Source organism: Cydia strobilella, chromosome 21 (assembly GCF_947568885.1).
Source record: "Cydia strobilella chromosome 21, ilCydStro3.1, whole genome shotgun sequence".
Taxonomy (NCBI): Eukaryota; Metazoa; Arthropoda; class Insecta; order Lepidoptera; family Tortricidae; genus Cydia; species Cydia strobilella.
Window position 1 is genome coordinate 10,929,646 of NC_086061.1, and position 144,179 is coordinate 11,073,824.

At 39.8% G+C, this 144,179-nt stretch overlaps 7 protein-coding genes and 1 long non-coding RNA gene across 13 annotated transcripts; 6 read left to right on the forward strand and 2 right to left on the reverse strand.

The window, feature by feature from the left end:
- The first annotated feature begins 3,411 nt into the window (after window positions 1–3,411).
- Window positions 3,412–9,226, forward strand: LOC134751218 (uncharacterized). Its single transcript, XM_063686602.1, has 7 exons — window positions 3,412–3,603; window positions 3,731–3,857; window positions 3,994–4,056; window positions 5,232–5,291; window positions 8,050–8,190; window positions 8,432–8,560; window positions 9,189–9,226. Exons 1-7 carry the CDS (start codon window positions 3,484–3,486, stop codon window positions 9,224–9,226), a joined length of 678 nt encoding a protein of 225 aa, XP_063542672.1. The 5' UTR covers window positions 3,412–3,483.
- Window positions 9,227–16,383: 7,157 nt separating this feature from the next.
- LOC134750965 (zinc finger protein OZF-like) lies at window positions 16,384–58,724 on the reverse strand. Of its 2 annotated transcripts, XM_063686260.1 has the most exons (7): window positions 58,381–58,724; window positions 58,112–58,250; window positions 57,909–57,980; window positions 56,888–56,956; window positions 53,226–53,291; window positions 52,377–52,439; window positions 50,011–50,213 (listed from the first exon to the last, which is right to left on the reverse strand). In XM_063686260.1, exons 1-7 carry the CDS (start codon window positions 58,507–58,509, stop codon window positions 50,017–50,019), a joined length of 735 nt encoding a protein of 244 aa, XP_063542330.1. In that variant the 5' UTR covers window positions 58,510–58,724; the 3' UTR covers window positions 50,011–50,016. The 2 variants fall into 2 exon arrangements, with proteins under 2 accessions (XP_063542329.1, XP_063542330.1); XM_063686259.1 differs by lacking the exons at window positions 50,011–50,213; window positions 52,377–52,439; window positions 53,226–53,291; ... (2 more) ...; window positions 58,112–58,250; window positions 58,381–58,724 and adding exons at window positions 16,384–18,173; window positions 20,017–20,088; window positions 20,338–20,476; window positions 20,606–20,996.
- Window positions 27,648–31,547, forward strand: LOC134750900 (zinc finger protein 660-like). Its single transcript, XM_063686139.1, has 2 exons — window positions 27,648–28,118; window positions 29,850–31,547. The coding sequence occupies exons 1-2, from the start codon at window positions 27,677–27,679 to the stop codon at window positions 30,911–30,913; spliced, it is 1,506 nt and encodes a 501-aa protein (XP_063542209.1). The 5' UTR covers window positions 27,648–27,676; the 3' UTR covers window positions 30,914–31,547.
- On the forward strand, window positions 37,758–44,747 carry LOC134751219 (oocyte zinc finger protein XlCOF6-like). Its single transcript, XM_063686603.1, has 6 exons — window positions 37,758–38,253; window positions 38,344–38,485; window positions 39,370–39,432; window positions 39,697–39,759; window positions 40,121–40,180; window positions 43,024–44,747. Exons 1-6 carry the CDS (start codon window positions 38,125–38,127, stop codon window positions 44,169–44,171), a joined length of 1,605 nt encoding a protein of 534 aa, XP_063542673.1. The 5' UTR covers window positions 37,758–38,124; the 3' UTR covers window positions 44,172–44,747.
- A 16,892-nt stretch (window positions 58,725–75,616) lies between the features above and the next one.
- On the reverse strand, window positions 75,617–85,850 carry LOC134750969 (gastrula zinc finger protein XlCGF57.1-like). The gene is made up of 7 exons (XM_063686265.1): window positions 85,332–85,850; window positions 85,069–85,207; window positions 84,865–84,936; window positions 82,084–82,152; window positions 81,062–81,127; window positions 79,626–79,688; window positions 75,617–78,481 (listed from the first exon to the last, which is right to left on the reverse strand). Exons 1-7 carry the CDS (start codon window positions 85,458–85,460, stop codon window positions 77,448–77,450), a joined length of 1,572 nt encoding a protein of 523 aa, XP_063542335.1. The 5' UTR covers window positions 85,461–85,850; the 3' UTR covers window positions 75,617–77,447.
- LOC134751309 (uncharacterized) lies at window positions 82,640–84,813 on the forward strand. Its single transcript, XR_010128615.1, has 2 exons — window positions 82,640–82,727; window positions 84,739–84,813. It is a non-coding gene; the product is annotated as an uncharacterized LOC134751309 (long non-coding RNA).
- A 2,812-nt stretch (window positions 85,851–88,662) lies between the features above and the next one.
- Window positions 88,663–110,285, forward strand: LOC134750956 (zinc finger protein 260-like). Of its 5 annotated transcripts, none has more exons than XM_063686248.1 (7): window positions 88,663–89,294; window positions 89,425–89,563; window positions 89,696–89,767; window positions 90,345–90,413; window positions 91,368–91,433; window positions 93,056–93,118; window positions 94,450–95,611. In XM_063686248.1, the coding sequence occupies exons 1-7, from the start codon at window positions 89,166–89,168 to the stop codon at window positions 95,367–95,369; spliced, it is 1,458 nt and encodes a 485-aa protein (XP_063542318.1). In that variant the 5' UTR covers window positions 88,663–89,165; the 3' UTR covers window positions 95,370–95,611. The 5 variants fall into 5 exon arrangements, with proteins under 5 accessions (XP_063542318.1, XP_063542313.1, XP_063542315.1 ...); XM_063686243.1 differs by lacking the exon at window positions 94,450–95,611 and adding an exon at window positions 108,489–110,285 and having other exon boundaries at window positions 88,679–89,294; XM_063686245.1 differs by lacking the exons at window positions 88,663–89,294; window positions 89,425–89,563; window positions 89,696–89,767; ... (2 more) ...; window positions 93,056–93,118; window positions 94,450–95,611 and adding exons at window positions 102,430–102,758; window positions 102,878–103,004; window positions 105,836–105,904; ... (1 more) ...; window positions 108,196–108,261; window positions 108,489–110,285.
- A 14,215-nt stretch (window positions 110,286–124,500) lies between these two features.
- Window positions 124,501–130,897, forward strand: LOC134751290 (uncharacterized). The gene is made up of 7 exons (XM_063686674.1): window positions 124,501–124,720; window positions 125,009–125,147; window positions 125,361–125,426; window positions 125,513–125,575; window positions 126,327–126,392; window positions 126,513–126,575; window positions 130,797–130,897. The coding sequence occupies exons 1-7, from the start codon at window positions 124,592–124,594 to the stop codon at window positions 130,895–130,897; spliced, it is 627 nt and encodes a 208-aa protein (XP_063542744.1). The 5' UTR covers window positions 124,501–124,591.
- Window positions 130,898–144,179: the final 13,282 nt, after the last annotated feature.

Consider the following 144,179-nt stretch of genomic DNA (forward strand, 5'->3'; position numbering starts at 1 on the left):
CCACGCGTTGTTATACTGCACGCGCAAGTCACTGACCGCCGCACAGGTGTAGTCGGCCCATAGCTCCACTGTGTAGACGCTTGTACAGAAACTGAGGAACAGCTGCCTTTTTCCGGAGAAGAGTTATTTCTCTTTCCGCACTCAGATTCTAAGTCTAAAATTGTTCTTTAAAAACTTACCTTTAACTAGCAGTGCTGCCTGCAGCTCCACCTGGCTGCGCTGTACTTGCAGCTTGAAGTCACTCGCGTCTCGCAGGCGGCCCACGCACGCCGAGCAGATGCCGCACGAGCCCGAGCCACCCACTACCAGCTGCATGATGTTAAAGAAACATATTTAGTAGTATAAGTTATTATTTCTACTCCTTTACTGTTATCTATCATTTATACATTCATAAAAACTAATATTTATATAACAACATATAGTTGAAAAGTGTAATAGATGTCATATATTATAGAAAAAGTGACGAAGCCCTCCAGTGGTGAAGGCCAGATTCGAACCGGCGTCTTTAGCTATCGCGGCTAACGCCATGAACCCCTAGGCCACCCCGCCACATATAGTTGGTCAAGCAAATCTTGTCAGTAAATAAGAACAAAAAAACTACACTCTTCCTCTTCATCTGGGTGCCAGCACCAGTGCAAGACAAAGACAGTATGACTCTCTCCGTCTACGCCCGAAATAAGACCGTCCCTTGACAAACTATACATAATAGGTTTGAAGAGAAGTCTATATCCGCTATTCCTGTTGGTGTTATGTCTCTAATATTTATAAGATTTTGTATTTTGTTTTAATCGATTGTGTATTTTGTTAATTGTGAATTTTCCTGTTTGCTGATATTTCTAAATTGTGTGTATTTGCAGTAAACAAATAAATGCTTTATCTATCTATCTATATTGTCTATTCCTCATAACAGCTCTTGTGCTTTAAAATCGCTAAAAATGTTACTGCGATTAATGTCTACCAACCTAACAAAATCAAAATTAATACAGTTTCAGACAATGCATTGCTGCAAACTTACAAAACATTAATTAGGCTGTATAGTAGAAACAATTGATTCATAAGTCAGAAACGCACATGTGACACACTTAATATAGCAACATAAATAGACGACAAAGACCGCTTAGCGATGCTTATTAGTTCTCCATAAGACTGATGACTTGTCTCACGTGTTGTTGGATTGCGTCCGGAATTCGGACTTGAGAAAAAGAATTTTTGGTAGTCTGGGCTCCATGCACAATGGACAGATCAATTGTTGGTTGGCAGAGCCTATATCGGACAAAGCAATCAGTGTTTACCACTTTATTGACCTCTCCCTTGAGTAGGGAACTATGATAGCACCCATGAGGCTGACATGTTCACCTAGAGTGTCCAAAGCCTCCATAAAAACCAGATTTAAAAAAAAAAAGGCCACTGTGGCCAAAATTGAGATAAAATCCATCCAAAAATTTAATTTAACAAGGAGCAAGTATAACCAGGGCCTCATGAGTTACGAGGTGTCGCTGACCAGCCGCAGCCGGGCCGGGCGCGTAAGAAGGTATACTCGTGTATCTAAGCTGTATACTTTTTGTTTGTTTACTACTACTACTACCATAACCATAACCATACCGCCATCGAAACTGTCGATAAATACGTGTATTTGGGACAAGAGATAGTGACTGGAAAAAAGAACCAAACCAATGAGATCAACAGACGCGTACGACTAGCCTGGGCAGCCTATTCCAATCTCGAGTTTGCCTTCAAAATGAACCTTAAGGCCGAACAAAAAGCACGCATATTTGACCAATGTATCCTGCCTGTTCTCACTTATGGAGCTGAAACCTGGGTTTTCACCAAAGACATACTACGTAAATTGAGCGTTGCCCAGCGGGCGTTAGAGAGAAAATTGGTGGGGATCACATTGAGAGACCGTAAAACAAATGAATGGCTGAGACAACAGAGCAAAGTCAATGATGTTATAAAACGCGTAGCCAATTTGAAGTGGGAATGGGCTGGTCATATAGCACGGAAGACCGATTCGTGGAGCAAACGACTACTCGAGTGGCGACCATGGGGGGAAGAGCGTCCTCAAAGTAGACCCCAGATGCGCTGGGACGACGACATTAAGAAGACTGTGGGGAAGCAGTGGCTCCAAGTCGCACAGAACCGCGACGAATGGCGCAAAATGAAGGAGGCCTACACCCAAAGGGTAGAAAAAGGCTAAAGAGAGAGAGAGAGAGACTACTACTACTACTACTGCTGTGGCGCGACAACCCGAAGTGGATCTTGGCCTCCGACACCAAAGACCGCCATGCTACTCTGTCCAAAGCCGTTTCTGTCCAGTCGACGGCGCCGAGTTTGCTGAGGTCTTTCTGCACTTCGTTTGTTTACTTACCTATATGATTCTACTAGTTTAAAGTATTATTTTTGCGGACTCGTAGAAAAAGTATTTTGTGCAACGTTTACACGCTCGTGGCGTAGTCCTTTACAATGTTCGCCACATTGTAACCCACGCCACTTGCCTCTTTTGACCCTTCTTATACACCAAGTACATAAAATACTATTAAGACCATGCAGCTCTAATATAACAAAATCATCTATGATTACGAGAGATTATGAGATAACGATATACATTGAAGGATTTGCTACATTAACCAGATTGTCGTACTACCCGTACTTACATGTATATCAAAGCACTCTTTGATCATGTCGGCATATATCTCCGTTTTGCCCAGACGTATGTACGGCGTAGTCAGGTCCTTGTCCGGAGGACATCGCAAGCAGCAGCGACACGCATGCATCGCGTCCATCACGGCGACCGCTACGTTGTTTGTATGTACTCGTCAATCCATACAAGTAGCCCTTCGTCTGGCAAACTCCCACGACGGGAATGTCTATACGATATAAAAATTAAATAACACAGTTCAAACTCCAACTACTCTAAAGTGATGTAGCCACCCGAAGGATGTATGAAAAGTAAATAAAACAAAACAAAATTGATCGTGCTTTTGTTTCGTGTCTGTTTTCAAAGATAATAATAACCACTAACGTTGTTGTTTTTTAAAAGAACATAACAACCTCAAAAGTCAAAACAAAATCATAAGGCGCTCCAGACTACGCGGCGCGAATCTGCGATGCGAACGCAAGTGTGGAGTCAATTTCGCTGATTAGCGAACTAGACTCCACACAGATAATATTTAAGCTTCCTCCACACTCTTGCGCGAATCACGGCGCGAAGCCGCGAACGCGAGTGTGGAAGGCTTAAAAACCACGTGTGCATACCTACTTGTATATACTATGGCTATGCTGCATACGCGTAAACACGTAGTATCTACTTACTCTTAGTAATCTGTAATCTGTGGCACTGACACATACAGTCATACACACTTCACACCACTCTACGCTATCTACGATTAGTTTTGTTTTATTTACTTTTTATTGGTATTGGTACATTTGGTACAAGTTAGTTATACTTGGCGTATATATTTATTTGGTGTGGTGATAGATGTGATGGATCCCTGTTGCTGCTGCCTCCAGTGTCCTCCGGACAAGGACCTGACGACGCCGTTCACACATAACGGCAAAACAGACACATATTACGATTTGTTCAAAGAATGTTTCAATTTACATGTAAGTACTATAACTTTGTTAACAATAAATTTAAGGTTAGAAACAGGTACCTGTTAGCGGCTACTATTGATAGTTTTCACAGTGAGTTTCTATATTAATGACATGACTATAACTATTCGACATGCAGCTGGTAGTGGGCGGCGCGGGTGCGTGCGACATCTGCTCGGCGTGCGTGGGCCGCCTGCGAGACGCGAGCGACTTCAAGCTGCAAGTACAGCGCAGCCAGGCGGAGCTGCAGGCACGGCTTGATAAAGGTTAGTCTTTAATCTAAACAACTAAGACAACTAACAGAAATTGTCTTAAGAATAAGTGTTCTTTTGTCAGGGTTGCTACTTCTAATTGAATTCTTTTGTTACTTTTTAGTTCAATAATATTACACGTGTTGTTCAGCAGAGTCTGCGGTCAAGTTTGAGCCGGCTGATGATAGCGCAGATGATGACTCTTTGTTGTTATGTAAGTGCTTTTCATATTGACATCCAAGATTAATCCTTGTGGATACCCTGGTTTGATTCTGCCAATCTCGTAAGAAAAGTGTTAGTCTCAGCTTTCCGAGTCCGGTCCGGAAACATCCCTACAAACAAGTTTCAGTGCATGATAGGTGTTAAATCGTCATCACTGTGTGTAAACTGTCAGAAGACTGATGACTTGTCTCATGTGTTGTTGGAATGCGTCCGGAATTCGTACTTGAGAAAAATAATTTTTGGTAGTCTGGGCTCCATGCACAATGGACAGATCAATTGTTGGTTGGCAGAGCCTATATCAGACAAATTTATCAGTGTTTACCACTTTATTGACCTCTCCCTTGAGTAGGGAACTATGTAAGCACCCATGAGGCTGACATGTTCACCTAGAGTGTCCAAAGCCTAAATAAAAACCAGATAAAAAAAAAAAAAACTTATTAAATCCTTCACAAAAGAAAAACCTTACAGAACGAAAGGCAGACTTAATTTTAAAAGAACCTCTCTACCAGTCAATATTACTGCAATGTTCTGCTAGTGCAGGACTAGCCTTTTTAGTCGAAAAAAGTCGAAGTCGTTGTTATGTTTCGGCGAAAATTACTTGACAAACTTTCAGTTCCCAAACTATTTATCCCATATTTTTAGTTAGGCGAAATTTCATTTCGCAAATTTACATAATCCAACCTAACCTAACCCAACCTAGTACATCATTTTCATTTTGCAAGTATGGGGTTGGGAAATTAAATGGTTGCGAAGTAAGGTTATGCCCATGATTGGTCAAATCTGTCAAATTAAACTTTGGCGAAAAGTTGGTTGCCAAGTGAAATTTGGCGAAATAAATTTCGCCAAAAAGGAAGTACACCGTGACTTATACATACTGTACCTTTAACAGGCTTTTGACAAGTTAAGTATGACATTGATGCATCAAGGCGGTTTGCTTACATAGGACCTACCGGGAAACGCGAATCCGAAATTTTGCTATCTACCTGTTTATCGCTTGAATATGCGAGAGTGACAGAGATGTTACATAACGAAATTTCGATTTTCCTGTTTCGCGATAGACCCTCAGATTGTGGTAGTGGCGCCCCCTACGCAGAGTGTCTGTAGCGTTGTCACTGATATAAATATTTCATTTTAAGTACCTAAGTAAGTAAGTACTTTTGTTTTCAGATGATGAGCCTATAGAGAAGTTGGAGATGCTTGATGAAGACGAGACTGGAGAAGTGTTGGGTAAGTTCCTGTTCTATAAACAAATGTGACATTTTCAATCAAAAGGTACCACATTGTCGCTTATCATTAGGAAGAAAATTGCCTGTATGTTTATACGAAAAACCTCTCAGAGCGTCCTTATGGCAAGTGACAATGCGGTACGTTTTGCTTGAAAACGACACAAATGTTTAGGAAGCAACTCCAGCAGCGTAGTTTACATTCCCAGAACTAGATTCATTTTGACATCTTCCCTGAACTCCCTCTAAGCCCCTCAATTAAATCTCATGCTTTAAAAGAATCAAAGGTATTTATTTTTTATTTTTCCATTTTTTTAGGCTTCACATGGTTATCCTAACCGAATGATTAATAAAGGAGTTTGACATCTACATCTGTTATGCAATTACCATGTTTCATCATCATCGTCATCATCATAACTTAAGAGCTTTGCTCTTGTCGGTGGAGTAATTGCCAGTCCTTTCTTTCCTTTCCAGTCTTTTGATTTGCTCGTACGATGCATTCTCTTTTACTTGGCTCAGATATGTGATTCTAGGCTTTCCACTGCCTCTCGTCTTTTCAATTTTGCCTTCCAGGATGTTTAGGAAAAAGTTGTCATTCCGTATTAGGTGTCCTAACATCTTGCCTCTGCATGGTATTTAATAAGCTTCGCCTTTCTCCTACCATATTCAAAACCTCTTCATTCGTCTTTCTTTCAGTCCAACTAATCCTTTCCATTCTCCGCCAACACAACATTTCGAAAGCTTCCAACCTTTTTCTGTCTTTATGTCTCAGTGTCTACGTCTCACTCGCATACAACGCAATGCTAACACTTTTATCAATCGTTTCTTGGCATTTTTGGACATGCGTGCCTTAAGTAGGTCTTTTTTGTTATTGAAGGCTCCTTTAGCCATAGCGATTCTCTGCTTGATGTCTTCGGTGCATCTAGAGTCATTGGTTATCACGCTTCCTAAATATTTATGTTTAAGCAAATAAATATTTCTATTTCTTAAATAATTTCAAATGAATGCTTCCCTCTTTGGTTATCAATCACCTTCCAGTTACACGAGTGTCACTCATAGTGATATCGATAATTATTAACTTACATTGATAACATCGAGTGACAGGTATAGTATGAATCTTCTCAAATGATTTTTACAAACGCCATTGTTTCTTTTATGGGAGCGGTCGGCCATTGTGTCTGAGCGCGTGCCACGCGCTTATGGTCTTAGGCGTAAATATCATTTGAGAAGATTCATACTATATGACAGTTCATTTAATGAGGGGTAACCACACTTCAGGGCTTTAATTATTTATTTTATTAGAAAATTTGCAATAACTAAATACAATTAAGTGTTTTGTATTACCAATTTGAAGTCATCCTGTATAATGTAATGAAATATTTAATTAAAAATTGTATTGTCTCCCACGCAATGTTTGTTATACCATATATAATTCACTGGTGAAGCCTCACTTAGATTACCTAATAGAAGTATGGGGCTCGGCCTGTAAGTCTAACTTACGTGCACTTCAAATATCCCAAAACAAATTGATTAAAATGTTATTTAAATATCATCACAGGACTCCAACAGAAAAAATATATAAAGAAACAAAAATACTAAACATATCACAGACATACGTAAATATATAACACATGTATTTTGGTAAGGAAAATTATAAATAAGGAAGTACATTGTCATATTACGTTTACGAAACGAGCGCAGGTACAAAAAAGGATTACACGCCAGGCAAATAATTTATTACTGCGGCAGCCAAGAACTAACTACGGCAAAAAAAGTATTGTTTATGAAGGGGCACAGTTGTATAACAAACTACCAAAAGACATTAAAGACGCAAAATCCCTGAAAATATTCAAAAAGGCACTCAAACAATATATTTTTAACACTTACCTGGATTTTTAAATTTATAGTTGTGTTTAAATGTTATAAATTGTAATATGTAACGCCGAATTTCTGTAACATTTTGTAAATAAAAATACTATAATTTAATACCTATATAGAAACAATGATAAATATGCACAAAAATATTATGCTTGTATAAAGTAAAATGTAAAAATGTTATTAACTTACCGATCGTAACCGACGGTTAACCACTGGATACTAATCTTGTTTAACCGACCCTGTTATAATGCTACTTAGCAGAAGCGCATGCATGCTCGTTGCTTATATCTACCCGCTTAGTTTTAACAAATAATATAACAGTTTTCGATTGTTGTATGCTTAGTTGTTTTGGAATTGGCTTTGTATTTATTATTTTGTATAATTATTATTAATTACACTCTCCTTTGTATTAAGTTAAGTGTAAACATGTATTTCTCAGGAAGTGATTATTCTTGTAATCTTTTAAGAAATAAATATCTAAAAACTAAATAATCCCATTATGTATTGACTTATAACTGTATGCTATGAATTATAAATTTCATTTCATTTGCATGTGTTAATGTATATGTAAAAGTTAAAAGGTAAATACATGTTAATTTTGTGTTCTTTCAGTTTAGCATTATCATAATGTCCACCAACTGAAAAGTCAGACAAAATTGTCCGCCTCACGATGTAATTTAAAATAAAAGACTTAATATTATCGCGCTCGCGTCGGAGTCGTCGGACCGTCCGAGCTCGGCCTTAGCATTTGGGCATAATTATTAAAAAAAAAAGAAAAAGACAATAAAAGAATGTATTGTTTCAGATGGTACATGTTGATTTCGTGTTCTTTCAGTATAGCATTATCATAATTTGCGCCAAATGTATTGAATTTATTGTTTCAGGTGGAAATACTCTAATCAAGTCGGAGATGTGTGATGATGCGACGAGTGACTCGACGACGGGTGAGTTCACAAGTCACACCACAAGTGTTGAGTCGGATGTTGGGATCAATGACGTAATTGTAGGGTGGCAAAGCGGGCAAAGTGCCACGGCCCGGGTGGCTCCCCAATTTCACCCAGAGGTTGTGAGCAAATACCCCTATACGATGGCTCTCAGTTCGCGTAGTTACACCACTGTTTAGGATTCACTGTTCTTGAATTTATTTAGGTACGCCCGCCATCACGACTCTAACGACCAACGAGTGTTGGTTACAAGCTCGAAACTTAGAGAATGCGCGATATAGGCACTTAATCAGTTTCAATGCTTTCTTAATTTCTGTTCCAGTGTGTTCGGACGGCATCTCCGCCGGCGCCAGGGAACAGCTCGCGATGGCTTGTTCCGTGGTGCTCGTGCGCCTCCGCGACGAAGCGACCGTTCACAGTGGAGATGAACCATACACATGCGAACACTGTGGCAAGCGTTTCAGAAACAAGCCGATTTTAATAAAACACATACAAAACACACACTTGTCGATCGGATCAAAAATATTTGCATGTGATTTTTGTAGTTCTACGTTTCAAACCGAATTGCTTGTAATAGAACATGAGAAAAGCGAACACGGTGTTACAAATTTCATGTGTGCTGAATGTGAGTATACAACAAGTTCCAAGAAGAGTTTACAAACTCATTTAAAGAGTCACTCTGGGGACAACGTTTTCAATTGTAGTCACTGTAGTTACACTACTCTGTTTAAAAGTGATTTACACAAACACCAAGCGATACACACTCGAGACAAGCTTTTTAGGTGTACCAAATGTGATTTCAAATGCAGTTTTGAATCAAACCTGCGACATCACCAAAAGATACACAACCAAATACCCCAGAAGATACAAACTGGAGAGAAGCCTTTTCTTCAATGTAATTACTGTAATTACAAAACTAAGCAAAAAAGAAACTTAAGAGGTCACCTAAGAATACATGGCGAGAAACCTTTTCAGTGTAGCTACTGTGAATACAAAAGCACTAAGAGATCAACCTTACAAAATCACCTGATGACACATACTGGGGCAAAGCCATTTCAATGTAACAATTGCGACTACAGGTGCAGTCAGAAAGCATCCTTGCTATTACATCAAATGAAACACACTGGAGGGAAGCCATACAAATGTAGTCATTGCGACTACAAGTGCAATGATTGGCGAGGCTTACGAAAACACGAAAGGACACATACGGGCGATAAGCCTTTTCAGTGTAGTCACTGTGATTACAAATGCAGTTATAACTCACACTTACAAAAACACCTGACGACACATACTGTGGAGAAACCATTTAAATGTAGTACCTGCGACTACAGTTTCAGGCGGAAAGACTGCTTGCTAGCACACCAGAGTAGGATACACACCGGAGTGAAGCCTTTTACATGTAGCTACTGTGATTACAAATCCTATAGTAAACACAACTTACAATGTCACATAAGGAAACACACTGGAGAAAAGCCTTATAAATGTAATCATTGCGATCACAAGTGCAGTAAAAGTTCGGACTTACGAAGACATGAAAGGACACATACTGGCGAAAAGCCTTTTCAGTGTAGCCACTGTGATAACAAATTTACTGCCAAATCAAGCTTACAAAATCATCTGATGATACACACGGGGTCGAAGCCATTTCAATGTAGCAACTGCGACTACAGGTGCAGGCGGAAACGAGAACTACGATTTCACCAAAGATCACACACTGGTGAGAAGCCGTATATATGTAGTCATTGCGATTACAAGTGTCATCGTAGTTCAAGTCTACGCAAACACGAAATGACACATAATGTTAAAAAGTAATTACAATGTAGTCACTGTGGTTACATATGCTCTTATAAATCACCACCGACGACACCAGGAGACGCATACTGCGACGAAGCTTGAAAACATAGCAATAGCGACTACAAGTTCAACCTGAAACAACACCTGCGAGGGCACTAGATGATACGGATACCAGCGCTCCCTTGCACATAATGTAATAACTGCAATTACGCCAATTAATTTAAACACATAGAAATATACCTAGAAGGAAAATGTCCCCTCGGGGCAACTCACCTCGAGATGCCCGCTCTCCTACTATATTAAGGCTATTAAAATATTGCTTTGACGCCCGAGGGGATATAATAGTGAACACTAGGCTTGTGTAGTACATGTACTAAAATCAAAAAGACACGATTCCCTCCATTGTACTAGACCGAACTATTCCCTAATGATTCTGCTCTTAGTACGTTTTAGGCTGAAAAGGTGGGAAATACTGCGGCTAGACAAGAGGCACTAGAAGATTAATTCTATTCTATAAAAGTCAAGAGAGAGTATTTAATCAAAGACCTCTCAAAACCCTTAAAAAGACGGAACATCTGATTATGGCTAAAACAGCCGGTTGCAGATAAAATGAGAGAAAACAAAAGTACGTTTTAGTACACTACACGCGAACGAAACAGAATGGGAGCGAGGACCGAGGAGTGACAATGACAGCAAAGCGATCCAAGTGATCCGACTCATCCGACCGAACTAAAACTAAACGTCGACTCTCTCTGTGTACTACTGTACTAAAAGACCGAACTAGTACAGTTGTGAGATTGTACTAGTTGGGAGCGATCTTTTCAGTGAACGAGCATGCACAACTCTAGTGAACACGATTATCAGTCATCATTTAAACTGAAAACGGTCTTAATCGTGAGGCCAATTAACAATAAAAGTGAACGTGATTTAGTTCCGTTTTCAGTTCAAAGTTAGTGCAGTGAGTGAGCACTAGGGGCGAAGAGGTCAAACATGTGGCTTCCAAACCGGAGGACCTGGGCTCAAACTCCAGATAGGGTAGGGTAGGAAACAGTGGCTCGGAAAAAAATAGCCAGGTACCAGGTATGAACCTAATTCCAGCATGATAGAGAAGATATTGGGGCGACTGAGCCACTGTTTCCTACCCTACCCTACTTGTACCACCGACTTCAAACATCTTTATTGCCAATATATTATTACATTTATTTTAAGATTGGTATTATTGGAACGAGGTTCCTTATCGGACGGTTTGCGGCTGGGGGCTAGGCGAAAGAAAGTGAAAGATTTTGCCGTCACAAGCCATACTACTGCGAAATATGTAATGTATGTAATGAGACTAATGAGAACAGAACAAGACATAAGCATAAGCATGAACCCGTCGCCAGCCTTTCTTAACTTCGTTCCAACCGAATGTTCCACTAACCACTTTTTTATTTTTTATAAAGTAGTTATATGTATCTGTAATGAATGTACATTTACATGGAATATAGACCCTGTACCGCCACAGTTATTTAGTCTTATACTATACATAAGCATTAGGTATTAACCTTATAAACTACTTTGCACAGACATAATAAACCATTCATTAAAAGATAATTAATAATGATATTTTGCAGATTTTTTAATTAAAGGAAACATGGAAAAATGTACACCTCCGACAGGACTCGAACCTGCGACCATCGAAACACCGATTGGATCGGTGTTCCAATGGTCGCAGGTTCGAGTCCTGCCGGAGGTGTAAACTGTTCCTTTAATTTAAAAATTTGTAGTAACTCACGACGTTTCTGCTTCATATTTTTTTTTAAATTATTATTTATTATTAAAATAAATGCAGTTTCAAGTACTATTTATTCCGGGAGGTATCGCCAAAACTTGCAGTGAAAAGACTTATCTAATAATTATTTGTGTTAAATGGTCTCAAATGTTTTGGGATTTCCTATAAATTTGATTGCATGTAGGGACTTATGTAAATTAGTACGAGTATAAGCAGTGCCGGCCCGAGTCCTTCATCAGGGTAGAGCGAAATCGGGTTTTGGCGCCCTTCGTTGAAGCTTTTTACCCAAAAGCAAAACGAACCGTATTTTGGGCCCGCGTCACACTCGCGTCTTTTAAAACTATTTTTTTTTCTCATTTGCCATTTTGGCGCCCCCCTTGCCATCCGGCGCCTAGAGCGGCCGCTCCACTCGCTCTACCCTAGATCAGGCCCTGAGTATAAGCTTCGTTCCGAGTCGTCATTTGATATTATGGGTACAGTTTGCTTGTTGAAAACATCGTGCTGCGTGGTAAGAAATATTTATAGTTACTTTGTACTCCACTGTAATAACTAGAATCGATTGTAAATTAATTGATATCTATCCTTGAATAAAATTGTATTGTTCTATTCTACTTGTTTTCCTCATTGCAACATCTACATGGTACATACTGCCGCATAACCTTCCCTATCAACCATCTCGGGTTGTCACGTTGGCGACATGTCGTCGTCGAGCGGCGCCACAGAGTAGACAAGTACTGCGACGCACACACAACTTATAAAAAATGCACTCACACAACTTATGCGTGTGCATGTGCCCGCGTTCGGGTTGTAGACTCGAGAATATCCCCCTTCTTCTTCTTTGCTTTGCTACCCAGATAACTCAGCATAACTTAACAGGTATTTATAAAATCCATTCCCAAGATATTTTTAAGATTAGAAAAAAAAAATGAAAATGAAAGTTTATTAATAACAATCGTTACAGGTCTGTTTATGTGTTATACATGTCTATTCTGTCTCTGTGTTTATGTGTTGTGTTAGTCACACGATTTAGTATTTATTTAAATAGTCACCTGCAATAATTTACGGGATGAATACCTTTAAAGGTCTGAGCAACTTTTACTATGGGATCAAACCCGAAATCGCGAAAAAAAAAACCCGGCCAAGTGCGAGTCGGACTCGCGCACCGAGGTTTCCGTACTTTTTAGTATTTGTTGTTATAGCGGCAACAGAAATACATCATCTGTGAAAATTTCAACTGTCTAGCTATCACGGTTCATGAAATACAGCCTGGTGACAGACGGACAGCGGAGTCTTAGTAATAGGGTCCCGACTTCCGTTTTTACCCTTTGGGTACGGAACCCTAAAAAATTGACTCATAGGTACATTTTGACTTGCTGATGTTGTGATTTTGTATGGGAGAGTACTTAATTTTTTTTCGCGATTTCAGGGTTCTTCAAATTTTCGATGTAGTTACGTAATGTGCTTATTATAGCACAGGGTGTCGTAATGGAGCATCATCAGAAGTACTGTAAAATATATTAAAATCGGGCACTCAAGTTAACATCCATACTTTAATATTATCAATCAATCAATCAATAGCAGCTATATTCCTAGATTTAAGCAAGGCATTTGATTTTGTCCATCATTCGATCCTTTAAAAAAAAATAGCTATGGTATTAGAGGGAATGCCTACAGTTGGATTAATAGCTACCTTTCAGATCGAAAGCAATGTACAGAAATACAAACTATTGAAAATGGAGTACTTATAACTAAGCGATCACAGTACAGCCACAACAGCTGTGGCGTACCCCAGGGGAGTATTTTAGGGCCCTTATTCTTTATTTTGTATATTAATGACTTGCCACTGCATATAAAACAAAATTGCATAATGTATGCTGATGACACTACTCTAATAATTAAATCAGATAACATAAATAATTTTAACAATGACATTAATAAAACTCTTGAAGATATAATTGACTGGCTACATATCAATAAATTAAAAATAAACATTGACAAGACAAACGTTATGCAATTTAGGACATATAAAAATACTGACATTGATCTGAATGTAAATTATAATAATTACCAATTAGAAGAAGTAGAAACGACCAGATTTCTCGGTATAATTATTGACAAATTTTGCAGCTGGAAAGCTCATATTGCCTATGTATGTGAAAGGCTGGACAAGTTTGTTTTTGCATTAAGAAAATTAAGCAGAACCTCATCTAGAGACTTGGCACTAACTGCTTATCATGGTTATGTGTCATCTCTACTTAGCTACGGTTTGATTATTTGGGGGAACTCCGTAGATATCAATGACGCTTTTCTGGTACAAAAGAAATGTGTACGAGCCGTGTGCAACACTCACTACTTAGAACCATGTAGGCCCTTATTTAAGGAAATAAAAGTTTTACCACTTCCATGCTTGTACATTAAACAAATGTGCATGTTTGTAAGAGAACACCCTGAATTTTTTGAAAAACAGAGTACCTCCTCCGTATCCAAGATCCACTAGAAATAAAGACAAATTATTCTTGCCAAGATCTAGAGTCAGGTTTCACAAAAACAACTCGTTCTGTATGGTTATCCAAATCTATAACCAGCTGCCTAAATGTATCCTGGAATGTCCTACACATCGCTTCAAGAAAACACTTACGGAATGGCTACTAGACAAATGCTTTCACTCAGTAAAGGACTATTTAGCAAATAACCCTAATATCTAGTTGCTAAGATCCCAACTAACTTTAATTTCTGACATAAGTTACTCTGATTTAATACTATAAAAATGTTAGATACAGTTTTGACCATGTTTTGACTATGAAATTTATTTATTGTGTAATATTTTGACATTTAATTTTCTGTGATATTTTGGTGGTAGTGTATACATTGTTAGTCTCTAATTGTACATGTAAATAAATATTGTAAATATTGCATGCCTTCTGTTTGGTAGAACATAAGACACGCTTCTTTTTAATGTTTATCAACTTATGTAATACTATGTTCTTGCAATAAATTATTGATTGATTGATTGAATATTTTTATTTCAGGCAAAAAAACCATAGATAAAAATTACAAATTAAACTTAATAATACATAAAATAAATTGACATTTGTATTGACAGTGTAATGTATACACTTATATTAGAAATCAATTTAAAATTACAATGGTTACCTACGTGACAGGCTACGCCTAGTGTAGGAACCGGTACAACCGTCATTGTAAATGCATAAATGTACATAAATTGTCCCTTAGTTTTAAGACCAGTTAATTTTGTTTCTGCCTAATTCTTTGTGTACAATAAATTATTTTTACTTTTTTTTACTTTAAATTAAAATAATAATTACAAATACGAAAGTCTGTCTGCCTGTGTGTTACCTCTTCACGCTTAAACCGCTGAACCGATTTAGTTGAAATTTAGCATAGAGATAGCTTAAGTCCCTGAGAAGGACATAGGATAGTTTTTATCCCGAAAATCATCTCTTAAGAAAGTAAAAAGCGGGGTGGAATTGAGATAATTAATGAAGTGCCTGCTAATTTGTGTTCATTTTGTTTGTAGCCGGCTAACTAGAGCGGTAGAAAATGAAAACTAGGTTCTTATAGTAAAACAATATAATAATAAAATATGTACAATAAATTAAACTAATTTCTGTCAGTACACGAGTCAAAACCAATAAAATATCGTCACTGGCCTTAACGTTTTCGATTTCCAATCTTCGTCGAGCCGAACGATGAATTTCCGCAGCGGTAGTAGCAACTGCGGGCTACGCGGGCTCACCAGGCGCAAGCAGATAAAAACTTCAGGAGCGAATATCCAGAAAATAAGTAGCTTCAATCATGCGTCTTCAGTTTTAAACCAAAAGAAAGGGCTGCAACAATCGTGCGTTCTTAGTTTCCGGGTTGAAACCTAACCCAAGCCTCATTCAGTTACAAAAAACCAGTGACGTACAAATAAGACTTGGATTAGGTTTAATTTAAACATAAACTTAATACTATACAAATTTTACCTGCATTAGACGCAGCCCTCGTATTACTATCGTATTAATACTTTTAACACAAATCACATAAGCATGGAGTCACATTAAATAAATATTAGTAATCAGAGTTGTGGGTTATTTGCAACAAAATTCCCAGAGAAAAATTATGAGAAAAAACAAAAGACGGGCGAATGGCTTAATTTTTTTTTACAGCCGGCCAGTGCGCGCGGTGGCTGCACTATGCAGGTTTGCCATGTTACAATATGCTCAAATTGAATGATTGCTATGAGAATTTTTCCAGGCGCTATACTTATTTTAGCTGCTGTTACTAAGTTCACGCAGACGAAGTCGCGGGCAAAAGCTATTTAGTTATAAATGCGAAAGTCTGTCTGTCTGTGTGTTACCTCTTCACGCTTAAACAGCTGAACCGATTTAGTTGAAATTTGGCATAGAGATAGTTTGAGTCCCGGAGAAGGACATAGGATAGTTTTTATCCCGAAAATTATCCCTTAGAGGGTGAAAAGCGGGGTGGAGTTGAGATAATTAACAAACTGCCTGATAATTTGTGTGCTTCACAGGCAGGGTCACACTCAATAGGCCAGACCGGTCGTCATAACATCGTGGTCATACAAGTATGTTTGTAAACATTTCATTTTATCCCATATTCATTTATATACTAGACTCGCCTCCACCCACGACCCAGAGTTTATTATTAAGGTTTGCCAACAGGTGTAATACAAATACAGGTTTATAATCAAGAACTACATATATTTTTTCCATGTCTACAAATATCAACGTCTCTTAGAAAATTATGAGAGATTTTTAGCCTTCTGGCTCAGGGAACCGCCTTAAAAAAAACGTTTTGTTCTTAGGTGATTTTATAATGCGTTGACTTGCGTACTTACAGTGGGATGTGGGTATGGGGCTTCTCCTTACTATGTAATCTCTGGATCCTAAGTATCTTTTCTCCCTGTAGTTGCAATGACTCCATTTATACCGTTATTCTCCTGAATATATCTTTTCGTGATTACGCACTACAGCCTGACGACACTAGTAGTGGCAAACACCACATTGTTTGGCTTCGCCGTAGTATTCATCGTCTGGTGTCTTTTTAAATGAGATTTCTGACTGCATTTGTAGTCGTAATAGCTACATTTATGGTTTCGCCCCATCATGTGTCCTCAGGTGTTTTTTTAGCACTAATTTCTGACTGCATTTGTAATTACACTGGATACACTGAAAAGGCATCTTGTCGTTGTGGATCCTTATTAGGTGCGACCGTAGGCTGTCTGTCTGATTACACTTGTAGTCGCAATGTCTACATGTTTACGGCTTCTCTCCGGTGTGTATCCTCTGGTGTCTTAGCAAGTTTCCTGCCTGCCCACACCTATAGTCGCAATCGCTACATTTTGTTGGCTTTGCCCCATCATGTATCATAAGGTGTTTTTTTAGCTCTAATTTCAGACTGCATTTGTAATTACACTGGATACACTGAAAAGGCATCTTGTCATTGTGGATCCTTATTAGGTGCGACCGTAGGCTGTCTGTCTGATTACACTTGTAGTCGCAATGTCTACATGTGTACGGCTTCTCTCCGGTGTGTATCATCTGGTGTCTTAGCAAGTTTCCTACCTGCTGACACCTATAGTCGCAATCGCTACATTTAAATGGCTTTGCCTTAGTATGTGTCATCACGTGTTTTCGTAAGTTTGAATTTTGCGTGCATGTATAATCACAGTAGCTACACTGAAAAGGCTTTTCGCCAGTATGTATCCTTTCGTGTCTGCCTAAGCTTGACTTATCACTGCACTTGTAGTCGCAATGACTACATGCGTACGGCTTCTCTCCAGTGTGTGTCCTCTGGTGTCTTAGCAAGCTGCCTGCATGCCCACACCTGTAGTCGCAATAGCTACATTTCAATGGCCTCGCCCCAGTATGTATCAGTGTTTTTAAAGATGATTTGTCACTGAATTTGCGATTTGCGTGCGTGCGTTTCTCGCCAGTGTGTATCCTTTCGTGAATTTGTAACAAATACCCAGTTCTGCACTTGTAGTCGCATTGACTACATTTAAAAGGCTGTTTTCCAGTGAGGTGTCTCCGACTGTGCGTCTTTTGATGACGTCGCAGGTTTGATTCAACGCTGCATTTGAAATCACAGTGACTACAATTAAAGTTATTCCCCAAAGTGTGACTCTTTAAATGAGTCTCTAAAGTTTTCTTGGAACTTGTTGCATACTCACATTCAGCACACATGAAATTTGTAACACCATGTTCACTTTTCTCGTGTTCAATTACAAGCAATGGGGTTTGAAACATAGAACTACAAAAATCACAAGCAAATGTTTTTTTTCCGGTCGATAAGTGAGTGTGTTCAATGTGTTTTCTTAAAATAGACTTGTTCCTGAAACTTTCGTTACAGTGTTCGCATATGTATGGTTTGCCTCCACTGCGAACAGTCGCGTCGTCGCGGAGGCGCTCGAGCACCACGAAACAACCTATCGCGAGCTGTGCCCTGGCGCGGGCGGCGCTGCCATCCGAACACACTGAAACAAAAATTAACAAAACAATTTAAATGGATTGTACCGGTTGTAATGAATTTTTCTGCCCTGCGGCCGGAAAGCATTAACTTTCGGCCCACTGGCCACTTTCTGGCTCCGTCGAGTAGAAAAATAGAATACACACCTCGGCCAATAAATATCTATATACCATTGTATATTAACTACTCCTAAACTATAATATAAATTGTAATTGAATAATTTGCTTTGAATCAGAAATGATGATATCTGCAGTAGAACTAGGGTCACCGACATATCTCGCAGAAAGAATCTTAAGTGGCAGTGGGCGGGGCACATTGCTCGCAGAACTGATGGCCGGTGGGGCCGGAAGGTTCTGGAGTGGCGTCCGCGTACCGGAAGACGAACTGCCGGTAGGCCTCCAACGAGATGGAGCGACGACCTGGTGAAGGTCGCGGGAATTCGGTGGTTGCGAGCGGCTTTGGGGGAGGCCTATGTCCAGCAGTGGACGTCTATCGGCTGACATGATGATGATGATGATGATGAATTTGTTTTGTATCCGAATATCGCTATGCGACAAATAATTGCTTAATTATATTCTCTTACATTAACAATGAAAATTGTATTGAGAAATAAATAAACTAAATAAAAAAACCACCCAAGCATTAAGCCCACCATTTGTACTTATTTTAAAAACCGAGTCGGACTCGCCCACCGAGGGTTCAGTACTTTTTAGTATTTGTTGTTATAGCGGCAACAGAAATCACGGTTGATGAGATACAGCCTGGTGACAGACAGACGGACAGAGGAGTCTTAGTACCGTTTTTACCCTTTGGGTACGGAACCCTAAAAAGCTGAGGCTTGTAACTGTCGTACCATGTAATTGTCGGCCGTTGGGAAGCCATTTCCGCACTTTACGTGCCTATGTCGAATGGGCCATATGTACTTTGTACTGGTAATGATAGTAACTCCATGTTTAACTGGTTAGCGGAATGGTGCAAGTGGCCCTAAGGTGTAGGCGTCCCTCACCCCACTCAATAATAAAGTTACTGATTTACAGATATTAGTCTGCCTTCTGAATCTCCTGTCCATTACGAAACTTGTTGTTCTGAAGATGCTAGGAAGCTGGTTTTGATCCCAGCTCTCATGATATTGCATGATTTGGCGCAAAAGTTTAAGCATAGGAGATAAACAAAATAGTTCCGTTCCGTGTAATCCGAACGCTGTCTCCTCTGGACCGTGAGAATACACCCCACGTTATTATTACAAATTCAATTCCATGAAATTAAATTCTAATACTTATCAATTACTTTATGTCAGCTTATTAAACACTAATGATAATTATTATGAAGACTAATGGATTTTATAATCTTTGCAAAAAACTTCTCAGAAAAGGACTCGTCTCCACAAAAGACTCGTCTTTAAAAAGTTTTTAAGAACTCAAGAAGTTCGCATACCTTTGACTAAATCACCCTTTTGATAATATCGGACAAAGCAATCAGTGTTTACCACTTTATTGACCTCTCCCTTGAGTAGGGAACTATGATAGCACCCATGAGGCTGACATGTTCACCTAGAGTGTCCAAAGCCTCTATAAAAACCAGATTAAAAAAAAAAAAAAGTGTTTTTAAAGGTGTTCACTGAAGGAGCACATATCACTGCTTCTGGTAATTTATTCCACTCGCGTACGACGCAGTTTGATAGAAAGTGCTTCCTAGGATTGCTTGTGCTGGGAACTCGAATAATCTTTAAGCTGTGGCCTCTTAGACGATTATTCTCGCTCATAACAAACAGGTCCTTTAGTTCAGGTAAGTCATAATGATTGTGTATGTTGAATCTTTAATTGTTGTTCATTGCTGAGGAGTAGACTCACCTGATACAGACTCACTGATCCCATCTTCATACTGCATTTCTGGATATTCTGGCTCAACTGCAGATTCTTCACCTAGAGCAAACAAACAAACACAACACAAATCACATCATCTTCCTGTTTAATTTATGCTCAAAAGAAGTCCAATAACATGGTAGTAAGAATAAGAATAAGAATAAGTTTAGTCAAATCTTAGCAGGAGTATTTATGATGCCACCTTGCATTGCAAATAGTGTGATTGTAACATAATTATTCAATGGACTTCTGTATACATCTCAAACAGAATGATTGAAATTTACTACTTGTTTGATGTGTGGTGCGTACCTTCCACGCTCTCTCCCTGCAGCCGCGCCTGCAGCTCCGTCTGGCTGCGCTGCACTTGCAGCTTAAAGGCGCACGCGTCTCGCAGGCGGCCCACGCACGCCGAGCAGATTCCGCACGAGCCCGAGGCGCCCACTACCAGCTGCATATAAAATAATCAATCAAGTGAAGTAATAACCTAACCCTGTTTCTAACAATAACATCAATCTTTAACTCAACGAATTTTCTGTTTGTGCACGTTTCGCTACATTAACAAAAATGTTGTTCTTACATTTATGTCAAAGCACCCTTTGATCATGTCGGCATATATCTCCGTTATGCCGAGATGTGTGTACGGCGTCATCAGGTCCTTATCCGGAGCACGCCGCAGGCAGCAGCCACACGCGTGCGTCACGTCTATCACGGCAACCGCTACGTTGTTTGTTTGTACGTACTAAAGTAGCCCTTCTTCTGACTCTGACAAACTCCAACAGCGGGAATTTCTATATGAAATAAATATTTAATTTACAGAACGTTGAAATTCTAATTTCAACGTTCACTTAAGAGCCACGAAGCCACATCAAAAGTTATTAAAACAAAATGAATCGTGCTTTGCTTTCCTATCGTGGTTGTTTTGAATCAAGCTAGAGCTATTGATGCCATGCTCTACATCCGTGATTGATGCTAACCTCAATTCAAATCAAGATCTAGTATATTTGACAGTGACAGATACCACAGACATGACATATTAAGTATTAGGCTGGCTACAGACGCACGGAATTTTGCGTACGGAATGACATCTGCAAGCGGCACAGCGCTATGCATGTGTAGAGCGATACCGTACGTGATTAAATTATTAGTTTCAGTTTCAGTTTCTTTATTCATAACAAGAGTTACATGTCAATTTTATTACACACATTTACATCCTGTGTCTATTTTATATTAACAATAAATCAGTATCCCATTTTAATAATAATCACATAACATTGTTTTTATTCATAAATTCATCTAATGAGTAGAACGCCTTATCTATTAAATATTCTTTAAGCTTACTTATAAACATATTGTCTGATAATTCAGCTGACTTCAAATTATTAGCTTCATTGTGTGCTCTGAAATTGTGATCGATCAAATCAGTAGGCAGAAATGCTAATTTTTGAGGCTTATTCGCGTGTATTTTTATTTTTTATACCACGTCGGTGGCAAACAAGCTTACGGCCCGCCTGATGGTAAGCAGTCACCGTAGCCTATGGACGCCTGCAACACCAGCAATATTACATGCGCGTTGCCGACCCTTTAATTTGGGGTTTGGGGACCCATTAATCTAAAATTGCGTCTGCAGCTGTATTTCCACTATTTTAGCCTCAATTTGACCGCACTAAGGTCGCGGTGCGATGCGGTAATCTGTTACTACTTTAAAATTGCAAAACATTTGATAAGCTCCCTCTACACTCGTGCGCGAATCGAGGCGCGAAGCCGCGAACGCGAGTGTGGAGCCTAGTTCGCTAATCAGCGAAATCGACTCCACAGTGTGGAGTCGATTTCGCTGATTCGTTCGCGGCTTTCCTCAGAATAATGACTAAAGCAAAGAAGCCGGGCAAAAATAAAAGCTTGGTAAAAGATATCGTATTCACAACACGTTATTACTTTTTGTCTATGAGTGAGTGAGACAACAATCCGCAAGTTCTTTCGTTTTTTTCAGTATTGTCATAAGATAAACTGAGGGAAATGTCAAATGGTCCTATGTGGTTCTATAATATAATCCAGCCAAATAAAATATATGTTCATTATTTCACAGGTAGGTGACATCTGTAACAACTTGACATAGTCGTATTATTTTAGTTGAAATATTTCGGGATGTTTCAGCGGTCATCTTGGTTTATTTTAATTATATTTTTGCTATTCCTGAAAGATTGTTGGAAAACGTGCTGAGTTTTTTTTTATAATGGTTTGAAGTTCCCTTTGTGATAATGTCTTTTGTGATCGAGGGCTGTAAATCGCATACATGAAGAAAAGAAAATACGCACGAATCGATAACCTTTAATCGGTGAGTTTTGTTCAATTTTGAAGAAATTTATTTATAGGACCTGACCCTAAACATAGAAATCGATATGTTGTTTATGTAATTATTACTTGCATTCAAGTCTATATAGATTTTTGCATATATTTTCGAACTTTTCTGCTAAGTATGAAAGGTTATATTTTTGGCATAGTGATGTAGCGACCTCAGATCAATAACCTATCGACATTTACAGCTTTCTTATAGTTTGGCCCAGGACTGTCTCATTTTAATTGATGAGTACAGTCAAGGGCATAAATATATATACATTCCCAAAGTCTCAAAAATATGTGTACGCTCAGACAATAAAATCGTGTTCACATATTTTTAAGCCATTTGTCTGGATCGATATTTTTGCCTTCGACTGTGCCTATAGTTTTCTTTGTTCTTACTTACTGACAGATTGTGTTTGCCAGTTTAATACTAAAAACCGGTCAAGTGCGGGTCGGACGCGCGCACCAAGGGGACCGTACTTCTTAGTATTTGTTGTTATAGCGGCAACAGAAATACATCATCTGTGAAAATTTCAACTGTCTAGCTATCACGGTTCATGAGATACAGCCTGGTGACAGACAGACGGACAGCGAAGTATTAGTAATAGGGTCCCGATTTTACCCTTTGGGTACGGAACCCTAATAAAAAAGACGTTAATGATCATTGATGTATGTTCCTTTTATTAATATTGTTGGTCACAAAACTCAACTTTTTATTTCAGATTTCCAAAGGACGAGGAATAGGGGTTATTACTGCAATGTTCTGCCACCAGAGTGCAGCACTAGCTTTTTTAGTGCACCGTAGAGTAACTTATTCATACTGTACCTTTAACAGGTTTTTGACAAGTTTTCAGGGGACCTACCGGAAAACTCGAATCCGAAATTTCGTTATCTAGCTGCCTCTTTATCGCTCGAATACGCAAGAGTGACAGAGATGTTAGATAACGAAAGTTCGATTTTCTTGTTTCGCGATAGACCCTCAGATTGTGATAGTGGCGCCACCTACGCCGAGTTTCGCGTAATATTCCCTATTATTAAATTAAAAAAAAATATTACACGTACGTTTTTTTTCCTATTTGGTACAGTCAGCTGCAGAGAAAAGGTACCCCACGTCCATACTAATTTACAGAACTTTGTATGCAGGGGGGTGCCTTTTCTCTGCAGCTGACTGTACGTGACTAGAAACTATACTTAGTCTTTTAGCATTAGAAAAAACGGTAAACCATTTCCACGTGTTTTTTTATTGACAAGTTTTTTTATAAAATAGCAATATTTTACTTATGAAAGCAAAAGTATGTAAATGATCGTATATTATATTTGTTGTGACTTATTTTCAAAGTGTTTTTCGATAAAACGACACGTTAAGATCGCTCGCCTTCTTTCTAATGATAACAAAACGAGAGGTATAGTTAGACGGTTCTGAGTGGTAGACTGCAAATGAGATAAAAGCTATATTAGGTACATGCATTAATCCTCATATCAGGCGGCTCTTTGATTCCAAGGATTGCATAATTTTTATACTTTTTAATGATTTTTAGAATATGAAAATTATAAAAAGTATAAAAGTTATGCAATCCTTGTATTCCACGCATTTCATTTCAACGAGCCGCCTGCTACAGATTTCTTGAAATTGCCGCGTTTTTTCAGGTTCAACTTTCATTAGCCAGACTATTATCAATTTGCCAATTTCGTGATTATTCTTTTACACGGCACATAAACTTATGCATAATTTATCGATATAAAAAATCGACACAGTTACATCCCTAGCAAATTATCAAACTTATGACACCGTACGTAAATGAGAAATAACAAGCATATATGCATCTCTTTTCGGCACATTATCTAATTCGTAAGGAAGTAAAGTACGGGTATACATATTTGCGAAGCGTTTTTGCCCGACTTCTATGCTTTAGTCATTATTCTGAGGCTTTCTGCCGCGTAGTCTGTAGCTACTGGTCTGTGAAGCCCATAACTCCCATAAGGAAGCTTATCCCATTCTTATCTGTGGCTAGTGTCAAAATATTTGAGGTTAGTTTTAGTGTATGTTTTACTCACGGATTTATATCTTCATGGTTTTACTGTATTGTTACGTTCTTTGAGTTTGGAATAGTAGTCAGCTGATGGTATTGTTGCATTGCAAGCCCGCCCGAGTTATTTTCGAGACGCGCTGGTCGTGTGTTCGAAGATAAAGGCATACATAGATAGGTGTGTATTTCATACTGTGTTTGGTTTGTATAATGTTTTGTGTTTTTGTTTACGTCAACTGTGATAGGGCCCGTATATTTCATGCCGTTGACGGAAAAATCACGTCACGCTGCATAGAGTACGATTATAGTACGATTCCAATTATTTATTATTTATCGTATGGTTTCGTTATATGTTACTGGATACAAAAATAAACTTAAAATTAAAATTTCGCCCTACTCAGGTAAGCAGCCGCTTCTTCAGCCAGGATATTGAAGTCACTCACATGGCCCGTGTATTTTGTGAGGGGACATTCCAGCACTATGTGTTCGATGGTCTGGTCTGGGTATCCACAGTGCCCCATTTGTGCCAGTGGTGTGCACAGTTACCAATTCCGGTTCTAAAGCGGTTAACGGCGGACCATACGTGGCGGGGCTCTTTGAAGCCGGTAGGAGGTGTTCGAGGTGAGAGATGGATGAGAGGGTTTATTTGGTCCCCATGGTGCTCCCATTCCGCTTGCCACGCCTCCGCAAAACTCCAAGTGGTTTGTTGATTGGGCATCTGTAGGGCAGGAGGGTTTCTGGACTTTAACCTTTTTATGCTCATCTCGTTGAGGTCTTGGTGGATGGGAAGGTTAGAGCAACTGTGCATTTTAATGGCTTCTTGGTGAAGGCTTTTGTTCCTACGGAGGTGTGCAGGAGCTATGTTGCCCAGAATAGGGAGCCAGTGGGCTGGGGTAGGCTTTAAGCATCTGGTAATTAGTCGGAGTGTCTGGTTTAGTTGCGTGTCGACAGCTGAAGTATGTGCACTGTTCATCCAGACTGGGGCGCAGTACTCAGCCGTTGAGTAAACCAGAGCCAGAGCCGTAGTTCGAAGGCAGGATGCAGTGGCTCCCCAAGTGGATCCCGGGAGTTTTTGGATTATGTTATTCCTGGTCTTGAGTTTGCTTGCAGCTTTCTGTAGGTGAACTTTGTATGTTAGGCTTCTGTCTAGCGTAACTCCCAAGTATTTGGGGTTCGGGTTGTGGTTCAAGATTGCACCTTTGAACCTGATACTGAGAGTTTCGCCAGCTAGCCTGTTGTTCAGGTGGAAACAACACACCTCCGTTTTAGTTGGGTTAGGGCACAGGCGCCATCGGCTGAAGTAGTCATCCAGTGCAGCCAGGTCCTTCTCGAGGGTTGGTTTTGACGCGTCTATGTTTCGGTGTTGTGTGATAAGAGCTAGATCGTCGGCGTATCCAAACTTCCGGGAGGAGGTATCAGGCAGGTCATGCATATAGAGATTGAAGAGTAGGGGCGCTAGAACGGAGCCCTGTGGAAGGCCGTTATTTAAAACTCTAACACTGCTACTTTCTTACGATTCCAATTAGTCTTTTCGTAATAACGTAATAATTAATCATCAGTTAACCGATATACTTCACAATCTGTACAGAAGCGTCTAAACTGACATGCAATGCACGATCTGACAATAAAATGATTAATTGATTACTTACTTACGATTGAAAATTTGCATACATATCAAGCATATATATTTGCATATAGTCATGTGACAATGCAATATTATGGTACCATCGAGCTGATCTGATGATGGAGACAGGTGGTGGCCATAGGAACTGTGATGAAACAGCACAACCTAATACGGAATATTACTGCAATGTTCTGCCACTGAAGTGCACATCCTAAATCCTATGGTTTCTTATGGTATGGTTTTGGTTTGGTGGTATGTATAAGTTACTCTAAAATTTAATCATTACATTAATAAATTACATTTAAATTAACTAAAAAGTAAACTAAACTAAAACTAAGTCACAACAATACGAGTAGGTACATAATAATAAATTACCCTAAAATTAACTATAAACTAAACTAAATTAAAACTAAACTAAAAAAAGACACAACTAAGAACCTAGTCAAACCACTCGTCCCGCGCCCGTACAGACGCAAAGGTGCCCATCACGCTCGCCGCGTTGCCACACTGAATCGCGACAGACAGCCTCTGCATCAGGAACGGCCCGGAACGAGGGTCATGACCTTTCTCCCTCAAACGCTGCCCCAATTCACCCAAGAAAACTTACTTACTCTTACTTACTCTACTCTTACTTAGAGTTACTCTATAGTAACTTATACATACTATGCCTTATACAGTTTTTTGACAAGTTTTCACTATGACATTAATGCATCAAGGCAGTTTGTTTGCAGGTGGCCTACCGCGTAACGCGAAAATCGATATTTCGTTATCTGCCTCTCTATCGATCGAATATGCATAAGTGATACAGAATTGAATTGTTAGCTTCTTGACATATTATAAAAGTGTTAAATGAAATTAGATATGCATGCATTATAATTGGTATGAGCACTAGAATAGGTATAATATACGTATAAGTAGCTAATTAGGTACCTCATAAGTACTAACATTATGCGCCCTACCCGGGTGTCTTGTACTGACTACATTCTACATACTAACATCTTCTGTAATGAACATGACTTTTAATGTGAAATAAATGAAATGAAATGATAGAGGCAGAAACCGAATATTCGATTTTCGTGTTTCGCGGCAGGCCCTGTGATTGTGCTAGTGACACCCTCTATGCAGAGTTTTGCGTAATATTCCCTATTGTGTTTGAGGTTTTTAGGATTGTCTCGATGAGTATTAGTTGCCTGTGGTAAGAAAAATAAAGTCAATGCCAAAAACTTATTTTTCATGTACAAATGAATGCCATTTTTTGATGTTTTCAAATTGATCTTGTCATATTGTTACTTGCTTTGTTTGACTTCAGGAATGCATGGTTAAAATTCTTTGGGTTCCTGGCGGGGCACTGTGTATATGACAGAACTTTCTAAATTGTTGTTTTGAAGTGGCACACGTACAACAACATTTGTGTTTCATACATATATGTGGTATTTTCTATAAAAAGGGACCTTATTGTGCGCTTACGTCATTATTAATGATGCTCCGATATAAATACAATGCCGCGCGAAGCTGTGCGGCGTAAGCGCCATCGACAATAAGGTCCCTTTTCATAGAAAATGCCCCATATGTATGCAGGGGTGCTAAGCATTAGGTTTTGCTGATTGATCATTCATTGCAGGTGTTACCAGTACCAGATACGACAGCTATAGTGCGCAACATGTCTTTAGAGACAGCACATGTTAAGGAGGTAGAGGCAGTGTGTGTGAAGACCGAGCCCGGAGAGGTGTGTGTGAAGATGGAGCTCAGAGAGGTGTGGGTGAAGATGGAGCCCAGAGAGGTGTGTGTGAAGACGGAGCCCGGAGAGGTGTGTGTGAAGACGGAGCCCGGAGAGGTGTGTGTGAAGACGGAGCCCGGAGACGTGGGTGTGAAGACGGAGCCCGGAGAGGTGTGTGTGAAGATGGAGCCTGGAGAGGTGTGTGTGAAGATGGAGCCCAGAGAGGTGTGTGAAGAGGAGGAACGGGAGTGCAAGGACAGTGCGGGCTCGAGCGGAGTGAGCGCGGCGGCCGCGCGGGCCGAACTGCATACCGACTATGATGTCAAGGACCAGTTCGTTCTAGGCCCCGAGGAGTGGCACCGCTCTAAAGTGCATCCACAAGAAGGTCAGTTTATTATTTATAAATATTAATATTTATATTTGAATGTGCAGCTCATGAAACTGGGCCAGACTATTTCCTTACTATCAATACACTTACTTCATAAACAAATCCCCCGCCGCGTCTGTCCGTTTGTGTGTATATATGTTCGCTCAAAAACTACTGAACGGATTTTCGTGTGCAAACTGTCAGAAGACTGATGACTTGTCTCACGTGTTGTTGGAATGCGTCCGGAATTCGGACTTGAGAAAAAGAATTTTTGGTAGTCTGGGCTCCATGCACAATGGACAGATCAATTGTTGGTTGGCAGAACCTATATCGGACAAAGCAATCAGTGTTTACCACTTTATTGACCTCTCCCTTGAGTAGGGAACTATGATAGAGTGTCCAAAGCCTCCATAAAAACCAGATTTAAAAAAAAAAAAAAAACTATCAATAGAGTGATTCGTGTGGCTGGTTTAGGTATATAATTTGTTAGTTTTTTATTTTTATTTTTTATTTATATCACAAAACATAATACAAAGAACTTAAAGTTAAGATGCGCCACAATAACTTATAAAAGTTTATGTGTGGTGCAAATGCATCACTTCGATCAAACTGCATGCATATTGCATGCTGAGATGAGGCCATTTCGTGGCACTTTATAATCTTATTTTATGTTTTCTTATATATTATGTAATGTCTTGTTTGTTTGTGCTTACGAATAAAATCTTATTCTATTCTATTCTATTCATATATGTTTATAAGGTATTCTAAACACAATAAGGAAAATAAGGTAAGTAAATAGTTATCAGGTAACACCTGCCATCACACGTTCCCGTCCGTTATGTAATATTTCTTGAACGCGTTTTTACATGCGTTTTTACAACGCGGTTTTATGTAACCCGTGCGAAGCCGGGGCGGGTCGCTAGTTTATATATATAATACATATAAATACTAATTTGTACAGTCAAGGGCATATATTTATATACATTCCCAAGGTTTCAAAAATATGTGTACGCTCTTACACCTTAGACAATATAGTCGTTCACATATTTTGGGCCATTTATCTGGATCGATATTTTTGCCTTCGACTGTACCTTTACTACCTTTGTAAGTTATCTTCAAAATTTGCACAATCTGGTGTCTGATTGAACAGATACTTGAAATACAATGCAATTTATTAAAATTATTTACTTACATACATAACTTTAGTTCTTATCCATTTTGAGGACTGTTGAAAGACATCGCGAATTTTACATTACATTACATTTTACAGTTTAGTAATTTTCTTAACAGTTTTGAATGATTCACTTTTAGTTTCACCAGACTTATTTCGACCGGGATATGGACCGTTTTTACCTTTTGTATTGTTTTCGAGCTCCCGAATTTCGACGCAGTTACATGCATCTTGTTCACGGGTAACTGAAGATAACAGGTGGGTGTCAAAGTTGTGTAGACCGCGCTCTGTCTACCCTCATTCGTGCGCGTCGGCTGCATAATGCGTTCGCTTTAAAGGCAATCACGGTCGATATAAGTCTAGTATTAATTTTCTTTATTGGACCTAAAATTTTTTTTGGTTGTGTATACCTAAGTTTAGGCCGTGTGTGTATAGTTGTATACTATTTTTCTGCTCTACGGAGCCGGAAAGCGGCAATGTCGTATGGCACAGCGGGCCTAAAGTTGACGCTTTTCGGCCGGGGGACAGAAAAAATCATTGTAAGCTGTATCCGTTTAAATAGTTTATTTGTATTACAGTGTATTCAGACGGCAGCGCCGCCCGCGCCAGGGAACAGCTCGCGATGGGTTGTTTCGTGGTGCTCGAGCGCCTCCGCGGCGACGCGACTATTCACAGTGGAGACAAACCATACCACTGCGAACACTGTGGCAAGCAATTCAGAAACATGTCATTTTTAAAGAGACACATAGAAAATAAACACTTGTTAATCGGACCAAAACCATTTGCTTGTGATTTTTGTAGTTCTACGTTTCAAACCAAATTGCTTGTAATAGAACACGAGAAAAGCGAACACGGTGTTACAAACTGTGATTACAAATGCACGGACATATCAACCTTGCAAACAAATCGGACAATACATACCGGGGCGAAGCCATATAAATGTAGCGAGTGCGACTACAGCTGCAGGCGGAAAGGAAACGTGCTAAGACACCAGATGATACACACCGGAGAAAAGCCTTACACATGTGGTCAATGCGACTATAGCTGCAGGCGGAAAGGAAACTTGCTAGTACACCAGAGGTTACACAGCGGAGAAAAGCCTTACAAATGTAGTCATTGCGACTATAAGTGCAGTTCTAGATCAAGTCTAATAAATCACGAAATAAAACATACTGGCAGGAAGACTTTTGAATGTAGCTTTTGTGATTACAAATGCTGTTTTAAATCAAACTTACAAGTTCACCTTAGAATGCACACCGGCGAGAAGCCTTACGAATGTAGTGATTGCGACTATAAGTGCAGTAATAGTTCAGGTTTAATAGCACATCGAAGAACACATACTGGCGAGAAGCCTTTTACGTGCAGCTACTGTGGTTATAAATGCGGTCACAAATCACACTTAAAAGAACACCTGAAGATACACACTGGGGCGAAGCCATTTCAATGTAGCCACTGTGATTACAAATGCACTCAGAAATCAAAATTACAGATACACCAGATGATACACACTGGAGAAAAGCCTTTCAAATGTAGCCATTGTGATTACAGAGGTCGTGATAAATCAGTCCTACGAAAACACCAGAAGACGCATACAGAGACAAAGCCTATAAACGTAGCAACAGCGAGTACAAGTGTAGCCTGAAGCAGCACCTGCGAAGACACCAGACGATACACACGGAAGAGAAGCCTTATAGGGAAGGTTCGTGTTAGAGGGTATGCTGCCGTTTGACCAAATTCGGAAACTTAAACCTGATATTGTCACGTCAAGCCAATATCAGTTCCTACGTGCTCCCTTGCACGAAAGACTACACGATAAAATTTGAATATATATGGTGTGTTGTGCGAAGGATGTCCCGACAATCAACCCCGGTCTGTCACGGAGGCTGCGACAGCTGAAGAGGCCACAGCTCCGGCTACTAACTGACTGACCAAGCACCTATTAACCCTACGTGCTACAGATAGCCCCCTCTGCAGGGCATGCATGGAGGCAGAAGAGACAGCCACCCACGTCATTCTCGAATGCCCAGGGGTGACAGAGTACCGGGCAGAACACCTCGGTTGGGGTCTCTCCCACAGGTCGTCGGCAACATCAAGGGTCTGCTAGACTTCTTGGAAGAGTTGGGTTGGCGAGAGTAGTGCCGACAACCCATCACGCAAAGTAGGCGCAAAAATATGACGTCGAGTTATGAATGATATGAATATTGGGTTACATAAGTAGGTGTTTGAAGGAATTTGTTTCACCAAGATTCTACCTATACAGGTGTACATGCACTGTATATTGGCTTGATTCGCTACTAACAGTAGTAATTAATTAATAATACTACTGTAACGCCCCTACCACCACACGCTAACAGATGGCGCTACTAGTACCGTAAAGCACATAACGCGCGGGGCAGCGCAGCCGCTGCACCGATACCACTCCACTATGGATACTAGTTACGGCGCCCACCAATAAATAGATCTCGCTAACGACTGTGCAACGTAGAAGCATAACCCTCGGCCCACGGCCGATGATTATTTGAGGAGAAATGCAAGTAGGTTCTCGGTACTGCACGCTAAACACCTTCACCAATGCTGAAGTGTTGTAGTGTCTCTGCCGTGGAAAACTCCACTGGTCAAGCTTGCGCCTACCTCTGCTAGGCCTTGCTCGGCAAGCGAGTGCTAATATTGTAAAACCTCCAAGTTGGTAATACACGCGCTTAACGTAACGCAGATTTATCTTCGCCCTCACCTCCCCGTCCTACACTACTTAATTATAATATCTTACAACATAGTACAATTAATACCTATAAATTTATACAATGTCAAGTTAAAAAGTTACGTCATTTCGATTATAAAAGTTAAAATAATTACAAAATTAGAAAGAATGTCATACACGTAAGCTTAAGAAATACAATTAGAAGGATTAAAATTTATAATTAAGCAAGTCATGATTCCTGAATGAAGATGTAACTATATGAAATATAATGTAATAACTAATAATATAATAAAATATTTAATATGTAATTAATCGAAATGAAAAATTAAATAATATGTAAATTATGTAATCTTCAATCGTAATGTAATTTTAATAATATTTAATCTTTAATTGTTATGTAAATTTAATATTATTTAATCTCTATCGTAATCTGAAATTCAATAACATGTAATATAATCTTTGATTGTAATGTCAAATTTAATATATTATGTAATGTAACCTTTAATCGTGATCCATACCTACTTATTACTAGTTACTTAGTAAGTTACGTAGGTAAGAATGTTGTGTATGTCCTCGACCTCCGAATGCACGGAATTGGCGCGCGGACAGTACTATTATGTACCTATGAATGAAGGCAATAAATTACTGTATACTGGGAATGGTAGGGTTGGAGCTTGCCTTACATTATTGTCTACTTCTAAGAAATCATATTGACAACCCATCCGGTCTGGAGCGTATGCGTATTTTTACCCCGGGCAATTACATAGCTGTAGTAGGGCGTAGCGCACGTAGAGCCAGAAACCTTTTCGCATATCCAAACCGGGGCGTAGAGGATATGGCGCCCGGGGCAGTCACCAAATTTGCGCCCCCTGACGACTGACATAAGTTTCCTTGCTGCTGCCTTTTGCCCATTTTGGCGCCCCCCTGGGATGGCGCCCGGGGCACTTGCCCCCTCTACCCCCCCCCCCCCCCCTAGTTACGCCACTGTATCCAAATGTCCTGTTTCAAACGCACCCACGTACCGAGCAATAGAATTACTAAATAACTTCATAGCTACAGTCCAAAACGCAGACAAGTGGCCGTGCTTACAAAGATTTTTTTAAACTCTACCTATGTAACTTAGTAATATGTATAAGTGTCTTCGCATAGGCATAGTAACTATTTATTAATCTGTGGCATAGGTAGCTGTAAACTTATACTTGTGTTTGGTTGAATAAAGAATAAGAATACTACTTACAGGCATATCTCGTTCTGTCACTCTCTTACACTCAATCATCAGGCGTCCGATTGCACTCACAAACAAATCACACTCCGGGTGTACCTCGAGCACGAGGTTAAGCGCGCGGTGCCCTCCGCGAGCAGCTGAGGGCGTATTGGCAAGCCTATGGAACTCGTCGCGCGAGCTCGGATTTATGCCTACGAATCTCGTCCCGCCGGCGGTACGAAAGCCAGCTAGTTGGTTGCCACACGCGCTCACGCACGTACGTCACTGCGCGCGCTATGCTAAAGAAATGTCTTCGTCACTAACAAATAAGCTTAGTGTGGATGGATGCAGAAACAACCAAAAAATATAGTTTTTTCCTCATTCGACAGATGAGGAAAAGTAAGCAGACACTCAATATAGGTACCTACATGCCTACATACACCTACTGTTGTTATTGTACGATAGTTACAAACTATGGAAGGTACTATTAAATTGTTTTAAAGATCTAGGTAGGTAATGTTTCTTACGACACATTTATAGTTAGATATCTACCTAAGACACCTCTAAGTAGGTATTTCAAACTAGCGTCGGCAACCCTGGCGTTTTATCGGCGCACGCGATGCGGGGAGCGGCGCGTTGAAGGGTCATTGTATTTTTGTGTAGGTAGATATCAAAACGGTAGGTATTTGCGTTTTCTTTGAGAACGTAACGTAAGAACTATTATATAATCTGTGGTACTGGTTAGGCACAAATCCGCCCTCGACCAGTGAAGGCGTGTTCGTTGTCCGTGAAGAGAATCCTCGTAAATGGGGTTGGCAACTGTCAAAGGTTTGCAGAGATGGCGCCATCATAGCTTGCCCCTTTTTCTATGAGATTTGGCTTAAAGGGCTAGCATCCAAGGCATTAAAAAAACAAAAATTTGACACAATTCTAGGGATTGACAGGGCAAGCTATGCTGGCGCCATCTGCTAATTATTTCGACCGGCCAACCCCATTCTAGGGGACTTCCGGTTCGAGCGCCATCTTGATAGTTAGCATCGTGATTAATTACTTTGTTTTTTGCTTATTAGTATTGTTTAAAGTGTAATATCGATAGCTTATTATACAGTAAACTAATGTGGTAGTGTGCAGTGAATGGAGAATTAATTTTGAAGCGCGTTTAACCACCATCTTGGAGTCAACGGCCGGTAGTCCACGTGCTTCTTGTAAAGACTAGCTATCGATTTACAAGAGCTAACAAATCACCGTACACTGTCTTGTACAACCGTACAATTTTTGTCGTTTGTAAACCTCTCAATACCTTGATACTGGCGAAATAGTCCCACTGGGCTGAAGCCATAATTTTAAAAGAAGAAGAAGAAGACCCCATTCTAGGGACTGACAGGGCAAGCTATTCTGGCGCCATCGGTTAATTATTTCGACCGGCCAACCCCATTGGATCGAAACATGTCGAGCTATTTGTGAGTGAATTAAAACACTATACCTGTTATAAAACTTTCTGTATCTGTATATCCTGCTACCCTAAGGTTACGGGGAGATCGGTTACAGGGATAAGTCCGCCATTTACCTATACATTGCAGATTTGTTTTCTTTGTGGTGCAATAAAGAATATTTACTTCTGGTCAGACTGTACCTAAAGCGCGCTCCAGACTACGAGGCGCGAAACCGCGAACGCGAGTGTGGTCGATTTCGCTGATTAGCGAATTAGACTCCACACTCGCGTTCGCGGCTTCGTGCCGCGATTCGCGCACGAGTGTGGAGGAGGCTTAATAGAGGCTTTTCTTTTGGCCGCGAACTGTAGTGGTAGTAAGTCTAAATTATAACAGACGGGCGTACCGGACGCGAACTTGATCCGAATCCTATTTGATCGTGTGGTATACGGACTAAAAAATAATTAAAGGCCGTAACACACCATTGCACCGCACCAAAGTCATTGTGCGACGCAACCATAAGTAAAAGTGAGAAAGAGATAGAGATATCGCTATACCAGATACATTTCACCTCAGAATAATGACTAAAGCATAGAAGTCGGGCAAAAATGCTTCGCAAATATGTATACCCGTACTTTACTTCCTTACGAATTAGATAATGTGCCGAAAAGAGATGCATATATGCTTGTTATTTCTCATTTACGTACGGTGTCATAAGTTTGATAATTTGCTAGGGATGTAACTGTGTCGACTTTTTATATCGATAAATTATGCATAAGTTTATGTGCCGTGTAAAATAATAATCACGAAATTGGCAAATTGATAATAGTCTGGCTAATGAAAGTTGAACCTGAAAAAACGCGGCAATTTCAAGAAATCTGTAGCAGGCGGCTCGTTGAAATGAAATGCGTGGAATAAAAGGATTGCATAACTTTTACACTTTTTATAATTTTCATATTCTAAAAATCATTAAAAAGTATAAAAATTATGCAATCCTTGGAATCAAAGAGCCGCCTGATATGAGGATTAATGCATGTACCTAATATAGCTTTTATCTCATTTGCAGTCTACCACTCAGAACCGTCTAACTATACCTCTCGTTTTTTTATCATTAGAAAGAAGGCGAGCGATCTTAACGTGTCGTTTTATCGAAAAACACTTTGAAAATAAGTCACAACAAATATAATATACGATCATTTACATACTTTTGCTTTCATAAGTAAAATATTGTTATATTTATAAAAAAACTTGTCAATAAAAAGACACGTGGAAATGGTTTACCATTTTTTCTAATGCTAAAAGACTAAGTATAGTTTCTAGTCATGTACAGACACCTGTAGAGAAAAGGCATAGAAAAGACATACAAAGTTCTGTAAATTAGTATGGACGTGGGGTACCTTTTCTCTGCAGCTGACTGTACCAAATAGGAAATATAAAAAAAAAAACGTTCGTGTAATATTTTTTTTTTATTTAATAATAGGGAATATTACGCGAAACTCGGCGTAGGTGGCGCCACTATCACAATCTGAGGGTCTATCGCGAAACAAGAAAATCGAACTTTCGTTATCTAACATCTCTGTCACTCTTGCGTATTCGAGCGATAAAGAGGCAGCTAGATAACGAAATTTCGGATTTGAGTTTTCCGGTAGGTCCCCTGAAAACTTATCAAAAACCTGTTAAAGGTACAGTATGAATAAGTTACTCTACGGTGCACTAAAAAAGCTAGTGCTGCACTCTGGTGGCAGAACATTGCAATAATATCCCCTATTCCTCGTCCTTTGGAAATCTGAAATAAAAAGTTGAGTTTTGTGACCAACAATATTAATAAAAGGAACATTCATCAATGATCATTAATGTCTTTTTTATTAGGGTTCCGTACCTAAAGGGTAAAAACGGGACCATATTACTAATACTTCGCAGTCCGTCTGTCTGTCACCAGGCTGTATCTCATGAACAGACAGTTGAAATTTTCACTGATGATGTATTTCTGTTGCCGCTATAACAACAAATACTAAAAAGTACGGTCCCCTTGGTGCGCGCGTCCGACCCGCACTTGACCGGTTTTTAGTATTAAACTATAGTCTGGCAAACACAATCTGTCAGTAAGTAAGAACAAAGAAAACTATAGGTACAGTCGAAGGCAAAAATATCGATCCAGACAAATGTCTTAAAAATATGTGAACACGATTTTATTGTCTGAGCGTACACATATTTTTGAGACTTTGGGAATGTATATATATTTATGCCCTTGACTGATTCATCAATTAAAATGAGACAGTCCTGGGCCAAACTATAAGAAAGCTGTAAATGTCGATAGGTTATTGATCTGAGGTCGATACATCACTATGCCAAAAATATAACCTTTCATACTTAGCAGAAAAGTTCGAAAATATACGCAAAAATCTATATAGACTTGAATGCAAGTAATAATTACATAAACAACATATCGATTTCTATGTTTAGGGTCAGGTCCTATAAATAAATTTCTTCAAAATTGAACAAAACACCGATTAAAGGTTATCGGTTCGTGCGTATTTTCTTTTCTTCCTGTATGCGATTTACAGCCCTCGATTACACAAGACATTATCACAAAGGGAACTTCAAACCATTACAAATAAAAACTCAGCACGTTTTCCAACAATCTTTCAGGAATAGCAAAAATATAATTAAAATAAACCAAGATGACCGCTGAAACATCCCGAAATATTTCAACTAAAATAATACGACTATGTCAAGTTGTTACAGTTGACACCTACCTGTGAAATAACGAACATATATTTTATTTGGCTGGATTATATTATAGAACCACATAGGACCATTTGACATTTCCCTCAGTTTATCTTATGACAATACTGAAAAAAACGAAAGAACTTGCGGATTGTTGTCTCACTCACTCATAGACAAAAAGTAATAACGTGTTGTGAATACGATATCTTTTACCAAGCTTTTATTTTTGCCCGGCTTCTTTGCTTTAGTCATTATTCTGAGCATTTCACGACTCCTCTTTCCGCACAGACTCTACCCTAGTTAATAATCTGTGACTCTCCTTTTAGACTTATATTTCTATAGTATTTCTGAACGTACCCTTGGCCTCCGCTAACTGTCACGGACCACGGTCAAATGTTAACTGTCATTGTCATTTCTCTTTGTACGAGTACGCTGATTTTTCTTGCTAATTACTTACTTATCCTGATCCTGTACTTCTGTCTCTGGCAAAGGCTCTAGCTAGACGCTGCTATTTTTTCTTATATAATAATAGCACTGTACGCTCGTATTGTTGGGGTATAGGAGACCTACTGGTGGAATCGAATAAAACTTCCCGTTATTATAAATCTCCTATAATTAGTAAATAAATACATTAACATTCAAATGACACGGAAAATCAGCGATTGTTTCTGAACGTCATGCTTCAACTTCCAAACCATAGACGTGTGGCCAAAAAGGCCAGATAAACCAGGCCGCCACAGTGGTTTTTTTTTTAAGTCCATTGGAGCATTCTAGCGCACCTCACGGCTGCCGTGATGGACGTGACGCACGCGTGTCGCTGCTGCCTGCGGTGTGCTCCGGACAAGGACCTGATGACGCCGTACACACATCTCGGCAAAACGGAGATATATGCCGACATGATCAAAGAGTGCTTCGATATACATGTAAGTATGAGAGTCTAGTTATTGAAACATCTACACAAACCAAAAATTGACAAAACTTAGATGTTTTTGTTTCAATAACTTAACTTGCAGCTGGTGGTGGGCGGCGCGGGTGCGTGCGGCATCTGCTCGGCGTGCGTGGGCCGCCTGCGAGACGCAAGCGACTTCAAGCTGCAAGTGCAGCGCAGCCAGGAGGAGCTGCAGGCGCGCTCGCTGAGAGTGAGCCCCGTCAAAGGTAGGCAAACACTGCCCATCTAACAAGTAATGAACATTAGTCATCACACACGATAATTTAAATAATAATAGGTGGCTACACACACTCCTAGGGATTGACTGCTTAATAATCTGCCAGATGGGAGCAGTTATTTGGCTTGTTTATAGCCACTGTTTGAAACATAACACCCAGGAAGATACAGTGATATGTGTTGTAGACTGAAATAAATGACATACGAAGGGAAAAATGACCAAAGCCTCCAGTGTCCATAGAAAACATATATACACACATAGTGTGTGTGTAGTTTTCATTGAAAATAATTTAATTTGTTCTTAGGATAATATCATGTTATATATTATGTATTACATATTATGTGTTGTGTTTGAAGATGGAAACAGTGAGTCGTGTGAGTTCCTTTTTCTTTATAATCAATAAAGTAATGACCTTCGACTGTAACTGTAACTAAAAACCGGCCAAGTGCGAGTCGGACTCGCATACGAAGGGTTCCGTACCATTACGAAAAAAAACAGCAAAAAAATCACGTTTGTTGTATCGGAGCCCCATTGAAATATTTATATTATTCTGTTATTAGTATTTGTTGTTATAGCGGCAACAGGAATACTTCAACTGTCTAGCTATCACGGTTCATGAGATACAGCCTGGTGACAGACAGACAGACAGACAGACGGACAGCAGAACCTTAGTATTAGGGTCCCGTTTTTACCCTTTGGGTACGGAACCCTACTACCGGAACTACCTTAAATAAGACTAAAGTTGACTTATCCGATTTTGAATTGAAGTGACAACTGAGTCAACTGGACTTTGGTTCATAGTAGTGATTACTAGGTTTGAATAGCTTGTGGCTAAACTAGCCTGGTGCGTATTAACTTGTATGTTTGTTTCAGATGAAGAGCCCCCAGTCAAGACAGAGACGCTGGATCAAGACGGGGCATCTGACGAGATGTTGTGTGAGTACTTTTAATGAAAGATTTAGGTGTGACTAGACCGCAGCTAGCCAAACAAATCACCAAAGATTAATAGTTCATAGGTTTACCAAGAAAGTTAGGTAAGATATTTTAGTCAGTAAATATTCTCAAAGAAAAATAAATTACTTTGACAACAACTTTTTCTTTACAACAACTGTGTTGTAAAGAAAATATCACAGTAAACTCTTTTACACGATCCCCTTATCTTGAGAAACATGGCGTCCAATATAGTTTTGGTTGCTTTAGATGATATGCTCGGGTTAAACATAGCGGCCGGAGACGGGGCGTGCGACGAGGATGACCTGTTGGGTGAGTACCTTCATATACAAGTAACTGGTCTAAATAAAACCGGCCAAGTGTCGGACTCGCCCACCGAGGGTTCTGTACTCTGTACTCCTCGTGTGCTGTAAATAAATGTGACGTTTTCAACCAAAAGGTACCACATTGTCGCTTGTCGACAAGGTTGATTTCTAATTGAAGCTATACGGAAATAGCGCCTAACTGACAAGGCATTTGGTTGAAAATGGCACAAATTCATACTTTACCGATTTCACCTTGTCACTGGCAGCATTGCCACATTAAATCGAATCTGTTGTATCAGTCATGATCCGGAGCAACGATGCGAGATTTCTGAGTCATCGACACAAACCACGAATAATGTTTGTTTCAGATGAAGAGCTCCTAAACAAGCCAGAATCTAACGAAGATGAGACAAGTGATGAAATGTCGCGTAAGTACCAACTTTAATATTCACCAAAAGTTTTTTTTTTACTCTGCACAAACTTTATTTACATACAAGATATATACAGCGGTACTACGTAAACGAAATTAATAACTAGCTTAAATCTAAAATAGGCCCTTAATTCTGTTATATTATATTATTTCAAAATCTGTCTCTGTCACGCGAGACTTCTTATTAGACCAAATTATTATTTAGTGTGAAATGGTAATAAAATTATGCGTCGACTATATTTTATATTATAATACATAGGTATATAACTAAGTAGCTGATTTATTTAAGGACCATGATTTACTATGGTGTTCTGCCTTTTTGCCAAAGTTTTATAGTCCGAATTTAACTTGCCAACCAACAACACAACAACTTTTTACTCATGATTTACTTAGGTAACCAAATTTTCATTATGACAACGTTTTACTTGGTAGAATTCTTGTTCAGTAGATTGAGAGGAGTGGTATCATGCTATTGCACAGTCGCCATCAGATATATCGGAGCGGCCGAGGCGCTCACAAATATCTGAACACGCCTCTATTGTCAAGGCGTTATAGTGCGTGTTCAGATATTGTGACCACCTTGGCCGCTCCGATATATCTGATGGCGACTGTACCAATTTTTTTTAACCGAATTTCATTTTCCAATAGCAAGGAATGCCCTAGCGCCATCTACCGTAATAGTGTTATACTTCTTAAACGGCTACCGGATTTCCAAGTCATATTGGATGGTACTCTTTAGTGACACAGATAAAATATGGGTATCCTGCCTTTTCGCCGAACTTCTTTTAGCCGAATTTCACTTCAACTGCTAGAAGTTGTTTGTGCTAAATATTTAAATGGTAAACATATAAAAAAAGTCATTAAAATGCACTTATTAAAAACTAACGACACAAGCTATGTATACTAAGAATCATACTTATGATAAGATATAGGATATAATATTGTTTTTCTTAATATTATTCTCGAACTCCCCATCGGCACACAAACCTCCATAAGGTTTTGCCTACGATGGGTCTTGTAATAATCTAATAAACTGTAATTTGTTTCCTCATTCAATAAAAAAAAAACTTGCCAACCAACATTTCGCCGATGATTCACTTTGGCAACTAACTATTGCCAAATTTTTGTATGACAACGTTTCATTTGGCAGAATTATTTTAAAGCAGATTATTATAATGATTCACAACTTTTGGGATAGGTACTTATCATTTGTCAAATGTTTCACTAGGCCAAACAACTATTAAACGAATAACGTTTCGTCAGTGTAACAGTTCCCTTTTCATATATGAGGCAACTTTTTACTTAAACTAAGTTCATTTGGCAGAAACCCAGCTCTTGAACTTTCCTGAAACAAATATAAATTTGTAATAAATATAGCCACAGAAATCTTATATGTGACAGAGTACAGGTAGGTGTGACGACGAGCGAAGCGAGGAGGAGCATGTTAGGTCAACCGTGAGCAAACTACTAAACAAAACTGCTTAATAAAACATTTGGTAAACATTAAACCACAGATTATATAATAGTTCTTACGAACAGATACTTATCAATCAAAGAAAACGCAAATACCTACCGTTTTGATACCTACACAAAAATACAATGAAGTGACCTTCAGCGCGCCGCTCCCCGCACCGCGCGCACCGGCACAACGCTAGGGTTGCCGACGCTTAGAAATGATACACCTACTTACAGCAGAGTGAAATCAAATAAAATCTGAATCTTAAATTATGTGTTTTAATCATTTATTTAAAACTGTTTTTCTTTCATGTACATACATTACATTTTTATTCTTCTCTGAGTGATTAAGTTACCTACATAATAAGCAAGTTAAGTTCCAATAATTATAATATTTCGTTATATGTTAGTGTTTGCGAAATAGTCATTTTAAAAGGTCATATGTCCCTGCAGTAACCGCAATGTTTTATAACTAAACCTACTAAACTAAACCAGATAGATATTAATGTTACACAATAAAATAAAATAAAGAACCCATGAATACAGGTAATTAATTATAACCAGAGTATAAATGAGTAGGTACTTTCCGGTGTAAAGTTAAGAACTTACTGTCGCTAAAATAAACATTTACCAAAATAACTTAAGTTTGCTATCTATTTCAAATAGGTAGATATCTAACTATAAATTGTTTCTAAATAAATACTACATGTTTAATTAAAGAAATAATACCTACGTAGCTTATAACTATCGTAAAAATTGCCAGTGCGGCGCGCGGTGACGTGCGTTCGTGAGCGCGTGTGGCAACCAACTAGCTTGCTTGTCTACCGTGAACGGGAGGCGATTCGTAGGTATAAATCCGAGTTCGCGCGGAGAGTTCCATAGGCCTGATTAAACAGCGAAATGAATATTACGCGTACTAAACCATTCTACTACTCGAAACGTGGCATTTTGAAAAGTGACTTTATAAAACGACATGGGATTCTTCAAGAAGCGGGTATTTAGGGTTCTCAAGGGTCGGCAATGCTTAAGTGGCTCCTGTGATGTTGCTTACGTCCATGGGCGACGATGACTGCTTCCCATCAGGCGGCTCGTCTGCTCGTTTGCTGAACATCACATAAAAAAAAAAAAAAAAAAAAAACACAGACCAAACGTACAGTTGGTAACTGTGAGGTTGGGAAGTAAAACAAAATCTTTTGATAAGTTGGCACATGACCATTCTGCGAAATGAAATTATGCGAAAAGGTGGTTGGGAACTGATAATCGGCAATACAATTTTCGGCGATAAATTAGTGGACCGTAAATTTGACATAACGTCGATAATTTTGAGATGTAAGTGTGTTAAATTCATTATACGCGATATAATCCGTTTAAATTGTTTTGTTCCAGTGTGTTCGGACGGCAACGCCGCCCGCGTAAGGGAACAGCTTGCGATGGATTGTTTCGTGGTACTTGAGCGCCTTAACAGAGGAGACGAAACATATGACTGCGAACGCTGCTGTGGCAAGCATCTCAGAAACAAGTATATTTTAAGAAAACACATACGAACAACGCGCTTGTCGACCAGGTTAAAAAAAACTACATTTCAAACTGAATCGCTTGTATTAAAGCATGAAAAAAGCGAACATGAGTGTACAAATTTTATGTGTGACGAATGTGAGTATACAACTAGTTCCAAGACAAGTTTACAAACTCATTTAAAGAGTCACTCTGGGGACAACGTTTTCAATTGTAGTCACTGTAGTTACACCAGTCTGTTTAAAAGTGATTTACACAAACACCAAGCGATACACACTCGAGACATGCCTTTTAGGTGTAACGAATGTGATTTCAAATGCAGTTTTGAATCAAACTTGCGACTTCACCAAATGATACACGACCAAATACCCCAGAAGACACAAACTGGAGGGAAGCCTTTTCTTCAATGTGGTTACTGTGATTACAAATGCAGTGGTAAATCAAAGTTACAATGTCACATAAGAAAACACACGGGCGAGAAGCCATACCAATGTAGTTTTTGCGACTACAAGTCTAGTGGTAAGGAAAACTTACAACGTCACATAAGAATACACACCGGAGAAAAGCCGTACAAATGTAATTACTGCGACTTCAAGACCTGTCACCCGTCGGCCTTACGGGAACACAAAATGAGACATACTGGCGAAAAGCCTTTTCTGTGTAGCTACTGCGATTACAAATGCACTAACAAATCACACTTAAAAGTACACCTGATGTTACACACTGGAGAAAAGCCTTTCAAATGTAGTCACTGCGACTTCAAGACCTGTCACCCGTCGGCCTTCCGGGAACACAAAATGAGACATACTGGCGAAGAGCCTTTTCTGTGTAGCTACTGCGATTACAAGTCCACTAACAAATCACACTTACAAAGACACCAGAGGACACACACTGGAGAAAAGCCTTTCAAATGTAGTCACTGCGACTTCAAGACCTGTCACCCGTCGGCCTTACGGGAACACAAAAAGAGACATCATGGCGAAGCGCAGTACACAAATTTGAACAGAAAACAAATTTAGTCAAAAAGTTAACTTACAAAGACACAGAGGACACACACTGGAGAAAAGCCTTTCAAACGTAGCCGTTGTGATTACAGAGGTCGTGATAAATCAACCCTACGAAGACACCAGAAGAAGCATACAGGGACAAAGCCTATAAACGTAGCAACAGCGAGTACAAGTGCAGCCTGAAACAGCACCTGCGATACACACGAAAGAGAAGCCTTAGGTGTAGGGAAGGTTCGTGTTCAGGGTTCGAAAGGATAATTATCAATAATAGTGATTTTTCGTCCTTCTTCTTCTTCTCAAGCGGGACCAGAAGGTAGCGACGCTTAACGCCCTGTCTGTTGCATCCCGTGGATCTTGCTCGGAACATGTGTGCGGGTTCGCTGGGCAGGACAGCATGTGTCTCATCGTTTGGGGAGCTGTGCCACATACGCATATCTGCGCCGCTTAGGCCGCCCCACCTTACCAAATTCTCTTAATAATAATCCTTGTTTAACTCTCGTATCGGTTTTGGATCACAACCCTATTTTCTTACGACTTCCGTGATATTTAGGGCAACACTAAGAGTCCATTTCCGGTAGCCATAACTCGTTCTCGTTACTTTCGGAGAGCTCACATTGTCCTGTGCTCCGTTGTCGAAAACTACCTTAGTCGCTCTTTAGCCTTAACCAAGTATAGAATAGTATAAAATCAGTGCCAATCACATGTGTGTTGTGGAAAAGTACAAAGCTAAGCTCGTAGGCTGGTCCAGGTAGAGGATAATTCGGTAAGACAGCTGCACGATATTCCTAGACACCAGAGCCGCCCAAAGCTAGCCTTCTTCGCAGCAAACCTCGAATTCAAGGTATGTGATTTGTGCACTTTCCATTCATATTTACTTGTTCCGCGATTTCTTATTGGAATATAGTACAAACGGGTGTGTAAAGTTAGTGTAAACATTTTTTAGCAAATACAGTCCATTAAATCAATTTTATCGTTATTGCATCCAAAAACAATCCTGATAATTATCGATTTGATAATAACCTAAAATTTACGTAGATTCTAAGACGTGATTTTAAAATTTACTAAAGAATTCAAAGAAAATAAATATAGCACCATCCATACCTGGGATAATCATCGCGATAATTATCAAAGACTATAATTATCTGGATAATTTCGAACCCTGTTCGTGTTGGAGGGTATATGCTGCCTTTTGACCAAAATCGGAAACATAAACCTGATATTGTCACTGCACGCCAATAAGCAGAGTGCCCCTGTGCTATCCCCCACAGTTCACACGTGCTCCTGTGCCAAAACAACATTTCGTAAAGTTGATTTACCGATAAAATATGTTACATAAGATGTTCTTCTTAATATTCAATTCGTCTAAATATTTAATAACGAACAGTTTAAAATGTTATTCAAAATTTCCTTAAAATGGAGTAAAAATTGGTGTAAAGTAGGACCGTTTTACGTTACCGTTTTTGTGCTCACCAGTTGGCGCCACTGTAGATGTAGGTCCAGAAAAACAGATCTCAAAATTATTTTTATAAAGTCAATACGTTCTAATGTGCCATTTTTCAACCTGTTTAATTTTGCATATATTTTAGTTGGCACTTTTTTTTAAACCACTAACATTTATTGAGCTCTATATATTGTTAATCATGATTTATCAAAGACGGACAAAGATTTAGCACAATTATGAATAAGAAGTGAAATTTTCCGATAAAAAAGCTTGAAACCTCCAAAACTTCTATGCATTTCACATTTTGAAAGACCTCCATCTACACTAGCGTCCCTAGCGGCGAAATTAGACGCGGTAGCCCTCATTGTGTCAATTTTTTGTTTTTTAACGGAATTTTTAGCCCCGGATGCGAGCCTTTTAAACTAAATCTCATAGAAAAACCGGCCAAGTGCGAGTCGGACTCGCGTTCCAAGGGTTCCGTGCATGTATTTTTTATGTGAAATGTAAGTGAAATGTCTTTAAAAAACCCGTAGGGGTCGGATCAAAAACTAAGTAATTAAGTCTTGACTGCACATTTTTAATAGGTTTTCCTGTGAGCTCTTTCAGTTGATATGTAACACGATATAGTTTGAAAAACTTTATTTTTTAATTTTCTCATTTACCCACCAAAAGTGGTCCCCATGTTTAAATTTTATTTGTTTACGTTACATGTCCATCTTTGGGTCACAAACTTACATATGTATACCAAATTTCAACTTAATTTGTCCAGTAGTTTCGGAGAAAATAGGCTGTAACAGACGGACAGACAGACAGACGCACGAGTGATCCTATAAGGGTTCCGTTTTTTCCTTTTGAGGTACGGAACCCTAAAAAGGGGTAAGCTATGTATTCTTTAGTGGCGCCATCTATTCAAACCTGTGACAGTTGCCAACCCTGTGACAATTGGGCAACTCGAATCAGTATGTCAAGTGAAATTATTTGCGCTTTTCAAATGTATAAATTTTATGTAATTTAGTTGAATTAAATCAAAGAGAATTAAGTATTTTATTGTCTTTGGTTAAACGTAATTTTAATGTAGTTATATTTTATATTCAATTTAATTAATTTATAGTTTTAATGTAATTTTTTCATCATTTTGTTAATGTATAATGTAAATAGTTTTACAATTAGAGTTTTGAATGATTCACGGTTAGTTTCACTAGACTTATATTGACCGGGATATAGACCGTGAATAACGGGAAATATCGGGAGCTCACAAATGATACAAAAGGTAATCACAGTCTATATCCCGGTCAATATAAGTCTAGTAAATAGTTTTAGTAGAAAATGACATTAAATCCTTTGATTCAGTTGCGTATTGACACAAAGCATAATCATTAGTATTAACTTTGACATTGTTTAATAAATCTAGATATGTTTGTATGATATAATATTAAGAGGCTGGTGTCGATTATAGTCGCAAAAATGTAAAATTGATAGATTTAGTCGATGAAATTGTACACCTTTTGATACCTAATTGAAATAACAAGTACTGGTTTCTTTTAGCACGTCTTCTTATCTTACCTTTTATCAGATAAATTTTTTGAAAACAGATTCACTAAATTATTAATGTTTGCTTTTCTGATGGACGTTTAGGTAAACGCGCGTAAAGCATTGATTTTGTCGCTCTTATTTGTAAATTTCGTAAAGTTTGGACTGCTAAACATGGTAATTTTGTATTACACATATTCTGTACTTGACGTTTATCAGACTACATTTTTATTATTATGACTTTGAAGTAGTGTAAATGAAAGTTAGACGAAATCAATTTTCTCCAGAAATTACTTCAAAACAAGTGACAATATCTCTGAAAATCTACTTAATTTCAACGTAATTTTGATACTTAAATAATCTATAACATCTGCTGAAACTATTCTTATACATCAATTTGTATAATTTACCACCATAATTTTTTTATGAATTTTTAAAAACTGCCTTCTTTTCATATTGTACCGGTGACGCACGCTCGCGACCTCATTATTAATAGGCAAGATGAGAAGACGTGCTAATAGAAACCAATACTTGTTATTTAGATATTACGTAACAAAACGTGTATAATTTCAACGACTAAATCTATCAATTTTACTTTTTTGCTCCAAAATCGACTACGGCCTCTTAATAACTTTGGTAAGCGAAAATGACATTTAATACAGAATTGAATTGTTAGCTTCTTGACATATTATAAAAGTGTTAAATGATATTAGATATGCATGCATTATAATTGGTGTGAGCACTAAAATAGGTATAATATACGTATAAGTAGGTAATTAGGTACCTCATAAGTACTAACATTATGCGCCCTACCCGGGTGTCATGTACTGACTCATTCTACATACTAACATCTTCTGTAATGAACATGACTTTTAATGTGAAATAAATGAAATGAAATGAAATTTCATTGAATTTAATTAATTTATTATTTTAATTTCTAACTTAATTTTTTTCTTACAATTTATTGACTACTATAATATTTAAGAGCAATGTAAACTAACAAAATATGGGTTGACAGACCTGAAATAAAGACTTTCAATTTCAAAAAAATAAAGTATAGTTTGTCAAAGGACCGTCTCATTTCAAACATAGACAGAGATAATCATACTATCTTTGTCTTACACTAGTACTAGCACCCAAAAAAAAGGATGAGTATAGTTTTCTGGTTCTTATTTACTGCCAATTTGGTTTGACTATAACTGAAAGGGCTAGAGTTAGCCTTTTCGACGCCGTGTCAATCACAAAAGCTGTCATCCAGACGCCACGTCACCGAAGTGTCAAAACATAAATTGAACTTTATGCATATGCATGTAGGTCCATGTGGCTCTGTGGTCTATGACCGATTAATCGGTCTTTGGCGTTGAACCTTACGGTGCGTATATATCGGTCATTAGCGTCCAAAAGGTTAAAACAATATCCCAAACCCTCGTCTTGTACAATGAGATACTTACACATCTCGCTCTTGCAATATTTAAGTGACAGAGAATACCTTCAGCAGCTTGAGGCATTGAGGTGAATTTGTAAGGTTGTCCTTTGGCTGCACTTGTATTCGCAATGACTACATGTGTACGGCTTCTTTCCAGTGTGTATCATCTGGTGTAATTGTAAGTGTGATTTGCGACTGCATTTGTAATCACAGTTGAGTGTCTTTTCTTGTGTGACATTGTAGGTGACGTTGTAGGTTTGATTTTTCACGGAATTTGTAATCACAGTGGCAACATTCAAATGGCTTCGCCCCAGTGTGTATCATCAGGTGTCTATTTAATTGTTTTTTCAGTCTGCCTTTGTAGTCACAGTGGCTACACTGAAAACGCTTCTCGCCAGTATGTGTCGTTTCGTGATTTCGTAAGGTTGTCCTTGAGCTGCACTTGTATTCGCAATGACTACATGTGTACGGCTTCTCTCCAGTGTGTGTCCTCTGGTGTACTAGCAAGTTTACTTTTTTCCTGCAGCTGTAGTCGCACTCGCTACATTTTAATGGCTTCGCCCCAGTGTGAATCATCTGGTGTCTATTTAAGTGTTTTTTCAGTCTGCCTTTGTAGTCACAGTGGCTACACTGAAAACGCTTCTCGCCAGTATGTGTCGTTTCGTGATTTCGTAAGGTTGTCCTTGAGCTGCACTTGTATTCGCAATGACTACATGTGTACGGCTTCTCTCCAGTGTGTGTCCTCTGGTGTACTAGCAAGTTTACTTTTTTCCTGCAGCTGTAGTCGCACTCGCTACATTTTAATGGCTTCGCCCCAGTGTGAATCATCTGGCGTCTTTTTAATTGTGATTTCCGACTGCATTTGTAATCACAGTAGCTACACTGAAAACGCTTCTCGCCAGTATGTGTCGTTTCGTGATTTCGTAAGGTTGTCCTTTGGCTGCACTTGTATTCGCAATGACTACATGTGTACGGCTTCTCTCCAGTGTGTATCCTCTGGTGTGCTAGCAAGTTTTCTTTACTCCTGCAGCTGTAGTCGCACTCGCTACATTTAAATGGCTTCTCCCCAGTGTGTTTCATCTGGTGTAATTTTAAGTGTGATTTGAAACTGCATTTGTAATCACAGTTATTACAAGTATCAGGCTTCTCGCCAGTGTGTGTTCTTATGTGACATTCTAGGTGACCATTTTGACGAGATTTGTAACCGCAGTAACTACATTTATGAAAAGGCTTCGCTCTGTTGTATGTCCTCTTCTGTGTCTTCTGGTCACCAGTGTGTATCGCAAGGCGTTTGTGTAAATCACTTTTCAACGGACTTTTATAACTACAGGGAGTGCAATTAAGAGGCTTGTCTACAGTGTGAGTTTTTATATGAGCATGCAAACTTTTCTTGTTAGTTGTTGTATACTCACATTCGGCACACATAAAATCTGTAACACCATGTTCGATTTTCTCGTGCTCTAACACAAGCGATTCGGTTTGGAATGTAGAACTACAAAAATCACAAGCAAATTCTTTAGGTCCACTAGATGAGTATTTTGTATGTGTTCGCAGTAGTATGGTTTGTCGCCACTGTGAACAATCGCGTCGTCGCGGAGGCGCTCGAGCACCACGGAACAAGCCATGGCGAGCTGTTCCCTGGCGCGGGCGTCGGGCACTGAAACACAAAACAAATCATTTTAAACGGATTATATCCCGAATTTAAAATTTGAACCTTTGAGAGTACTTGCGGTCACCGGTAGTAGGCCAAGCAATAAGAAGGTATAGAAGGAAATGCTAGGAACACAATTTTTGACTCCGTAAATTTGTTTGGACTAGTTATTTATTTATTTATTTAATCTTTATTGCACAAAAGAAAAGCTTACAGTACAAAAGGCGGACTTAATGCCATAAGGCATTCTCTACCAGTCAACCTTAAGGCTAAGCAGAGAAATTGTGGGCGGTGCTACAAATACAACACCAAAAATAAAATAAAAATAACATATAATCACATATATACAAATATAATATACATATATAATATATATATATATATATATATAAATAACGACGAGACTCATTATGAAACTAATAAAAAAAAACACTAAGAAACTTTCTTTCCGCTAGCATAGAAAGCACGTAAGGACTTTTTGAACACGAACTTATTTGGCGCATTTTTTATGTTAAAAGGAAGTCCGTTCCAAAGGCGCGCCACCTGCACAGTGAACGAATACGACATGAACCCGGTTCGGTGAAGAGGGATGGACAGAGACATATTGCCAGAAGAGCGAAGTTGGCGGTCGCGAGAAATGCCGTAGTATTGAAATAAGGATTTGAGGTACTAAGGAGAGTGTGGATCGTTAAGCACAGAAAAGAGAGTGGAAAGCAAGCGAATATTGCGACGTTGTCGAAATGGAAGCCAGCGAAGCTGAGAGCGAAAGGAAGAAACGTGATCATATTTGCGGAGGCAAAAAATGAAGCGAATGCAGTTATTCATCAGGCGATCCAATTTGTCGAGAAGCTCTTCGTTTAAGTCCGGATAACAAACATCACCATAATCAATAATGGGCAGTATAAGGGTGTTCATTAATGCAGGTTAGGAGGTAAACATATCAAAAGTCCCCGGTCGTAGCCCTCGTGCCGCGGGGGAGAGAGGGGTTTGAAGGTTCCATTTTTCGGTTTTTCTATTATATTTCGAAAAGTTTGCGTCTGAGCGACATGGCCACTCATACAAAATGAAAAGTGATTTAATTTGTTACAAGTTTTATTAAGTCAAGTTTTTCGATACCTTGTATAGTTTTTGAGATATCCGCTCTTGAAGGTTTATTTGGGGCTCTCAATTTTATCTTGATTAGCTACATCAGTGTAGCTGCTAGGCCGGGTTTGGTATCGTTTTCGCATAAATTGGGGGTGCTGACAGCTGACAGGTCGATATCGTCCGGCGGACTGATACTCAGTGGGCCCCTTTACGATATTTTAATAATAAAACTCCTGTGAGACTCGAACATATTAAAATTAATATTGTCTTCGGTTACCGCGATAGTTACTCATGAAATAAAACTATGAAAACGGATTATATCGCGTATATTGAATTTATAATACATCCCGACGTTTCGAACTCTTTACAGCGTCAGTCACCCGTTGACCACGAACGCTGTAAAGAGTTCGAAACGTCGGGATGTATTATAAATTCAATATACGCGATATAATCCGTTTTCATAGTTTTATTTCATATTAAAATTAATTTAAACGGGTTACTCACGTATTATTAAGTCGAATAAACGCTCGACATGTTTCAATCCCATTTTCGAGGATCTTCTTCATGGAGCATCGGTAGACCGGCACCGCTGTTGCTGGTCAAGCGCGCGAAAATGGTTTATTGATAATAATTGTTAGATGTCATTTTTTAGGGTTCCGTATTTTTTATCTAGTAGGTAGGTATGATGTGTATATAACTGTTTAATACATATTACATAAATGAAATTCGTTATTAAAATTGACAATATATCAATTATTATTAACAATGGGAATGTAATATATATAATATATACAATTACAATGTCACGCTCTAGCCTGTATTAGTTATTATAGCACTAGTGGAATGTCAAAAAACTCACTATAATCATAAAACATCTTCTCAAGAAGCCACTTTTTTTTAATTGGTCCTTAGGACCCAAGGATTGATTTAAGAAGTGTAGCCACCAAGATTTCATCCTCGCTCCGGGTCGTGCCTGGTGCAACAGATCTCGTTCAGTGTGGCAACGCTTCCAGTGATATGGTGAGGTTTGAATTTACTTTGTGAGTCTGGTATGTAGTAGTATGGTAGTGTTGCAGTACTCACCCGACACGCAGTCCTCGTCACTCGCCTTGTCCGACAGCTCCGACTTGACTGCCCGCTCCTCTACTACAACAACAACTCTACTTCATGCTGTGTCTTACATTACAGTACAGTTGCATATAAAACTAAATATTATTAAAGATTCGTGTCTCATTTGCGAGTGTGAATTACCGCGATACAGTCACAGATTATATAATAGTTCTTACTAACAGATACTTATCTCTCAAAGAAAACTCTTAATAAATAGTTACTACGTAACAGATACATCATTCCCATACAAAAGCGAAAATACCTACGCTATAATAGCCTACAAAATCTTAATAATAATACCTGCTGCTCAGGACGAGAAGAAATGTACCATAAGTATGCGCACAAAGAGTCGAGACTGCCTTGCTCGCCGTGCGAGCCACGTGCCAACGCGTCATCGTAAGAATGCGCTAGGGTTGTACTGTAATTCGCCTATGGCTCATAAAAACACATCTCAAGACTCGTATACAGTGTGGAAAGAATTAATGAGCCCTGGAGGGAAAGTGCCTTAAAACCTTAAATTAGCTCGTTTTGCTTAAAGGAAACATTCTTTTATTTTTAAAAAGAAACAAAACTGCATGTATAAAAGTAGCCGAAGAAACCTCGCGTGATTTGTGCACAAGCCCTAAAATGTATTAAACTTTATTGCACAATATAAAATTGTACAAATGGCGGACTATTTATTATTATTAATGTCAAGTAAAAAATAGAATTACATATTACAATGGAAAAGAAAAACAAAATGTCAGTTCTGATCCAGATATTTTTTTACGCTAAGTCTGATTACACTTGAACTAGTGACTTGTATATGAAGCGGGTACTCACCCAACAACGGTTCATCCTCGTCGCTCGCCCCGTCTCCGGCCGCCATGTTTAACCGGAGCATGTCATCTAGAGCAACCAACATAATAATAAGCCTCATATTCCGTGCAGTAATCAGGACGGTCAAAGGAAAAGGACACCTGTATCTTGAAGTAATTTACTTTCGTAATTTTTAGTGTTCTTACACAACACAAATCATATTAAGAGCGTTCTTACAAGAAAAGTCGAAATAATGTAAAATTGATGATATTCCCGACAAGATTTAAGATTTTACGCTCATTATTAGAAATAAATAGTACTTGTTCCAGTAAGAGCGTCTTCTTATCTTTAGGAATATCGTTGTACATTTTAGAAAAAGGACTAATTAAATTAGTAATGATTTTTTTTCTGATGGTCGTTTACGAAAAACCGCGTGAAGCACTGAATTGTGAGCTCTTATTTGTAAATTTTGAGAAGTTTACTCTGCTAAAGTTGGATATTTTGTATTACTAATATTCTGTACTTTAGGAATATCGAACGATATTCTTCCTACATGCTTTTAAGAAAGAGAAAATCAATGTTAAACGAATTGAATTTTCTCTTCGAAACAAGTGTAAATTCCTACGAAAATCTACTTAGTATCGAAGTCATTTTTATACACGAGCAATCTACAACGTTTGCTTATACTGTTGGTATACATTTGTGTTTATCAAATTCTACTTTGATTTTTTGGCAATTTTTTGAAAACTACTCTATATTGCCGATGACGCGCGCTGGCGATCTCAGTACCGCGGCAGAGCTTGAAGAGGTCGGACCTGTGTCGGTCGGCTCCGCACGTTTTCGACGGCGACAACGAGGTTTTTTATCGTTGTGTGCGGCAGGCGCCGTGTAAAACGCTATACTGTGTGCGTGTAAACTGCGACTGAGAAACTTTGATCCGAGTACTGTATTTGTTGTTATAGTATTATAATATAGTATAGTAACATAACAAACTTCCGAACAACAATAAAAATATTTGAAATTACCTGACATTTTATAGGTAGTAAATAAAAAAAAAACAGCCAAGTGCGAGTCGGACTCGCGCACTACGCACTACGCACAAAACGGTAAATAAATCACGTTTGTTGTATGGGAGCACCACTTAAATATCTATTTTATTCTGTTTTTAGGGTTCCGTACCCAAAGGGTAAAAACGGGACCCTATTACTAGGACTCCGCTGTCTGTCTGTCCGTCTGTCACCAGGCTGTATCTCATGAACCGTGATAGCTATACAGTTGAAAGTTTCACAGATGTATTTCTGTTGCCGCTATAACAACAAATACTAAAAACAGAATAAAATGTGGTATTTCCTATAAAAAGGGACCTATTGTCGATGGCGTTTACGCCATTATAAACGATGCTCCGATATAACTAAGACTGAACTTGTATAAGTTTTGAGTATGTATTACTCATCCTCCTTATGAACCCTGGCAGTACCTACTGGAACTTAGGTTTGGTGCAACATAGGCGCACACTGTTTTGATCATTCGACTCGTCTTGATGAGCAACTTGGGAGAGCAGTACTCATGATAGAGCTGATGCTGAACCGTGGCAGTACCTAGTGGAACTTAGGATTGGTGCAACATAGGCACACGCTGTTTTAGTCATCCGACTCGTCTTGATGAGCACTTAGGAGAGCAGTACCCATGATAGAGCTGATGCTGAACCCTGGCAGTACCTAGTGGATCTAAGGTTTGGTGCAACATAGGCACACGCTGTTTTAGTCATCCGACTCGTCTTGATGAGCACTTAGGAGAGCAGTACCCATGATAGAGCTGATGCTGAACCCTGGCAGTACCTAGTGGAACTAAGGTTTGGTTGACATATCAGTCAAATTTGACAGATTGACAGTTTTTGTCGAAACGGCTTGTCCAATTTTGATAGGACCTTCAACATTAGTTATGGGATGGAAAATGTAGTTTGACACATCTGTCAAAACTGTCAAAATTGACAGGTTTTGTCATTTTTAGTGAAAATTAACATGTTTTGTTAAAGTTTGGTACTAAGTGACATAGTTTAGTGTTGTTTGACATATCAGTCAAATTTGACAGATTGACAGTTTTTGTCATTTTCAGTGAAAATTATCTTTTTGGGATAGAATTTAGCACCCAGTGACATCGTTAAGTGTAGATTTATACTATCTGTCAAAATTGACAGTTTGTGACATTTTGACAGTTTTGGATCCCAAAACGAAACGGCTTGTCCGATTTTGATAGGACCTTCATCATTAGTCATGGGATGGAAAATGTAGTTTGACACATCTGTCAAAACTGTCAAAATTGACAGTTTGGCAGTTTTTGTATTTTTTTGTGAAAATTAACGTTTTGTTAAAGTTTGGTACTAAGTGACATAGTTTAGTGTTGTTTGACATATCAGTCAAGTTTGACAGATTGACAGTTTTTGTCATTTTTAGTGAAAATTATCTATTTGGGATATAATTTAGCAAACAAACCATGTTAATTTTCACTAAAAAAGACAAAAACTGTCAATCTGTCAAATTTGACTGATATGTCAAACAACACTAAACAAAACTTTAACTTCAATGGCCATTAACGTCTCAAAAATTAAATTCGAATTAACTTTAATGCAATTGGTGCGTAATGCAATTGGTTAATGGCGGAACTAATGGTTAATGCAATTGATCAATGGTTAATTAAAATTAACAATTACGGCCAAGACTGCTACATATAGCTAAAATAGTTTCGCTACCCAAGCGGTACGGTTAGCCTGTACCTGTACCAAATGTAATGACGAAACATGTAAACAAGCGAGTGTAATTTCTTTCTAGTATAAAATAATTCTTTTCTAATACAAAAGTAAGTACATTTGCACTGGATTTAGTATTTTCGTACCAAATAACAATAATTAGGATTTTAAAATTTAAGTACAGTTAGTGTCGTTATAATTGTTTTCAGTATGCTTCACGAAGGATCAAGATTATTTAATCCATCATTGTAGTGCGAGCGAGAGGGAAAACGTGGTAGAAGGGATCGGCATACTGAGCTCGCACAGCCCGCCGCAGCGCGTAAAATACCTAAACTCGCTCAACGCCGAAATGTAATAGCGCTCTTAACTCGCCTCTTTAACCAATGTATCCTGCCCACCATGATATACGGTGCCGAGACATGGACGCTCACTAAGGAGGCTGTGCATAAAATCCGCGTAGCACAGAGAGCCATGGAGCGCGCCATGCTCGGTATCAAGCTTCAAGATCGAGTAAGGAATATCGAGATCCATCGCCGCACCAAGGTGCAGGACGTTGGTTTCGTCATAACCAAACTAAAATGGAGTTGGGCGGGACATGTTGCTAGGCAGAGTGATGGCAGGTGGACTAAAATGTTAACGGAATGGTAGCCGCTTTCGGATGAAAGAAGCCCCTGGCGTCCGTCGGCACGTTGGGTGAACGACATTCGGAAGATTGCAGGTCACTTCTGGATGAGATTAGCTCAGGACTAGGACAAGTGGCGTACTGGAAGAGAGGCCTATGCTCAGGAGTGGGCGATAAAGGGCTGATATGATGATGAATAATAAATTTTGAGTACATAACTTCACTGGGTGATCACATTATTTATGCTATAAATGTAAACTTAGCCAGGTAATGGTCTAGTCACATTTTCTAAGCCTGTTGTTAAAACTAAGTACTCACGTAATATCTCATCAGGTGTCCCATCCATCCATGCATCTAGCGTCTCTAGCTTGACCGGGGGCTCTTCACCTGAAGCAAACATACAAATTTATAAGCAACAGGCTAGTTAGGCCCCAAAATAATCAAAGCCCCATTAGCAACCGAGTAGTGAGGGTTTGGAACAAACGGCCACATAAGATGTGGTCTTGGGCCACAATGTCAAACAACTTAGACATGTGCATACATGTGTTAGTTAATTAGTTAGTTAGTTAGTTAATTGTTAATTGTTTTAAAAATTTAATGTTTCTTTTTATGTATAGTTTAAGATCTCGTTCCCAGTCCTATTATACACAGTGAACGCTATGTACTCCTTAATCGTCGTACTGTATCAGGTGAAGTACCTTGACACAATTTTAATGCAACATATGTAATACATACGATGTGGATGTACTTAATAAATAAAATAAAATAAAATGTGTCTTCTAATACGTAACAACGACTTTATCTGAAGATGCTTTAAAAAAGTTCCAATTTTAGGGGAAGGATGCGCACGGAGCCAGTGCCCAGCCTCTCTGGTGCCTACTGCCAAGAGTCTAGCTCTTTCCGCAGCGCCGCCACACTGGTCGAGAAGGGTAGCTAAAGCCAATTTGCACACTGGGTCGTGTAATACGTAATAATACGTAATTATAACAACGACTTTATCTGAAGATTGCTAGATTGCGGTGCGGAGTGTTTAAAGCTATACAGGCAATATCAGTTGCGGTAACTGCCTGGCAGCTTTAAACACTCGATAGTGACCCTGCCTCTGAATTTACAGCACCAATGCTGATGAGCACCAATATTTCTTCCTGAGTCATGGGTATTTTCTATGTATTTAAGTATTTATAAATATTTATATATTATATATATTGTTGTTTAAGTACCCACAACACAAGCTTTATTGAGCTTACCTTAGGACTTAGTCAATTTGTGTAATAATGTCCTATAATAATTATTTATTTATTAATAATTATTATTGTTCACTGCAAAGCAATAGACTCACCTGATGCAGGCTCACTGGTCCCGTCTTCATCCTGCCTTTCTGGATATTCTGACCTGACTGCAGATTGTTCCTCTAGAGCAAACAAACACAACACAAATCATAACTTTATGCTCAAAATAAGTCCAATTGCATTCAATGAACTTCTGTATACATCTCAAACTGAATGACTGAAATATATTACTTGTTTGATGTGTGGTGCATACCTTCCATGCTCTCTCCCTGCAGCCGCGCCTGCAGATCCGCCTGGCTGCGCTGCACTTGCAGCTTAAAGGCGCAACCGTCTCGCAGGCGGCCCACGCACGCCGAGCAGATGCCGCACGAGCCCGCACCGCCAACTACCAGCTGCATGTAAAAAAATCAATCATATGAAGTGATAACCTAACCTTGTTACTAACAATAACATCGATCTTTAACTTAACGAAATTTTCAGTTTGTGTATGTTTCGCTACATAAACAAAAATGTCATTCTTACACTTATGTCAAAGCATTCTTTGATCATGTACGCATATATCTCCGTTATGCCGAGATGTGTGTACGGCGTCGTCAGGTCCTTGTCCGGAGCACGCCGCAAGCAGCAGCGACACGCGTGCGTCACGTCCATCACGACAACCGCTACGTTGTTGCCGTTGTACGTACTCGCCAATCCTCACAAGTAGCCCTTCCTCAGACACAGACAAACTCCAACAGCGGGAATTCGTAAATGAAATAAATATTTAATTAACAGAAAGTTAAAATTCTAATCACTCAGTGATGTAGCCACGAACGAGCAGTATCAAAAGTAAATAAAATTAAATTAAATTGTGCTCTGCTTTCGTTCAGTGTTGTTTTCATTAAAATTAACAAGCCAAGCTAACCTCAAAACTCAAATTTGACAGATACCACAGACACAAACTCAAACTTATTTAGCAATATCTTAAGGGCCCCTCCACACTCATGCGCGAATCATGGCGCGAAGCCGCGAACGCGAGTCTGGAGTCTAGTTCCCTAATCAGCGAAATCGACTCCACACTCGCGTTCGCGGCTTCGCGCAGCGTAGTCTGGATCGCTCTAGACACTAGATAATGAGGCGGACTGACATGTACAGTCTGGCAAAAAAGAGTAGAAATTAAAAAGTGGCAACACTGTAGTGTCGTCCCGTTTTTTCTTAGATTGATTTGAAAGGGACGACACTACAGTGTTGCCACTTTTTAGCCAGATTATAGGAGTGTGAATGGGGGGCTTTATGCAGCATATAATTCCACACACTCCACGAGGCTACAGGAGGGATCGTGAGTACGAGAGTGTGGTTAGTGCGCTCGGTCGTTTTTCCTTGTTTCGCCTCGCTGTCGCTCCGCTTGTTGTCGGTTTTTTGGTCGCGAGTCAAAGGACGCGAGGGGGTGAGGCGAGAAAATCAACCACGCTCTCGAGCTTGCTCACTTTCTGTTTGCTGCTGCAGACAACATCCCATTCCCTATTTTTCATGTAATCTATTCTTGATTTTACATCTTGTAGTAGACGTAGCGAGCAACTAAATAAATCGCGAAAGTAGTTAGTTTGTGCCGGTTCTAGCCCCTCCTCCTCCTCCTCCCGTTCTAGACCAAAACTTTTCCGCTAGGGGGCGCCACTAGTTAGTTTGGCAAAGATCCGTCAGATGGCGCCACTAGTTAGTTTGGCAAAGATCCGCTAGATGGCGCCACTTGCTAGTTCCATAAAAGTCCGCCAGAGGCGCCACTAGTTAGTTCTAAAAATATCCGCTATGAAATGTATAGATGGCGCCACTTGTTAGTTCCGCAATGATCCCCGCTAGATGGCGCCACTGTGTATGTGTAAGAGCGCCTGTTGTTATTTTCATAGCAAATCCGTTAGATGGCGCCACTTGTGAGTTCCATAAAAATCCGCCAGAGGCGCCACTAGTTAGTTTGGCAAAGATCCGTGAGATGGCGCCACTTGTTAGTTCCGCAATGATCACCGCTAGATGGCGCCACTTTGTATGCGAGTTATCGATTCGCTTAATGGTTCTCGATGAAATGTATAGATGTCGCTAGAGTCAGTGGACGTGGAAGTTTTAGTTCCAAAAACATCCGCTACAAAAAGGTATAGATGAGCTGCCGTCCGAGTAGTTCTAAAAAAGTCCGCAGCTAGTTAGGCAAAGATCCGTTAGAGGAAGCTACGTTTCAAAAGTGCGCTAAGAAATGTATAGATTGCGCTAGAGTCAGTGGACGTGGAAGTTTTAGTTCCAAAAACATCCGCTACAAAAAGGTATAGATGAGCTGCCGTCCGAGTAGTTCTAAAAAAGTCCGCAGCTAGTTAGGCAAAGATCCGTTAGAGGAAGCTACGTTTCAAAAGTGCGCTAAGAAATGTATAGATGGCGCTAGCAGCACTGAGTACACTTTGTAAGCTAAGTTTATAAAGGAAAAAAAAACAAAAAAGTGACGGGGTGGCGCATCCATGCACAGTGGCTAAGGTCGGATTCGAACCGGCGCTATTCTTTAGCTAACCGGGCTAACGTCTCTCATTCATGATGATGAACCCTTAGGCCATCTCGTCACTGTATAACAGGTTCAAATTTCGAGACTATATGTGAGCAGCAGCAGCAGAATCATAGTAGGACTAGGCGTTGTGTGAAATTTGCAGCGAGTCCTACTGGAATGTCGGAATGTGGCATCACAGCAGTGACACGTGCAAATGAGGTATGCACCCAGACACCCCGCCCCCTACGCCCACTCAGCCGCGTACGCATTCCATGATTACGTCATGCGTCTAGACACCCGGCGCATGACGCAAGTTGTTCTCTCGCTCAGTAAATCAGCCGCGTACGCATTCCATGATTACGTCATGCGTCTAGACACCCGGCGCATGACGCAAGTTGTTCTCTCGCTCAGTAAATCAAATATATATATACATATTACTGAATATAGAGATGTTTTTATTGAATGAAACCACATTGACTTAGAGTAGATAAATATTTATTGAGAAAAAAAGAAAACTTAGACAATGTTATCTTTATCTATCCAACTCTTTTCATTTAAGCCGAGCCATTTTACATACACTTTATTTCCACGACGTTTCAAAACTTTTTCCACTAGATAAATGTCATTGTGTTTAGTTTTCTGCAACTCTTGTTCGTAGAAACATCCAGAGATGGGTTGGTGATTAGCGTCTTGAAGTAAATATGTCACTGGATTCGTAGTTTGCACTTTAGTTATTGTAAATATCTCCGTAGTCCAATTGCCTATGTAGCCTTTGGCGAAAGTGGATTTATATTTACTAATTCTCACATGTTGACCCACCTTGAACTTGGCACGAGGTTTGATTTTAATGTGATTGTAGACTTTATGTAACAACTGTTTAGAGTTGTTTTTATTCACACTCGCCGGCGCCATACCGATAGTGCGGTGCAGTTTGTTGTTGTAACAATATCCCACTTGGCTTATCAGTTGTAGCCATTTGTATGAACCATTCAAGCTAAATTGTTTCCAAATCCAATGTTTTAAGGTTCTAATTAGTCTTTCCACTATGGAAGCTTTCATCGCACTATAGGTAGAGTAGTGATTGATGTGATGACGATTCATGAGCAATTGAAATTTGACATTGAAAAACTCTTTCCCATCATCTGATTGAATATTCTTGGGCTTTCTGCCGACTTGACTCAAAATTCTGCTCATTGCCTTTGTAACATGTTCAGCGCTTTTAGATTTTAGCGGTTGCATCCAAGCGTACTTTGAAAAGGTATCAATACACACTAGAATGTATTTATAGTTGTTATTATACTTGGAGTACTTTTGCATATCAATTAGATCAATCTGCCACGTGTCATCGAGCCCCCTCTGAACGAATCGACGACGTGGAAATGTTTTTCTCGCATACTTATGTATCTCGTCGACTACTTGAGCTTGACTCATTTTTCTTCAATATAATACGCTTTCCTGGAAACGCTGCCGCTTCCGATGGTGTTTGTGGTTGTGGTGTAGCAATTCTTTGTGATAATTTTTCAAGCTTGAACCGTAAATCTTTTAAATCTTTAACATTTGCCTTTAGCCTTATGGAATATCAGCAGTAGATACATCTGTCGGGCCGCTGAAGGGTAGGCCGTACGGAGGGGTAGCTGTATTATGGAGAAAAAATTTGTTTACTAAGGTTGTGATAGTTGAAACCGGTTCAAAGCGAATCGCGGCTATACGGGCGGAACTTCCAGGAAATCGGAGTATTATAATAATGTCGGTGTACATGCCGACAGATTGCGCGGATAATCTGCCGTTATTTACTGAGTGCCTAGGCGTTATAAGTGCTATAATAGAGGACAATGGATGTGAGTGTGTGTTGGTTCTTGGTGATTTTAACGCTGACGTGCGTGCGTCATTTGGTAAGGAGCTGATTGCATACTGTAACGACCAGAAATGGACATGTGCGGACATTGAACTGATCGGTGAGTCAAGTGACACATTTACTTTTAAAAGTGACGTGCAGGGCTCTAAGAGCTGGTTAGACCATTGTGTGGCCACGGACTCTGCATATAGGCTGTGTACTAATGCCCGTGTACTATACGATGTTTATTGGTCTGACCACTATCCGTTATTCATTGAATGTGACTTAAATCTCATACAAACAAAGACGAATCCTAGTATCAATAATGTAGTCAATAAAATTTTATGGGGAAACCGATGTAATGAGCAAATAGAAAGGTATACCAAGTTATGTACTCAGTATTTGAGAAAAGTTAATGTGCATATTGATAATTGTAGCGAAACATGCAACAACACGATGCATTCATTAGTAATTGGTAAATTTTATCAAGAGATAGTGCGGTCCATTCAAACAGCTGCTAGGCAAACGTCTATTGATAAAAAACGTAAACAAAAGAATAAAATTACCGGTTGGAATTATCATGTACTACCACTGTACAACAACGCACGCGAAGCGCATAAAGTATGGTTGCTGCACGGTTCGCCTTCTACAGGTCCTATTTATGATAATATGTCCAATAAACGCAAATTATTTAAGAATAAATTAAGTTGGTGCCAACGGAACCAAGAAATTATTAAAATGGACATTATAGCTTCCCATAGGTCGGCGGGAAATTTCGCTCAATTCTGGAAGGATACTAATAAACTAAGCTATAAACAAAGTAGACCATTATCAGTAAATGGAATTCAAAATGAAAAAGATATAGCAAATTTGTTCATTAAGCAATTTAAAGTCGATAACTCACTCCAAAACTCGCCGGAATCTCACTTGTTCGATAGAACGCGGGACCGTGGTGACCCGTCGACTGGTTCCGAGTTATTCATTACGCAAGATATGATATTGCAGTGTGTTAGAAAAATAAAACGCGGTAAGTCGCCGGGTCACGACGGTCTAAGCATTGAACACATTTTGTATGGGGGCCCATTATTACATGTAAAGATGGCGCAGTTATTTAATTTGTGTTTAGCGCATGGCTACCTACCTGATGAATTTATGACTACGAGTGTGGTTCCCGTTGTTAAAAACAGGACTGGCGATCTTAGTGACCCGTCCAACTACAGACCTATCTCGTTAGCTACCGTGTTCTCAAAAGTTTTTGAAAGATTAATTAACCCGATACTTACCAAACATATACGTTTACACGATGCACAGTTCGGGTTCCGTCCGGGTCTCTCAACGGATATGGCTATATTCTGCCTTAAGAACGTAGTGAACCGTTATCTTAAGAAAAGAACGTCGGTATACGGCTGTTTTCTAGATCTGAGCCGTGCGTTTGATACTATTGACTATAATTTATTATGGGATAAAGTGTCAAAAGCAGGTGTACCGAGTGAAATAACCAATCTGTTGAGATACTGGTACGGTAACCAGATGAACAGCGTGAAATGGGGAAATGCCAATTCGGACCCGTACAAGTTGCAATGCGGAGTTAGGCAGGGGGGGCTGACATCGCCATTGCTGTTTAATCTTTATATGAACGAGCTGATAGAGGAGCTCAGCAGCGCTGCCGTCGGATGTCACGTCGCGGGCGTATGTGCCAACAACTTTAGCTACGCGGACGATATGGTGCTGCTGAGCCCCTCTATCACAGGCCTAAGGATACTAGTGTCGATTTGTGAGCGTTATGCTGCAACACACGGACTAAAATATAATGTTAAAAAATCTGAATTAATTGTATTTAAATATGATAAGGGCCCAGATATCGTTCCTCCCGTTAGGCTAAACGGGACAGAATTAAAAACTGTAAATAGTTTTAAGTATCTAGGGCACGTTTTGACAGACAGACTAAAGGACGATGACGATCTCGAAAGACAGCGGCGGGCCATAGCGATGAGAAGCAACATGTTGGCGCGTCGGTTTGCTCACTGTTCCGACCAAGCTAAAATAACTTTGTTCAGGGCGTACTGTCAGGCGTTCTACACCAGTCAGCTGTGGTACCATTACACGAAACGATCGTTCAATAAGCTTCGAGTACAGTACAACAACGCGTTTCGTGCAATGTTACGGCTACCGTGGCGGTGTAGTGCATCTGGCATGTTCGCCGTGAACAGAGTAGACGACTTTTACGCTATAATGCGTAAAAGGCACTGGTCGTTTGTCGGGAGAGTGAGCGAATCGTTGAACAGCATTGTTAGCGTAGTGTACGCAACCTACTGTATGAGCAAGGCCTCCGCTGTAAATATTTAATTAGTGTTAAATTAGGTAATAATTAGTTTAGTTTAGAATAGTATAATTTAATATAGATTAGAATGTAGAATGTATAAATTAGATTAATATAATAATTATACTTAATACTTAATGTAATGGGTTGATACCTAAATAAATAACATTTTTATTTTATTTTTATTATTTATTTATTTAGCTTTGCGTTTAAAAATACCACTTGTTCATCTAGTTCAGCTCTACATATGGCATCAGTTTTGAGAAAAGACTTGTGAATTCCCGCCACTCGTCTATTTTCAAAATTTACCAAATCTCGTTCCACTTTTATGTCGTCACGGATTGTAGATTCGCTACCCAAGTATTGTCCAAACTTGTTAAGAGGCATTGTGAAAGTGAACCATGGAGAGAGTCCTCATCCGTATTTATAACAAGGGGCGTGTACGTGTGGGGAGGCTTGGATACAAAACAGGTCTGTTTTATTAGATAACAGGTTTAAAAAAAAAAAAAAAAACAGCCAACAGTCAGTTTTCTTACTTTAAAACTATACCGCTCTCAGTCAGTTCCTCAACGATTGCATTGATCTCGTTCGAATGAGAGGTGTTGCCAGCACTCTGTGATGCTATCAAAAGCTGTAAACGACTCACCAGTTCGTTTGGATCATCCCAATAGATGTAATCAGTTTTCGGATAAAAAGTTTTAGTTGTTAATAAATCCCTTTTACCAGAGTTCAAACATCCACCTCCTTTATGTTTCTTTGATTCTTGTAGTTGTTTAATGTAGCGTTGATACTTTAAACTTCTATCTCCACTCAATTGACCGTTTGGTGAGAATCCTCTACGATGAGCGTTTGTCATGTCTAAAATCTTATTGTAATCCTCTACATCTTTTCTCGAAACAATATGCTTGTTTGGTAGTCTTTTAAAGATGAGTTCCAACAGTCCAGGAGTCATGTTGAATCGTGCATGTTTAACATGTAACACGTCATCAATGATTTTAACTCGACTATTACCAATATGCATTTTATCATCCTCGAGATAAACACCAAATGGTATTTTTGGCGTTTTAATAAGATGTTTAATATATTTGTTTTGTAGATCATCAATACTACTATTATTACCACCACCACCTTCATCAGCGTCAATGTCAAGAGCCGACTTCATATCATCATCATTATCGCTACTCGTAAGCTCTTCATCTCCCTCTGTTTTTGTTCCATCATCTTTTTCTTCATCATCATCATCATCATTAAAATCATTAGAATCATAATCATCATCATCAGCAAACTGTTGTGTTTTTTTTAAAAGATTATTACTGTACTTTAGTAGTTTACTATTGGGCTCTTCGGTTTTGATTAGATATTTCCTTTTACGTGATCCTTGTGGTAATGGTGTGGAGGTATTTATCAAGTGAGGATGAGGATGATGAGGGTAATTCATTACTGTGGGTTTGGCATTGTCACCATTATCATTCTTATTATTACCCTTTGACTCTAAAGCTTTATTCATCAAAACATTGAGCGGTTTTGTAATTGGTTCAAAGGTTTGCGCTAGCGAAGTGTCGAGCGACGTCTTATCTGCTCGCAACGATTTTACTTTTCTCTTTACACTCTCAATGGAGTCTACGAGTTTCCGTTTCAACTTTTTGTTACCAAACATGTCTTCTTCTTCTTCTTCTTTTTTAGTACAAGTGCACCGTTGCTAATGTAAATTAATAGAGGTTCGTCCTCAGTAGCCGACCGCATAAAACTGATAATAAACCGGAGATGACACTAAATTTTATACAATAATGAAAACGTCAAATCCTTTACGATATCGACCCTTGTTAATGTCTCTCTCCTTGTCGATTGTTAAAAAAGTGTACTTTTTCTGCCAACACTCGCGACAAATTTCCTTAAACTTTTCCCAACTCATATCGGTGTTTACGTGATCGTCATAAGAATGTTTTAAATTTAACTCGTCCTGCTTGAATAGCAATATAAGATTGGCATTGTCACGTACCAACTGTTTAGGTATCCTACTATATGTCTGGCACAAGTAGAAACAATCCAACCAACGATGACGTCCCATTGCAAAGTACTGACGAATGGCATCTTGATCTTCCAAAGCCACATCATCAAATACAATGACGCTGTCCTCGGCGGCTTCTTCCGGTGGGACGACTTGACTCTTATCATTGTACGTGTGAAACGGTATGTCACCCGCCTGCTCTAAAACTTTACCCAGAAACTTGTATTTAGGTTGATTCAATGATTTCGAATACAGATACACATTATGAAACTTTACACCGTTCGGATGTAAGAGTAGAGACAACAAAACATTTGTCTTGCCACAATTGGAAGGTCCACAGATGAGACATCTAATGTTATTCGCCAGCAACGAGCCATGTTTAAAAGAGTTTTGATCATGTGCTTTTACATTGTCATCCAGCACAACACTCCAATCTTTAGTAGCGAGTGACGTGTTTTGTTTTCTAAGCTTCATTTCAGTGTGATGTACCAAATCGTAAGGACGTGTATTTTATACACATTCACATGTCCAAAAGTATAAAAATTATATAGATATATATAGGCATACTTTATAATCACCGGCACAGTCAAGTAGTGATACTAACTATCCTACTACAACCGTGATCATACCAGCCCCCAAGTAAATTATGCTCATTACAAGACACAATCTCCATTGGTAGTCATCGACACGTCAAGACAGTGTGACAGCTTCAACTCGGGAGCTGGGGCTATTGATATTAAATTGGAAATGGAGTTTAAAGGGAATGTGCCGGCTAACACCACGGCATACTGTCTCATTATCAGTGATTCACTGTTTGAGTACAACGCACTCACCAGTACCACGCGTAAAATCATTCAGTAGACCATTGACCATCCTCACTTGTAAACGTGTCTTGGAGCTTTAAAAAAATAATAATTAAAAAAATGAATTATTCAAACATTTTTTCACCTTCTTACACACCGTCAATTGATTGTTCCGGTGCTGCTGCTGCTGCTGCTAATGTTGTTGGTTTCGGTTGCTGTGAGCTGAGCAAGAGTGTCTACAATCTTAAACGCTGTCCTGCTGATGCAAGTGCTCTGATTGAAAATATCCATGTATACTTAAAGTTGCAGTTTATTGAAGCTAAAATCAGATTAGATACCTGTGTCAGTTTTAATGGACAATATGAACTCACCTGTGAAGAATGGAATGCAATGTTTGCGGAAAAAGTTGATGTAATTGGAAACTACTTTCATAACCCAATGAGTGTTTCACCAGAGCTGCTTCAGTGCGATCGTCTTCGGATGTGTATCTCTCCAGTACCGTTGCTTTTACTCACATGTGACGGTGACGATGATGATGAATCTATGACAAACTCACACCCCTTGGTGATTAACCACATGGAATGGAGTCTTATCGAATGTGTTATGGAGTGTATTAACGCACGTATCGGATACTTGAACAAGATAAAGTCTACATATGAGAACCGTCTCAACTTTTTCAAAAAGCATTTCAAGATATATTACCCCACCAATATTCAGCAGGCACGCAATATTATAAGTAGTTTGTGCAACGTAAACGATATTGTCGACTCTGAAATAAAGTGTTATGCAGCCGATATTTTGTGTAATACCTATATTTTCATTGAATAGATTGATGAAAATAAAAAGTATCAATAACTAACCTATTTTTTTATTTTAACATAAACCCTTATTATTCTTTAAGCAAAAAAATGCAGTCTCTTCTTTGACTTGTCTTTGATTGATGATGCAATAATCACAATAATAATAATAATATGTGCGTGGGCGGCACCCGCCGGCACCTGTCGTCGAGACATTTGTATGTGTGTGTGTGTGTGTGTGTGTGTGTGTGTGTGTGTGTGTGTGTGTGAGTGTACCAGGCAGTGCCAGCGCACCTCACCGCCGCATTCCTGAGTTACGTCATCTTTCTAGACACTTCCACGTCCCCCGCTCCCCGCGCCCCGCAGACGCACGCCCAGTTGCCTGCGAGTCAGCCGTCACGTGGCACGCCCCGTACCTCGTAAATAATTTCCAGCTAATAATAATTTCGTCAGTCTGAGTGTATGTAGATGTGTAAAAAGTAAACATGGTCATTGTTTGTGAATATTGTAACCAAAACTTTACTCGGAAAGATAACATGCTTCGACATGTGGTTTACTGTAAGAAACATTTAAAATCGGATAAGTCAGCGTGTTCTAAACGTGATAAGACCTTTCCAAAGCAAGATATACCTGCCAAATGTGAAAATTCATATCAGCGGTTGGGGGAGAAACGCAGTCGAGTTAGCGATGAAGAGCTACCACTACGAGCTAAAGATGACGCATCAACCTCCAAAAAGCGAAAATGTGATATATGTGAAACAGATGTCACGTCATTACATAATCACCTGAAGAGTGCAATGCATAAACAGAGTCTAAAATGTGAGATGTATGATGGAGATACGGAAATAGTAACATCCGCTTTCAAGAGCCGGATAATCTCATATAGACTGTTTTCGAAGGATGAATATCTCACTCCTGAAGATTTCATGGAGAGTGTACGCCTGCGAGTTATTAACCTTATAGAGGAGAACATTTCTAGGGTTAAGAGCGCTGTTAAGGTGAATTTAGAACTCTTCGGACGATACAGTAAATGGATAAAGGTTAATGATAATGATCAGGAGGTGGAGGAGGTGAAATCTTTCAATACTAAGAATAAAGTGATTTCATTAGATGCTAGCAAAATAAATAAAATATATCAATCGTTTATGGAGGAGATCCGAGTCAAGGCTGAAGACTTTCAAGAACGTGACAGTGGGTGGGCTATAAGTAAAGTGCTGCATCTAGAAGTGAATATTAATAAGTATCAACCCTTGCAAGGATCATCATATATCCCCCTTCCAAAGTGGGTGCAAGCGAGGAAGGCCTGTATTAATGTTAAAAATGATGATAACGCATGCTTTGCGTGGGCCGTTGTTAGTGCTCTCTACCCTGGTGATAAACATGTGGATCGCCCCACATCATATCCCCACTATAAGGAGATACTAAACCTTGAAGGAGTGTCTTTTCCCATGTCATTGAGTGGGATTAAACGTTTTGAAGTATTGAATAATATAAGTGTAAACGTATTTGAAATCATTGAGGAGTCAATAGCGGGACCTGTGTATCATTCGAAAAAACGACGCGACCGTCATATAAATATGCTTATAATCGAAGATGGTGAGAAGAAACACTTCTGTTGGATAAAAAAATTAAGTAGATTGATAAGCGCGCAGCTTTCAAGACATCATCATAAGATGTGGTTTTGTGATGGATGTCTCTTACCTTTTTCTAATGAAATTAAATTCAAGCAGCATATAAAACATGACTGTTCCCATGTTAAAACAATTATACCAAATGATGGGGATAATATATTAAAGTTTAAAAACTTTCGAAATCAATTACGAGCACCAGTTGTCGTGTATGCTGATTTCGAGGCTTTACTAAAACCTATAATACCTACATGCTCGCCGTCTCAATCTTCCTCATATACTCTAGACTATCAGTCACATGAACCGTATAGCTTTGGTTATTTTATTAAATGTTCATATGATGAATCAAAATCGAAATATGTTACATTTCGCGGTGAGGACTGTGCGAAAGAGTTTATTAAATCATTAGAGACAGAGTTAGTGCCATTTGTAAACAAGATTAATACTATAGAACCTATGCGTTCTCTTACACGAGAGCAGCAGGTAGAATTCCAATCTGTTATAAACTGTCATATTTGTGGGGGTGTGTTAGGAGATGATAGGGTACGTGATCATTGTCACCTCACAGGTGAGTTTAGGGGCGCTGCACATTCTAACTGCAACTTAAATTATAAGATTATTAACGCAATCCCCATAGTGATGCATAATTTCAGTGGGTATGACTCACACTTTATAATTAAATCATTGAAAAAGTATGATAATGTTAATGTTATACCTCAGAATAAAGAGAAATTTATATCACTTAGTTTAAAGAGTGAGGTTCTAAAGTTAGATCTTAGGTTTATAGACTCTTTTAGATTCATGGCATCCTCATTGGATACATTAGTGCAAAACCTTCCAAAAAATCAATTTAGCATTATCACCTCGCATTTCCCTCATGATAAAATAGATTTACTAACGCGCAAGGGGGTTTTCCCATATGAGTATCTACGAGGGTGGGCCCAGCTTGAGGAAACTTCACTACCTCCTGTGACTGCCTTCTATAACAGCCTCGCCAGCTCCCCCATTTCCGATGAGGATTACCAATATGCCCGAGATGTTTGGGATGCCTTCAATATCGGAACTCTGGGGGAGTATAGTGACCACTACCTTAAGACCGACGTCATGTTATTGGCAGAAGTTTTTGAGAACTTCCGTGATGTGTGTCTTAAGACGTATAAGCTTGACCCGGCTCATTATTATACCGCCCCCGGACTCAGCTGGGACTCTATGCTAAAGCATACTAAAATCGAGTTAGAACTACTTACTGACATATCTATGATAAAATTCATTTCATCTGGAATACGAGGGGGGCTGAGTCAGTGTTGTGGGAAATATGCAGTAGTAAATAATAAATATATGAAAAATTATGATTCGGATAAACCTTCCAATTACATCGTTTATTTAGATGCTAATAATTTATATGGATGGGCTATGTCCCAGTATTTGCCTACAGGAAGTTTTCGCTGGCTGTCTCAAGAGGAAATCATCAGTTTCGATATGAGTACATTATGTCCTGAAAATGATAAGGGTTACTTTTTTGAAGTAGATTTAGAGTATCCTACGAGCTTGCATGATTTACACAACGACCTCCCGTTTTGTCTTGAAAATAAGGTTCCATCGATAGGTATGAGTAAAACAAAGAAATTATTAGCTACACTAGAAGATAAAAGCAATTATAAAATTCATTATATAAATCTGCTACAGGCTATAAGACATGGATTGAAAGTAAAAAAAATTCACCGCATCCTCGAGTTTACTCAACGTCCATGGCTTAAATCGTACATTGATCTCAATACAGATAAAAGAATACAGTCTAGAAACAAGTTTGAGAAAGACTTTTATAAATTAATGAACAATGCAGTCTTTGGTAAAACTATGGAAAACGTTGAAAAACGACAGGATGTTAGAGTTGTTAGTGCTTGGGAGAGTCAAGGAAGACGGTTAGGTGCGCGCGCTCTAATCGGTCGTCTTAATTTTCATAGCTCATGCATAATCAGTGATGATATCTCGATAATACAAATGACTAGAAATAGTATAAAGTATGATAAGCCTATATATGTAGGGTTTACAGTCTTAGAACTAAGTAAAACCCATATGTATGATTTCCATTATAATTACATGCTACCTAAATATAATGAAAATATACAGCTATTATACACAGATACAGACTCATTCATCTATAACATTAATACTAATGATTTCTATAAGGATATCAAACCGGATGTAGAAGGTAGATTCGATACATCAGATTTGCAAATTGATAATATTTACGCTTTACCTAGAGTTAATAAGAATGTATTGGGAAAAATGAAGGATGAGGTTAGTGGGAGAATAATTTCTAAATTTATAGGGATAAGATCCAAATGTTATTATATAGAGAAAGCAGAGAATGCTTTTATGGGGGAAATAGGGGGTAGAGAGAAGGAAGAGGAAGAGGATAATGTTATTAAAAAAATCAAGGGCATAAAAAAATATGTCATAGCTAAAACTGTACGAGGTGAGGATTTTTACAACTGTGTAATGAACGCTGAACATTGGCATTAGGACATAAGGAGATAGATGCATATTATAGTTTATTTATAGATTTATGTTAGATATTATATTCTAATTTTACATGTGTTTGTTTTAGATTTTAATATTTGATAATATTTTTTGTATTTTACATATATATGGTATAAATTTAGTTTTAAGTCTATTGTCTAAATAAAAATGTTTAGTGAGTGAATACATTATTTTATTATGCATCCAATCACCCACGTGGAGCATGAACCACGCGATCAAAACGTCGTAAAATTCATGAATTCCACGACGCTTACACGTTTATGCCCCGTGGTTTCACGCGCCCCGCTTCCGTAACGACACAAGCGCCATGAATTTCTTGACTCCTGATCACCTGCGCGCCCACGCTGTAGATGTACGTATCCACTGACGAGGCATTAGTAGCGGCATCTATACTACACTATACATTTCATAGCGGATGTTTTTGGAACTAACTAGCAGCGTCCACTGACGAGGCGGCATCTATATATTTAATAGAGAACCTTTAAGCGAATCGATAACTAACTTACCGTGACCCCCCTCTAACTAGCTGCGGACTTTTTTAGAACTACTCGGACGGCACCTCATCTATACCTTTTTGTAGCGGATGTTTTTGGAACTAAAACTTCCACGTCCACTGACTCTAGCGACATCTATACATTTCTTAGCGCACTTTTGAAACGTAGCTTCCTCTAACGGATCTTTGCCTAACTAGCTGCGGACTTTTTTAGAACTACTCGGACGGCAGCTCATCTATACCTTTTTGTAGCGGATGTTTTTGGAACTAAAACTTCCACGTCCACTGACTCTAGCGACATCTATACATTTCATCGAGAACCATTAAGCGAATCGATAACTCGCATACAAAGTGGCGCCATCTAGCGGTGATCATTGCGGAACTAACAAGTGGCGCCATCTCACGGATCTTTGCCAAACTAACTAGTGGCGCCTCTGGCGGATTTTTATGGAACTCACAAGTGGCGCCATCTAACGGATTTGCTATGAAAATAACAACAGGCGCTCTTACACATACACAGTGGCGCCATCTAGCGGGGATCATTGCGGAACTAACAAGTGGCGCCATCTATACATTTCATAGCGGATATTTTTAGAACTAACTAGTGGCGCCTCTGGCGGACTTTTATGGAACTAGCAAGTGGCGCCATCTAGCGGATCTTTGCCAAACTAACTAGTGGCTCCATCTGACGGATCTTTGCCAAACTAACTAGTGGCGCCCCCTAGCGGAAAAGTTTTGGTCTAGAACGGGAGGAGGAGGAGGGGCTAGAACCGGCACAAACTAACTACTCGCGAAAGTGTGGATGCGTGGATGACTAGCACTCCTATGGCCTCCACTCGCCAAGACTCGCGCCGAGCGCCTCGAGAGAGTGTGGATCCGGCATTCGAAGTAGGCAGAAAGGAAAAGTGAGTCCATGATAAGGACAAACAATGGGGTTGGCAACTGTCAAAGGTTTGCAGAGATGGCGCCGGCTTCGCGCCGCAATATGAGCAAGAGTGGAATTGAAATTAAATTTAATTAATTTATTATTTTAATGTAATTTAATATTTTTTTTACAATTTATGTACTAAATTTATTGACTACTATAATATTTAAGTGCAGTGTAATGTAAACTAACAAAATATGGGTCGTTAGACCTGAAATAAAGTGAAAAGACACACATATCAGATTAAAAGTGTATTCCGCTAAGTATTTGCACTGGTAAAGTACACAATGGGTAATTAAACACTAATTACTTTTATGAATTAACAAAATATTAGATAGGTGTATCAATTGTACCACGTTGATTGCCGGACTGCGCGGGAGCGGCGCCAGCGGCGGGAACGTATCTGTATACGATCGCTCATGAGATCGCTCACGCGCGGTGCGTCGCTATTCGGAGCCGTGATTGGCTCGTGCGGTGCAACATTGAAGTCGTCCCTAGTCGTCCAATACGCGAGCTTGGCTTAACGTTTGTGGTTGGTGCGTTATACGCATCAAAATCCGTTGCGTAGTTTAAAAGATCTAAGCATACATAGGGACAGATAGACAGCAGGAAGCGACTTTGTTTTATACTACCCTAACAGCATTTATACGTCATTATGACATCGCTGACGTCATTTTGCTACCTGGGTATGTAGTGATATAGTTGGCCAAGCAAATCTTGTCAGTAGAAAAAGGCGCGAAATTCAAATTTTCTATGGGATGATATTTTTTCCTTTTTCTCTATTATGTAAAAATCTTATTTGTTGTTGTAATTTCAATTTTTTTTTCTGTGTACCTATGTCATTTTTGTATTTGAATATTTTGTGTGTAAATAAACAGTTTTCTATCTATCTATCTACGGAATTCACTCAGCTTGAGGAGCGGAAATTACTTGAATGGGGTTGGCCGGTCGAAATAATAAGCAGATGGCGCCAGCATAGCTTGCCCTGTCAATCCCTAGAATTGTGTCAAATTTTTGTTTTTTTAATGCCCTGGATGCCAGAGAGAGAAAAAGGGGCAAGCTATGATGGCGCCATCTCTGCAAACCTTTGACAGTTGCCAACCCCATTACGCCTCGCTTAACGATTGGCACGTTGGCGCTTGGCGCCCTGACCCATATTCAGAGGTCGTAGTAGAAATTTAGCATCCAGCCGGGTATCTATATGGAAACAAACCTGGCACACGGATCCCGTTTTGCTACACGAATTGGCAAAAGGGCGGTTACAGACTAGCGTATTTTTACGCGCGTGTACGGTCGTTTCGGCGTAACGAGCTTACACGCGCGTTACATTCCCCTACAATTGGTTTATAAGCCCTTCACGCGCGTTACTTTTCCTTACATTTGAGCGTTACGCGCGTTCGCGTACGAGCGTAGTCGTATAAAACGCTAGTCTGAAATCGCCGCAAAGCGTTATAAAAGTAAGTGCCGAAATCGTCTAAAATGTCCAGATTTGAAAGAATCAGGTTATCAATATTCATTTTAGAAAACACCCAACTGCGTCGAATTATCGGGAACTCAAAAACAATACAAAAGCACAGATTATATAATACAAAAGGTAATCACGGTCCATATCCCGGTCGATATAAGTCTAGTGTAATATTGCCTATTATCGATTTCAGTTCACGGACAATATTATTAACCTTTTGGACGCCAATGACCGATATATACGCACCGTAGGTTCAAACCACAGAGCAACATAGACCTACATGCATATGCATAATTTCAATTTTGACACTACGGTGACGTGGCGTCTGGTGTTTGACATGACGTCGAAAAGGTCAAGATTTTATAATGGGTGCCAAGTTTAAAGATAATTAGATACACAAATTATTAAGGATAGGTTAAGTTAAAGAACAATAATGTGCTTACTAATATTTATTTATTATTCATTCATCTGGGGGCACGGCCGTGCCCCCGCCAAGACGAGACAGAGGGTAAAAGGCAGTGCATATCTTTTTTCGGCACGTTTCGTAGTATTTTCGAACCCTCGCCTTGGATAATGCTAGAGAGCTGAATTTTTTTGTATACGATGTTGCATAATTCTAGCCTTCCTTCACCCTTCTCCGCGTATAATTGAATAAAATGTAACTCAATTTTCACGTTTCTTTGTGTTGAGCGTAATCGGTTATTTCTGTACTGGCAATATTGTGACACACAATGAAAATACAATCATGTTACAAAATAAACTGTGAAACGTTGTTTGAAAGTATTGAAACACAGTGTACATTGTATATACTATGTCTATGACAAATGCTCTTAGGTAAATAAAGTATGAACATGAACGTTATCTACCCGTCATTTCCTATCTCTATCTCACGCACATAATTATATTGGTTTCCTTCTCGCACAGTGAGATTGACCGCCGGCACACAGGCGAGACAGCAATATAACAAATTAGACTGTATTTAATTGTACATTACGTTACAAGTGCGAAAAGTAGGAAATTCGAAACGAGTGGTAATAAATTAGCGTCGTAAAACCGAAGAGAGTGTTTTAAATCGACACGAGTTGCGAATTACCTATTCGCACATGTATCATACAACGTTTTACAGTACATATGGCTGGCCCTTTCAATTTAACGTGAAACGTTTTTTTTTAATTACAAAAAGGCAAAGTAAAGTAAAGTGCGGTAAAGTAGCCCCATATGTACTGTAAAGTAAATTATTTCACACCATGCATGAAATAAAGCACCAGATAATTATTAGAAAAACATATATAGCAGTAATTTATAAACACAAGTTTATTTAATAAATCGGATAGAAATATAAAAAGTAGGTAAGTTGACCGTGACGTAATGTTTCATATAAATTCCATATTAGCAAATCGTTTTGACAGTTCTAAAAAAGAAACTGATTTGACTAGCAGAAGAATGCCCTATTACGAGCGGGTGATAGAGATAAGTATAGCATCCGCTAGTTGGCGCGGGACGGGTACACGGAGCCGGCTAACGAAAAATAGTATGGAGCAACGCTAACTGAAGCGGACGCGTGCGGCGGATTTTACCTACAATCGCTAGCAGTAGCTAGCTACTGCTAGCTAGCTAGTAGCAAACGCCTGTGGGAACAGGTGGGTTATATAAAATTCTTCGTCCTTACTTTAGCGACTTCCCGATCACTATCGGAACTACTCTAGGGTTTTTCACCGAAATGCTTTGGTCCGAGGTGTTTCTGCACAGCCCGTTTACTTACATCGACTTTTCAAGTAGCAGTGGCTACCAAGAAAAGGCTAATAAGGTAAAAGGAAAAGATACTCTTTTCGTATATTTGTAACATAGAAATAGTTCTGCACGTGTAGTCACAATGACTACATTAATGAGGTTTTTCTCCAGTGTGTATCTTCTGGTGTCTTGTCGAATATGATTTCCGACCGCATTTGTAATCACAGTGGCGACAATGAATCTGTCGTAATCGTAATAGACGCTTTTTGTCAGAGAGTGAACCTTATGTACCTAGTACTATCATTTATTCTGTGACGATGTCTTATTCCACACTTAATAGCACTTCCTCTTCTGATGTTTAAGCAATTCTTTGTTCTGCCTGCAACTGTACTCGCAGTTGCTACATTTAAATGGCTTTGCCCCAGTGTGTATCATCTGGTGTCTTTTTAAATTTGATTTCAGACTGCATTTGTAATCACAGTCGCTACACTGAAACCGCTTCTCTCCAGTGTGTATCCTCTGGTGTGCTAGCAAGTTTACTTTACTCGCTACATCTAAATAGCTCCGTCCCAGTGTTTGCAGTTTTTTTTAAGTCTGATTTCTGTCTGCATTTGTAATCACAGTGGCTACACTGAAAACGCTTCTCGCCAGTATGTATCGTTTCGTGATTTCGTAAGGTTGTCCTTTGGCTGCACTTGAATTCGCAATGACTACATGTGTACGGCTTCTCTCCAGTGTGTATCCTCTGGTGTGCTAGCAAGTATACTTTACTCCTGCAGCTGTAGTCGCACTCGCTACATTTAAATGGCTTCGCCCCAGTGTGTATCATCTGGTGTAATTGTAAGCTTGATTTGCTATTGCATTTGTAATCACAGTTGTTACATGCATAAGCCTTCTTGGCAGTGTGTTTTGTTGTGTGACGTTGTAGGTGACGTTGTAGGTTTGATTTATCACGGCATTTGTAATCACAGTGGCAACATTCAAATGGCTTCGCCCCAGTGTGTATCATCTGGTGTAATTGTAAGTTTGATTTGCGACTGCATTTGTAATCACAGTTGTTACAAGTGTAAGGCTTCTCGCCAGTGTGTGTTCTTATGTGATATTGTAGGTGACCTTTGTGACGAGATTTGTAACCGCAGTAACTACATTTATGAAAAGGCTTCGCTGTGTTGTATGTCCTCTTCTGTGTCTTCTGGTCACCAGTGTGTATCGCAAGGCGTTTGTGTAAATCACTTTTAAACGGACTTTTATAACTACAGGGAGTGCAATTAAGAGGCTTGTCTACAGTGTGAGTTTTTAAATGAGCGTGCAAACTTTTCTTGTTAGTCGTTGTATACTCACATTCGGCACACATGAAATCTGTTATACCATGTTCGATTTTCTCGTGCTCTAACACAAGCGATTCAGTTTGGAATGTAGAACTACAAAAATCACAAGCAAATTCTTTAGGTCCACTAGATGAGTGAGTATTTTGTATGTGTTTGCTTTCACTGTGAACAGTCGCGTCGTCGCGGAGGCGCTCGAGCACCACGGAACAAGTCATGGCGAGCTGTTCCCTGGCGCGGGCGTCGGGCACTGAAACACAAAACAAAGCATTTTAAACGGATTATATCCCGAATTTAAAATTAGAACCTTTGAGAGTACTTGCGGTCACCGGTAGTAGGCCAAGCAATAAGAAGGTATAGAAGGAAATGCTAGGAACACAATTTTTGACTCCGTAAATTTGTTTGGACTAGTTAGGAGGTAAACATATCAAAAGTCTCCGGTCGTAGCCCTGGTGCCGCGGGGGAGAGAGGGGTTTGAAGGTTCCAGTTTTCGATTATACGTCGAAAAGTTTGCGTCTGAGCGACATGGCCACTCATACAAAATGAAAAGTGATTTAATTTGTTACAAGTTTTATTAAGTCAAGTTTTTCGATACCTTGTATAGTTTTTGAGAGAGTTTATTTGGGGCTCTCAATTTTATCTTGATTAGCTACATCAGTGAAGCTGCTAGGCCGGGTTTGGTATCGATTTCGCATAAATTGGGGGTGCTGACAACTGACAGGTCGATATCGTCCGGCGGACTGATACTCAGTGGGCCCCTTTACGTTATTTTAATTATAAAACTCCTGTGAGACTCGAACATATTGAATAAATTGAATTGAATTGAATATTAAAATTAATTTAAACGGGTTACTCACGTATTATTAAGTCGAATAAACGCTCGACATGTTTCAATCCCATTTTCGAGGATCTTCTTCATGGAGCATCGGCAGACCGGCACCGCTTTTACTGGTCAAGCGCGATTGATAATAATTGTTACATGTCATTTTTTAGGGTTCCGTATTTTTTATCTAGTAGGTAGGTATGATGTGCATATAACTGTTTAATCCATATTACATAAATTAAATTAGTTATTAAAATTGACAATATATCAATTATTATTAACAATGGGAATGTAATATATATAATATACAATGTCACGCTCTAGCCTGTATTAGTTATTAAAGCACTAGTGAAATGTCAAAAAACTCACTATAATCAGAAAACATCTTCTCAAGAAGCCACTTTTTTTTAATTGGTCCTTAGGACCCAAGGATTGATTTAAGAAGTGTAGCCACCAGCCTGGTGCAACAGATCTCGTTCAGTGTGGCAACGCTTCCAGTGATATGGTGAGGTTTGAATTTACTTTGTGAGGCTGGTATCGCACGTGTGTATGGTAGTGTTGCAGTACTCACCCGACATGCAGTCCTCGTCACTCGCCTCGTCCGACAGCTCCGGCTTGACTGCCCGCTCCTCCACTACAACAACAACTCTACTTCATGCTGTGTCTTACATTACATTACAGTTGTATATAAAACTAAATATTATTAAAGACTCGCATTTGCGAGTGTGAATTACCGCGATACAGTTTAATATATTTAGACAAAATGCTTGAATCAATGAACTTTTATGCAACTTCGTTTATTGTACATGTGCAAGTGTATTTGTCCCGTGTCTTTTATTCGCCTATCACTACATAGTATAAAGCACAGTAGCTTTCCGCTGTCTGTCCGTCCATCTGTCCCTATGTATGCTTAGATCTTTAAAACTACGCAATGGATTTTGATGCGCTTTTTTTAAATAGATAGAGTATATTTGCCCTGTACCATTACTTTTTTCTTGGAATGGTTGAACTCTAGAACTTTTATCTTCAATTTTCTTGTTATTCCCGTCAGGCAGGCGACAATAGTAGCACAGTTTATTACAAGAACTTTTGTACCAAGTCATATTATGTTATCATTCATTCTTGTTAGATGGCCCATTATGGAAAGGGCGTATACGTTTATAACTAGTAACTACTACAAAATGTTTGGTTAATTGAAAGCCACAGTGACCCAGGTGACTGTAACCATAGCAACGAGTAATAAGAAAATGTTGCTTCACCCATTTACAACTTGCCCATTTCCGTAGGGCAAGCGAATCTACAGTGTTGTCAAGTGAGACAGAGGTCTCTCTCTTTCTCTTGATTTTTTTCGAGAGTATTCGCACATCAATATTTCCAGATCTTTGCTGGACTTAAATACAGTTTAAGACGCAAGCAAATAAGCAAGGATGGGTCGCAATATTAGCCAGTTAGTTTTCCTTTTATATTCCACCTTGAGGTCCCATGGTATATGTCTACATGAGCCCTGTGTTTTCGTTGCTCGTAACTCGTAAGTCTTGTCATGACTGAGGATTCTGCCTTCGTATGTGAGACAATGTGAATTCACAATTAAGAAGAAAAAATCCTACTTCGTATACCTATCGCTATCTCATCTTTCTAGACGCTGAATACTGAGGATTACTCAGTTACTTTAATCGGTGTGTGAAACAGTTTGTGCAACTGGCTCTTCTGTTTTATTTAATTAATAATTGACGTATATCTGACAAAAAAATCCATATTGTATCTTGTTATCGGCGGCGGCGGCGTGGCAAAAAAGCCCGGCGGCGGCGGCGCGCCGGCGCGGCGCACACGTCTAGGTCAGATGGCAGTCGCTTTCGTAAAAACTAGTGCCTACGCCAATTCTTGGGATTAGTCCAAGCGGAGCCCAGGCTCCCATGAGCCGTGGCAAAAATGCCGGGACAACGCGAGGAAGATGATGAAGTCTGATTACACTTGAACTATTGACTTGTATATGAAGCGGGTACTCACCCAACAACGGTTCATCCTCGTCTCTCGCCCCGTCTCCGGCCGCCATGTTTAACCGGAGCATGTAATCTAGAGCAACCAACATAATATTAAGCCTCATATTCCGTGCAGTAATCAGGACAGTCAAACGAAAAGGACACCTGTATCTTGAAGTAATTTATTTACATATTTTTTAGTGTTCTTACACAACACAAATCATTATAAAACTCGCCTCTTCAACCAATGTGTCATGCCCACCATGATATACGGTGCCGAGACATGGACGCTTACTAAGGAGGCTGTGCATAAATCCGCGTAGGACAGAGAGCCATGCAGCGCGCCATGCTCGGTATCAAGCTTCAAGATCGAGTAAGGAATGTCGAGATCCGTCACCGCACCAAGGTGCGGGACGTTGGTTTCGTCATAACCAAACTAAAATGGAGTTGGGCGGGACATGTTGCTAGGCAGAGTGATGGCAGGTGGACTAAAATGTTAACGGAATGGTAGCCGCCTTCGGATGAAAGAAGCCCCTGGCGTCCGTTGGCACGTTGGGTGGACGACATTCGGAAGATTGCAGGTCACTTCTGGATGAGATTAGCTCAGGACCAGGACAAGTGGCGTACTGGAAGAGAGGCCTATGCTCAGGAGTGGGCAATACAGGGCTTATATGGTGATGATGATGATGATGATGAATAAATACCTAACATAGTAATAGTAATAGCCTTTATTTCATGCTTCTTTTTTAACAATTACATAAAATTACAATTATTATTGGCTTATTATTTGCATGTCGCGTGTGCGGAAAAGGCCTCCCCCAGTTTTTCCCATTCCTTTCTATCCTGTGCTGTTCTCCACCAGTATCTGTCGAAGTTCACTAGCTCGTCTCTCCATCTTTTATTTGGACTTACATATGTTATCCTAATACTGATAGATTTTGAGTACATAACTTCACTGGGTGATCACATTATTTATGCTATAAATGTAAATTTAATCAGGTAATGGTCTAGTCACATTTTCTAAGCCTGTTGTTAAAACTAAGTACTCACGCAATATCTCATCAGGTGTCCCATCCATCCATGCATCTAGCGTCTCTAGCTTGACCAGGGGCTCTTCACCTGAAGCAAACATACAAATTTATAAGCAACAGGCTAGTTAGGCCCCAAAATAATCAAAGCCCCATTAGCAACCGAGTAGTGAGGGTTTGGAACAAACGGCCACATAAGATGTGGTTTTGGGCCACAATGTCAAACAACTTAGACATGTGCATACATGTGTCTTCTAATACGTAACAACGACTTTATCTGAAGATGCTCTAAAAAAGTTCCAATTTTAGGGGAAGGATGCGCACGGAGGCAGTGCCCAGCCTCTCTGGTGCCTACTGCCAAGAGTCTAGCTCTTTCCGCAGCGCCGCCACACTGGTCGAGAAGGGTAGCTACAGCCAATTTGCACACTGGGTCGTGTAATACGTAATAATACGTAATTATAACAACGACTTTATCTGAAGATTGCTAGATACAGGCAATATCAGTTGCGGTAACTGCCTGGCAGCTTTAAACACTGGATTGTGACCCTGCCTCTGAATTTACAGCACCAATGCTGATGAGCACCAATATTTCTTCCTGAGTCATGGGTGTTTTCTATGTATTTAAGTATTTATAAATATTTATATATTATATATATTGGTGTCTGAGTACCCACAACGTCCCAGCGCATCTGGGGTCTACTTTGAGGACGCTCTTCCCCCCATGGTCGCCACTCGAGTAGTCGTTTGCTCCACGAATCGGTCTTCCGTGCTATATGACCAGCCCATTCCCACTTCAAATTGGCTACGCGTTTTATAACATCATTGACTTTGCTCTGTTGTCTCAGCCATTCATTTGTTTTACGGTCTCTCAATGTGATCCCCACCAATTTTCTCTCCAACGCCCGCTGGGCAACGCTCAATTTACGTAGTATGTCTTTGGTGAAAACCCAGGTTTCAGCTCCATAAGTGAGAACAGGCAGGATACATTGGTCAAATATGCGTGCTTTTTGTTCGGCCTTAAGGTTCATTTTGAAGGCAAACTCGAGATTGGAATAGGCTGCCCAGGCTAGTCGTACGCGTCTGTTGATCTCATTGGTTTGGTTCTTTTTTCCAGTCACTATCTCTTGTCCCAAATACACGTATTTATCGACAGTTTCGATGGCGGTATGGTTAACTGTGATATTCGCCTTGACATCTGTGTTGGTCATAACTTTTGTCTTGTCTAGATTCATTTCCAGGCCACACCGTATGGAAGCATCGCTGAGTTCTTGGATCATGCTTTGAAGTTCAGCGGGGTCGCTTGCCAGCAAGACAATATCATCAGCAAACCGTAAATTATTCAAGCGACTACCCCATATACTCAATCCACGCTTTTCCCAGTTCAGGCTTTTTAAGATGTCCTCTAGGACCAGAGTAAACAGTTTTGGTGAAAGCGTATCACCTTGTCGTACGCCCTTCTCAATCCGAACTGGCTCGGTCAGCGGGGGTAGGTTCACTTTTAGGGTGGCTCTTTTGTACATATTTTCGATTAGAGCAGTATATCGGTGATCTATGCGTGCATTTTGTAGTGATTCTATGACCGACCATGTTTCAACACTGTCAAATGCTTTTTTTATAATCTATAAATGCTAACCACAAAGGCATTTGATATTCAGTCGTCTTTTCTATAATGATTCTCATTGACAATATATGATCCAATGTGCTGCTACCACTTTTAAATCCGGCTTGCTCCATTGGCTGATATGAGTCAAGTTTTTTGGTAAGGTGTAGAGTAATGATCTTGGTAAAGAGTTTATACAGGTGTGAGAGCAGACTGATGGGGCGATAGTTGTTTAAATCTGCTTTATTTCCTTTCTTATGAAGTAAGATGACTGTGGCACAGTTCCAGATCTCTGGTATAGTTTGTTCCTCCAAGCATTTGTTGAAGGCCGTTTTAAGTAGTTCAGTCACTCTATCTCCTCCATCCTTTACCATCTCAATAATAATGTTATCACTGCCGGGTGATTTGCCATTTTTCATTTTACTGAGAGCATGTTCGATTTCGCTTGTTGTTATTTCCGGAACATCTTCAGAGCCAACGTTCATAATTTTGCGTTTCACCACTCTTCTTGGTTTGGGGTTTTGGGATGTATATAACTTTGAGTAGTATTTATGTGTTATTTCGAGTATTTGCTCTAGCTCTATTCCAAGTTGGTTATTTTCATCTATGAGTTTAGTGATTTGCTGCGTTCCTGGTTTTAAAGCTCTACGAAATACCTTAGGACCCTGATATTTGTCTATTATATGCTTAACAGTTTTTTCCCGATATGCTTCAATATCTGCTTCAACTTGCTTTCTAGTTCTAGTGCAAAGATTTTTAAAGTAGTCTGTTCCCCCTTTGCCTTCGTTTAGTAGAGTTCTCCTTTCTTCTAGCAGGTCTCGGGTCTCGGTACTAAACTTTTGGTGATTTACTTTTGCTGGTCTAGATGTTAAGTCTCGCGCAATCCTGTACAGAGTATTTTGTATGGTGTGAATAATTGTTTCGTGGTCACAGTCATCGTCAGATGCGCTGGGACGACGACATTAAGAAGACTGTGGGGAAACAGTGGCTCCAAGTCGCACAGAACCGCGACGAATGGCGCAAAATGAAGGAGGCCTACACCCAAAGGGTAGAAAAAGGCTAAAGAGAGAGAGAGAGAGTACCCACAACACAAGCTTTATTGAGCTTACCGTGGGATTTAGTCAATTTGTGTAAGAATGATCCCTATAATAATTATTTATTTAATAATGATTATTATTATTCACTGCAGAGCAATAGACTCACCTGATGCAGGCTCACTGGTCCCGTCTGCATCCTGCATTTCTGGATATTCTGACCTGACTGCAGATTGTTCCTCTAGAGCAAACAAACACAACACAAATCACATACTTTATGCTCAAAATAAGTCCAATTGCATTCAATGAACTTCTGTATACATCTCAAACTGAATGACTGAAATATATTACTTGTTTGAAGTGTGGTGCGTACCTTCCATGCTCTCTCCCTGCAGCCGCGCCTGCAGCTCCGCCTGGCTGCGCTGCACTTGCAGCTTAAAGGCGCACGCGTCTCGCAGGCGGCCCACGCACGCCGAGCAGATGCCGCACGAGCCCGAGGCGCCCACTACCAGCTGCATGTAAAATAATCAATCAAAGTGATAACCTAACCTTGTTACTAACAATAACATCGATCGTTAACTTAACGAAATTTTCAGTGTGTACTTTTCGCTACATAAACAAAAATGTCGTTCTTACATTTATGTCAAAGCACCCTTTGATCATGTCGGCATATATCTCCGTTATACCGAGATGTGTGTACGGCGTCGTCAGGTCCTTGTCCGGAGCACGCCGCAAGCAGCAGCGACACGCGTGCGTCACGTGCATCACGACAACCGCTACGTTGTTGCCGTTGTACGTACTCGCCAATCCTCACAAGTAGCCCTTCCTCTGACACAGACAAACTCCAACAGCGGGAATTCGTTAATGAAATAAATATTTAATTAACAGAAAGTTAAAATTCTAATCACTCAGTGATGTAGCCACGAACGAGCAGTATCAAAAGTAAATAAAATAAAATTAAATTGTGCTCTGCTTTCGTTTAGTGTTGTTTTCATTAAAATTAACAAGCCAAGCTAACCTCAAAACTCAAATTTGACAGATACCACAGACACAAACTCACTTATTTAGCAGTATCAAAAGTAAATAAAATAAAATTAAATTGTACTTTGCTTTCGTTTAGTGTTGTTTTCATTAAAATAAAATAAAATTGATAAGCTAAGCTAACCTCAAAACTCAAATTTGACAGTAACCACAGACACAAACTCAAACTTATTTTGCAATATCCAGACCATAGACATAGTTTCGCCATCGCCTACTACCTATGCTGCCATAACCCAACCATGAAAAAAAACCCGGTCGGTGATAAGGACAAAGCATGGCACTATTTTCTCTTTCCTCTTATAGGAATCGCAAAAAGAATATCCTCAGAATAATGACTAAAGCAAAGAAGCCGGGCAAAAATAAAAGCTTGGTAAAAGATATCGTATTCACAACACGTTATTACTTTTTTTCTATGAGTGAGTGAGACAACAATCCGCAAGTTCTTTCGTTTTTTTCAGTATTGTCATAAGATGTACTGAGGGAAATGTCAAATGGTCCTATGTGGTTCTATAATATAATCCAGCCAAATAAAATATAAGTTCGTTATTTCACAGGTAAGTGTCAACTGTAACAACTTGACATAGTCGTATTATTTTAGTTGAAATATTTCGGGATGTTTCAGCGGTCATCTTGGTTTATTTTAATTATATTTTTGCTATTCCTGAAAGATTGTTGGAAAACGTGTTGAGTTTTTATTTGTAATGGTTTGAAGTTCCCTTTGTGATAATGTCTTGTGTGATCGAGGGCTGTAAATCGCATACAGGAAGAAAAGAAAATACGCACGAACCGATAACCTTTAATCGGTGAGTTTTGTTCAATTTTGAAGAAATTAATTTATAGGACCTGACCCTAAACATAGAAATCGATATATTGTTTATGTAATTATTACTTGCATTCAAGTCTATATAGATTTTTGCATAAATTTTCGAACTTTTCTGCTAAGTATGAAAGGTTATATTTTTGGCATAGTGATGTATCGACCTCAGATCAATAACCTATCGACATTTACAGCTTTCTTATAGTTTGGCCCAGGACTGTCTCATTTTAATTGATGAGTACAGTCAAGGGCATAAATATATATACATTCCCAAAGTCTCAAAAATATGTGTACGCTCAGACAATAAAATCGTGTTCACATATTTTTAAGCCATTTGTCTGGATCGATATTTTTGCCTTCGACTGTACCTATAGTTTTCTTTGTTCTTACTTACTGACAGATTGTGTTTGCCAGACTATAGTTTAATACTAAAAACCGGTCAAGTGCGGGTCGGACGCGCGCACCAAGGGGACCGTACTTTTTAGTATTTGTTGTTATAGCGGCAACAGAAATACATCATCTGTGAAAATTTCAACTGTCTAGCTATCACGGTTCATGAGATACAGCCTGGTGACAGACAGACGGACAGCGAAGTATTAGTAATAGGGTCCCGTTTTTACTTCTTGGGTACGGAACCCTAATAAAAAAGACATTAATGATCATTGATGAATGTTCCTTTTATTAATATTGTTGGTCACAAAACTCAACTTTTTATTTCAGATTTCCAAAGGACGAGGAATAGGGGATATTACTGCAATGTTCTGCCACCAGAGTGCAGCACTAGCTTTTTTAGTGCACCGTAGAGTAACTTATTCATACTGTACCTTTAACAGGTTTTTGACAAGTTTTCAGGGGACCTACCGGAAAACTCGAATCCGAAATTTCGTTATCTAGCTGCCTCTTTATCGCTCGAATACGCAAGAGTGACAGAGATGTTAGATAACGAAAGTTCCATTTTCTTGTTTCGCGATAGACCCTCAGATTGTGATAATGGCGCCACCTACGCCGAGTTTCGCGTAATATTCCCTATTATTAAATAATAAAAAAATATTACACGAACGTTTTTTTTTATTATTTCCTATTTGGTACAGTCAGCTGCAGAGAAAAGGTACCCCACGTCCATACTAATTTACAGAACTTTGTATGCAGGGGGGTGCCTTTTCTCTGCAGCTGACTGTACATGACTAGAAACTATTCTTAGTCTTTTAGCATTAGAAAAAACGGTAAACCATTTCCACGTGTCTTTTTATTGACAAGTTTTTTTATAAATATAACAATATTTTACTTATGAAAGCAAAAGTATGTAAATGATCGTATATTATATTTGTTGTGACTTATTTTCCAAGTGTTTTTCGATAAAACGACACGTTAATATCGCTCGCCTTCTTTCTAATGATAAAAAAACGAGAGGTATAGTTAGACGGTTCTGAGTGGTAGACTGCAAATGAGATAAAAGCTATATTAGGTACATGCATTAATCCTCATATCAGGCGGCTCTTTGATTCCAAGGATTGCATAATTTTTATACTTTTTAACGATTTTTAGAATATGAAAATTATAAAAAGTGTAAAAGTTATGCAATCCTTGTATTCCACGCATTTCATTTCATTTCATTTCAACGAGCCGCCTGCTACAGATTTCTTGAAATTGCCGCGTTTTTTCAGGTTCAACTTTCATTAGCCAGACTATTATCAATTTGCCAATTTCGTGATTATTATTTTACACGGCACATAAACTTATGCATAATTTATCGATATAAAAAGTCGACACAGTTACATCCCTACCAAATTATCAAACTTATGACACCGTACGTAAATGAGAAATAACAAGCATATATGCATCTCTTTTCGGCACATTATCTAATTCGTAAGGAAGTAAAGTACGGGTATACATATTTGCGAAGCATTTTTGCCCGACTTCTATGCTTTAGTCATTATTCTGAGAGAATATCTTTCTCTAAAGGTAACTCCACTAATCAGCGAACTAGGCACCACACTCGATTCGCGCATGAGTATGGAGGGGACCTTATCAAAGACTGTCAGGCCCCGGTTGGCAACTGTCAACTAAAAAAACAAAAATTTGACACAATTCTAGAGGGCCCGCCACACTCACTCGTGCGGCGAAATCGACCTCACACTCGCGTTCGCGGCTTCGCTCCGCGTAGTCTGGAGCGACTTAGGGATTGCCACTTCGACCGGCCAACCCCCCAAGATCCTACTGAGATTATGGCCGATAAAATGGAAGTGCAGAGAGTGCAAACGCAATTTATATTAAATTTATGGTGATAGCCAAGCATTACAAAATATAAGATTGCCCCAAAACGTGCCTACTATCGATCACAAATTGAAAAGGAACGGCGAGTCGGGTTTATAGATGGTCAAACAAAATTGTCAGTAAATAATAACAAAAGAACTATCCTTTGACAAACTATAGTTTTGCTTTCACACCCCCAAGCTGACAATTTAACTCGTGCATAAAATTGTTTTGTCTGGATATTTAAATAATTATTTCATTCACGAATTCCCGCTGTTGGAGTTTGTCTGTGTCAGAGGAAGGGCTACTTGTGAGGATTGGCGAGTACGTACAACGGCAACAACGTAGCGGTTGTCGTGATGGACGTGACGCACGCGTGTCGCTGCTGCCTGCGGCGTGCTCCGGACAAGGACCTGACGACGCCGTACACACATCTCGGTATAACGGAGATATATGCCGACATGATCAAAGAGTGCTTTTACATAAATGTAAGAATGACATTTTTGTTTATGTAGCGAAACGTACACAAACTGAAAATTTCGTTAAGTTAAAGATCGAAGTTATTGTTAGAAACAAGGTTAGGTTATCACTTCATATGATTGATTTTTTTACATGCAGCTGGTAGTTGGCGGTGCGGGCTCGTGCGGCATCTGCTCGGCATGCGTGAGCCGCCTGCGAGACGGTTGCGCCTTTAAGCTGCAAGTACAGCGCAGCCAGGCGGAGCTGCAGGCGCGGCTGCAGGGAGAGAGCATGGAAGGTACGCACCACACTTCAAACAAGTAATATATTTCAGTCATTCAGTTTGAGATGTATACAGAAGTTCATTGAATGCAATTGGACTTATTTTGAGCATAAAGTATGTGATTTGTGTTGTGTTTGTTTGCTCTAGAGGAACAATCTGCAGTCAGGTCAGAATATCCAGAAATGCAGGATGAAGACGGGACCAGTGAGCCTGCATCAGGTGAGTCTATTGCTCTGCAGTGAATAATAATATTAAAATTAAATCATTTTACGGTTTAGACTCACTTGTTTTAGTCACTCGCGCGACATGTTTCGGAGAGCCTAGGTCTCCTTTCTCAAGCACTAATAATAAATAATTATTATAGGGAACATTCTTACACAAATTGACTAAGTCCCACGGTAAGCTCAATAAAGCTTGTGTTGTGGGTACTCAGACAACAATATATATAATATATAAATACTTAAATACATAGAAAACACCCATGACTCAGGAAGAAATATTGGTGCTCATCGGCATTGGTGCAATAAATTCAGAGGCAGGGTCACTATCTAGTGTTTAAAAAGCTGCCAGGCAGTTACCGCAACTGATATTGCCTGTATCTATCTTCAGATAAAGTCGTTGTTACGTATTAGAAGACACATGTATGCACATGTCTAAGTTGTTTGACATTGTGGCCCAAGACCACATCTTATTTGGCCGTTTGTTCCAAACCCTCACTACTCGGTTGCTAATGGGGCTTTGATTATTTTGGGGGCCTAACTAGCCTGTTGCTTATAAATTTGTATGTTTGCTTCAGGTGAAGAGCCCTCGGTCAAGCTAGAGACGCTAGATGCATGGATGGATGGGACACCTGATGAGATATTGCGTGAGTACTTAGTTTTAACAACAGGCTTAGAAAATGTGACTAGACCATTACCTGGCTAAATTTACATTTATAGCATAAATAATGTGATCACCCAGTGAAGTTATGTACTCAAAATCGATCAGTATTAGGATAACATATGTAAAACCAAATAAAAGATGGAGAGACGAGCTAGTCAACTTCGACAGATACTGGTGGAGAACAGCGCAGGATAGAAAGGAATGAGAAAACTGGGGGAGGCCTTTTCCGCACACGCGACATGCAAATAATAAACCAGTAATAATTGTAATTTTATGTAATTGTTAAAAAAGAATCATGAAATAAAGGCTATTACTATTACTATGTAAGGTTTATTCATCATCATCATCATCATCACCATATCAGCCTTGTATCGCCCACTCCTGAGCATAGGCATCTCTTCCAGTACGCCACTTGTCCCGGTCCTGAGCTAATCTCATCCAGAAGTGACCTGCAATCTTCCGAATGTCGTCCACCCAACGTGCCAACGGACGCCAGGGGCTTCTTTCATCCGAAGGCGGCTACCATTCCGTTAACATTTTAGTCCACCTGCCATCACTCTGCCTAGCAACATGTCCCGCCCAACTCCATTTTAGTTTGGTTATGACGAAACCAACGTCTGGCACCTTGGTGCGGCGACGGATCTCGACATTCCTTACTTGATCTTGAAGCTTGATACCGAGCATGGCGCGCTCCATGGCTCTCTGTGCTACGCGGATTTTATGCACAGCCTCCTTAGTAAGCGTCCATGTCTCGGCACCGTATATCATGGTGGGCATGACACATTGGTTGAAGAGGCGAGTTTTATAATGATTTGTGTTGTGTAAGAACACTAAAAAATATGAAAATAAATTACTTCAAGATACAGGTGTCCTTTTCGTTTGACTGTCCTGATAACTGCACGGAATATGAGGCTTATTTTTATGTTGGTTGCTCTAGATGACATGCTCCGGTTAAACATGGCGGCCGGAGACGGGGCGAGCGACGAGGATGAACCGTTGTTGGGTGAGTACCTGCTTCATATACAAGTCAATAGTTCAAGTGTAATTAGACTTTATCATCTTCCTCGCGTTGTCCCGGCATTTTTGCCACGGCTCATGGGAGCCTGGGGTCCGCTTGGACTAATCCCAAGAATTGGCGTAGGCACTAGTTTTTACGAAAGCGACTGCCATCTGACCTTCTAACCCAGAGGGGAAACTGGGCCTTGTTGGGATTAATCCGGTTTCCTCACGATGTTTCCTTCACAGAAAAGCGACTGGTAAATATCAAATGATATTTCGTACATAAGTTCCGAAAAACTCATTGGTACTAGCTGGGGTTTGAACCCGCGACCTCTGGATTGAAAGTCGCACGCTCTCGCTAGGCCACCAGCGCTTCGCTTATCAGACAGAAGTGAAATCAGACTTCAGCGTAAAAAAATAATTATCTGGATCAGAACTGACATTTTGATTTTCTTTTCCATTGTAATATGTAATTCTATTTTTTATTTGACATTCATAATTTGGTACCTATTGTTAAATTCTAAATTTTATCTTTATAGCCTTGACGTTGTTGTTTAATCCATTTTTAGTTTATGTAAATTGTAACCTTGATCCTCATTTTTTTATATTTAGACATCACTATGCAAATTTTATATGGGGCATTTTCTATGAAAAGGGACCTTATTGTCGATGGCGCTTACGCCGCACAGCCTCGCGCGGCACTGTATTTATATCGGAGCATCGTTTATAATTGCGTAAGCGCCATCGACAATAAAGTCCCTTTTCATAGAAAATACCACATATAACCTATTTATATTTTGCTACGGAGACTGAATGCACGGATTGCTTTTATTTTGTAACGCCTTCTCACACCCTTCCCTTCTCAGAACTGTGTTCTATGTCTATGCAAATAAATTATTTGAATCAGTTTGTTCAGATATCATTTATTATGGCAGTCTATGCGCCTGTAAAACGTGCGCACGCGTCGATAAAGCAGTTCATTAGACTCATACTGTTTTCTATCTGTTGGTGTTTTTCTCGTGTGTTCAAAATAAATTCAAACTTCACCATATCACTGGCAACGAAATTTGTTGCACCAGGCACGATCTGGAGCGAGGATGCGAAATTTGTGAGTCGTCGTCGCAAACCCACGAACTAGTACATTTAGTGCAAGTGTGCAAAGTGTGTCATCATTATATACGAGTCTTGAGTGTTTTATGAGCCACTAGCGACCCGCCCCGGCTTCGCACGGGTAGTTTAACTAATTTACACAAAACCTTTACAAATTATACATATAAACCTTCCTCTTGAATCACTCTATCTATTGAAAAAAAGCGCATCAAAATCCATTGCGTAGTTTTAAAGATCTAAGCATACATAGGGACAGATGGACGGACAGACAGCGGAAAGCTACTGTGCTTTATACTATGTAGTGATAGGCGAATAAAAGACACGGGACAAATACACTTGCACATGTACAATAAACGAAGTTGCATAAAAGTTCATTGATTCAAGCATTTTGTCTAAATATATTAAACTGTATCGCGGTAATTCACACTCGCAAATGCGAGTCTTTAATAATATTTAGTTTTATATACAACTGTAATGTAATGTAAGACACAGCATGAAGTAGAGTTGTTGTTGTAGTGGAGGAGCGGGCAGTCAAGCCGGAGCTGTCGGACGAGGCGAGTGACGAGGACTGCATGTCGGGTGAGTACTGCAACACTACCATACACACGTGCGATACCAGCCTCACAAAGTAAATTCAAACCTCACCATATCACTGGAAGCGTTGCCACACTGAACGAGATCTGTTGCACCAGGCTGGTGGCTACACTTCTTAAATCAATCCTTGGGTCCTAAGGACCAATTAAAAAAAAGTGGCTTCTTGAGAAGATGTTTTCTGATTATAGTGAGTTTTTTGACATTTCACTAGTGCTTTAATAACTAATACAGGCTAGAGCGTGACATTGTATATTATATATATTACATTCCCATTGTTAATAATAATTGATATATTGTCAATTTTAATAACTAATTTAATTTATGTAATATGGATTAAACAGTTATATGCACATCATACCTACCTACTAGATAAAAAATACGGAACCCTAAAAAATGACATGTAACAATTATTATCAATCGCGCTTGACCAGTAAAAGCGGTGCCGGTCTGCCGATGCTCCATGAAGAAGATCCTCGAAAATGGGATTGAAACATGTCGAGCGTTTATTCGACTTAATAATACGTGAGTAACCCGTTTAAATTAATTTTAATATGTTCGAGTCTCACGGGAGTTTTATAATTAACCCTTAAATGCATGATTTTTTGTATAACTTTTTAATAAATTGAAATAGATGTGTCATGTTGTATAGATTGAGGGAAAAATAAAGAAAAAAATCATAGTATTTAAAAAAACATATATTTTTTACGATGCATATATACATCATTATGCATTTAAGGGTTAAAATAACGTAAAGGGGCCCACTGAGTATCAGTCCTCCGGACGATATCGACATGTCAGTTGTCAGCACCCCCAATTTATGCGAAAACGATACCAAACCCGGCCTAGCAGCTTCACTCATGTAGCTAATCAAGATGAAATTGAGAGCCCCAAATAAACCTTCAAGAGCGGATATCTCAAAAACTATACAAGGTATCGAAAAACTTGACTAATAAAACTTGTAACAAATTAAATCACTTTTCATTTTTGTTAAGTTCACTTTCAGTTTCACTTTTCAGTTTTCATAAGTGGCCATGTCGCTCAGACGCAAACTTTTCGAGATATAATCGAAAAACCGAAAAATGGAACCTTGAAACCCCTCTCTCCCCCGCGGCACCAGGGCTACGACCGGGGACTGTTGATATGTTTACCTCCTAACTAGTCCAAACAAATTTACGGAGTCAAAAATTGTGTTCCTAGCATTTCCTTCTATACCTTCTTATTGCTTGGCCTACTACCGGTGACCGCAAGTACTCTCAAAGGTTCTAATTTTAAATTCGGGATATAATCCGTTTAAAATGCTTTGTTTTGTGTTTCAGTGCCCGACGCCCGCGCCAGGGAACAGCTCGCCATGACTTGTTCCGTGGTGCTCGAGCGCCTCCGCGACGACGCGACTGTTCACAGTGAAAGCAAACACATACAAAATACTCACTCATCTAGTGGACCTAAAGAATTTGCTTGTGATTTTTGTAGTTCTACATTCCAAACTGAATCGCTTGTGTTAGAGCACGAGAAAATCGAACATGGTATTACAGATTTCATGTGTGCCGAATGTGAGTATACAACGACTAACAAGAAAAGTTTGCACGCTCATTTAAAAACTCACACTGTAGACAAGCCTCTTAATTGCACTCCCTGTAGTTATAAAAGTCCGTTTAAAAGTGATTTACACAAACGCCTTGCGATACACACTGGTGACCAGAAGACACAGAAGAGGACATACAACACAGCGAAGCCTTTTCATAAATGTAGTTACTGCGGTTACAAATCTCGTCACAAAGGTCGCCTACAATGTCACATAAGAACACACACTGGCGAGAAGCCTTACACTTGTAACAACTGTGATTACAAATGCAATAGCAAATCAAGCTTACAATTACACCAGATGATACACACTGGGGCGAAGCCATTTAAATGTAGCGAGTGCGACTACAGCTGCAGGAGTAAAGTAAACTTGCTAGTACACCAGAGGATACACACTGGAGAGAAGCCGTACACATGTAGTCATTGCGAATACCAGTGCAGCCAAAGGACAACCTTACGAAATCACGAAACGACACATACTGGCGAGAAGCGTTTTCAGTGTAGCCACTGTGATTATAAATGCAGTCGGAAATCACAATTAAAAAGACACCAGATGATTCACACTGGGGCGAAGCCATTAAAATGTAGCGAGTGCGAGTACAGGTGTAGGCGAAACGAAGAATTGCTTAAACATCAGAATAGGAAGTGCTATTAAGTGTGGAATATGACACTAATAGTACTAGGTACATAAGGTACACTCTCTGACAAAACGCGTCTATTACGATTACGACAGATTCATTGTCGCCACTGTGATTACAAATGCGGTCGGAAATCATATTTGACAAGACACCAGAAGATACACACTGGAGAAAAACCTCATTAATGTAGTCATTGTGACTACACGTGCAGTACTATTTCTATGTTACAAATATACGAAAAGAGTATATTTTCCTTTTACCTTTTTAGCCTTTTCTTGGTAGCCACTGCTACTTGAAAAGTAGATGTAAGTAAACGGGCTGTGCAAAAACACCTCGGACCAAAGGATTTCGGTGAAAAACCCTAGAGTAGTTCCGATAGTGGTCGGGAAGTCGCTAAAGTAAGGACGAAGAATTTTATATAACCCACCTGTTCCCACAGGCGTTTGCTAGCTGACGCCTGTGGGAACTGCTAGCGATTGTAGGTAAAATCCGCCGCACGCGTCCGCTTCAGTTAGCGTTGCTGCATACTCAGAGAGCGAAACTTTGGTGCCGATGACAGACGTATGACGTTAAGTCGCATATAGGATGTTTTTTAACCCTTAAATGCATAATGATGTATATATGCATCGTATATTTGATGGTCCGTGGCTCAATATGCAGCTATCCAAAATCACATTTATTACTTTTATACAGCATGACACATCTATTTCAATTTATTAAAAAGTTATACAAAAAAATCATGCATTTAAGGGTTAAAACAACGTAACACCTCAATGTTTCTTAATATATATATATAATCGTGTATTTATAAAAATGCTTGGTAATTTACACAAAAAATAATGTAAACATTAAAAAACGATACGAGTAACATTTTTTATTGGGTAATGACTAATTCTAATCTAATGTAATTCAAACAAAAAATATTATTCCTCGTGTAAATAAAACAAAACAACAAAACGTTCCTCTGAATGACGAAGTTTTTTTTAAATATTTAGATACACGTACATTCAGGGCAAAATAATTCTTGAACCTCTCGCTAGTTAACAAAATTGGCGTCGCACTGGTCATAATTCCTATAACCACACCTGGAGCAAATGTTGTTGACGGTCAACCATTCTTCATTTAAATCAATTTCTTTTGATGGGAATAACGCTAATCGTTCGCGAATGCCAATGGTTCGTTCGTGGGATCGTTGCTTGTATGTTGTATTGTGTCATTTTCGCTCCTTCTCTTTCAATATGCTTTCTGTTTTCAAATGTTTCTCTATATTGCTTTCTTTTGCTGTTAAATTTTGGTCACAGCAGGAGCAGTACATTTTTTCATTTTTTACAATCAGAAAAGGAAATTCCTGCAAATACGGCTGCATAGACTCCATAGCTACTTCAAGCGATAATATTTCGGTTATATTTTACTAATAAAAAAATAAGTAAACAGAAATTTGTTGCCATTTCCAACAATATTATTTTTAACATGACAAAGACAGTTAGTTATGTTTTTATACGTGTCCAGTACGGAGAAAAACTCTCAACTCAAGTTTCAATATCAGTAAACTAAAGAGGCTAATAAGTATCTATTATCTAGATAACAAGTATAACAACACTCTGTATTTAGCTTGACGTCATACGTCTGTCATCGGCACCAAAGTTTCGCTCTCTGCTCCATACTATTTTTCGTTAGCCGGCTCCGTGTACCCGTCCCGCGCCAGCTAGCGGATGCTATACTTATCTCTATCACCCGCTCGTAATAGGGTATTCTCCTGCTAGTCAAATCAGTTTCTTTTTTTGAACTGTCAAAAGATTTGCTTATATGAAACATTACGTCACGGTCAACTTACCTACTTTTTATACATATTTCTATCCGATTTATTAAATAGAACTTGTGTTTATAAATTACTGCTATATATGTTTTTCTTATAATTATCTGGTGCTTTATTTCATGCATGGTGTGAAATAATTTACTTTACAGTACATATGGGGCTACTTTACCGCACTTTACTTTACTTTGCCTTTTTGTAATTAAAAAAAATAGCACGTTAAATTTAAAGGGTCAGGTCATGTTCATATGTACTGTAAAACGTTGTATGATACATGTGCGAATAGGTAATTCGCAACTCATGTCGATTTAAAACACTCCCTTCGGTTTTACGACGCTAATTTATTACCACTCGTTTCAAATTTCCTACTTTTCGCACTTGTAACGTAATTTACAATTAAATACAGTCAAATTTGTTATATTGCTGTCTCGCCTGTGTGCCGGCGGTCAATCCCACTGTGCGAGAAGGAAACCAATATAATTTTATGTGTGTGAGATAGAGATAGGAAATGACGGGTAGATAACGTTCATGTTCATACTTTATTTACCTAAGAGCATTTGTCATAGACATAGTATATACAAGTAGTTATAGACGCGCCACCGAGCGACCGGGGGTAAGAGAAAGAATGTTCATATAAAATTTGGGCAGCATAGGATTTTTTCTCTTTCACTCTTATAAATTTTAGTATTTTGCCATCGCCTCCTACCTATTATGCCACCCGGTCGGTGATAAGGTCGGTCCTCTTATAGGAATCGCAATAAGACTGTCTTTCTCTATCAAATAGTGTCAGGCCCTTGCCATTTGTCGGGTGTGAACTGTGTGATGTTATCGTGGTTCCCTTGCACGATGTGCTCCTGGTGTCGTACAGTGCCTCTACGCCACGTAAGGCCCACCATAAAAAGTTTCCCTATTTTTGTTTTGAACCTTGTTTCGTAGTAGTTTAGGGTGACTTTCGTTTGCCTTAGAAAACGATGACACAAAAGAAATGCTATAGTATGAATTTTCTCAAATGATTTTTACGCTTAAGACCCTAATCTGTTAAACAAAAGCCATTGCTTATTTTGTGTGAGCGGCCGGCCATTATGTCTGAGCGCGTGCCATTGTGGCTGAACACGTGGCACGCGCTCAGACACAATGGCCGACCGCTCGCTTAAAAGAAACAATGGCGTATATGTACATTTTTAGTTTTTGAAAGGTTCGAAGCAGATTGATATACAGTGTACATTGTAATACACATGCGGTCTTACGAGGCTAGAGTTTGCCTGGACTCTATTTTTAGGGTTCCGTACCCAAAGGGTAAAACGGGACCCTATTACTAAGACCCTGTCACCAGCATGCTGTATCTCTTAAACCGTGATAGCTAGACAGTTGAAATTTTCACAGATTTCTGTTGCCGCTGCAACAACAAATACTATAAAGTACGGAACCCTCGGTGGGCGAGTCCGACTCGCACTTGTCCGGTTTTTTTATATTTATTTAAGTTTATTTTGTAACATGATTGTATTTTCATTGTGTGTCACAATATTGCCAGTACAGAAATAACCGATTACGCTCAACACAAAAAAACGTGAAAATTGAGTTGCATTTTATTCAATTATACGCGGAGGAATTATAGCTTCACTCACCCGAAGGCTAGAATAATTAATAAATAATATCAGAAAGCATATTATTGTTCTTTAACTTAAATTAGCCTTAGTAAGGGGTCATATATCACTTTGGTTGGAGCAAAAAGCTTTGGAAACTTAGCAAACGGCAACTCCTAATAATAACGGGGGTGTTTACTGGCCATTACGGGGTCAAGGGAATCCTGGCCAAGATGGGGCACGCTGACAACACCGATTGTCGTATGTGTGCCGAAGAGGAAGAGACAATAGAACACCTTATGTGTGAATGTCACGCCCTCGCCAGACAAAGAATGAAGGACTTTGGAACAGGCTACCTGGTACCAAAGGAATTCAAAAAGCTACCCATAAGGTCCATCATCCGGCATATGGAGATGGTGGGGAAGGCTCTTGAGTAGCGGACGGATCTTTCCTAGGGGGTAACTGCACAAAAGATCCCTATGGGTCGAAGTGTATCCGTAAGGGCCCCCGAAACTATAAGATAAGATAAAGGGTCATATATTAATTACATCACACGTTTTGTTTAGGGGCGGAGGGGGTAAAGAAAATGTGACATGTTGTGACAAGGGGGAGAGGGCAGTCACAAACTTTGTCACGTTACTTTAACTTATTTAAATTATTTTATTCGCTGTTAAATAACAAGTTTTTGGAACGATAATCGTTTTTAGTCGTTTAATTTTCTTTCCTAATCTGGGTTTTGGGTTATAAAATTACTAATATGCAAGGAGGGGTCAAAAAACCTCTAAATTCGTGTGACGTAATTAATGGATGAACCTTAATTTGTATCTAATTATCTTTAAACTTTGCACCCATTATAAAATCTTAATAATATTGTCCGTGAACTGGAATCGATAATAGGCAATATTTCACTAGACTTATATCGACCGGGATATTGACCGTGATTACCTATTGTATTGTTTTCCGTTATCTTTAGTTACCCGTGAACAAGATGCATGTAAAGGGGTCCACTGACTATCAGTCCGCCGGACGATATCGGCCTGTCAGTTAGAACAAAAATTTGACAGTTCCGAACAACATAGTCAGTGGGCCGCTTAACTGGGCATTTTCTAAAATAAATATTGAAAACCTGATTCTCACAAATCCTGGTGTTTTTGGGTTCTTTCAACTCAGAATCACTAGCATATTCAATCGTGATGATAAAAAAAATGTATGAACATAGTATATACATTCCACTACGTCACGTACATACAAGGGAAAATAAATTCACACTAAAACGTGACGTAATGGAATGGACATTTTGGGACATCTTTTTTTTTAATTCAGCATTCTGAAGGTGATTGTTAACAGATTTATCTGCCCGATAACGTGGCATTGGATGGAGCAGGTTAGGTCTACTTTGACCTATGTCAAGTAGGTACTAGGTGTGTAAAAAAAATGTAATTAAAGAATACTTAGTGTAGGTAACTAATATAGCTTTTAAGTTAATGCAACTAACCATATATGGACTTATGGGTCTGAAATAAAGATATATTTTTTTTTTTTTAATGGCAGGATGGAGAATGCTGTCGATTCTGAGTACAATGAGCCCAAGAATGTCCAGATTTGAAAGAATCAGGTTTTCAAATGTTTATTTTAGAAAACGCCCAACTGCGTTGAATTATCGGGAGCTCAAAAACAATACAAAAGGTATATCACGGTCGATATAAGTCTAGTGAAACTAACCGTAAATCATTCAAAACTGTTATTGTAGTAATATTTTTTCGCGACATAGACGATTTCGTCACTTATTTTTAAAACGCTTTATGACGATTTCAGACTAGCGTTTTATACGATCGTAGGCGTACGCGCGTGACGATCAAATGTAGAACTACCTCCACACTCGATTCGCGCACGAGTGTGGAGGAACCTTAGGGAAAAGTAACGCGCGTGAAGCGCCTTAAAAACCAAGTGTAGGGGAATGTAACTCGCGTGTAAGCTCGTTACGCCGAAACGACCGTACACGCGCGTAAAAATACGCTAGTCTGAAACCGCCCTTTTGCCAATTCGTGTAGCAGAACGGGATCCGTTAAGTCAGTAATTTTATGTCAAGTCTGTTTCCATACAGATACCCGGCTGGATGCCAAACTTCTACTACGACCTCTGAATATGGGTCAGGGCGCCAAGCGCCAACGTGCCAATCGTTAAGCGAGGCGTTTCAAGCAATTTCCGCTCCTCAAGCGTTGCTAAGTAAATTCCATGAGTATAGTTGGTCAATCAAATATTGTCAGTAGAAAAAGGCGGCAAATTCAAAAAAAATTAGGCGCGATGGGATATCGTCCCATAAAAAATTTGAAGCGCCTTTTTCTACTGACAAGATTTGCTTGACCAACTATATCACTATATATACAAACAAACAAAGTCGCTTCCTGCTGTCTATCTGTCCCTATGTATGCTTCACATCACGTGAGTATATATCCCTCAGGACTTGTTCCAACAGAAGTGGAGACAATCTCCCCATACACTGTCCATAGAGAGAGAGAAGAGCAGTGTACAACAAGCAGAACGTACCTACACGGAGATTCTAATCCTAATTAAAGTTCAGTTATACGAGAAAGTCAGTTTTAAAAAGAGATGGGCACTAATTACCCCAGTCCCCTTTTCCAGTGTCAATGTGTGTAAGAGCACACCATGAAATGAATTTCCACAATAAAGAACAAGAAAAAAAAAGTCTCAAGTTTTTACGTGAAATGGAACGCACCCAGTACGTCCTTTAAAACTACGCAACGGATTTTGATGCGTTTATGAACCCTCCACACTCATGCGCGAAGCCGCAAACGCGAGTGTGGAGCCTAGTTCGCTTATTAGCGAACTTGGCTCCACACTCGCGTTCGCGGCTTCGCGCCGTGATTCGCGCATGAGTGTGGAGGGTCCTTAACGCATCAACCACAAACGTCAAGCCAAGCTTGCGTATTGGACGCCTTCACTGTTGCACCGCACGAGCCAATCACGGCCCCGAATCGCGACGCACCGCGCGTGAGCGTCAGCGATCGTATACCTGGAGTCTAGTTCGCTATTCAGCGAAATCGACTCCACACTCGCGTTCACGGCTTCGCGCGGCTTTTTTCCGTAATTCGCGCATGAGTGTGGAGGGACCTTTAGATCCTGACCGGCCAATTTATTAAAAAACTTCGGAGCAAGGTGGCAAAGCAAACTAGGCTTTGTAATGTTTGTAATTTTTCTAAATAAAATACTTAGACTGCAAGGTGATTTGTTTCATTTTTTATCGATAAAAATTATAACTTATTATGCATGGCCCCAGAGGTACCACGAAGTAACTAGTTAATAATCTGTGGAGGTACCACAAACTACTAAGAACATACTACGGGAGGTACCATGGAGAATTTATCGATAAATGCTGGGAATGCGTGCGTACAGCACTATTCGATTCGCTATGTTGGCACCACAGAGTCTAGCTCGCTAATCAGCGAAATCGACTCCACACTCGCGTTAGCGGCTTCGCGCCCCGTAGTCTGTAGTGCACTTAAAGGTGGTCTAACGTTACAGACGGGCGTATCGGCTAGCGGCATTTGTCCGAAGCCTGTTCGATCGTATGGTCCGATACCTTTACTACTTTTTCTGAACGTACCTTTCACCTCCACTATTAACTGTCAGGGTCATTTCTCTTAAATTCTCTTTGTTGAAAGTACGCTGTTTTTTCTTGCTAATATAATAATGTATAATTATTAAACTTTGTTGATACTCATGCTGTACTTCTAACTGACTCTGGCAAAGACCCTAGAGGCTGCTATTTATCTAATATAATAATAGCACTTTCGCTCGTATTGTTGTGGTATTTGTTTTGAGTCCATTGGAGCATTCTTGCGCACCGCACGGCTGCCGTGATGGACGTGACGCACGCGTGTCGCTGCTGCTTGCGGCGTGTTCCGGACAAGGACCTGACGACGCCGTACACACATCTCGGCATAAAAGAGATATATGCCGACATGATCAAAGAGTGCTTTGATATACATGTAAGTACTACAACTTTAATAGTGGAGTAATAGCAACAATAATTTGATGACTAGAAACAATTATTCGCAAAGACTATAATTCGTTGCCTTTGTTAATTAACGTATTATTTAACTTGCAGCTGGTGGTGGGCGGCGCGGGTTCGTGCGGCATCTGCTCGGCGTGCGTGGGCCGCCTGCGAGACGCGAGCGACTTCAAGCTGCAAGTGCAGCGCAGCCAGGCGGAGCTGCAGGCACTGATTGTTAAAGGTTTCATTTCATTTATTCGTTGCAACCATGGTATTACAGATGTTCTTAAAATAAAGTGAGTACAATCATGGACCCTACTAGGGCGTAGCAACATTTTCTATCTACTTATTTCTAAGGTAGTCTTATAAAATAAATCTATAAACAATAATAACAAATAGAATCCATCAATATTAAGAGGGCCCGGCCCTCTGTCGCTGCAGCATTTTCCCTTCCGGCCTATTTTGGGCTTTCGTTTTCACCATGAAGTTCTAGAGAAGGCAAAAGAGAAAAGAGAAATAATGCACGCCATTGAAAAACGTAGAGCTAAATGTATAGGTCACATACTCCGACACAAAGGGCTAAACAAAATTATACTAGAGGGTAGAATTGAGAAAGGAAGAGGAAGACCTAGAATATCATACATGACATGGATAAAAGAATGGTGCTATAGCCATTCATACCAGGAAGTGAAAACAAGTAGAATAGGTAATTAATTAAAATGATTTTAATTATTGTAATACTATAAATTAATATTTATAGTATTACAATAATTAAAATCATATATTGTCTATGTAAGTAAGTAAGTAAGTAAATATTCTTTATTGCACCAAAATTATACATTTTACATACATGTAAAACTACAAAGAAATATTTAAAGAAAAAATAGAACCAGGTAACAACAGGCGGTCTTATCGCTAAAAAGCGATCTCTTCCAGACAACCTTTGGGTAGCAGGAAATGTAGAACTCATACAAAAGTCAACAGGTAGTGCAAAGAGCTAAATATGGAGACTATTAAACACAAACACACATACTACAATTACTACTTATACATATAAGTATTAAAACAAAACCTAACACACAAATAAATATACAATACAATATATATATATATATATATATATATAATATATATGTAAGTAGTTATATTATTATATCACTATAACATTTATCATGCTCCATTTTTATTCAGTACATTTTTTTTTTTAGTCTAATTATCCATAAATTCTTGTAGGGTGTATGGGCATTCAGTTAGAAGGTAGCACTTGAGCTTGTTTACAAAATGATAATATTTGGTTTCATTTCTTATAAACTGAGGGACGTGGTTATAAATTCGAATGGACATTGAGTAAGGGCCTTTACTGAACATTTGGAGGTTAGCTGGATTTGCATGCACAAGTTTATTCCGATTACGTGAGTTATGTAGTGGGACTTGTTAATGGCGGGAAAACTAGGCTCTGATATCACGCCTGGCTCCAGAATAATGGGATCGGACCTCCCTAGACGAGACTGGTGCAAACTTAATAGACTGCGTACTGGTCATGGTCGATGCGCCTACTACAAACACCGCTGTGGGTGGGTGGATTCCGCGGCCTGCAGTTGCGGTGCGGAAGCACAAACCATCCAGCACATCATTCATGACTGTCCTATAACGCGTTATGTCGCCGGCCCTCCCGAAGACCTGATCACCCTGAGTGACGAAGCCATAAAGTGGCTGACTGGTCTATGTGTAGATCTTTAATTACTTATACAACACTTACACTGTTTCTATTTCACAATTACTATCATGCCATACGATTAAATAAATAAAAGTTATGTAGTTGTGGTTTGGGGTTTTGGAATTTAAACAAGTCTTCGTATTTTCGCACAAATTTAAAAGTTTCCAAGATGTATAAGGATGTGAGGGTGAGTATATTTAATTTCGCGAAATGTGGTCTGCAACTTTCTTCACTTGTTGTCTTGGCTAGAACTCATATGCATCTTTTTTGTAGTAAAAATAGGTCATTAACGTTTACACTATTTCCCCATAAAATTATTTGTGGCTTGGCTTTAACGCCCTTCGCATTCAATACAACAACGCTTTCAGAATGCTGCTGAGACTTCCAAAGTGGTGCAGTGCATCTGGAATGTTCGCCCAAGCGCACACGGACGATTTTCACGCAATTATGAGTAAAAAAATCACGTCGCTAATGGGTCGCGTAAGGGAAAGTCGAAACAGCATTCTGAAGGTGATTGCTAACAGATTTAGCTGCCCCATAATGTGGCACTGGATGGAGCAGGTTAGGTCTACTTTGACCTATATCAAGTGACCTAGGTGTATATAAAAAAAAATGTAATTAAAAATAATTAGTGTAGGTAACTAACATAGCTTTTAAGTTAATGTAACTAACCATATATGGACTTGTGGGTCTGAAATAAAGATATATTTAATTTAATTTAACAACTAATTTTAATTATCTGTATTTCATGTGTGTTTGGTGTGTCAAGAAAATAATGATCTCAATTAAAATTTTATTTTGAAAATCACAATAAATGTATGGGTTAGTGATATATGCTACTACACAACATTTATCAGTCATTTTGCTTTAGTTTAGGAATACTTTTTAAGGTTCCAAACTCATATTACTATCTGAAAAGTCTATTTGAAAAGTCTCACGATTAAGTGTCTGCATAGTAAAATTAGTAGCAGGTAAATATATATATATATATACACATATTTATTTATATTTATTGATATTTATATATTTATTATTGTACCTATATATTTATTTTATCTACATATTACATTTATATTTGTGTCTATTAAAGCATTTAGTTTTAGTGTTCTTTACATACCCCGCACCAACTATGTTTCTCTGTTTGTCCTAAAGGTTGACTGGTAGAGAATGCTGTGTAGCATTAAGTCCGCCTTTTGTCACTGTATATTCTTACTGTGCAATAAAGTTTAAATAAATAAATAAAATATTACCTATTACCAAACTGTCAGTCAGCGGACTCAAGAACTAGAAGGTAGACTGTTGAAATTTTCTCAGTTTGTTTTTATACATTAAATAACATTGCTTGTTTTGTTCAGCAGATTCTGCGGTCAAATCTGAGCAGGCTGCTGATGGCGCGGATGATGATTCTGTGTTCGATGTGTTATGTAAGTACTTGTCTGTTGACATAATTTTAATATGTAACTATAAATAGAGTACTGTTGTCTTTGTAACTGCAATGCCCTCGTATGTATATCACATGTCGCCACTACAAGATGGAGCACATAAGACAACTCATGCTCACTACACATCACCACACCCATACTGCTGTAGTAGGTACAGGTGCGGCCACTTATGTCAGTTGCATCAGCTTGTAGTATTATTCTGACTACTTATACTTAGTTACTAACAAGTAAAAGTAAGATTTTGCTTATTTGTGCCCAAGAGTAACACCTGAAAAAAAAAGATAAGATAAGATAATCATTTCTTGCATAATTATAGGTTGTTACAGAAAGGTGGATTACATGACATGATTACATTTAGTGGTATCACTATAATTTGCCTTAAGGCGTACAATATTTGTTTACTTAAACTATGTATTTACAATATTTTCACTTGCCACCAAAACCTGCGGTAATGTTTTGCCTTGCCAAAACATTACCACCAAAATATTTTAAGGTTCAAGCTGACAAAAGTACCTACATAAAGGGTGGGTTATTTTTTCCATCAACAGCTGATCCAGTGAACTGCTCTATAACTCAATAAACAATTTTTAATAAGTTTATTGGTATAAATTTAAATGATGATAAATTTAAACCATTTCTCTGAGCTTGTGGTAGTAATTCTATTAGTGAGTGATGGTTGTTAACTGACGATATTTAATAAAGAAAAGCATAATGAAGGGGTAACAGCTTTTCGCGACCCCAAAACCTTATGTAGGGTTCCGTACCCAAAGGGTAAAAACGGGACCCTTTTACTAAGACTCCACTGTCCGTCTGTTTGTCACCAGGCTGTATCTCATCAACCGTGATGGCTAGACAGTTGAAATTTTCACAGATGATGTATTTCTGTTGCCGCTATAACAACAAGTACTAAAAAGTACGGAACCCCCCTGTCCGACTCGCACTTGTCCGGTTTTTAAGGGTTTGGTTTGATATGGTTTGGGCCGTATGCTTGTTTGCCACCGACGTGGTATAAACAAAATACACTATGGTTATAAATATTTAAATAGCATTTAAAACATTTTTGTAAAATCAGCTTTTATCTATTAAAGATTATACAAGTTGAACCGCACCGATGGGTGGTGACCTGACTCTTATTGACTGCTTCATAAAGCGGTATTTATTCTGAGGTTTATATAATAAAGTTTTGCTTCAGATGAAGAGCCCATACTGGTAGAGCAGCCGGAGGTCGGCGAAGAGAAGAGCAAAGAACTCATGGGTTAGTTCATGTTTTGATACATATAATATTGTATACTTATGTCACATTCTAAATGCGAAAGTTGTACAATAGTTATTTGTGCAACAAGAGAGGATAGTTGGTTTTTCTTGCGAGTGTTTATTTTGAGTTCCGAAAAAGGAAAGGAAGATTGTATAGTTCAATCACGAGCGAAGCGAGTGATTTTAAGTTAGAATCTTGAGCGTAGCAAGGGACTCAAAAACACGAGATGTAAAACAACTTTGCTCTCGTGTTGCACATATAATTTTTCACCTCAGTAGTAAGAACATATTAAAGGTTAAAATGTATTTCGAATTACACAGAACAACGCAGAAACAAAAAAAAACAAATTGTAATAGAAGTATGAAGTGGCAGTTCATGGCCTTTACTAAATTAAAAAGCTAGTTTGTTTCACTCCCTGGAGTGAGGAAAGTCGCACTTTCATCACTCCAGGGAGTGACGAAAGTAGGCTTGTTTGAGCTGCTGAGGTGAAAAGATGTATTCCCAATTCCTAAATAAGTAGCAAATATTACTAGGTGTATGCGTAATTACGATGGCAATAATAATTGCTACTATAATTTTCCCTTGGACACTTCATTTATTTTGGTAAATAAGTGTTTGATTTAGTGTTTAGAACATAACACACTAAACAAACACCTACATATTATGGGTAAAACGGACAGCCCCCATGTGCAGAGCGTGCATGGCAAAAGAAGAAACAACAAAACATATTCTCCTAGACTGTAAACAGGTAGAAGTATATAGGAGCAAATACCTAAGGAATCCATGCACACTAAAGGAGGCAACTAGCAACCTGAAGACTTTGCTAGGCTTCGTAGAGGAGCTGGGGTGGTTAGAGTAGCGCTACCTCGTTTCACGCAAAATAGGCAAAACTAACTAACTAGTGTTTAGAAAATGAACAATTTATTTCTCTCATAACCCACATGTTATGGTACACAAAAATTATTATTTAAAATATTTTATTAAATACATATAACACAGCTCCTTGTTATTGTTCCAGATGTAGACCCCCTCGTCAAGTCGGAGACGGATGATTTGCTGAGTGACGGAGACTCGTCAGCGGCGGGTTAGTAAATACTGTCATGTTATCCTGCTCTTCTCGTTCCTGCTACTGTACATTCATAATAATATATGATATTCAGAGGATAGCTGTGGTCGTATACGATGTATACCAACTTGAATAGGAAAGGCTTAATTCGTTACATAAATGATAACATATGTGGTTGTAGGGAAAAAAGCTAATTTACCGATATTTTTCTATCGAGGCAAATGCTTTGTTTATTTGTATTTCAGTGTGTTCGGACGGCAGCGCCGCCGGCGCCAGGGAACAGCTCGCGATGGCTTGTTCAGTGGTGCTCGAGCGCCTCCGCGACGACGCGACAGTTCACAGTGGAGACAAACCATACTACTGCGAACACTGTGGCAAGCATTACAGAAACAAGACTATTTTAAGAAAACACATAGAGAACACACACTTGTCGACCGGACCAGAACCATTTGCTTGTGATTTTTGTAGTTCTACTTTTCAAACCAAATTGCTTGTAATCGAACACGAGAAAAGCGAACACGGTGTTACAAATTTCATGTGTGCTGAATGTGAGTATACAACCAGTTCCAAGAGAAGTTTAGAGACTCATTTAAAGAGTCACACAGTTGAAAATAATTTTAAGAGAATTCATTGTAAAGGCACAAGTTCGTGTAAAGGTGATTTACACAAACATCAATCAATACACATTGATGGAAAGCCTTTTCAATATAGCGACAACGATTTACAATGCAATCAGAGAATATATCAGATGATACATACTGGCGAGAAGCCTTTCACATGTACCTACTGTGAGAACAAATTCAGTCAGAAATCAAAATTAAAAATGCACCTGATGATACACACTGGGGCAAAGCCATTTAAATGTAGCAATTGCGAATACAAATGCAGGCGGAGAGAATACTTGCTAATACATCAGATGATACACACTGGAGAAAATCCATTTAAATGTAGCAATTGCGAATACAAGTGTAGGCGGAAGCATAACTTACTAGCACACCAGAAGATACACACCGGAGAGAAGCCGTACACATGTAGTTATTGTGACTTCAAGTGCAGCCAAAGGACAACCTTACGAAATCACGAAATGACACATACTGGCGAGAAACCTTTTCAGTGTAGCCACTGTGATTACAAATGCAGTCAGAAATCACATTTAAAATTACACCTGATGATACACACTGAGGCAAAGCCATTTAAATGTAGCAATTGCGAATACAAATGCAAGCGGAGAGCACATTTGCTACAACATCAGGTGATACACACTGGGGCAAAGCTATTTCAATGTAGCAATTGCGATTACAAATGTAGGCGGAAAGATTACTTGCTAGCACACCAGAATATACACAACAGAGAGGAGCCGTACACATGTAAATATTGCGACTACAAGTGCAGTGATAGGTCAAACTTACGAACACATGAAAAGAGACATAATGGCGAGAAGCCTTTTCGGTGTAGCCACTGTGATTACAAATTCAGTCAGAAAGCACATTTAAAAAGACACCAAATGATACACACTGCCGAGAGGCCGTACTCATGTAGTCATTGCGACTACAAGTGCCGTGATAGGTCAAACTTACGAGCACATGAAAATACACATACTGGCGAGAAGCATTTTCAGTGTAGCCACTGTGATTACAAATTCACTCAGAAATCACATTTAAAAAGACACGAGATGATACACACTGGGGCAAAGCCATTTAAATGTAGCAATTGCGAATACAAATGCAAGCGGAGAGAACATTTGCTGAAACATCAGATGATACACACTGGGGAAAAGCCATTTCAATGTAGCAATTGCGAATACAAATGCAGGCAGAGAGAACACTTGCTAGTACACCAGAAGACACACACCAGAGAGAAGCCGTACACATGTAATTATTGCGACTACAAGTGCAGTGATAGGTCAAACTTACTAACACATGAAAAGACACATACTGGCGAGACAATTCAGTCAATTGTAAAAAAAGATCTAAAGTTATAGTTTTCCCCTAATTTTCATTTTCCTATTGACTACTAGTGATATTATATTGCACATAACTGTATGAATGTTTTATTATTCTCTGTCTTATATTTAACTCCCAATTTACTTTTCTCTTCCCTTCTCTTTTATTTTAATTATTTCGTCGTATCGTGCGCAACTTAAAACAAAAGCCTTACCGCTTAACTGAGACGGTTCGTAAAGTGCTTGTATGTAGTGTTTAAAAAAAAACCGGCCAAGTGCGAGTCGGACTCGCGCACCGAGGGTTCCGTACTTTTTAGTATTTGTTGTTATAGCGGCCACAGAAATAGATCATCTGTAAAAATTTCAACTGTCTAGCTATCACGGTTCATGAGATACAGCCTGGTGACAGACAGACAGCGGAGTTTTTACCCTTTGGGTACGGAACAAGGTTTCTGCTTAAGTTATATATAAGACTAAATTGCTGTGCCCTTACAAGGTCCATATTACTTGTAATATATAAAACTAATACAGATGTTTGAGTTAAACTAAAAGCTGCATAAGATCATCATATTCACTTATAGGCCCCTCCAGACTATGTGCGCGAATCGCGGCGTGACTTCGCGGAGAGAACATGTCGCGACGTTGACTCCACACTCGCAAACTTCACGGCGATTTCGCAGTTTGGTTCGCGTCAAGATGGCGGAAAAGCATCAGCTGATCGAGTGTAACTGCTAGTTATCTATGGCATCATACGTGAATTAGCTATTTACGCCACATTTAGCAAATAACCCGAGCAAATAACGTTGCTCGGGTTATTTGCTGCCCCTCCCCCATTTCATCTCTACATTATTATACCTCTATGGTTCATGTAATAGAGTCTCCTATATATTACAATACTCTTTGGTCTCAGAGCCTACCTAGCGCCACCGGAGAGATTAGGAACTATTATTTAAAGCTGAAAGCGGTCACTTTTGCAACAATTCTGCCATAAGAGATGGGCATCCTTTCTATACCATCCATACCTCTAGGGTTGTCGCGTCGGCAACAAGTCGTCGTCAAGCGGCGCCACAGAGTAGATCGAAGTACTGCGACGCACACACCTATAAGTATACTCACACAGCGCCAGTGCTAGTGTTGAAGGGCTACTCTGGTTTGTGGATGCTTAATATGAACTCTAATATAGTTACTATGAGTTTAATTAAAATAAAACTTATAAAAAAGGATCGAGTGCCATACCAATGGATACTATGCGTAATTGTACAGACATGTGAAATTGAGAAAAAAACGTGCTCCTAATTTAACAGATGGAATAGATGGCGCTGCACTGTGCTATATTTTTTCTGTGTTCATTTTCTCAAACGTTAACTTTTGAGAACCATAATACCGTCGTATAGCGCCATCTACACTAGCTGCCAAATCCAAAGCTTGACATATGTTATACAATAATTGAATCTATGATGAGTGGGTGTTACGTAAGTACTTATCTTAAGAAAAGTAAAAGGTAGGAAATTGCTCGCCTTGTCCGTCTCTGCCTCAACGAGTGTCTCGTCACATGGACGGTGATGGAGGTATAAAAGTTTCATTTCATTTATTTATTTCAATAAATCAGTAGTAACAGCTAAACCTTACGTGCTAATTGGCATTTTTTAATTAGGGCCACTAGCACCATTCACTAACCCGGGGTTAACCGGTTAAACCTGGAGTTATCGTAGTTACCAGTGCAATTTGCTACAACTATTGTAGCCAATAAGCCTGACATCGTGCTGATAGATCGAACGCAGCGCCGGGCTGTGCTCGTCGACGTCACCATCCCCCATGATGAGAATCTCGTGAAGGCCGAGAAGGACAAGTCCAGCAAGTACCTAGACTTGGCTCACGAGATAACCGCCATGTGGAATGTTGACTCGACGATCATTGTTCCTATAGTCGTGTCAGCGAACGGTCTCATTGCGAAGAGTCTCGACCAACACCTAGAGAGACTCTCGCTGGGTGGTTGGATCAAGGGTCAGATGCAGAAGGCGGTGATCTTGGACACGGCGCGGATAGTCCGCCGGTTCCTCTCTTTGCGGCCCTGACCACCGGCAGCTTGGGCCTTGCCCCGCTGCCGGCGGTACCCTAGGTTAGGTTTTTTATAATGTGTTTATATATTTTTTTGTAATGTTTTGTAAGTGTTTTTGTATTTTACTTTTATATCCATATTATAAAAACCTAGCCTAAGATGAAAGATAAATAAAGAGAATAATAATAAAATCATTTATTTTTTTAGTGTAATAAGAGATGTATGGACACAATTGTTAAAGAGAGTCGATAAAAACACGATGGACAAGGACGGGGCAGAGAGAGTTTATGACTCGAGTTTACAATTTCCATACCACTTGTGTTTGACACAATGTTTTTCATCACACTTGCGAAGAAACAAAAAAGGTTTAAAAAAAATGGTCCGCCGTTTTGTTTATTGTTTGACGTAAAGGCGTAAAACTGATAGCCATTTCTTATTCTTACACACTTGTTGTTGTCAATAATGACAATGTCAAGTACTGCCATAGACAGTAGACAAGATGGCGCTGGTCGCTGCTGCAAAGGCTGCGTTCAGCTTATGGTTGGGCCGTGTCGTACGGCTGCGATCGTGACCCAAAATGGTCCCGCCGGAAGATCAGCGCTGACCTTCGGGTCAGCATTATGCTGAGGCGAGACCATTTCGTGGTAAACTTCAACTCCTACCTATTTTATAAGTTCCTATAGCTTTAGTATACTTTTGTATGTAATTTTAGTTTTAAGTTTATCACGAATAAAACATTTGAATTTGAATTTGATGTAACACATACCCGACTTTATTTATTAAGAAAAAAAGATGTAGTCAGCTATGAATCATTAAAACTTTTTAACCATACATAAAATCATACTGCCAATATCTTGAAGGTATAACTCAATTATGTAGCCACAGTAGATTTACTGCCATCTTTCGACAGAAGATTAAAATTGCTAAAACGCATTTGATTTTGATCCTTATTGTTTCACTGATATGTGTCAATTTGTTAAATATCAAAAAGCAACACCATCTACTCCACACTACGCCAAGGTAATCTTTTCGAGCGATGGCGCCATACCTTTGGCCTACTGGCGAGTAGATGGCGTTACTTTTTGATAATTAACAAATTGAATACATATCAGTGAAAGAATAAGGGTCAAAGTCAAATGGCGTTCTAAAAGTTTTAATCTTCTGTCGGAAGATGGCAGTAAATGTACGGTGTCTGTCTAGTGTCTACATAATTTACAGTAACTCTCTATACACTATTCTCTTTAGCATAAACTTTTTGGATATGTCTTTAAATTTTCATGAGAACTAAAAGCAGTTGCTTATATTACAAGCTTTTATTTAACTTGCCCTGTTAGTATGTATGTTAGTTTAGTTAGTGTGGGTCAAATCATGGAAGCTAAATTTGACCTACATCCCGATTTCAGATTGAGCTGAAATTTTTCATACATGAAATCGGATGACAATGCAATGTTATAATGACATGGAGCTGATCTGATGATGGAGACAGGAATTGGCCATAGAAACTCTGTGATGAAACAACGCAAAGCAATTGTGCTTGGGGTTGTTAGGGTGTCGATAAGTATTAGTTGTCTCTAGAAAGAAAAGTACAGACAGCGATAAAAGCTTGTACAGTCGCCATCAGATATATCGGAGCGGCCAAGGTGCTCACAAATATCTGAACACGCCTTTATTGTCAAGGCACTAGGTGCGTGTTCAGATATTTGTGAGCGCCTTGGCCGCTCCGATATATCTGATGGTGACTGTACCAAAAATATATTTTTGCCAAAAACTTATTTTTTTAAATTTACACTCTTAGTTACTCTCCAAAAGTTCAAAATAAATTGTGAAACATGAACAGCCATTTGCAGAATTGCATGGACACCTGAATGAAATTAATTAATTCATTATTGTAGTGTTTGTTCTTGATCACGATCACTACTTACATTTAATAGGCTTTTCTCCAGTGTGTATCCTCTGGTGTCTTTTTAAAGTTGAACTCCGAATGCATTTGTAATCACAGTGGCTACACTGAAAAGGCTTCTCGCCAGTATGTATCATCAGGTGTCGTTGTAAGTCTAACTTCTGACTGCATTTGTAATCACAGTAGCTACATTGAAATGGCTTCGCCCCGGTATGTATCATCAGGTGTCTTTGTAAGTATGACTTCCGACTACATTTGTAATTACAGTGTTCGCACTGAAAAGGCTTCTTGCCAGTATGTGTCATTTCATGTTCTCGTAATATATAACTATCCCTGCACATGTAGTCGCACTGGCTACATTGGTAAGGTTTTTTTTGAGTGAGTATTCTCTGGTGCCTCCGGTTATGCGTCTTCTGATGATGTCGCAGATTTGATTCAACACTGCATTCAAAATCACAGTCGCTAAACATATAAGATTTTCCAGCCATGTGTATTGTTTGGTGTTTGTGTAAATCACTTTTACACAAACTTGTGTAACTACAGTGACTGCAATTGAAATTATTTCCCAAAGAATGACTTTTTTTGGAACTTGTTGTATACTCACATTCAGCACACATGAAATTTGTAACACCGTGTTCACTTTTCTCGTGTTCTCTTACAAGCGATTCGGTGCGAAACGTAGAACTACAAAAATCACAAGATAATTGTTTTGGTCCTGTCGACAAGTTTGTGTTTTGTATGTGTTTTCTTAAAATAGACTTGTTTCTCAAACGTTTGCCACAGTGTTCGCAGGCGTATGGTTCAGCTCCACAGTGAACAGTCGCGTCGTCGCGGAGGCGCTCGAGCACCACGGCGCTGCCAGCCATCGCGAGCTGTTCCCTGCCGTCCGAACACACTGGAACAAATTAACAAAACAATTTAAACTAATTCTATAGCATATAATTAATGTAACACGATCGTACATATCGACATTTTGAGATATTTTCGTCATATCACTAAAGAGTGCCACTTGGAAAATCAAGACAAATCGACTAAAGAGAGTCATCATCATCAATATCAGCCCAAACGTTTAGGGGGCGTTCAAATATTACGTAACGCAATGAACTTTGACCCCCCCTTTCCCCCTACCCAAAAGTTACATAACACCCAAGTGACCATTTTTACCTAAAACTGACAATAATGTTCAGAAAAGTATAATCATAAAATTTAAGAAATGAGCGAGCGTGTATGGGGAATGTTATGCGAAAGAGGTATGTCAGGATCGTAGTAAGTGGAAATTCGTGGTCTCTGCCTACCACTCCGGGAAATAGGCGTGATTATGTACGAGTATGTATGTATGTATGTATTTTATTTAATAAAAAAACATTGTTACGTAACGCCTTATTCCAATCCCCCCTCCCACCCTTGTTACGCGTCGTAACGTTTTACAAGACCCCCCCTTCCCCCCCCAAATTGCGATACGTAATATTTGAACGCCCCCTTACCTACATTACACAAATCTGTGAAATTTTCAACTGTTTAGCTATCACGGTTCATGAGATACAGCCGGAGAGACAGCGGAGTCTTAGTATTAGGGTCCCGTTTCTACCCTTTGGGTACGGAACTCTAAAAAAACTCGTTACTAGGAACGTTCGAGATATATTACGTTCGTTTAAAAGTGTAAATTTCATTCGATAGCGTGACGTGACGTACTCGTTTGCGTTAAGTCTCATTTTGTATGGAATTTTGAACAGCGCGCCAAGCGGGACGTTTTGTAAACTCAAAATCCCATACAAAATAACACTTAACGCAAACGCGTAGGTCACGTTATCGAATGAAATATACACTAGGGTTACTGTAGTATAGTTGCAGTACTCACCCGACACGCAGTCCTCGTCCGACAGCTCCGGCTTGACTGCCCGCTCCTCCACTGCAACAACAACTCTACTTCATGCTGTGTCTTACATTACAGTACAGACACAGGGCGGACACGTTATACATCAAAAATCACTTGCGTTTCTATGTGTGAACGGCACGTCTGTACACGCGTCACGCGTCATTGTGTAAGTTGCTTAAAAACAGTAATGAGCGGCCGGCAAACGGCCGTCAATCTGCTGTCGCGGGGCGAGGTAATTCGAGTCGGGGCGGGGCGGTGCGTGACCGTTCTGTATGATAATACTATTACTTATTCTGTGGTACAGATATATTTATAAAATTAAATATACTATTAAAGACTCGCATTTGAGAGAGTGGATTAACGCTATGGGGTTTAGTACACCCCAGGCCAAAAATATGGAAACAACGTTGTTTTCTTTAATAGCTCATGTTTCTATCTTTGTTGTATATATTTGTAAACTAAGACTTACATTAGGCAAAACCAAAAGATTAAAAATACACGCTTAATATCAGAAAAACCTTAAAATGGGGCATTTTCTATGAAAAGGGACCTTATTGCCGATGGCGCTTACGCCGCACAGCGTCGCGCGGCATTATATTTATATCGGAGCATCGTTTATAATTACGTAAGCGCTATCGACAATAAGGTCCCTTTTTATAGAAAATACCACAAATGTTGTCAAAACGCTAAAAAAATAAAGTAGGAAAAAGTTACATAATTATACCTACCCTTTAATTACATGACAAAATGTTGCATTGGCAACTATCACAGCCAGAGTAGTTTACTTTTAAAATGTTCTATCATTATTTTTACCAAATTGTCAATGAGTTACTTATAAAATCCATCGCTCAAAAGATCACACTTTTCTATTGAAATACAAGCTTGTTTCCATACTTTTGGCCTGGGGTGTATATTTGGACAAAAATAATGCATGAATCAATGAATTTTTTTGCAACACATAGTGACGGAAACATCGTGGGGAAACCGGAATAATCCCAATAAGGCCTAGTTAGGGGTTGGAAGATCAGATGGCAGTCAATTTTGTAAAAGCAAGTGCTTACGCCAATTCTTGGGATTAGTTGCCAATCGGACCCCAGGCTGAGTATCCACTTTACTATACAGCTATTATGGCGACGTGCGTACTAAAGTTGGGGCACTTAATGGATCTTAAGTTAAACAATGTCTTATCACGGAATTTAAACTGTCCTGATACATCTTATCTTATAGTTTCGGGGGCCCTTCTTCTTCTTCTTCTTTTGTGCAGTTACCCCCTAGATCCGTCCGCTACTCAAGAGCTTTCCCCACCATCTCCATATGCCGGATGATAGACCTTATGGGTAGCGTTTTGAATTCCTTTGGTTCCAGATAGCCTGTTCCAAAGTCCTTCATTCTCTGTCTGGCGAGGGCGTGAAAGTCACACATAAGGTGTTCTACTGTCTCTTCCTCTTCGCCACACATACGACAATCGGTGTTGTCAGCGTGTCCCATCTTGGCCAGGATTTCCTTGACGCCATAATGGCCAGTAATTTGGAGTTGTCGTTTGCTAAGTTTCCAAAGCTTTTTGCTCCAGCGGGAGTCTACCCCTCCTGATACATACTAACATTAAGCTAATTTCAGGTGAGTTAACGTCTTATCGGCAACGGCGGGGCAACGTATAGTTACAATATAAAAAGGGCTTTCATAATTCAAAAGCGGGCAATAAGAATAATGATGCGTATACCTCAGTGGGTTTCATGTAAAGACTTCTTCGCCAAATTAGAAATTCTAACTGTACCATGCCTTTATATTATGATACTCTGTACGGACTTAGTAAAATCTCTGGCAAGTAGTGAAACTGTAGAGGCTCGAGCGATAAGACTGGCAACAAGGACAAAAAATCTGAACCGCCCCTTTACACCAAGGCTAAAAGTCACTGAGTACTGTGCTCGGTACCAGGCTATCAAAGTTTTTAATAGGCTACCCACAGAACTCAAAGCTATGTCTAACCCGTTCATATTTAAAAATAAATTGAGGTCGTTTTTGCTGGGAAAATGTTTTTATTCAGTTGAAGAGTTTTTCCAGTACAATAATGAATCTATTTAATTTTGACATGTGCATCGTAAATGAATCGTTGTATATTTTTTTTTTTTTTAGTTAAGTATTTGTTTTTTTGTATGGATTGACATGTTATCAAATAATTAATTAAATTGTATGTAGTTATTACAAATTATGAATTTTATTTTATTTGTTTTTCACTTGTCTTCACTTGTTATTTAATTTATTTAATTTTATTATTAAAAATATATTTATTTGCTGACATGTCCCATAATTACTCAGTTTAATTTAATTAAGTTATAAGCATGTATGTAATTAGTTTGTAAGATTTCTAACACAATGCATTATTGTTAAAGAAATAAATAAATGAAATGAAATATCACAATCTACCGATAGCCGGGAGTACAATACCTACTGGTACTTACATAACATCTCATCTTCGTACACCGTTTCTGGCTTGATTATGAGCTCTTCATCTGAAACAAATATTCTTTACAATACTATATAATATAATATTCTATATATCGATTGTCCCTAAAATCAACGCTTAGACTTTAAAGGGCTTATAGAACACCTGATGGGCTACAAGATTAAGTAATTTTACCCTTAATGAAAATTTCATAGTTTTTGAGACAACACTTTTATAATTCTTATAAAAGTGCCGATATCTCAAAAAAAAGAGCGCCATCGACAATAAGGTCCCTTTTCATAGAAAATGTCCCAAATTTGCTTAATCTTGTAGCCCATCGGCTGTTCTAAAAGCTGTTTAAGTCTTGGTGTTGATTTTAGGGACACCCTGTATAATATGTCAAAGGATTTGTATAGTACAAGTATAGTTTGTCAAAGGACTGACTCATTTCAAACATATACAGAGAATCATACTATCTTTGTCTTACACTAGTACTAGCACCCAAAAGAAAAGGATGAGTATAGTTTTTTTTTTGTTCTTATTTACTGACAAGTTGGTTTGACCAACTATATATTCATATTTCTGTGAGTACAAGTGTTATCGTGATGTAATTAATTTTACTTACACATTATTTACTGTTCCTACACAAATGATAATATTAAATATTTTACAATAAGTCCAACATGATTTATGCAGATTTTTTTAATGTCATCTTAGCCAGCTGGTGTCCAGTCACACCTTCTAAACCTGTCGTTAATACTGAGTACTCACGCAACATATCAGGGGCTCCATCTACATCCAGCATCACCGGCTTGGCCGGGGGCTCTTCACCTGAAGCAAACATACTAGTTTATAAGCAGCCTAATTAGCGTCCGCATGACAACTAATCCCAAGAATTGGCATAGGCACTAGTTTTTACGAAAGTGTCTGCCATCTGACCTTCCAACCCAGAGGGAGGAAAGGAGGGGATGGAAGGGTCTCACCACTGCCTATCAGCATATTAAATTCTGTTACGTAACGATTATTATTATGATTGCATTTATTGCAGAGTAGACTTACCCAATACAGGATCACTAGTCCCGTCTTCATCCTGCATTTCTGGATATTCTGACTCGGCTGCAGATTCTTCCTCTTTATTATTATTATTATTATAGCCTCTTTGTTTCCATACTCTTTTCCATTATTTAGTTTTTTTTTATTTTATTTAAATTTGGTTAAAATATGTTTTTATGCTGTTGTTGTTTCTGTTATTTTTTCTTCTTTCTTGGGGTATGGATCCCGTTTGGGTAAAGGCCTCCTCCCATTTCTTCCATAAATATCTATGTTTGGCATTGTACATCCAGTCTTTCCCGGCAACCTCTACTATGTCATCGGTCCACCGTTTGACAGGTCTTCCAGTTTTCCTCTTCGCTGGTAATGGTCCTTTCCATTTTGTTGTTAATGTTGTCCATCTGTTATCTGTACACCTTGAGATGTGTCCTGCCCATTGCCACTTGAGCTTTAGAGCTTGTGTGAGCGCATCCTTTACGTTTGTTTTGCTTCTTATAGTTTCGTTTCTAATTTTATGCATTTTGTTAATTCTCAGTATGCTTCTTTCCATAGCTCGTTGTGTAGTATTTATTTTTTGTTTGATTTTGTTAGTATAAGTCCACGTTTGGCATCCATATAGTAAACTGGGCAAAAGGCATGTGTCCATTACTATCCTTTTTATCTTCATACTATATTTTCCTTTCAGAATTTCTTTGAATGACCAGAACTTTCGCCATGTAATATTCTTCCTTCTATCTACCTCTTCCTCGTTATTAGTCCGTGAAAAGGAAATTTGCTTGCCCAGGTATATGTATTTCTTTACATACTCAATAGTGTTTCCATTGACATTGATGGGAATGTTTGGGCTGTTAGTCATTACCTTCGTTTTGCTTCTGTTCATTTGTAGGCCTACTTTATTGCTTTCTTTTTCTAGTGTGCATAGCATATTCTCTAGTTGTTTGGCATTTTCCGCAAATATGATTATGTCGTCTGCAAACCGCAGATGCGTTAGGTGACATCCTTCAATGTTGATACCATATCCAGTCCAGTTTAAGTTTTTAAAAATATTTTCTAGTACGGCAATAAAAAGCTTAGGCGACAGAGGGTCGCCTTGCCTCACTCCTCTTTCAATTTTAATATGATCTCCTCTTGTTTCAAGTTTAACTCTGCTTGTGCTATGTGAGTATATGTGTTTGATGATATTTATGTATTTCTCTTCTACTCCTGACATTTTCAGTGCATTCCAGATTGAGTTATGGCTGATGCTGTCGAAGGCTTTGCTGTAGTCAACAAAAGCAACATATAATGGTTTCCTGAATTCATTAAATTTTTCGATTAGTTGTTCCACTACATGTATATGATCGGTGGTGCTAAAGCCTGAGCGGAAGCCTGCCTGTTCTCTTGGTTGTATGGTGTCGATTTTTATAGCAATTCTTTTCAGTATAATCGATGTGAAGAGCTTGTATACACTTGTCAGTAGGCTAATGGGTCTGTAATTTCCAATGTCTAGTGGGTCTCCTTTTTTGTATATTAGTACTATATCAGAAGAGCACCATTGTGTTGGAACTATTTCAAATTCTAGTATCATATTAAATAATCTCGCTAGGTGCTTAAGTAATATTGGAGCTCCTAGTTTAAGGCAGTCATTTGCTAGTCCATCTGGGCCAGGGCTCTTTTCATTTTTCAATTTCTTTATGTGAGAGTTTACTTCGTCTTCGTCAATTGATTTAACTGAGTTGCACTCATTGTTGTTGATATGTTCTTGCTGTAATGGAGTATTTTCTTTCTTGCTGTAGAGTTCTCTATAAAACTTAGTTGCATGCTCTAATATCTCCTTTCTTGATTTGGTTTCGCCTGAGCCATTCTCTAACTTTTGTATCCAATTCTTGTGTAGAGCCATTTCCTTGTAAGCTCTTTTGGTACTTCTGTGAGTTTGTAGATTTCTTGTTATTATCTCTTCCCTGTAATTATTGTAGTCTTCTTTGATTGCTTTGTTAATATTTTTAAACATTTTTGTGAGTTCCTTTTTTTGTTCTTTAGTTTTGTTTTTAGTTTGTATTAATTCTGCACGTTTCTTGATTAGTTCTTTTGTATGGTTGCTAAGTATTGTATGTTGTTTCCTTCTAGTTTCTTCCCTACTTTGTAAACTGCGCAATATATTCTCTTCCAAGTAGTTGTAATATGTTTGTACACTTTCAGGCATATTGGTCAGTTCTCCATTAAGATTTGTTTTTAGGTTGTCTATGTAATTTTTAATTTCATCAACAGTTTTAGGGCTTCTTATCTTGTTTTTATAATTTTTTCTGTTTTTACTTTTGTGGCATAGATTGAATGTTGCTCGAAGTAGTCTGTGGTCCGAAGAGAAGTTGATTTTGTTTAAAACTTCCATGTTTTGGACCATATGCGGTTTATTTGTCATAATAAAATCTATCTCATTTTGGATTTTATGATTGGGAGATGTCCATGTCCATCGCTTTCCCTTTTTTTTCTTGAAAAGTGTATTGATAATTAGTAGGTTGTGTTCGAGAGCATAGTCTACTAATAGTTGACCCCTCGTGTTGCGTTCTCCATATCCATAATTTCCAAAGCACAGGCCTTCTTCTTTCTCAGGCTGTCCAATTTTTGCGTTGAAGTCACCCATTACTATGAGGTTCTCGTCCGCTAGATCGTGTGCTTTCTCCAAGTCGTTATAGAATGCTTGAACAACTTCCTCTTGTGCTGTGTCTGTTGGGGCGTATGTCTGGATAATTGAGATGTCACAATCTTCTATTTTTAGTTGTAGCAAGGCAACCCTTTCGGAGATACCTGTAAAATTATGTATTTTGTTTTTATGTTCCTTCTTAATCAGAAATCCCACGCCATGTAAACCTTTTGTTTCTTCAATGTAGCACAGAATGTTGTCCTGATATTCTTCGATTTGGCAGCCAATTCTCTTAACTTCAGATAGTCCTAGCACATCAATATTGATGTTGTCTAGTGCATGTATGAGTTGCAGGTATCTCTCATTTGATGAGAGGGATCTGACGTTATATGTTCCGATATTTATGGTAGTATTCAAATTTAAACACTTTTTGGGCTCCGTGTGTGTTTTATTTGTGGGAGGGTTTTGGTCGCAATCCCCACGATGACCAATCGGCTTGGGGAGTTTGTTCTTATTTACATTTGTTGTTTGGTTTCCATTTTGTTGATTTTGTTGTGTATTATTAGCTGTTGTTTCTATGCTGTTGTTTTGCTTCCGGGGTCTGTTGTGCGGTAATTGCTATTGGTTGCTTGAGGATGATAAGGAGTTTGATCTTGAACGGTTCATAATGTCGAAAGCATTTGTTTTATAAATTTTTGCGGGGGCTAACTGCGTTGTCTCTTCCGAGGGCTTGTTAGTATTATCAGATGGTGGTATTCTGTTACGTAACGATTATTATTATGATTGCATTTATTGCAGAGTAGACTTACCCAATACAGGATCACTAGTCCCGTCTTCATCCTGCATTTCTGGATATTCTGACTCGGCTGCAGATTCTTCCTCTAGAGCAAACAAACACGACATTGATTACATAATCATTCTGTAAAAGTTATGCTCAAACAGTCATTTTGGCAGGATATTGGACAGTCAACCTTTAGCAGAAGTGTGTATGGTGCTGCCATCTAACATTGCAGATGAAAATGTGTGATTTTAACAGTTATAGTTTTCTGCATAGAACTCAAACAACTGAAATTCACTACTTGTTAAATGGGCGGTGTTTGAATACCTTTGACGTGGCTCACTCCCTGCGTTCGCGCCTGCAGCTCCGCCTGGCTGCGCTGCACTTGCAGCTTGAAGTCGCTCGCGTCTCGCAGGCGGCCCACGCACGCCGAGCAGATGCCGCACGAGCCCGAGCCACCCACTACCAGCTACATGTTAAATAGTCAAACAGATATATTAGTATAAAATTAGACCAACTCTGTTTCTAACACACTAACAAGAATGTCGTACTTACATGTATATCAAAGCACTCTTTAATCATGTCGGCATAAATCTCTGTTCTGCCGAGATGTGTGTACGGCGTCATCAGGTCCTTGTCCGGGGGATACAGCAGACAACAGCGACACGCGTGCATCACGTCCATCACGGCAACCGCTACGTTTTACGTATGTGAGTACAGTGGCGACTGTGGCGAGTGCCAATCCACACAAGTAGCCCTCCGTCTCACAAATTCACAGAGCGGGAATGTTTATATGAAACAAAAATTTAACGAACAGAAAGTTAAAATTATAATCATTCTAGTGATGTAGCCACGAACGAGTACTTAAAGCAAAATGAATCGTGCTTTGTTTTCGTTTCGTGGTTGTTTTGGTTTTGATTAACAAAATAACAAAGTAAAACTTAACCTCAAATCTTAAAAAATAGACACATTTGGCAGATGCCACAGACTCAAGCAAGACTTAAGGGCTTATTAAGAGTCATCCAGACGCGATGATCAAATCGACCAATTTGATCAGAAATAAATGAGTGGCATCTCACTCATCTCCAATTTTACATTTATGGCGATATTAGAGCCCTCTAAATTCTTTTATTAATTGCTCCCAAACGCAAATACTAGCGACACAAATTGGTATTTAATCGGTAATATCGGTCAGTAGACTCTATTACAAACGTCCGCACCGGACCGCGAATTTGGTAACGTTAAAAATATTTCTTTCTCGCTTACATCTGCGTCCTTACTTTACACGTACAGCGACCCACCTGACGAACGAACGTGCGCCAGACGGACCAAGGTTGCAGCCGTCTGTACCTTTCACACAATCAAATAAGCCTCGGACCGAACCAAGGTCGCGGTACGGTATGCCCTTCTGTTATAGTTTTTCCTTATAGACACTACTTCTGATTCTGAACGTACCCCTAGCCTAGCCTCCGCTTTCGCTCTCTGTCAATCAAATGTCAGTGTCATAGTGTCGTGTCTCTTGGGAGGTAGTTTATTTTCTATTTATTTGTAACTGAGTCTAGCAAAGGCCCGAGGGGCTGCCTCTGCCTATTCTCTAATAATATTAATAGTGAAGTTCGTCTTGTTGTGGTATTAATTTGAGTCCGTTGGAGTATTCTTGCGCACCGCTCGGTAGCCGTGATGGACGTGACGCACGCGTGTCGCTGCTGCCTGCGGCGTGCTCCGGACAAGGACCTGACGACGCCGTACACACATCTCGGCAAAACGGAGATATATGCCGACATGCTCAAAGAGAGCATCGATATACATGTGAGTACGACAATCTGGTTATTTTAGTCAAATTTTCCGTGACAACAGCTAGTGCAACGTAGTTGAAACGTCGGAAAAAAGGTGAAATAATGAAATTTAATCGCGTTAGAGCCGGTAATGACATAGTTTTATGGTACAAACAGTGTTAGGACCGCATGTTCTTAGTTTATTTAGTACTAGCGAAGATGACTCTTTAACTATTTAACATGCACATACTAAAACATTTATACCTGGGTCTAATCATGTGTTCAAAACGGGAAATTTTAAAGTGTTATATTTAACATGCAGCTGGTGGTGGGCGGCGCGGGCTCGTGCGGCATCTGCTCGGCGTGCGTGGGCCGCCTACGAGACGCGAGCGACTTCAAGCTGCAAGTGCAGCGCAGCCAGGCGGAGCTGCAGGCATGGCTGCAAGGAACGAGCATTAAAGGTAGGAAAGGACAACCCATTAAACCAGTTCAAATATTAGTCATTATGTTTAAGTACTATCACACTTTAATTGAAATACTATGCACACACTTCTGCTAGGGGTTGACTACCCAATAGTTTGCTAGATCGAGCTATAATTTGCTTAATTAAAATCACTGTTTGTACATAACAAACAAGAAGATGATGTGATTTGTGTTGTGTTTGTTTGCTCTAGATGAAGAACCCACAGTCGAGCCAGAAATGCAGGATGGAGACGGGACCAGTGTAGAGCCTGTGTCGCGTGAGTACCTACTCCTCTACACTTGATAATGCAACAAGCTTTAATTGGACTTTGGTTCACAGTTATTAGAAATATGTTTGCTTCAGATGAAGAGCCCCTGGTCAAACCAGAGACACTGGATGAAGATGGGGCTCCAGATGAGATGTTACGTGAGTACCTAGTTTTAATGACAGACTTAGGTGTGACTCGACAGCAGCTAGCCAAACTCGTTTAAAATTTCTCTTCTGTATAAATAATATGTATATTTGGATAGAATTGAACTGATCATGATTACCATGTGAAGTTCTTGTGATTTTTTGGGGTTCCGTATCCAAAGGGTAATAACGGGACCCTATTACTAAGACTCCTCTGTCCGTCTGTCTGTCATCAGCCTGTATCTCATGATCCGTGACAGATAGACAGTTGAAATTTTCGCAGATGATGTATTTCTGTTGTCGCTATAACAACAAATATTAAAAAGTAAGGAACACTCGGTGGGGGAGTCAGACTCGCATTTGTCCGGTTTTATTTCCTATAAGATAAATAAGAAGTGATGGGATTACTTTTAATTCTACCAAATCTAATAAACTGATAATTTAAAACATTTCAAGTTCCAATAAGGTTTGCCTTTCAAAAAGATGTTTCTGAAAAATCAAAAATCAAAAGGTCATACAAACAAAGAAAGTTGTGTAAAATATTATATTATCATTTGTATAAGGACACTAAGGGCAGCAATATTCTGAAAGAAAAATAATTTACTTTGGGAAAACCAGTTTACTCTGTTTTTTCTTCATATGTACCTAACTATGTCTTCAAAAATCCATTGTTATTGTAAAGAAAATGTTTCTCACAGAATATTTCTTTTACCCGATTCCAGTAACTTGACGAACATCGGGTTTAATATAATGTTGGTTGCTCTAGGTGACATGCTCCGGCTAAACATGGCGGCCGGAGACGGGGCGAGCGACGAGGGGGACCCGCTGTTGGGTGAGTACCTGCTTCATGTACAGTCAAGGGCATAAATATATATTTTACGAAAACGACTGCCATCTGACCTTCTAACCCATAGGAACTATGCCTTTTATTTATGTAGAGTTGTTGTTGTAGTGGAGGAGCGAGCAGTCAAGTCGGAGCTGTCGGACGAGGCGAGTGACGAGGACTGCGTGTCTGGTGAGTACTGCAACACTACGACACATGTACGACCCATATTAATTATGGTCATGTAAGCACCCATATACACGGTGTTATTTGAGCCACTGAAAACCTTTTTTTTTTCTCGCAGGGGTAAATACATTTACGTATCTCACCCCCGAGCTGTGAAGGCCCGTTGGGGATGGGGTGGTATGTGGGACTCGCTCCTCCGGTACTCCCTCTGTTACTCAGAGGGAGGGGAGGAGAATACCCACTAACTTCCCCTGCGGCGTTACCCTCTCTGCCGTTATTGGGGAGCATTGTGAGGTCACGAGTATTCTATCACGATGCTCCCCCGGTTGCCCCAGCTAATTCACCTGGGGCACCCTCGCGCCGAAGGAGGAGGGATTGCGTAACGCTACAACCCCTCCCCAGACGTGTAGAGTCTCATCTGCGGGTCCCCAATCCGTGGCTTTACTGGGGAAGAAGGCGGTTAATGTATTGTACCCGCCTTCTTCCCCTTCGCCTGCGCCGTAGCGGGTGTGCGTTAATGTCGTCTTCACGCACTCGCTCCGCTTCCTCCTTTTGCTTCATTACTGTTTCGCAAAAGGAGGCAACCGCATCCCATTGTCTCTCGCTGCTCAACATAGCGGATACCACGTTGTGCAGCGACAGATCTCCTATTTCAGCATTGTTGATGAGCTGAAGTCTCTCCGTGTCCCATCTTCGACATACCTCGAGGGTGTGTAGGGCCGTATCTTCTGGGTCACCGCACTCATGACACACCGACGTGGGTTCCCTCTCGATTCTATGCAGGTAATGACCGAAACAGCCATGCCCGGTCTTTACCTGCGTCAATCTAAATGTGAGGACGCCAAACTTTCTTCCAACCCACTGATCTAGGGGTGGGAGGATTGCCCCTATTGTGCGTGTTCCATAGGGGGAATCCTCGAGTAGGTCCTTCCACCTCTCTTTAAGGCGGTCCAGCGCACGCCTTTCCGCTCTCTCCCCATCTTCAGGATCTAGATGCTCTCCGCGCGCCCTGGCGTCAGCTCACATCCTGTATCTTTCCGAAAGGACTACCGCTTCAAGCTCCCACGGGGAGGGGGTGCCCGCCAGCACACACGCCGCCGCGTGTGACACATTGTGGTATGCCCTTATTACCCGCAGGGCAGAGCCACTGAAAACCTGAGACACCCCAACAGATTTTTTTTTTATTTTGAACTCATCTTGAGTATTTATTCTTAAATCCGATAAATATTTAAAACAATATTTTTTGTTTAGTTTTCTTAACAATTCTATTCGACTGGTAATTCTGCACAAGATGGTTCGTCGTTTTAGTGACGTCAAACAATTGCTAGTTACCATCGTAAACACTGTTAACTGACCATTTGCATACCTTACTGCGTAATAACGTGTCAAATGCTAGTTATTGATATTGTTGCATTACAAACTTGTAGAATGTAGACTGGGCAATTGGGAATGTAAAAAAAAAAAATTACCCCCATTAAAATATAGCGCAATCGATTATCCTATCGGGATCGGGTGCTCGAGCGCCTCCGCGACGACGCGACTGTTCACAGTGGAGACAAACCATACTACTGCGAGCACTGTGGCAAGCGTTTCAGAAACAAGACTATTTTAAGAAAACACATTCAACACACGCATTCATTGATCGGACAAAAACCATTTGCTTGCGATTTTTGTAGTTCTACGTTTCAAACCGAATTGCTTATGATAGAACACGAGAAAAGCGAACATGGTGTTTCAAATCTCATGTGTGCTGAATGTGAGTATACAACAAGTTCCAAGAAGAGTTTGGAGACTCATTTAAAGAGTCACTCTTTGGAGAATAATTTCAATTGTGATTTACACGAACACCAAACAATACAAGTTGCTAGAAAGACTTCTAAGTGTAGCGATATCAAATGCAGTTTTGAATCAAACCTGCGACGTCACCAGAAGACGCACAACCGGAGGCACCAGAGAATACTTACTGGAAAACAGCCTTACAAATGTAGTCATTGCGACTACAAGTGCAGTACTAGTTATATGTTACGAAGACACGAAAGGACACATACTGGCGAGAAGCCTTTTACGTGCAGCTACTGTGATTACAAATGCAGTCGGAAGTCAAACTTACAACGACACCTGATGATACATACTGGGGCGAAGCCATTTCAGTGTAGCCACTGTGATTACAAATGTAATTGGAAATCACACTTCGATCAACACCTGATGATACATACTGGGGTGAAGCCATTTCAGTGTAGCCACTGTGATAACAAATTTAGTCGGAAGTTAGACTTACAACGACACGTGATGATACATACTGGGGCGAAGCCATTTCAGTGTAGCCACTGTGATTATAAATGCAGTCGGAAGTCACTATTACAACAACACATGATGATACATACTGGGGCGAAGCCATTTCAGTGTAGCCACTGTGATTTTAAATGCAGGAAAAAATCAAACTTACAAGATCACCTGATGATACATACTGGGACGAAGCCATTTAAATGTAGCATCTGCGACTACAAATGCAGATCGAAATCATATTTAAAAAGACACCAGACGACGCACAACCGGAGGTACCAGAGAATACTTACTGGAAAACAGCCTTACAAATGTAGTCATTGCGACTACAAGTGCAGTACTAGTTATATATTACAAAGACACGAAAGGACACATACTGGCGAGAAGCCTTTTACGTGTAGCTACTGTGATTACAAATGCAGTCTGAAGTCAAACTTACAACGACACCTGATGATACATACTGCGGCGAATCCATTTCAGTGTAGCCACTGTGATTATAAATGTAATTGGAAATCACACTTCGATCAACACCTGATGATACATACTGGGGTGAAGCCATTTCAGTGTAGCCACTGTGATTACAAATGTAGTCGGAAGTTAGACTTACAACGACACGTGATGATACATACTGGGGCGAAGCCATTTCAGTGTAGCCACTGTGATTATAAATGCAGTCGGAAGTCACTATTACAACAACACCTGATGATACATACTGGGGCGAAGCCATTTCAGTGTAGCCACTGTGATTTTAAATGCAGGAAAAGATCAAACTTACAAGATCACCTGATGATACATACTGGGGCGAAGCCATTTAAATGTAGCATCTGCGACTACAAATGCAGATCGAAATCATATTTAAAAAGACACCAGACGACGCACAACCGGAGGTACCAGAGAATACTTACTGGAAAACAGCCTTACAAATGTAGTCATTGCGACTACAAGTGCAGTACTAGTTATATATTACAAAGACACGAAAGGACACATACTGGCGAGAAGCCTTTTACGTGCAGCTACTGTGATTACAAATGCAGTCTGAAGTCAAACTTACAACGACACCTGATGATACATACTGCGGCGAATCCATTTCAGTGTAGCCACTGTGATTATATATGTAATTGGAAATCACACTTCGATCAACACCTGATGATACATACTGGGGTGAAGCCATTTCAGTGTAGCCACTGTGATTACAAATGTAGTCGGAAGTCACTATTACAACAACACCTGATGATACATACTGGGGCGAAGCCATTTCAGTGTAGCCACTGTGATTATAAATTCAGTCGGAAGTCACTATTACAACGACACCTGAGGATACATACTGGGTTGAAGCCATTTCAGTGTAGCCACTGTGATAACAAATTTTTTCGGAAGTTAGACTTACAACGACACCTGATGATACATACTGGGGCGAAACCATTTAAATGTAGCATCTGCGACTACAAATGCAGAACGAAATCATGTTTAAAAATACACCAGACGAAGCATATTATGGCGAAACCATAATAATGTGGCATTTGCGATTACAAGTATTGTCAGACTGTAGCAGCGGACTGGCATAGGGTATTTGTATTCCAAAAGCGAGCTGTTCGAGCAATAACAGGTGTCCCTGACGATGTCTCTGCTCGCGAGGACTTTCGACAGTTTAGCATACTAACAATTCCATCTTTATTAATCCAACAAGTGGCAATATTTACACACAATAATAGCAAAGAGTTCGCATCAGCATCAGCTAACGCAATATATAGTCGCGCAATATATAATTTGCACGCCAAATTTGCTTAAGTTTTTTTCCAACTATCTCAAAGATCGGAGGCAATATGTCCAGCAAGGAGGTTTTAGATCAAAAGACTACTTAACTCGCTCGGGTGTGAGTCAAGGTAGTAATCTAGGACCTACTATGTTTTTGACTATGATTAACGATCTTCCTTCTGTTATTAGCAATTCTAGATGCCTGGTATTTGCTGACGACCTTAAACTCCTGCAGCCAGTGGCTGATGTTCGAGACTGCAGACTACTTCAGGAATCTATTAACAAAGTAGCCGAATGGAGTGTGACAATCGGTTGCAGTTAAACGTGTCTAAGTGCAAAGCCATTTCCTTTTCCCGTTCCAAAACGCCTGAGAATTTCCCATATTGTTTAAAAGGCGTTTCCCTTGAGCGTGTTAATAGTATACGGGATTTAGGGGTCACTATTGACAAAGGTCTGACTTTCCATGATCACATTGTTGACATGTGTATAAAGGCTAATTATAACCTAGGTTTTATCATGCGGACTGCTTCCCAGTTCCAAAACGCCAGGATTGCTTTAGTCTTGTACAATGCTTTTCTCCTTAGCCGGCTGGAATTTAACTGCATCGTATGGGATCCAAACGTCCAAAAGTACAGGGATATGATTGAGAGAGTCCAAAAAAAATTCGCTCGGTACCTCTACAAGAGGCTATATGGCCGCTATCCTTTTCTCTATCCCTCGTTGTTCGTAGTAGCATAGAGTAACTTATACTAGAGCGGTACTGTCATAGTAAATTTTGTAACCCCAGTAAATTCACTGCCATCTGTCGACACACTTTAAAACTAAAAATGAAGATTTATAAAAATACGATAGAATGTATTTAAATATAGATAAATGATTTTTTTTATTTGCATTAATTATTTTTATGATTTTGACCCATGTTCTTTCACTGATATGCGTTAAAATTGTTAAATAACAAACGAAACCGTCAACGCCATCTATTCGACTGTAGGCCAAAACTAGTAGCGCCCTCTGAACGAGAATCAAATTTTCTTGATTTTCGAGGCACGTTTTTTCCTTAGACTGTATCTGTCTATTACGGAGTTATATCTATCTTTGGTAGTAGGTATGGTCGGATTGGAAACGCTGGAGTTTCGGAGGAAAATGCTTTTCGCGATCCACTATGTCTTGCTTTTCCGGGGCAAAGTGGATAATCCTTGTGTGCTCTGCTCGCATACGGCTGTTCGTCCCCAACGACTGTGTGCGCGCGGGCGCTCGACGCCGGCACGCGCTGTTCGCAGTCCCCGTGACCGTGACCGTGACCGTGACGCGCACGCAGTACGCCCACGTCGAGAGCCCGAGAACTTCTAAACGGTTTAGTTGGCTCGGTCCAGGATGCTGACCTTTTTAATGACAAGTTGTGTCTTTTGTGCTCAAAAATATCCCAATATTTAAATGTTTTTGTCACACGTCACTAGACTAAGGCGGTTGGGAGATATGCCGGAATGTTATTTTATTATGTTTTTTTTTTTTTTTTATTATAAACTGATCGGCGATTGGCCCTAGTCACACCTGATGGAAAGTGAAGACAGAGCCTAAGATGGAGCTCACCGGTTCAGTAACAGCCTATTCACTCTTGTTTTAAAGAGACCGAACTATGTTATTTATGATGAATTCTTTGTTTTGTTCTGTTACTTCTCTTGTGTTGTGTATGAAATATTTTTTTTTCCATGTCATGGCGTTTGGCCTCCACTGTAAGCCGGACATGTTTTTGTAAATAAATGGATACAGTCTAAGGAAAAACGTGCCTCGAAAATCAAGAAAATTTGATTCTCGATCTTTGGCCTACTCTCATATAGAGGGCGTTGACCGTTTCGTTTGTAATTTATAATTTTAACGCATATCCGTTAAAGAACATGGGTCAAAATCATATAAAAATAATTAATGCAAATAAAAAATCATTTATCCATATTTAAATACATTTTAACGTATTTTTATAAATCTTCATTTTTAGTTTTAAAGTATGTCGATAGATGGCAGTGAATTTATAGTGGTTACAAAATTTACTATGACAGTACCGCTTTATCTTATATCCTCTTTGATAATATGAAATAAAACATTTGTGGTGTTAATTTTTATTGTTGTTTATTAATTATTCCTGTAGTATTAATGTGTGTGTGTATTATTATATCATAGGTTGAGGGAACCTACTTCACGGGAGTAACATGGAGTCAGACTAAGCCAACTCTGCCCCGTGTTTGATAGCACAGGGCGTGGAAGTGTTATCATAAACGTCAAACTTCTATGAAATTAAGACACTTGCACACTGTGCTATTAAACAAGGCACAGAGTTAGCTTAGCCCACTCTACGTGCTCGCGGCGCTGATTAGGAGTGGAGAAGTGGCCGGGTCGATGAGGTGACTGTAGTACTGGCGGCTACTTATTTGGTAAATTTAATTTATCACCAGCTTCTATCCGCGTGGAATGATGAAAACTATTACCCTTTGTCCTTTCTCGGGGCCCAACTCTTCATACCAAATTTTGTCCAAATCGGTTTAGCGGTTTAAGCATGAAGAGATAACAGACAGATACACTTTCGCATTTATAATATTAGTATGGATTGTCTCACCAAAAAGCCAAAAGTGCTGGAAGCGCTGGTGGCCTAGCGGTAAGAGCGTGCGACTTTCAATCCGGAGGTCGCGGGTTCAAACCCCCGGCTCGTACCAATGAGTTTTTCGGAACTTATGTACGAAATATCATTTGATATTTATACCAGTCGCTTTTCGGTGAAGGAAAACCTCGTGAGGAAACCGGACTAATCCTAACAAGGCCTAGTTTCCCCCTCTGGGTTGGAAGGTCAGATGGCAATCGCTTTCGTAAAAACTAGTGCCTACGTCAATTCTTAGGATTAGTTGTCAAGCGGACCCCAGGCTCCCATGAGCCGTGGCAAAATGCCGGGATAACGCGACGAAGATGATGATGGATTGTCTCACCAATAACTGGATACCTACCAAAATATATTTATGTATTTTTATATCTAGTTATCATGTTTTTGCCGCAATAAGGACTTGCAGGGGTTATTATATCTGAAGGGTTCACAGAAAGAACATGTCTAGTCACTTTGTTTGAAAAATGAGATTTTAATCTTAAAATGTAGAGCTCTCAATCAACCCAGGTAGCATTTATACGTCATTGTGACGTCCGTTACGTCAGTATGACGTATAAGTGACGTCATTATGACGTCGCTGACGTCACTGCTACCTGGGAACAATTAGTTACAAGTTACAACTTCTGTTACCTCTGCAATTACAAATTATAATTCCTTTTTTTTCTCACTTTAAAAACACCTAAACACGAAAATAATATGGTTAATTATGTACATCGTTCCTTTCAAACTGCGATAACTACAAATGTTGTCAGCGCTGACTAGACATGTTCTTTCCGTGTACCCTTTATCTATCCTGCTGTGTTGATGTTAAGAAGGACAGGGAGACAACATACTCAGCAGAGAGTGTCCTGAAAAGGGCTAAATGTAATAATCCCGTCACCAGGGCTATGCCCGCGAACCACTTCGTTTGATCAATTGTCTTTTTGCCTCTATCGTTTAAATAATACAAGAGCGGCAGAGAAACAAAAAGACGAACGAACGATTGAAGAGGTCGGCGGTAGGCGCCACTGTAACTACCACCCTCCCAGCTAAACGTTAATATTAGACGAGTCCTTTTTACTGGAGTACTATTACTTATACTCTGTGCGGGTTCACGTTTCACGTACCTGCCGTTCTCGACGCGTCGATTTGCAACGCAGTAGAAGACGACGACGACATTGAGCGCGTGCGCAGAGCGTTGTCCGTCAGCGAATATGATAGCCCGCAGATTTGCTCACTGCTCGTGGGAGGTAAAGCTCAGTCTTTTTAGAGCCTATTGTACTTGCTTCTACACCAGCAGTCTGTGAGCAGACTATACACGTAAACGGTACAACGCTCTGCGCGTTCAATATAATAACGCGTACAGGGTGCTGATGGGGCTGCCTAGGTTCTGTAGCGCGTCAGGGATATTCGCGGAGGCGCAGGTAGACTGCTTCTACACCACTATGCGCAAGAGCAACCTCCCTGGTGCGCAAAGTCCGGGCTAGCTCCAACAGCATCCTGACCATGATTGCAGACAGGGTTGACGGTACTTATTTAAACAACTGCTGCCTCATTCATGTGCACAGGAATTTATAAATATTATTAATAAATAATGAATTGATAATAATAATATAATTAAATTTGCTGTTACTAACCGTAGTATAAGATTACCCATAAGTACTACTAACACTGATTGATCGTTGGTCGTTGAATAAAAAAATTATTTACAATACAATACAATACGTTTATTTGTCGAAAAGCAGGTAGTGTTACAAACAGGTGTTACATACATATTTACATAGGCACACATTTACATTGGATTACATTATCCATGCATCAAAAAAGTTCTCTGTCATTTAAATACTCGTTTATGTCGTAGTCGTCGTACATACTTAAAAAGATGCAGAACCGCATATCTGCTAACGTGGAGAAGAGTAGAGGCGCCATCAAGATTAAAAATGCCAAGTCTCGCCTGCGAGCCCGCGGTGTGTTCCCAGCCTACATTAGGATATTGAGTGGACATAGCAGGGCAACTCGCGTGTAAGGGCTTTTCTGTTGTTTAAAGGTAAATAACTAATGTCGTGAGTATTTATTTTTTAATTTTAGGCATAGTAGTTTCGAAAAAGAGGTGGGGGATATAAAAAACTTTATTTAAAATTCTTAGAAGCAGCTCTACCTAACGCACCGAATTTCAACTGAATCGGTAGTTTCGTAGCACTCTGGCTGAAACAGACGGACAGACAGACACGAGTGATCCTATAAGGGTTCCGTAGTCATCTAGGAACCCTAATAGTTTCGCCATGCCAGTTAGTGCTAGAAAGCTGCACATTTGGCATTATAAATCAATCATGCCGACATACTTAGTGGTAATATAATAAACAAAAAAAATACACGATAAGTAAACCTCCCCTGTGCGTGAAGTGGGGATGGGTTCTTTTTCGCTTTAAACTTTTGGTGTGGGATGTCATGGGACAGGTATTTCAAAATAAATAATATAACCGTTTTTCCCCCGAAAGGGATAAAAACGAATATTTCGAGTCCAGCCGAAGCTTGACCCACCTCGAGATTACGATCGGCTTTTCCCCAAGTAAATCGTCCTACAAGCTCCCTACAACCTACTTTCGGCTACCTTAAGTGGCAACACTGGCGTGACGTCACTACCGGAACAGGCACCAACTCGCGCCGGCTAGCTGCTTGTTCAGTACCTTTATATGCCGGCAAGGCATTTAAACTTGGGTGGGTCAAGCTTCGGCTGGACTCGAAATATTCGTTTTTATCCCTTTCGGGGGAAAAACGGTTATATTTAGAGGTCCGAGCCTCCGCTTGACCCACCTCGAGATTACGATCGGCTTTTCCCCAAGTAAATCGTCCTACAAGCTCCCTATAACCTACTTTCGGCTACCTTAAGTGGCAACACTGGCGTGACGTCACTACCGGAACAGGCACCAACTCGCGCCGGCTAGCTGCTTGTTCAGTACCTTTATATGCCGGCAAGGCATTTAAACTTGGGTGGGTCAAGCTTCGGCTGGACTCGAAATATTCGTTTTTATCCCTTTCGGGGGAAAAACGGTTATATTTAGAGGTCCGAGCCTCCGCTTGACCCACCTCGAGATTACGATCGGCTTTTCCCCAAGTAAATCGTCCTACAAGCTCCCTATAACCTACTTTCGGCTACCTTAAGTGGCAACACTGGCGTGACGTCACTACCGGAACAGGCACCAACTCGCGCCGGCTAGCTGCTTGTTCAGTACCTTTATATGCCGGCAAGGCATTTAAACTTGGGTGGGTCAAGCTTCGGCTGGACTCGAAATATTCGTTTTTATCCCTTTCGGGGGAAAAACGGTTATATTTAGAGGTCCGAGCCTCCGCTTGACCCACCTCGAGATTACGATCGGCTTTTCCCCAAGTAAATCGTCCTACAAGCTCCCTATAACCTACTTTCGGCTACCTTAAGTGGCAACACTGGCGTGACGTCACTACCGGAACAGGCACCAACTCGCGCCGGCTAGCTGCTTGTTCAGTACCTTTATATGCCGGCAAGGCATTTAAACTTGGGTGGGTCAAGCTTCGGCTGGACTCGAAATATTCGTTTTTATCCCTTTCGGGGGAAAAACGGTTATATTTAGAGGTCCGAGCCTCCGCTTGACCCACCTTGAGATGTGTTTGGTTTCTGCCGGCATTTTTCGATTGGTGTACTGTGAATGGTATCGTGATGATTTTAATAATAACTCATAGTGAGACATTGTTAGAAATCACTTTATTTCTACTTATTACAAGTAATTAAAGGGTAAACTCAAATCGATACCTCTTAGAATAGATTAGACCGCATTGAAATGATTAGAAGGTCTGTCAGTATTAATCATACGTGGTCGGCTGATTTGCCTATAGTAATGTCTGAAGAATGTTCTTTGCGATCTCCAATTTCCTTTAGATAGGACATCTTCTATGTCTAAACCGCTCAGAGAGTAGTTGTCACTAGCAACTGCAGCACGGGTGGAACCAGGCGGAGCATTTATGTGAAGTTCTTTGAAGTAGTTTTTTATCCAACCGGCTATCACACATCTACTGGCTTCTTGTACTCTGCCTCTAGTTGTGATAAATAGACTTTCCAAAGATTGTCTAGCGTTTCGCCGAGGCAATGATACCTCTAATAGTTTTTTAATCCAGTATACTGAATTAAGATTCTTGATATGATTGGCCTTTAGGGCCCATCCGGTTTGACGAAATTTTGTGCAGTCTGTTTTTGATCCAAACCTCGGTTGAAGGATGACGGAGTCGGCGTTAATTTGGCAATTGCTGGGTGATATATCTAATAACGTCAAGTCGTGAATACGTCTGCCTGAATGCAGTAGCAGCAGCAGAGCCGTATGTCTGGATACTTGATACAAGCTGTCCTCATCTACTATACTTTTATTCAGGCCATCTAAAATGTCATCCAAATTCCAGATAGGTTTCTTAACCTTAGGCTTAGATATTGATATGCCCTTAAGTATGTTTCTTACCAGTGGATGACTGGAGATTAATTCTGATCTTGATGGATTTGCAAAGGTGCAAATCACTGATTTATGTACTAATATTGTTGCAGCCGCTAGATGCTCTCCATGATAAAGGAAACATAGATATTCTGCCACTTTTTCTGGAGACGGGTCATTAATAGAACAAGAATTTTCATGAAATAAAACTATGAAAACGGATTATATCGCGTATATTGAATTTATAATACATCATATATCATTAAGAATTTTCAGCTGCCCATTTTTTCCATGCTGAATGGTAAGTTCGTAAAGAGCTTTTTCGCCAGGAATTTTCGAGGTCTTTGTACTCTTGTGGCCAGGTGTTTATTTCGGAGGCCCACCCCGTACCCTCCAGACTTCCAATTCTAGGTCTCTCACTTCTCGAGGTGGCTGGTTGGTTCTGCGATCCCTTAAGTTCAACTGTAAGTCTCGAATCGTGAACGGGGCTGCTGTTGCGCGAGCTTTGAGATCGGCTCTCCAATGTACTTTGTGCCACCTGGGGCAGGCAATTAAGTAAGTTCCTCGAGCTTTGTTCAGGTGGCAAAGTACTCTCGGCATTAGGCATGGTGGGGGGAATATCCACGCAAGGTCCCAGTTCCAGTGTCTGGAGAAAGCATCTACGAATAATGCATTTCGATCCTGTATGTCCTCGGTCACGTACACTGGTACTACCTTCGACTGTGCTGATGCAAAGAGATCGATCTGCGGAGTTCCCCATTTGCTGAATATCATGTCCATGACTGAATTCGACAGGTACCACTCCGGAAGTTCTTGTTGGCGAGAGAGGCTGTCCGCCGTAGCGTTGTATCGATCCGGGATGTGTCTCGCTGTAAGCGTTATATTTAGTTGATTGATAAGCTGGAATATCATAATCATTTATTTAATTCCAGACAACAATGGTCCACAATAATACAAATTAAAAATTACAATTAAATTAAAATAGGTTATAAATTAAATTAAAACAGGTTATCAATTAAATTAAAATTACATAAATTAAAAAATTACACTAAATTATAAACAATCATTTACTTGCTGGAGCCCGTACATGAACACTTACACAGTGACTCATATACGGGCAATCCAGCCGTTCTGCGATCATGGCCAGGACGCTGTTGCGGCTGGCGCGCACTCTGCTGAGCATCGCCGCGCACCGCTTGCGCAGAGTGGCGTAGATGCAATCGGTGCGCGCTTCTGCGAACATGCTCGACGCACTGCAGTGGCGCGGCAGCCGCAACATCACCCTGAACGCGTTATTATATTGGACGCGCAGGGAGTTAAACGACTTTTGAGTGAAATGAGCCCACAGATTGCTAGTGTAGAAAGAAGTACAGTACGCCTTAAAAAGGGTTATTTTTACTAAAGTTGAACAACGTGCAAATCTGTGGGCGATCATGTTCGCTCGTGCCGCCAACGACCTACGCTCCCGCTCCATATCCGCGTTATCTTTTAGGTCCTCGGTTAATACATGTCCGAGGTACTTGAACTGTTGAACCCTGCTAAGAGGTACTCCATTCAGAACAAGAGAGGGAACGTACTGCGGGTCTCTGGGCCCCGCCTTGAACACCATGATTTCGCTCTTAGCAGTGTTATAAATTAGACCATGTTCGGATGCATATTTTTCACATGTCTGCAACAGTGTTCTGAGGCCGCAAACCGATGCACTCAGCAAAACCATATCGTCTGCGTAAGATAAATTATTTACACATACATCATCTATGTGACATCCAACGTGATGCCTGCTAAGCGCAACGATTAGTTCATTTACATACAAGTTAAAGAGCAACGGCGAGGACAGCCCCCCCTGTCTCACCCCGCACTCCAACCTGTATGCGTCCGACAAGCAGTTTGACCACCTCACATTGTTTTCTTGATGCTTATACCAATAATACAAGATATTTATTGTATCTACAGGGACATTGTTACTTTTAAGTTTATTCCATAACAAATCATAAGAAACAAGATCGAATGCTTTAGATAAATCTAAAAAACACACACATATCATTCTCGTCAGCTTCAGCAGAACCAAGGATTTGGTGCCCCCTTGTTTCTGCAGATAGGCTACGACAGTTTGGTTGTCTGATTGTAGAAAGCACGTTTGTCCTTGTACTATTTCCATGTTCTTCTTTAGGATTATGAATACTGTCCACAATTCCTTCCTGTTGCAGTGCCACGTTTTTTGCTTGCTGTTCCACGGCCCTTTTTGGTGTCTGCCATTTATGGATGCGCCCCATCCCCAGTCCGACGCGTCTGTTGATATAAAAATTGTCGTTGGTTTCGGAAAGATGGCGGAGTTGTCGGACAGGTGTTCTAGCCACCACGTGCAATCGGATATAGTCTCCGGGGACAGAGCATACTTTTTGCTTGCCGGGAATCTTATCATTCTGTTGTTGTCTCTCTGGAGGTACCGACAATGCAGCCGCCCGTAAGGCACGACAAAGGACGCGAAAGTTAGACGTCCTAGCAGACGTTTTGCTTCTAGCCAGGTACATTTTTGTTCAGTGAGTATTTTGGATAGCTGTTTCCTCGTAAGCAAGTTTTTCTTGTGGTCTATACTCTTTACGTCCGTTTTCGTGTCCCAAGTAATCCCCAGGTATTCTTGTTTTTGACATGGGGTTTTGCTGGTCTTTCCGGAGTTCAGTTGCCATCCGAGGTACTTTAGTATTTGACAGGCACGGATTCCTTGTTTTGTTAGCTGCGATGAATTCTGCCCCGCTATAAGGAAATCGTCGAGGTACACGACCACACGGATTCCTTCGCTTCTTAGGATACTTGCTACCCAGTTGGTTAGTTTGGCGAAAACTTGAGGTGCAGTTGCTAAACCAAAAGGCAGACACGTCATTTGGAAGAGGCTTTCTCCCGCCTTTAGCATCAGGAATCTCCTGTGCTGCTTTATTATTGGCACATGGAAATATGCCTTTGAAATATCTATTTTCAGTAGGTAATCCTGTGGTTGTAAGAAGTTCTGAACTTTTTGGGAGTTTATAAGTCTGAACTGTCTTGGTTTTAAAAATTTGTTTAGGGTTTTCAAATTGAAAATCTGCCGAAAGGTGCCGTCCGGTTTCTTTTTCAGGAATAAAGGGGACAGAAACCCCGTTGGAGCTGAAGCTGGCTCTATCGCCCCAATTCTTTGTAGGTCCCGAATTTCCGAATCCATGGCAAGGCTGGGCGTCATTTCCAGCGATTTGATGTCTTTCTTGGAGAGGCACATTAACGGGGGTTTTTTGATAAAGGGGGTCTTGTATCCTTTTATTATATTTAGTAGAGTTTGATTTGCTCCCAATTTTTTCCACTGATTTACCCTTCGACGTAGTACCCCGGCTCGAAACTGTCAATATTTTTTATTATGCGCAGCTCGCGTGGGGCGCTTTCTGGAGTCCTTCTTCGACCTTTGAGCATCCTTGGTACGATTCTTTTGATGGCCAGACGATTTGGCTGGCCATTGGGCTCGTTGAGGTTGTTTTGTCCTATTGGAGTTGGGAGCGTTGAGAGCTTTATTTCGCATTTTGTTTTTGAACTCAGGTTTTTTCGGGGGAAAAAACTTCTCATATCCGCCATATTGCTTGAAAGCTTCTGAAAGCATTGCTTCGTCAAACAAGTGTGTCTTAGAAGGCGGGATGTTCTGCATGACGGTGTCACACGCCACATCCGAGGACGAGTAGAACGCTCTTCTGGCCGATATTATTTCGGAGCGCCGGCCACAGGCGTATTGTAGCGCCTGGTCGGAGATTCGCCTGTACCCGGACTCTTTTGAGAGCACATTCTGGTGTATTGATTTGATAATCAAAGGGTCATTCACGTCTCTTGCTATTTGTTGAAGACCATTCTCTAAGGCTCGTCTCTCCAACAGAAAAGCATGTGTGAGCACTCCTAGGGTTTTATCGATTTTCAGGAGTATATCTGGGTTACACCATCTCGGCGTGATCTTGCTTAGCTGAGGGTTGATTTTTAGTGCAGTAAAAACTGGAGTTCCATGTAGCGTTTTTTCTGCTTCTTTGTAACGCAGGTTATTCCATGTGTCAGAGCCAAGACGCTGGCATTTGGCTCCTTTTGCCACCATGTCTGCATCTGCCGCTGGGACAGGAGGTTCGGCTTCTGTAGTGATCGTGTCGAAACAAAGACCAGCGATGGCTTCTGTCCTATCGTCCCATGCTGGCGCTGGTAGGCTTATTTGTTCCTCTTGGCCCTCTTCGCTCTCATTTTCTGACCCTATGTCTATATCTGAGTAAGAAGAGTCCGCGTCGGCGATAGTGTGCTCAGCCCTTTGAACGTCGTCGCTTGTTTGGACCCGATTGGTTCCTTCGTTAACCGAGTTTACAGCTTGTACTATGCGCTCGGCAGTGTTGTTGGAGGCAGCCAACATTTGTTGCATTAGGGCGCTGAACATTTCCGTTTGCTTCTCGAGAGCAGCGGCAATGGGGTCCAGCCTGGTGCTTTGCGTCTTCTCTGTGGTCCCAGGGGTCCTCAATCTCTTCGTTCTAGCATAGAGTAACTTATACTAGAGCGGTACTGTCATGGTAAATTTTGTAACCCCAGTAAATTCACTGCCATCTGTCGACACACTTTAAAACTAAAAATTAAGATTTATAAAAATACGATAAAATGTATTTAAATATAGATAAATGATTTTTTTTTAATGCATTAATTATTTTTATGATTTTGACCCATGTTCTTTCACTGATATGCGTTAAAATTGTTAAATAACAAACGAAACAGTCAACGCCATCTATACGACAGTGCGCCAAAACTAGTGGCGCCCTCTGAACGAGAATAAAATTTTCTTGATTTTCGAGGCACGTTTTTTCCTTAGACTGTAAACATCTATTACGGAGTTATATCTATCTTTGGTTCTAGTAGGGGATGGAGCTGGAGTGCTTGTAGCTCGTTTTGAGGCTCGCGACGGAGAGCGCCCTCTTAAGAAATTATCGGTTTCTTCTCTGCTACGAAGGTGTGGTTTCATTGTTCTGACTGCATTTATAACATTTTCCACATTATTGGCGTGTATTTTCACGGCCAATGAGTACGGAGCATAAATTAGGGCTCTGGTAAAAGGCCATTCAAGCATCTTCAATTTAATGCTTTTGTATGTTTTTTCCCGACAGTTCCTTTAGATTGAACGCTGCTGCTATGTCTGCCGTCGGGACCGCATAGCGCAACTTGTTAATTATTTTGGGATCGGGTGGATCACCAATGAGCTCCCGAATGTTGACATCTTCTATCTGCCAGTCCTTCCACTCTAACGGCATGAACGGTAGTACGGCGTCATGCAGCTTCTCGATCGGGTCCTTTGAGGAGGCTGTGGTACCCGTAAGTAGAAGGACCTCTCGTATTGTCGGCATATTCCTGAAAAAGGAATACTATTTGAGCATAGCTGTAACTGTTGATCCGTCGGATCAATTAGGCTTAGAGAAGACGGCCGCGCGAAGCGTCGGGCCGTCGGTCCGACGGGCGGAGCTGATAAACATGTACAGCTATCCGTCGGATCAGCTGGGCCGCCCGTCGGACGGGTCCAGTATGGAACGCATGGGAGCCGGCGGCTCAATTGAGCCGACGGGTCAGACATGGGGATATATGATCCCTTTCGTTCCTGGTTTTGTGGTGCGTATAACGTGCTTTTGCACGTTTACTCAAAAAGCAGGAGCATGTGATGTAATGCACGCTGCTCGCACATACGTTTAATAACGTAATGTGATTTGATGGTCCTCGGAGGCGGTAGGCCGTCCGGGGCATCAATAAAATTAACTCGTAGGTTGCTAAAAGAAAGGGAAATAGACTTACCTTAGTCTTTCACTTGTAGAACTAAACGTAGATAGTTCACTTTTTATATTCGCTTTGCGAACGAACACACGTCGTTACTTGGGGAAAAGTCAAAGCGTACTGAACAAGCAGCTAGCCGGCGCGAGTTGGTGCCTGTTCCGGTAGTGACGTCACGCCAGTGTTGCCACTTAAGGTAGCCGAAAGTAGGTTATAGGGAGCTTGTAGGACGATTTACTTGGGGAAAAGCCGATCGTAATCTCGAGGTGGGTCAAGCGGAGGCTCGGACCTCTAAATAGGGTGTTTTTTTATCGCGTATATATATATCGGAGCATAATTTAGGTATTAGGTTATTCAGGAATGGCTAAATGCACTAGATAATACATCTTAAGGCGTAGGTATTCAACGCGAAACTAGGTATAACGCGAGATCACTCAACAACATAATGCGTATTCCGAAAGGAGTTAAATACTAAGTTAGGACTACTGGGCGAGATGTAGTCTCACGGATGCGTGTTTCATGCGCTCAGTCGCAGAATAGAATGTCATCCCTTCATCGGTTTGCCTGGCTTGGCGCCTCATAGGATAAGCTTCGCCACAAAAATCACTAACGTAATTAATGACCAAACACGACCCGTGAGAACACATCCAATCGGCATTTTAAGTGCGCCAATTGCCGCCAAATCAAGTGGTGTCAAGT

Excerpts from the sequence above, each read along its gene's own strand:
- LOC134750900 (XM_063686139.1), top strand. The coding sequence starts at position 27,677 with ATGTCTTTAGAGACAGCACATGTTAAGGAGGTAGAGGCAGTGTGTGTG. Across the intron at positions 28,119-29,849 it reads TAAAGTGCATCCACAAGAAG|TGTATTCAGACGGCAGCGCC; the intron begins GTCAGTTTATTA and ends TTTGTATTACAG.
- LOC134750965 (XM_063686259.1), bottom strand. The coding sequence starts at position 20,677 with ATGACGCCGTACACACATCTCGGCATAACGGAGATATATGCCGACATG. Across the intron at positions 20,477-20,605 it reads AAGGGTGCTTTGACATAAAT|CTGGTAGTGGGCGCCTCGGG; the intron begins GTAAGAACAACA and ends TTTTATATGCAG. Across the intron at positions 20,089-20,337 it reads GCAGGGAGAGAGCGTGGAAG|GTGAAGAATCTGCAGTTGAG; the intron begins GTACGCACCACA and ends TGTTTGCTCTAG.
- LOC134750969 (XM_063686265.1), bottom strand. The coding sequence starts at position 85,460 with ATGCACGTGACGCACGCGTGTCGCTGCTGCTTGCGGCGTGCTCCGGAC. Across the intron at positions 84,937-85,068 it reads GCAGGGAGAGAGCATGGAAG|AGGAACAATCTGCAGTCAGG; the intron begins GTACGCACCACA and ends TGTTTGCTCTAG. Across the intron at positions 81,128-82,083 it reads GACACCTGATGAGATATTGC|ATTACATGCTCCGGTTAAAC; the intron begins GTGAGTACTTAG and ends TGGTTGCTCTAG.
- LOC134751290 (XM_063686674.1), top strand. The coding sequence starts at position 124,592 with ATGGACGTGACGCACGCGTGTCGCTGCTGCCTGCGGCGTGCTCCGGAC. Across the intron at positions 126,393-126,512 it reads CGAGGGGGACCCGCTGTTGG|TGGAGGAGCGAGCAGTCAAG; the intron begins GTGAGTACCTGC and ends TTGTTGTTGTAG. Across the intron at positions 126,576-130,796 it reads TGACGAGGACTGCGTGTCTG|CAATTCTAGATGCCTGGTAT; the intron begins GTGAGTACTGCA and ends TTCTGTTATTAG.
- LOC134751219 (XM_063686603.1), top strand. The coding sequence starts at position 38,125 with ATGGACGTGACGCACGCGTGTCGCTGCTGCCTGCGGTGTGCTCCGGAC. Across the intron at positions 38,486-39,369 it reads GAGAGTGAGCCCCGTCAAAG|ATGAAGAGCCCCCAGTCAAG; the intron begins GTAGGCAAACAC and ends TGTTTGTTTCAG. Across the intron at positions 39,433-39,696 it reads GGCATCTGACGAGATGTTGT|ATGATATGCTCGGGTTAAAC; the intron begins GTGAGTACTTTT and ends TGGTTGCTTTAG.
- LOC134750956 (XM_063686243.1), top strand. The coding sequence starts at position 89,166 with ATGGACGTGACGCACGCGTGTCGCTGCTGCCTGCGGCGTGCTCCGGAC. Across the intron at positions 89,768-90,344 it reads GACCAGTGAGCCTGCATCAG|GTGAAGAGCCCTCGGTCAAG; the intron begins GTGAGTCTATTG and ends TGTTTGCTTCAG. Across the intron at positions 91,434-93,055 it reads CGAGGATGAACCGTTGTTGG|TGGAGGAGCGGGCAGTCAAG; the intron begins GTGAGTACCTGC and ends TTGTTGTTGTAG.
- LOC134751218 (XM_063686602.1), top strand. The coding sequence starts at position 3,484 with ATGGATCCCTGTTGCTGCTGCCTCCAGTGTCCTCCGGACAAGGACCTG. Across the intron at positions 4,057-5,231 it reads TGATGACTCTTTGTTGTTAT|ATGATGAGCCTATAGAGAAG; the intron begins GTAAGTGCTTTT and ends TTTTGTTTTCAG. Across the intron at positions 5,292-8,049 it reads CGAGACTGGAGAAGTGTTGG|GTGGAAATACTCTAATCAAG; the intron begins GTAAGTTCCTGT and ends TTATTGTTTCAG.